Here is a 144,179-nt window from a genome sequence, read left to right as displayed (position 1 = left end):
AGCTTTGATCTGTGCAATGTGATAGACTGTAAAGGCTATAATGAAAGCTGGAGAGGTTATGATGTTTATCTGTGCATATTTGGACATGGAGTTCCAGGATACCAGAAGTGGTGTCCAAGTTGGAGTTTTGTGTGGTGGCATTCCAGGCCGGGGTACTGGGGGGAACAAATGGAATCAACAGAGGGTAAGATAAAAAGTAAGAATAGTTTTTCCTTTGTTAGAGCCCAATTGGCAACTGGTACAGGCCTGAACCCACTACTATTAAAAATTAAAAACCTGAATTGGAACCCATTTTCCAGGAGACCAAACTTCCCAGGACAATGTCACGACTCCAAAGAAGACTCCTTTTATTTAATCATAGGAGTGGATCAGGCCGGTGCAGACACAATGGGCATAATAAAGGTAAGACTACATCGGGCATTAAGCCCAAACCACAGTGTGACCCGTGCTAATGCAACGGAGATCACCGCCACCACAGCCGAGTAAACATTCAGACCTTTTGCGGAGCCCTTTGTAAACTATCTGAATATCATCTCCCCAGAGAGCGTTGTGCAAGTAGAGACGGGTTACATAGACAAAAATACATCATGGAGAAGTTCACTCAGAATAACACCTCTGAGTGAAAGTTGGATCACATCTTGGAACAGCTCACTGCGGTCATGAGTTCTCAGAATCTGCTCTTTGAGCACAAGAATGACAAGACCACGGAGTGCAAGTTTGATAACATCATGGAGAAGCTCGTGGCTTTCCAACGGGAGATTGAGAGACCAGTGTCGGAGTGTTAAGAACAGCTTTGAAATTCTCATGAGTTGTTCGCTCTAAAGAAAAACCACAGTGCGGCTATCCCTTCGGCGCCAAGGGTGGAGCAGAACAAAAACACGGTTAGACAAGGCGGGAAAAGGGCAGTGATCTGTCCATCAGTATGAAGTTGGTGTGTGCTTTGATGAACAAAAACTCGAGACCGGTAGTAGGAAGATGGGAGACTCGTGTTTCACTGGAATAGTGGTGAATTAAAACATCCTTTGTTGGGGAAATTTAGGTGTAAATGCATCCATACAGGCAAGACAGAGGCAGATCAGGCAGGGAAAACAAGGCAAACATTAGAAATATTATGTGGAGCAGGGAAATAATTCTATTGCTATTGTTAAATAATCATCATCATTACCATTGCATTAATAATATAATCTGCAGCATTGATATTGTATTCAGAGGTTTAAACAGTGTGTGTGTCTTCAAGAAAGACTAAGTTGCAGTTGACAGGAAGTTGCAGAGAGGTTGCAGGACTGAACCCGAAAGTGATTCTGAGGAGCAGGTTAGACGAGCTATTTGAATTACTAGGTTATTCAAATTGTCTGTTATACTTTATATTCTTTACTAAGCTCTTAGTAGAGGTTCTTGATTAAAACATTTATTCAACATAGTACATGTAGTTTCAGTTAGGTTATTACACATAAGGATGAGCCTCTGGTCTGGTAAAAGGTCAGAAGTGCAACGGGTGAATTGAGAGAACATTTGAGGACGACACACACACCCACACACACACACACTCAGTTAGAGAGAATCATTTATAGGTGGAAGTTTAATCATGTTTTGCTTGGGGTTGCAAAAAGAGCAGTTTGTCGCAGAACTGCTGCTGAGGTGTCAAGATGACAAGAGAGCATCCGGCAGTGACAGGAAGTACCTGTTATGAAGATGGAAGACGATGTTCTTTTTAAACTATGTTAAAAGTCATTGTGGTTTTGAATGGATCTATGTATAAAATGTATCTGTGACGCATGAAGGGGCGTCATTAAATCAAACCCTGATGTTATAAAATAATTGTTTGTGCTTTAGTAAGTCGGAGATCACTTGCTGTCTGCGTACAGAGTGTTCTTCCCACGCGTGTATTCATTAAAATCATCGTTTGACTTCACCCGGCCGGATCAGTGTGGTTATTCTTCAATCACCTCTTGTACCCTTCCTCAATATTGAACCCTTAACAATTATAACAGAAATATAGGATTAATATAACATACAATTAGGGAAAATGTAAGGAACACAATGTAAATTATATTGTAAAGTCATTAAAACAGCATAGTCTGATGAAAAGAAACATTTAATTGGGTAGGGTGATGATAATAATAATAATATTAAAAAATATGTGCAAGATGGGCATGCATGCTTGTACCCAGAATTTAACAACTATAAAGTTGTAGCATGCCAGTACCTTACCCCATCCATTATACACACACTTTCAGAAAAGGATATGGTCAATATCTTTACAAATACTATCTGAACTTAAACAGATAGCATAAGTTAAATGGGATATTCCTTCTGCTTCTCCTGCTTCTCGTGTACACCCTCAGGGCCTGCGGTCAGCCAGCGGCTGATATGATAATTAATCCTGTAAAATAATATTCCTTCTGTTTATGAATCTGTTTGCATGGATTTCTCAATCTGTTTCCTCTGTTAGCAAAAGTTGTGCATGCATTTTGGCATGCTGCTCTCCAAGACTACAAGCTGTGTTAAAGTTGGAAGTAACGGCCGATGTTCCACTCTTGAAGATCAGCTGTGCCCATTTGTTGCACATTGTGGAAATGGAGCAGTTGAGGCCCTTGCAGGCTACCGTACTCACAATTTCCCCAAACTGAGCGACCCCTTAAGAAATTCATGCTCACTGTTTCATAAACAAAAGGGATTACATTTTACAATATCAAATTTTATTTTCTGACCTTTTCATAAATGAAACACGCCACCAGGCAATCTATTTTCATTTTTATTTCATCCATTCAGAGTATTCCTTAGGAACACTGAACTCAAGAATCAGTTACAGCTTTCTTCAGTAGGTTTTGGTTTGGCTTTGTTATCAAAAAAGAAAAGATCAGCTAATCAGTTTCATTGTAGGCTTCACCATGTTTTTCACACACATTGTGGAGTGTGCAACATGCAGCAATTATAGTGGGAAGAGTGTGAAATAGAAGCTGACAAACAGCTGCACCACCGAGTGACACTTTATTTTATAAACTTCACAACAGGTTTCATGTTGTGACCTGTGGAGGTGAAAAGACACAAAACCTGTTTTACAGCTTTTGAGCTGCAGGCAGGATTGAAACACACCTTAGTTAAAAGTCAAACAGCAACATTTGTCTCCTCCCCTCACGTCACTCAAATGCGACAAACCAGGACACAGGATGTTCTTTGTCCTCAGTAAAGAGAGACGCACAGACGATCAGACTGAGCTCAGACCAAACTAGCAGCTTCCTCTGAGTGAGTCCAGCTACAGGAGAGAAAAGTGGAAAACTCCAACACTGCTGCTTCAAGCTGCTGACGCTCCACACACTGAATGTGAGTTTGAGCAAAAACACGACTCAAAGCAAGTTTCAGTGAAGGTGGTAGAAGAGGGAGGGGAGCCAGGACTGTAGTGATGTGTCGGTCGCAAACGAAATGGGTCTTAGAGCCGAATCTTTGACGTGAACGACACGAGCCGGCTCCTTATCGCGGGCCGTGGGTTTATTTTTTCTTTCTCTCACCCTCTCTCTCTCTCTCTCTCTCGCACTTTTTTTCCGCTTCACTCAGCATGCAGCCTTGTGCTTTGCGCTGGGCAGAGGGGGGAGGAGGGAGCGACAGAGAAAGAGAGCCAGGGACAACAACGTCACATTAGAAAGGTATAGTAATCATCCACAACTATTTTCAGTTGCAGATGATAAAGGATTCAGAAAGTTTATTCATGCAGGCCCATATGACAGAGAATATGCATGTTCTTTTTGTTTTCATATTTTAATTTATATTTAATTGTTGTGGTTTGCAGTGTTTTGTGTTGTTTCGCTTTAAATTCGTTTAAAAGGAAAAAGCTGAAAATTTTAATAGTTAAAAGTTGAAATGTAAATAGTTGTTTTTTGTATTATATGATTTATTTATTACATTTTATGTGGCATCAATAAATAAAAGTTTAATTACGGTGGCCCCTAGAGACAAAACACGTACAAACTTCTAAACACGTACAAAAGACAACAGAAGTGCTCCAGGATGTTGGGCGCAGTGTTGGGCTTTTGTTACTTAGTGGCTGCACAAGCCAGCAAGTACCGACGACCGGATTTAGTGTGTGGTAATAACAAGTAAATTAACATTTTTTTTTAAATTATTTGAATATATATGAGTGCTTCTGTATAAATACACAAACCATACACACATGCTTTCAATTGTGTAATTTAACTGATCTAGGTAGCTCTGTTTTGGAAGTTCAGTTAATGCTAGAAATGTCATGATCCGGAGTCTGTGACTCCGTGTTTATGTTTTAGTTTATCAGAATCAGAATCAGAATACTTTATTGATCCCTGGGGGAAATTATTTTTTGTTACAGTGCTCCATTATAAACCAACACTAAGACAAGACAGACAATACGCTAACTAAGAATGGTACAATATATACATATATATACATACATACATACATACATACATACATACATACATAAGTCACTCATAAATAAATAGCTGTTTATTATTATTCTTTGGTTTTGGTTACAAACTTCCTTTGGGTGTTTGTACTCTTCTGTTTCATGGTTCATGTTCCTATGTTCTGTGTCCCCCAGTCTGTGTTAAGGTTGTGGGTTATGTCATTACGTGTATGTTTTTCCTGTTTTACTTTGAAGATCCGTGTCTGATCTCAGTGTGTTCAGTTTACTTTCCCCTGTCTCGTCAGGTCGGATTACTCCCAGCGGTGCCCTCCTTTTGTGTCTCATTCCCTTGTTATCCTTCTGTGTATTTAAACCTCATGTCTGCCTCTGTTAGTTGCTGGTTCGTCTGTGTTGTTCCCCTCGGTCTCCCTGCATCTTCGTTCTGTTTTGTTTTATTAGTTTTGCCCAGTTTAGGTTTTCCAGTTTCATGTTCACCCTTCACACTTCTGTTTGTATCTACTCTGTTCAATAAATACAGTGGGGCAAAAAAGTATTTAGTCAGCCACCGATTGTGCAAGTTCCCCCACTTAAAATGATGACAGAGGTCAGTAATTTGCACCAGAGGTACACTTCAACTGTGAGAGACAGAATGTGAAAAAAAAATCCATGAATCCACATGGTAGGATTTGTAAAGAATTTATTCGTAAATCAGGGTGGAAAATAAGTATTTGGTCAATAACAAAAATACAACTCAATACTTTGTAACATAACCTTTGTTTGCAATAACAGAGGTCAAATGTTTACTATAGGTAAACCAGACGTGACAAGAAATGTGTTTTGGAGTTTGTAGGTGCTTTGTCTCTAGGGGCCAACGTATATATTTATATATAAACATATATAAATAAAACCACTTTTTTTACATTAGTAATTCCTTTTCTGCATAATTTTATATTGTTGTTAATAATAAATTAATTAAAGCAACAAAACAACCTGAAGAGCCGGTTCTCTAAAAAGAGCCGGAAATCCCATCACTACAGGACTGACTGTACTTCCTGTCTGCTGTTTTCAGCTTCACTCACAGACTCAATGGCTTCCAGATCAGAGGAGGATCTCTGCTGTCCGGTCTGTCACGAGGTCTTCAGAGATCCTGTTATTCTGTCATGTAGCCACAGCTTCTGTAAAGACTGTCTGAAGAGATGGTGGAGAGAGAGACCAACACACGAGTGTCCAGTTTGTAACAGAAGATCTTCAAAGTCTGATCCACCTTTAAACCGAGCTTTAAAGAACCTGTGTGAGTCGTTCTTACAGGAGAGAGATCAGAGAGCTTCAGAGGATCTCTGCAGTCTGCACTCTGAGAAACTCAAACTCTTCTGTCTCGATCATCAGCAGCCAGTGTGTGTCGTCTGCAGAGACTCAGAAAAACACACCAACCACAGATTCAGACCCATCGATGAAGCTGCACAACAACACAAGAAGGAACTTCAGGAAACTCTGGAGCCCTTAAAGAAGAAGTTAAAGGTTTGTGAAGAAGTTCAAGTGAAGTTTGATCAAACAGCAGAACACATTAAGGTCCAGGCCCGACACACAGAGAGGCAGATTAAGGAGCAGTTTAAGAAGCTTCAGCAGTTTCTAGCAGAGGAGGAGGAGGCCAGGCTGGCTGCACTGAGGGAGGAAGAGGAGCAGAAGAGTGGGATGATGAAGGAGAAGATGGAGGCTCTGAGCAGAGAGATAGCAGCTCTTTCAGACACAGTCAGAGCCACAGAGGAGGAGCTGAGAGCTGAAGACGTCTCATTCCTGCACAACTACAAGGCTGCAGTGGAAAGAGTCCAGCGCTGCCCCCTGCTGGATGATCCACAGCTGCCCTCAGGAGCTCTGATAGACCAGGCCAAACATCTGGGCAACCTGACCTTCAACATCTGGAACAACATGAAGGACATGGTCTCCTGCACTCCTCTCATTCTGGACCCAAACACTGGTCATCCAGAACTCATCCTGTCTGAAGATCTGACCAGTGTGAGACGAGGAGGAGAGAGGCAGCAGCTTCCTGATAATCCAGAGAGGTTTGATTATTCCTACTCTGTCCTGGGCTCTGAGGGCTTTAACTCAGGGACTCACAGCTGGGATATCGAAGTTGGAGACAGTGCATGGTGGCAAGTGGGTGAGTTAGCAGAAACTGTGCAGAGTAAGACAGACATGCAGTCTAGATTATGGAGAATATGGTTATATAAAGGTAAATACTCAGCATGCTCACCATCAACTCAAAAAACTGATCTCTCAGTAGAGAAGAAGCTCCAGAGGATCAGAGTGAATCTGGACTGGAACAGAGGAAAGCTGTCGTTCTCTGATCCTGATACTAACACACACATACACACCTTCACACACACTTTCACTCACAGAATGTTTCCATACATTTTTATTGATACTAAAATGAAGGTGTGTCCGTTGCAAGTGTCAGTGTCAGTGCAGCAGATGAGTTGAGGATGATGATGTTTCTAATGTTGTTTCCTGTCAGTGAGTTGAAGCTGTTAAACTGCAGCTGTCCTCCTGCTGCCTCGTTGTTCCAAAGCTCTTTGTTTCTCTTTTAGTTTCACTGTTTCTTTCTGTTTCTGCTGTCCACCTTTTCACATGGAAAATCATTTCACTGTTTCTCACTGAATGACTCCCCAAACTAGATTTGAAATTCTATCAAGTTTCTAATCATTACAAGTGATTCATGTTTCTATTTGATGTGTAAATGGAGATGATTTAGTTTGCTGGGATATGGACTGACATGTGTTGAATGGGAGGAGCAGTTTGTTGTTGTCTTCTTGTCTGTTTATGACAACAATAAATATGTTGTTGAAACAATGATTCATGTTTAACTCCATATATGAAATGTTTCTGATCTTTGAATTCTGTTTGATTAAAGACTTTCTTCATGACACAAATGAGATTTCAGTGTATTAATAGAACTAAATAAGCTCAGAGTTGAAAGGCTGGAGTATTATGTAAAAATTATGAATTGTTCATCAAATTGCCCTTCGACAGACTGGCGACCTGTCCAGGGTGTACCCCGCCTCTCGCCCTATGACAGCTGGGATAGGCTCCAGCGCCCCCCACAACCCTGAAAAGGATAAGCGAAAGTGAATGGATGGATGGATGTTTATAAAATAAATAAAGCTGTGTGTTATTGTTTTAATATATACACGATGCAAATTTGCTCATAAATGGGTTGGCGCTTCATGTTTTCAGAGTCAAGAGCTTCATTCAGTGTTAATGTTTGGATTTGAAATATTGCCGGTAGACATAGAGTGCAGAGGGTTTTTCATCATGCTTACACGTACACCAGTGATGGCTTTTTATAAGTCTCTGGGTCACAGAGTCCAAACAAGATGTCCTGAACTGGGCCTTAGAATCAACTGAAGGATAACATTCGATAGTCAAAGCTACACAGGGTGTGTTTTTGTGTCCATGTTTCTCTTATTTCAGGAAAAGGAACAGGAACGGCCAAAGCAAATTAAATCTTTCTAAACCACAAATATTTCTTCTTAAATATTTGAACACAACAACAGTCAAATAGTGAAAAATAGGAAGTAAGCATGGTGCGACTGGAGTCGTGTGTGTCAAGACTGATTTCAGCAGGCATGGAGAGAGGGGAGAGTAGAGTGAACAGGTATTGTTTAGAAGGGTTCAGCAAATCTGAGCTGGCAGCAATCGCTTCAGAGTGTCAGGTCAGAACACTTGCAACTTTTCAGATGCAAGAGGAACAAACTGCCAGAGTCCAGGAATAAAGTTGTCATTCTTTATACTTCAAGAATGGCCCACACGTGGGCGAGAGTGTGGGGTGTGAGTGTTTGTGGTTTGGTCTTATGAACGCACACACTGTCGGTTGTGCGGCTGCCATTTGTCTCTGAACTGAAGCTGCATGTGCGCACATGAGCCAGCTTCAAACTTGGCAGTTTTGTGTCTGGATTAATGCAGGAAGATGTTAAATATTTGAAATACTGTATTTGAGTTTCTGATAATACCTGTAAATACTGTATTACTATACATCAGAAAGAACTGCGTTTTTCCACATTATTACTTCTGGTTTTATTTGCCAACTTCAGAAATTATTTTTGAGAATAATAAAAGAAATGTTTGAAAAGAAACAATGTAAACAATCATGGATAAATACTATATGATGACAAGATTATATTTCTAAAGGAAAAAGCTGCTGTAATGAGAAAAAAAACATTTGGTTCTGAGCACAATTATCTGTAGTTTGTTTTCATTGAGGAACACTTCTGCATTACAGAGACAGCCTTGTTTGTCCTGACAACTCCTGTGTGAATGTAGATGAACATCAAAGTGTCAGATAGAGATACACCACATGTAGCTGTAAAAAAGATTACTTATACTCACTGTAGAGGATCCAAAGGGACACCTGATGACAATGTTTAGAATCAGCAGCTTATTTAAACCATTTACTAGCCACCAACATGAGGTCATGACCTGAAATAGTTTTCCAAAAGTCTTGAAGGAGTTCCCAGAGATGCTGAGCACTTGTTGGTCCTTTTGCCTTCACTCTGCGGTCCATCACATCCCAAACCATCTCAACTGGATTTAGGTCAGGTGATTGTGGAGGTCAGGCCATCTGGACAATAAGTCTCACTATCTGTTTAACAGATAGGTTATGAAGTTACAATTCCCCACTGTTTGTATTTGTATGTGTGTAGAACATATTTGTGATATTATCCTTTATGTATATATGTGTATATGTGAAGTGCTTTGAGGGTCTCGACATTACTAAAACATGTTATCAATACATAAAATAAAGAAGTATTGTAACCCCTATAGCCATGGTTACTAGTATTTTCTTGTTTTTACCTGGTATTATTTCCGACGCCCCTTGAACACACTTTGATTTTCCGTAGTTCAGTGAATGCAACAAAAGCACGTTGCTGCATTAAGCTAGGCAAAACGAGCAATTAACAAGCTACACAGTGAGTCTTTTGGTATAAAATAAGTGTTATAAAGTATTTTCAACAGTCTCTAACTTAAAGTTATGTACTTTTCAGAGGCCTTTATGTGTTTTACTCTCGACCAAAACCAGGCAGAGCGTGTAATTGTTTCTTGGGAATTCCGGTGAGTTACTAGAGATGATAAGTTAGCAGGAAAACTTATGCTAATTTTACATGTGGTAAACACTGCAACAGTGCGAATTCTGTATTGTCTAAAAAAAGCTAAAACCAGTCGGAGTACTTGAATTGTGTGTGAAATGGAATGTCGTATTTTATTTTATTGTCTATTTGATTGGGCATCTTCACAGATGTGCAAAACTAATGCAGGATGCACTTTTCTTTTAGCCATAAATGTTGTCCAGTGCCTTTTCTGCACTTTGTCATTTCAGTTATAGGTTAATACATGTAAATAAGTTATTTAAAACTAGTTACCTTACAAACATTTCATGATGTGATTACATATGCCTTAAAAAGGGGTATTTAAATACAATTGATTGTAATGCTGTAAAGCAATACAAATGGAATTCATAGAGACAGAACAATGTTAAAACAACAGTGTACTTGATTTTGAAAACTTTATGAGATCTCATTTTATTTAGAAAAACTGTTAAGAACTATTTTGTTTATTGCTCTGTACTGTATGTGCAGACTGTTTTTTTGTGATCCTGGATCTGAAGTGGTTCTGGATATGGATGGCGAGCCAGACCCTGTGAAAACTCTTGGCGAATCCAAAAGCAGTGTGGCCAGCTGTTCTGGATGCAGGAGTAGAGCTACAGTCTGAATTACTTCGAATCGCAGGATTTCAGATAAGCAAGAGCAAAAACTGCTTACTTGATACAGATTGTTTCTCTGGGAAACAGTTGAACTCCCAATATCTTGCACATCAGGAGTCAGGTCTAAAGAGACTACTTATTTTATTTTATTTTATTTTGTTGTTATTCTCAAAAGAGCGCTCTTCTCTGTTGATCTTCTGTTAATTTTCTATGCTGTTTACATTGGATTATTGCACCACTGTAACATTGTAATAAATCTGCCGACTGTTCAACACTCAATTCTCTCAAATTTATTTTACTCCTCTCGAATCTAGTCTATAAGTTTAACCCTACTATACTAAGCAGGTGTTACATAAAAGTATCAATCACAATCCCCAACAGTGTCATCAGCAATGCACCTCCACACCATCACACCTCCTCCTCCATGCTTCACAGTGGGAACTTTGGTGTTAAGTGATGTGGTTGAAAAGGCCCACCTGTGTAGGGAAAACCATTTCAGGTGACTACATCATGAAGGTCACTGAGACAAGGTGAAGGGGTTCAGGAATCTAAATATATATATATATAACATATAACATCGACTAACAGGTGTGATGAGATGAGTGAGTGCACTTCCTGTGAGGAGAATAATGGTAGTTCAAGCCGGAATGATACACAGGATAAAGCTCAGACCTTTGTTAACCGTGTAGATTAAGTTTTGGTTGGAGGTGGAGACAACGCTCAGCAGCAGCTAGCTTCAAAGTAAAACAGGAAGCTCACAAACTGTTTTACAAAGACCAACTCAGGGACACGAACAGAACATGAGGGGGGAGAATACAGGTTGGAGTAATAAAACACTGAACACCAGAATCAAACCATGAGAACTAATACAAAATCAGAAGAAACTAGAAAATAATAACAATAAACTCAAAGCAATGGGTCACTGACCCAGGACCATGACACATAGTGGGCAACAGAGCATTTACTTTCAGCTTCTCTGACCTTCACATACTGACCTGTTCACTATGATCATAACACCTCTATTCATTTATATTTTGTAGTGCTCATTATTCATTTTTCATTGTTTTTACTGCTTTAAAGAGAGTGCAATGTTTTACAACTTTAATGTAACACCATCCACTCATTTTGACACTATGTGGCACCGAAAAGATGAAGGTAGCTGATGTCCACAGCTGTGCAAACACATGAGTGAGAATGAAAGAGACATAGGAGAGTTCACCTATAACATGAGGAGACATGTTACAGCAGAATGTGAGCACAGAAATGGATGCTTCTGTCTTCCAGCAAGAATCAGAGGACATGAGTGGCTGTAGCTCAGGTGGCAGAGCAGGTCAGCCACTAATCAGAAGGTCCGTGGTTCGATCCCAGGCTGCCTCCTGGCTGCATGCCAAATATCCTTGGGCAAGATACTAACCCCATGTTTGCCTACTGGTGGTGGTCAGAGGGCCCGGTGGCGCCTGTGTCCGGCAGCCTCGCCTCTGTCAGTGCGCCCCAGGGTGGCTGTGGCTGCAATGTAGCTTGCTATCGCCAGTGTGTGAATGGGTGAATGACTGAATGTAGTGTAAAGCGCTTTGGGGTCCTATGGACTAGAAAAGCGCTATACAAATGCAGGCCATTTACCATGAGTGGACAGAACAACTTTTCCTAATCTATGACTAATGATTTTACCATTTCTGTATTTGATTTGATTTGATTTGATATTTTGGAAGGGTTGGGTCGGGACTGCTATCACTCAATGCCTATAGATCAAAAAGTGTATAATTCCCATCTAACATGTGTGTATGTGTGGCAACGCAAGGGAGTGATGATGAGAGGGTAAAAAGGGAAAGCAATCATGATGCACGCACACTAGGGTGGTGGTGTGGTGACTGCAAGCTCAAAAGCTTTACTGTTACAAGGAAAAACCTGAAAGCACCACCCATATTACTTACGGCTTGTATATTGTACATTTTATATATATATGTTTTTCCCTATGTTAATACTGTCCATATGTACATAGCGCTGCAGAAGTGTACCCCCCCCCCCCCCCCCCCCCCCCCAGCATGTTACACTGAGTAGGAGATGCTCTGTATCTCATTGTACAACTGTATAGTGACAATAAAGGCATTCTATTCTATTCTATTCAGTCACGCCCACTTTAGGCTTTCAGCTTCTGAATAAGGGAAACAAAAGTTTTGAATATATCCAAAACATGAAAACAGTCGTCCTCTTCACCCTCTGTAGTCACTGTAGAAACACACATGCTAACTAGTACCCATCACGTTATAGAGCTGGGCACTCCCTTAACCACACGCAAAGCAGAATAGACAAAGTGGGAAAAAAGGGAAGGGCAAAGCAGCAGCTCTTCTGTAACACAGCCCAGAGTAGCAGTAGTGGCTCCGCTGAAAGAAAATATTAAGTGCAAACCAGGTATCTAGAATGTGCAATAAATTGTGCAAAGTCCTGTTAAAACATTTACACTGACCATTTCCAGTCAGATGATGGGGGTGTGATTAGGCCTCACTGAAAGTAGAAACCTATATTTAATAGTCTTTTGTGCATTACTGCACAATTTAGATAGAACTGTTCCCCCTTTGGAAGGCCATGACAGAAACTGTATCCCATGTACTAAACCCATAAATACTCATCAACCTATATTCTCTCAGACCAGGGCCAACAGTTTGTATTCTCTGTATTTGTATCTGAATTTCTAGACGATAAAGACTTCAAAACATCATCCCTAAAACGACCCAACTTGAAAGAAAGGATGAACCATTGAGGTAAAGATTGTTTCATATGTTGGTTGGCTCAGAGATTATTAAATCTCCGTCAGTACCGGCGTACAATCGCAGATTATGTAATAGACTTTCGGACCGCAGCTGCAGAGGCAGGCTGGCCGGGTCAAGCCCTTCAGGAAGTTTACCTCTGTTCCTTGAATGAAGCTATGAAAGATCAAATGGCCTCACCTGACAAGCCAGCCACCTTTGAGGCGTTAGCCTCTCTCTCCCTTTGTATTGATAATTGTCTGAGGGACAGAGAGGGAGAAAAGAGTTATAGTTACCAACGTTCGCATGTGATTCACAAGCCCTGTCTTCTTCTCTCGGTGTCATTAATCATAAACCAGGTCACTCACTTATTTCAGGCTCTTGTTGATTCAGGCTGTGAACATAACCCCTTGATTTGTATCTGGCTAGTCAGTTAAATATACCTCTCCTGCCCCTGGATTGCCCTTTTCTGGCCAGTGCTAACGGTAACCATAGAGAGAAACTGCTTTTCTTCATCATCTGTTCATGGTTCAGGGTTCAGGGGTGGCCGCTATTTATCATGACCTCCATCCAAGAGATTTTCAATAACAGTAAAGCCCTGTCACTTCCACCATTCCACGACTGCACCATAGAACTCCTTCTCAGTGCCAGTCTACCCACCAGTCACCAGTACAATCTGTCAAAACTAGAATGAGTTGCCATGGAAAACTTCAATGGGTGCAGGGTTTGTTTTTGTAGGGGAAAAGGATGACTTGCTGTGCCCCTGACTTCCAGGGCCTCAAAGAAAAAAAAATATAAAAAAATACCCCCTTCCACTCATCAGCTCTACATTTCAGCTGCACAATATTCACCAAACTCCACCTCTGAAAAGCATACCATTCGGTTCATGGTGTGCCAGAAATAAGGTACAGACTCTGCATCCTGCGTGACTTTTGTAGCCTTTATTCCACACCTCACAGGCCATGGTCAAATATAATATTAGACTTTGTCACTGGTCACCCAGTTTCCTCTGGGAAAACAATCATGCTTACCGTCATAATCCCAGAAAAGCTCCCCACTGCTTCCTAAACCGCAAAAACACTGGTTGAACAGGTATTCAGGTTACATGGGATACCTATGGAAATAGTGTCAGACAAGAGACTACAGTTTGTTCCACAGGTCTGGAAGAGGTTTTGTATGGCCCTAGGGGCCAAAGCCATATCTCAGTTTGGGATATCTCCCTTAGGCTAATGGTCAGACTGAGCGCTTCAATCAGGAGCTAGAAGCCACGCTCTGCCGCATCACTACCCATATCCCGGGTCTCCTGGTACACTTACCTTCCATGGGTCGAATATGCTCACAACAAACTCACTTCTTCTGCTACAGGTCTCTCTCCATTTGAGGCATTGTTAGGTTATTAACCCCTGCTGTTCCCATAGCAGGAAACTGAATTTGCTGTGCCGTCAGTACAGCATCACCTTTAGTGCTGCTGCCAGGCTGGACACGGGAGGCCCTGCTTCGTTCGGTGACACGGCAGCTTCATTATGCCAACCAACAGCATACAGGGGCTCCTACATACTCCCTGTCACAAGAGGTGTGGCTGGCTGCAAAAGACATTCCGCTCCGGACATCTTCTCGCAAACTTTCACCTAGTATCCTCGGCCCTTTGATATTGACACAGTGCTAAGTCCTGCAGCTGTCATGCTCAAGCTTTCTTTCATCCATGTGGGTCCATCTCACATTCCGCGTGTTCCAAATCAAAGTGGTGCTTTTAAGTGCTCTGTGCCCACCATCCGAACTCTTGCCTCCACCCCAGCTCATCAACGGACCCCCGGCCTACTCAGTCCGGCGTATCTTAGATGTGTGGTGGCACGGCAGGGGTCAGTAGTTTCCAGTTGACTGATGGTCTGAATGAGTGGCTGTATTCTTCCATAGAGCTGGAGTTTCCACCCCTGGGTGGAGCTACCTCATTTCAATGACGATTTGCAATTTGGGCTGCCTGCATTCAAGACTAGTGCTCTAGATAATGCTTTGCCAGATCTTCTGCTAACCTGCGTTAGTGTGAGTCTGCCAGGTTGCTCCATCATAAAGTTCAACGTATGCTTACCTGGTGTTTTCTTGCTGTGGTTTTCAGGAATCCTCTGGTCCAATATTTTAGTCTTTGTGATACCACTACCAGGCGCTGGTCTGTTTGGTAATTCCCCTGCGTGCCTCCCTGCCACTGCTCAAAGGATTCACAGAAAACACTCCCTCTGGACCTTGGCTTCTGGACACTTACCCGGACCACTTTGACTGTCTTCCCTTCAGCCTCCACCTGAAAAACCTGTAAGACACTTGCTGTTATTTAGTCTTCTTATCTGTCAGGGCTAATGAGCGGTATGGATTCAGGTGCGGAGCTCTGGGTTGAAGCCGACAGTGCATTTAATTACAGTGCTTGAAATACAGTCTCCAAACAGTGAGATATCCAACAATGTCCTTTCTCTAAATCCCAAAAGTGGTGAAGGCGAGTTTCCCCATGAGGTCGGTGTGCACTCCTTCCGTGTGAATTCCTCGTCCCGAAAACACCAGTGAATCCCTCTTCTCCACTCCTCCGCCCCATACTTCTCCACCTGAGAGACGAGCAAACATAACAGCGGATAAGAAGGCTTGCCTTGCTATGCGGGTCATAAGATCACGAGCACACTTATCTACCGAGCTCCGAGTACAATCCAGCGTCGACTGCCGTCTGGACACACTGTTAAATACCTCCGTGTAGTGAGGAATGATTAGCGGCAGCTGGAGCTGAAGGTTATCCCCACTGCGAGAGTCACCACATTCCCAAACCAGAAACCGTGGATGGACAGATCGATCCGCACTGCAGTAAACGCCAGGACCGCCTCCTACAACGCGGGTCTCGCCACTGGCGATATGAGCGCCTACAAAGCGGCCTCATACGGCGTGCGGCGCGCGGTGAGAGATGCCAAACGCAGGTACCGGGAACGTGTGGAGTCCCGCTTCCACCAGGGCGACACACGGAGTATGTGGCACGGACTACGCACCATTACGGACTACAAAGCCAGGGACACTGCGCCGATCAACGCCGACTCTGCATTCACCAACGAGCTGAATCGGTTCTACGCCCGTTTCGAGGTTAGCCAGGCAGCTAATGCTATCTACCGCCTGACTACCGAGGACAGTGACGTCATCAGCGAGAGACCGGTGACCAGCATCGCGGAGCATGACGTCCCAGCGGCACTGAGGAGAGTGAACACAAGGAAAGCGGCGGGGCCAGACGGCATCACCGGCCGTCTGCTGCGCTGCTGTGCTGACCAGCTAGCAGGTGTGTTCACTTACATCTTCAACGAGTCCCTGGCGAAGTCTGTGGTCCCCACATGCTTCAAAAGATCCACCATCATCCCTGTGCCCAAGAACAGCAAACCCTCATCCCTGAACGATTACCGGCCAGTTGCACTGACCTCGGTAGTAATGAAGGTGTTTGAGAGGCTGCTGAAGAACATCATCTCCTCCGCCATCCCAGACACCACAGATCCGCTGCAGTTCGCCTACAGATCCAACAGATCCACAGAGGATGCCATCGCCCACGTCCTACACACCACTCTCAGCCACGTGGACAAGAAACAGGGTAACTATGTGCGAATGCTGTTTGTTGATTACAGTTCAGCGTTTAACACAATAGTGCCCTGCAGACTGTTCACAAAGCTGAGGGATCTGGGACTTAACAGCCGTCTGTGTGAGTGGGTGTTGGACTTCCTCACTGGCAGAACTCAGGTGGTGAGGGTGGGCAGGTGCTTCTCCAACAGCATCACCATCAACACAGGAGCACCTCAGGGATGTGTCCTCTCGCCACTGCTCTACTCCCTCTACACTTCAGACTGTGTGGCCACCCATGGCTCCAACACCATTGTGAAGTTTGCTGACGACACAGTGGTGTTGGGTGCCATCTCCAACAACGATGAGGCGGCCTACATGGATGAAGTGAAGAATCTGGCATCGTGGTGCCAGGACAACCACCTCCAGCTGAACGTCAGCAAGACCAAGGAGCTGGTGGTGGACTTCAGAAGGGGTCAGCACAGAGACTACAAGCCCATTATCATCAATGGAGCTCCAGTCGAGAGGGTGCAGTCCTTCAAGTATCTTGGTGTCCACATCTCCTCAGACCTGACATGGGCTGCCCACATTCAGGTCCAGACCAAAAAGGCTAGGCAGCGCCTGTATCACCTACGACAACTGAGGAAGTTCAGGGTCTCTCCAAAGATCCTCAGGATTTTCTATACAGGCGCTGTGGAGAGCATCCTCACACAGAACATGACATCGTGGTTCGGGAACAGCTGTGTGAAGGACCAAAAAGCTCTCCAGAGAGTGATCCGTACAGAAGAACGCTGCTGCAGGATTGCTCTCCCCCCGCTTCAGGACACCTACACCAGGAGATGCCGGACTAGAGCAGCGCAGATACTGAAGGACCCGTCCCATCCTGGCAACAAACTGTTCCAACTTCTGCAATCTGGTAGAAGGTTCCGCATCTTCCGGGCAAGGACAGAGAGACTCAAGAGGAGCTTCTATCCCCAAGCCATCTGTGCCCTAAACACACACACCCGCCCTCTCACATCATCTATAATTGACTGAGACAGGACTCTTCCAGACACTAAACCAAGGCACAATGTACATTTCAATTACTTTAATTTTAAATATGTTTATATTGTCTATCCTGTAAAATAGTCAGATGTCTATTCATATTAATGTACAGAATTCACCTGCTTGCTGCTACTACTGCACATTCACCCAGTGTATATACTACATATATATATATATATAATGTTTTCTTCCTCTACACCCCCCCCCCCCCCCCCAATTTTTTTTGTCGAGGAGCGTGTCAGGCTACATTTCACTGTGTGTTATACTTGTATAACTATGCATGTGACAAATAATAAAGAACCTTGAACCTTGAACCTCTTCCGGGTCAGAGGTCGGCCTTTCTCGCTCTCTCGGAGACGCCGCCCCTAGGCGTAGCCCGACCCGCAGAATAGGGAGGAAGAGAGAAAGAGAGGAAGGCGCACACACATCACAAATAAACAAGCAGGTCGTCCAGGGAGGACCGTCCGACCGTGACATTATCTGACCAAATTGCCACCATCAATTCAATTTCTCTCTCTGTGTTCCAGTGCAACTGTCCTCCCCTGCGTGGGCCACAATCTGCTCCCAGAGTTGTCTCCATAGCCCATGTGTCTGCTACATAACTCATGTTTCATAGTTCATAGATCATTTTTCGGCGTGAAAGGACACCGGAAACAATGCTCCCACAGGAGTTTCCGCACCGGAAGTAGCATATGCTAACGTGCACATAGTCAATCCACTTAACACACTGGTTACTGCTACAACTACACGTTTCTTTTCCAACTATTTATTAATGAGTGACTTTTATGGCTGTAGCTCAGGTGGCAGAGCAGGTCAGCCACTAATCAGAAGGTCCGTGGTTCGATCCCAGGCTGCTCTGGCTGCATGCCAAAGATCCTTGGGCAAGACTAACCCCAGGTTTGCCTACTGGTGGTGGTCAGAGGGCCCCGGTGGCGGCCTGTGTCCGGCAGCCTCGCCTCTGTCAGTGCGCCCCAGGTGGCTGTGGCTGCAATGTAGCTTGCTATCGGCACGATTGTGTGGTGGGTGAAGGACTGAATGTAGTGTAAAGCGCTTTGGGGGGTCCGATGGACTAGAAAACGCTATACAAAATGCAGGCCATTTACACATGAGTGGACAGAACAATTTTCCAATCTATGACTAATGATTTTACCATTTCTGTATTTGATTTGATTGATTGATATTTGGAAGGGGTGGTCGGGACTGCTATCATCAATGCCTTAGATCAAAAAGTGTAAATTCCCATCTAACATGTGTGTATAGTGTGGCCAACGCAAGGGAGTGATGATGAGAGGGTAAAAGGGGAAAGCAATCATGATGCACGCACACTAGGGTGGTGGGTGTGGTGACTGCAAGCTCAAAAGCTTTACTGTTACAAGGAAAACCTGAAAGCACCACCCTATTACTTACGGGCTTGTAATGTACATTATATATTATATGTTTTTCCCTATGTTAATACTGTCAATCTGTACATGGCTGCAGAAGTGTACCCCCCCCCCCCCCCCCAAGCATGTTTACACGGAGTAGGAGATGCTCTGTATCCATTGTACAACTGTATATGACAATAGGCAGGCTATTCATTCATTCAGTCACCCCACTTAGGCTTTCAGCTTCTGAATAAGGAAACAAAAAGTGTTGATATATCCAAAACATGAAAAAGTCGTCCTCTTCACCCTGTAGTCACTGTAGAAACACACATCGTAACGAGTACACCACACGTTATAGAGCTGGGCACTCCCTTAACCAACACGCAAAGCGAAATAGACAAAGTGGGAAAAAAAGGGAAGGGCAAAGCAGCAGCTCTTCTGTAACACAGCCCAGAGTAGCAGTAGTGGCTCCGCTGAAAGAAAATATTAAGTGCAAACCAGTATCTAGAATGTGCAATAAATTGTGCAAAGTCCTGTTAAAACATTTACACTGACCATTTCCAGTCAGATGTGGGGGTGTGATTAGGCCTCACTGAAAGTAGAAACCTATATTTAATAGCTTTTGTGCATTACTGCACAATTTAGATAGAACTGTTCCCCTTTGGAAGGCCATGACAGAAACTGTTATCCCATGACTAACCCATAAATACTCATCAACCTAATCTCTCAGACCAGGGCCAACAGTTTGTATCCTCTTATTTGTATCTGATTTCTAGAGAAAAGACTTCAAAACATCACCCTAAAACGACCCAACTTGAAAGAAAGGATGAACTTGAGGTAAGATTGTTCATAGGTTGGTTCGGCTCGAGATTATTAAATCTCGTCAGTACGGCGTACAATCGCAATTATGTAATAGACTTCGGACGCAGCTGCAGAGGCAGGCTGGCCGGCAACCCTCAGGAGTTTACCTCTGTTCCTTGAATGAAGCTATGAAAGATCAAATGGCCTCACCTGGACAAGCCAGCCACCTTTGAGGGCGTTAGCCTCTCTCTCCCTGTATTGATAATTGTCTGAGGGACAGAGAGGGAGAAAAGAGTTATAGTTAACACGTTCGCATGTGATTCACAAGCCCTGTCTTCTTTCTCGGTGTCATTAATCATAAACCAGGTCACTCACTTATTCAGGCTCTTGTTGATCAGGCTGTACATAACCCCTTGATTGTATCTGGCTAGTCATTAAATATACCTCTCCTGCCCCTGGATTGCCCTTTTCTGGCCAGTGCAACGGTAACCATAGAGAGAAACGCTTTTCTTCATCATCGTTCAGGTTCAGGGTTCAGGGGTGGCCGCTATTTATCATGACCTCCATCAAGAGATTTTCAATAACAGTAAAGCCTCCTCACTTCCACCATTCCACACTGCACCATAGAACTCCTCTCAGTGCCAGGTCTACCCACCAGTCACCAGTACAATCTGTCAAAACTAGAATGAGTTGCCATGGAAAACTTAATGGGTGCAGGGTTTGTTTTTGTAGGGGAAAGGGATGACTTGCTGTGCCCCTGACTTCCAGGGCCTCAATAGAAAAAAAAAATAAAAAAAATACCCCTTCCACTCATCAGCTCCATTTCAGCTGCACAATATTCACCAAACTCCACCTCTGAAAAGCAACACATTCGGTTCATGGTGTGCCAAGAAATAAGTACAGACTCTGCATCGCGTGACTTTTGTAGCCTTTATTACACCTCACAGGCCATGGTCAAATATAATATTAGACTTTGTCACTGGTCACCCAGTTTCCTCTGGGAAAACAACATGCTTCCTATAATCCCAGAAAAGCTCCCCACTGCTTCCTAAACCGCAAAAACACTGGTTAAACAGGTATTCGGTTACATGGGAACCTATGGAAATAGTGTCAGACAAGAGACTACATTTTTGTTCCACAGGTTCTGGAAGAGGTTTTGTATGGCCTAGGGGCCAAAGCCTATCTCCAGTTTGGGATACTCCCTTAGGCTAATGGTCAGACTGAGCGCTTCAATCAGGAGCTAGAAGCCACGCTCTGCCGCATCACTACCCATATCCCGGGTCTCCTGGTACACTTACCTTCCATGGGTCGAATATGCTCACAACAACTCACTTCTTCTGCTACAGGTCTCTCTCCATTGAGGCATTGTTAGGTTATACCCTGCTGTTCCCAAGCAAGGAAACTGAATTTGCTGTGCCGTCAGACAGCATCACCTTTAGTGCTGCTGCCAGGCTGGACACGGGAGGCCCTGCTTCGTTCGGTGACACGGCAGTTTCATTATGCCAACCAACAGCATACAGGGGCTCCTACATACTCCCTGTCACAAGAGGTGTGGCTGGCTGCAAAAGACATCCGCTCCGGACATCTTCTCGCAAACTTCACCAGTATCCTCGCGCCTTTGATATTGACACATGCTAAGTCCTGCAGCTGTCATGCTCAAGCTTTCTTCATCCATGTGGGTCCATCTCACATTCGCGCGTTCCAAATCAAAGTGGTGCTTTTAAGTGTCTGTGCCCACCATCCAACTCTTGCCCCACCCCAGCTCATCAACGGACCCCCGGCTACTCAGTCCGGCGTATCTTAGATGTGTGGTGCACGGCAGGGGGTCAGTAGTTTCCAGTTGACTGATGGTCTGAATGAGTGGCTGTATTCTTCCATAGAGCTGGAGTTTCCACCCGGGGTGGAGCTACCTCATTTCAATGACGATTGCAATTTGGGCTGCCTGCATTCAAGACTAGTGCTCTAGATAATGCTTGCCAGATCTTCTGCTAACTGCGTTAGTGTGAGTCTGCCAGGTTGCTCCATCATAAAGTTCACGTATGCTTACCTGGTGTTTTCTTGCTGTGGTTTTCAGGAATCCTCTGGTCCAAATATTTTAGTCTTTGGATACCACTACCAGGCGCTGGGTCTGTTTGGTAATTCCCTGCGTGCTCCTCCCTGCCACTGCTCAAAGGATTCACAGAAAACACTCCCTCTGGACCTTGGCTCTGGACACTTACCCGGACCACTTTGACTGTCTCCTTCAGCCTCCACCTGAAAAACCTGTAAGACACTTGCTTTATTAGTCTTCTTATCTGTCAGGGCTAATGAGCGGTATGGATTCAGGTCGGAGCTCTGGGTTGAAGCGCACAGTGCATTTAATACAGTGCTTGAAATACAGCTCCAAACAGTGAGATATCCAACAATGTCTTTCTCTAAATCCCAAAAGTGGTGAAGGCGAGTTTCCCCATGGGTCGGTGTGCACTCCTTCCGTGTGAATTCCTCGTCCCGAAACACCAGTGAATCCCTCTTCTCCACTCCTCCGCCCCATACTTCTCACCTGGGAGACGCAAACATAACAGCGGATAAGAAGGCTTGCCTTGCTATGCGGGTCATAAGATCACAGCAAACTTATCTACCGAGCTCCGAGTACAATCCAGCGTCGACGCCGTCTGGACACACTGTTAAATACCTCCGTGTAGTGAGGAATGATTAGCGGCAGCTGGCGCTGAAGGTATCCCCACTGCGAGAGCACCACATTCCCAAACAAAAACCGTGGATGGACAGATCGATCCGCACTGCAGTAAACGCCAGGACCGCCTCCTACAACGCGGGTCTGCCATTTAGGTCAGGTGATTGTGGAGGTCCAGGCCATCTGGACAATAAGTCTCACTATCTGTTTAACAGATAGGTTATGAAGTTACAATTCCCCACTGTTTGTATTTGTATGTGTGTAGAAACATATTTGTGATATATATCCTTTATGTATATATGTGTATATGTGAAGTGCTTTGAGGGTCTCGACATTACTAAAACATGTTATCAATACATAAAATAAAGAAGTATTGTAACCCCTATAGCCATGGTTACTAGTATTTTCTTGTTTTTACCTGGTATTATTTCCGACACCCCTTGAACACACTTTGATTTTCCGTAGTTCAGTGAATGCAACAAAAGCACGTTGCTGCATTAAGCTAGGCAAAACGAGCAATTAACAAGCTACACAGTGAGTCTTTTGGTATAAAATAAGTGTTATAAAGTATTTTCAACAGTCTCTAACTTAAAGTTATGTACTTTTCAGAGGCCTTTATGTGTTTTACTCTCGACCAAAACCAGGCAGAGCGTGTAATTGTTTCTTGGGAATTCCGGTGAGTTACTAGAGATGAGTTAGCAGGAAAACTTATGCTAATTTTACATGTGGTAAACACTGCAACAGTGCGAATTCTGTATTGTCTAAAAAAAGCTAAAACCAGTCGGAGTACTTGAATTGTGTGTGAAATGGAATGTCGTATTTTATTTTATTGTCTATTTGATTGGGCATCTTCACAGATGTGCAAAACTAATGCAGGATGCACTTTTCTTTTAGCCATGAATGTTGTCCAGTGCCTTTTCTGCACTTTGTCATTTCAGTTATAGGTTAATACATGTAAATAAGTTATTTAAAACTAGTTACCTTACAAACATTTCATGATGTGATTACATATGCCTTAAAAAGGGGTATTTAAATACAATTGATTGTAATGCTGTAAAGCAATACAAATGGAATTCATAGAGACAGAACAATGTTAAAACAACAGTGTACTTGATTTTGAAAACTTTATGAGATCTCATTTTATTTAGAAAAACTGTTAAGAACTATTTTGTTTATTGCTCTGTACTGTATGTGCAGACTGTTTTTTTGTGATCCTGGATCTGAAGTGGTTCTGGATATGGATGGCGAGCCAGACCCTGTGAAAACTCTTGGCGAATCCAAAAGCAGTGTGGCCAGCTGTTCTGGATGCAGGAGCAGAGCTACAGTCTGAATTACTTCGAATCGCAGGATTTCAGATAAGCAAGAGAAAAAACTGCTTACTTGATACGGATTGTTTCTCTGGGAAACAGTTGAACTCCCAATATCCTGCTCATCAGGAGTCAGGTCTAAAGAGACTACTTATTTTATTTTATTTTATTTTATGTTGTTGTTATTTTCAAAAGAGCGCTCTTCTCTGTTGATCTTCTGTTAATTTTCTATGCTGTTTACATTGGATTATTGCACCACTGTAACATTGTAATAAATCTGCCGACTGTTCAACACTCAATTCTCTCAAATTTATTTTACTCCTCTCGAATCTAGTCTATAAGTTTAACCCTACTATACTAAGCAGGTGTTACATAAAAGTATCAATCACAATCCCCAACAGTGTCATCAGCAATGCACCTCCACACCATCACACCTCCTCCTCCATGCTTCACAGTGGGAACTTTGGTGTTAAGTGATGTGGTTGAAAAGGCCCACCTGTGTAGGGAAAACCATTTCAGGTGACTACATCATGAAGGTCACTGAGACAAGGTGAAGGGGTTCAGGAATCTAAATATATATATATATATAACATATAACATCGACTAACAGGTGTGATGAGATGAGTGAGTGCACTTCCTGTGAGGAGAATAATGGTAGTTCAAGCCGGAATGATACACAGGATAAAGCTCAGACCTTTGTTAACCGTGTAGATTAAGTTTTGGTTGGAGGTGGAGACAACGCTCAGCAGCAGCTAGCTTCAAAGTAAAACAGGAAGCTCACAAACTGTTTTACAAACACCAACTCAGGGACACGAACAGAACATGAGGGGGGAGAATACAGGTTGGAGTAATAAAACACTGAACACCAGAATCAAACCATGAGAACTAATACAAAATCAGAAGAAACTAGAAAATAATAACAATAAACTCAAAGCAATGGGTCACTGACCCAGGACCATGGCACATAGTGGGCAACAGAGCATTTACTTTCAGCTTCTCTGACCTTCACATACTGACCTGTTCACTATGATCATAACACCTCTATTCATTTATATTTTGTAGTGCTCATTATTCATTTTTCATTGTTTTTACTGCTTTAAAGAGAGTGCAATGTTTTACAACTTTAATGTAACACCATCCACTCATTTTGACGCTATGTGGCACCGAAAAGATGAAGGTAGCTGATGTCCACAGCTGTGCAAACACATGAGTGAGAATGAAAGAGACATAGGAGAGTTCACCTATAACATGAGGAGACATGTTACAGCAGAATGTGAGCACAGAAACGGATGCTTCTGTCTTCCAGCAAGAATCAGAGGACATGAGTGGACAGAACAACTTTTCCTAATCTATGACTAATGATTTTACCATTTCTGTATTTGATTTGATTTGATATTTTGGAAGGGTTGGGTCGGGACTGCTATCACTCAATGCCTCTAGATCAAAAAGTGTATAATTCCCATCTAACATGTGTGTATGTGTGGCAACGCAAGGGAGTGATGATGAGAGGGTAAAAAGGGAAAGCAATCATGATGCACGCACACTAGGGTGGTGGTGTGGTGACTGCAAGCTCAAAAGCTTTACTGTTACAAGGAAAAACCTGAAAGCACCACCCATATTACTTACGGCTTGTATATTGTACATTATATATATATGTTTTTCCCTATGTTAATACTGTCCATATGTACATAGTGCTGCAGAAGTGTAACCTCCCCCCCAGCATGTTTACACTGAGTAGGAGATGCTCTGTATCTCATTGTACAACTGTATAGTGACAATAAAGGCATTCTGTTCTATTCTATTCAGTCACGCCCACTTTAGGCTTTCAGCTTCTGAATAAGGGAAACAAAAGTTTTGCATATATCCAAAACATGAAAACAGTCGTCCTCTTCACCCTCTGTAGTTACTGTAGAAACACACTGGTGATATGCAGCTTCAAAATGACCTCTTTCCAGTGCTGTGACACAAAAATAAGAATTTACAAATCATTAATAAACAAAATGTCCAAAACAAAAGAATAAACCGAATCTCCAGTTTAAAGCAAAGAAACTATCCAGTATTGTGGATTGTCCTGTAGAATGAAAAAATCCATGCATTCAAAACACATTAACAAATTAACATTAACAACATTATTTTTCAAGGGAACTTAAAACCTGAGCAATAAACAAAGATTAATGCTAACTAGTACCCATCACAGCTGGGCACTCCCTTAACCACACGCAAAGTAGAATAAACAAAGTGGAAAAAAAGGGAAGGGCAAAGCAGCAGCTCTTCTGTAACACAGCCCAGAGTAGCAGTAGTGGCTCCGCTGAAAGAAAATATTAAGTGCAAACCAGGTATCTAGAATGTGCAATAAATTGTGCAAAGTCCTGTTAAAACATTTACACTGACCATTTCCAGTCAGATGGTGGGGGTGTGATTAGGCCTCACTGAAAGTAGAAACCTATATTTAATAGTCTTTTGTGCATTACTGCACAATTTAGATAGAACTGTTCCCCCTTTGGAAGGCCATGACAGAAACTGTATCCCATGTACTAAACCCATAAATACTCATCAACCTATATTATCTCAGACCAGGGCCAACAGTTTGTATTCTCTGTATTTGTATCTGATTTTCTAGAAGATAAAGACTTCAAAACATCATCCCTAAAACTACCCAACTTGAAAGAAAGGATGAACCATTGAGGTAAAGATTGTTTCATATGTTGTTCGGCTCCGAGATTATTAAATCTTCGTCAGTACCGGCGTACAATCGCAGATTATGTAATAGACTTTCGGACCGCAGCTGCAGAGGCAGGCTGGCCGGCAAGCCCTTCAGGGAGTTTACCTCTGTTCCTTGAATGAAGCTATGAAAGATCAAATGGCCTCACCTGACAAGTCAGCCACCTTTGAGGCGTTAGCCTCTCTCTCCCTTTGTATTGATAATTGTCTGAGGGACAGAGAGGGAGAAAAGAGTTATAGTTACCAACGTTCGCATGTGATTCACAAGCCCTGTCTTCTTCTCTCTGTGTCATTAATCATAAACCAGGTCACTCACTTATTTCAGGCTCTTGTTGATTCAGGCTGTAAACATAACCCCTTGATTTGTATCTGGCTAGTCAGTTAAATATACCTAACCTGCCCCTGGATTGCCCTTTTCTGGCCAGTGCTAACGGTAACCATAGAGAGAAACTGCCTTTCTTCATCATCTGTTCATGGTTCAGGTTTCAGGGGTGGCCGCTATTTATCATGACCTCCATCCAAGAGATTTTCAATAACAGTAAAGCCCTGTCACTTCCACCATTCCACGACTGCACCATAGAACTCCTTCTCAGTGCCAGTCTACCCACCAGTCACCAGTACAATCTGTCAAAACTAGAATGAGTTGCCATGGAAAACTTCAATGGGTGCAGGGTTTGTTTTTGTAGGGGAAAAGGATGACTTGCATTGCCCCTGACTTCCAGGGCCTCTAAGAAAAAAACCCATAAAAAAATACCCCCGTTCCACTCATCAGCTCCGCATTTCAGCTGCACATTATTCACCAAACTCCACCTCTGAAAAGCATACCATTCGGTTCATGGTGTGCCAGAAATAAGGTACAGACTCTGCATCGTGACTTTTGTAGCCTTTATTCACACCTCACAGGCCATGGTCAAATATAATATTAGACTTTGTCACTGGTCACCCAGTTTCCTCTGGGAAAACAATCATGCTTCATAATCCCAGAAAAGCTCCCCACTGCTTCCTAAACCGCAAAAACACTGGTTGAACAGGTATTCGGGTTACATGGGATACCTATGGAAATAGTGTCAGACAAGAGACTACAGTTTGTTCCACAGGTCTGGAAGAGGTTTTGTACGGCCCTAGGGGCCAAAGCCATATCTCAGTTTGGGATATCTCCCTTAGGCTAATGGTCAGACTGAGCGCTTCAATCAGGAGCTAGAAGCCACGCTCTGCCGCATCACTACCCATATCCCGGGTCTCCTGGTACACTTACCTTCCATGGGTCGAATATGCTCACAACAAACTCACTTCTTCTGCTACAGGTCTCTCTCTATTTGAGGCATCTTTAGGTTATTAACCTCTGCTGTTCCCAGAGAAGGAAACTGAATTTGCTGTGCCGTCAGTACAGCATCACCTTCAGTGCTGCTGCCAGGCTCGGTCATGGACACGGGAGGCCCTGCTTCGTTCGGTGACACGGCAGTTTCATTATGCCAACCAACAGCATACAGGGGCTCCTACATACTCGCTGTCACAAGAGGTGTGGCTGGCTGCAAAAGACATTCCGCTCCGGACATCTTCTCGCAAACTTTCACCTAGTATCCTCGGCCCTTTGATATTGACACAGTGCTAAGTCCTGCAGCTGTCATGCTCAAGCTTTCTTTCATCCATGTGGGTCCATCTCACATTCTGCGTGTTCCAAATCAAAGTGGTGCTTTTAAGTGCTCTGTGCCCACCATCCGAACTCTTGCCTCCACCCCAGCTCATCAACGGACCCCCAGCCTACTCAGTCCGGCGTATCTTAGATGTGCTGTGGTTTTCAGGAATCCTCTGGTCCAATATTTTAGTCTTGGTGATACTCAAATTCAAATCTGAATTCAGGGCAAACTACGCTAAATTAGCGTTTTTAGCTAGCAGCTACAATAAGCATAAAAGTTACCGTACGGCTATCATTGGTTAACATGACGCTTGTTCTTATACATGTAATACATTTATTACCAACCTGAGAGTTCATCCGCTGGTCATTCTCTATGAGGAATGACTTCTGAAGTCTTAATTCAGCTCAAGACACTGTAGATTCCCATCAGTAACACTTTCGGTCCGCTAGTAAAACGTAGTTCTATTAATCTGCGCTTGAACCGGAACCGGATGTAAGTTCCAAAAAACTGAATTTTGGAACTGAAATTGAATTGTAGAACTGAAACTGAATGGTGAGAAGTGAATCTGAAATTATTCGAGAGCTGAATTTTTAAAGGATAAAATGCATTTTCAAAGCAAATCAATTCATTTTCAAAATATAAATTCAATTTCAATTTAGTGATGATCATTTTCAAACCATAAATTGAATTTCAAATTAGACTAATTCAAATTCAGTTTTCAAAAGCATTTATTCAAGTTACAATTCAGATTCAATCTGAGCAATTCAAATTCAAATTGAACTTATTCAAATTCAGTTTCTGATGGCACAGATTTCTGCCCATAAACTAATTACTGACAGAGTGAAATGTGGGGAATTTATGCCAGAGTATTTATGTGAGTAAAAGTATTTCTATCAAATGTATTGATATTTTAAGCTCGAATGTGAAATATGCCTGAGGTTAAAGTTAGTTGACCTAGCAAGAAAAAACAAAATTGTGTGTGTGCACACGAATTGCTTTCGTTACCTTCTGTAATTGTAAGCATAATGTGAAGTGTGGTATTGTGGCATCTCAACAGTGATCTTCAAATAATTCTCTCACACATTTGGATATGACACAATTTTTCCAATTTTAAACTACAGTCTGTAGATTTATTTTATTATTTTTGGATTCATCTTTTCAGTGTTTCATTGTAGTGTTTTAGAGAAGGTTTTATACTTAAAATAACTTGTTTACTCAAAAGCCTCGATAAGTCTTTGCATTACCAAAAGTTGCAATAAATTTCAAAATGCACTGGACTTGCAAAATTTGCAAATTTGAAACACCAAGAAGGAATCAGCTCTTAAAGCATTACAGGCTTAGACATAGCCATGGTGAACTATTTATGCCTTGTCATTTAAAACATGGAATAGCTTGCGAACCCATTTATCAAGGAGGTAGGAGGTATATTCCACCACGAGTAAAATTCAAAAGCTAAATTCTGTTTTGTTTTTTTGTTTTGTTTTTTATATAGGTACCTCAATGTCTCATCCTGCTAAACTTCGGATCATACTCAAAGAGCATAACATTCGAAAACTGGACTTACCACATGGAATCCCTGGAACAGTGGAAGAACTTGAATCTATTGTGAAAGAGACTTTTGAGGTTGATGGGAAGTTTACTTTGCACTATAAGGATGCTGACTTTGGAGTAGAATATTTTTCTCTGACATCAACAGGTGATATCAAGGACAAGGACACACTTAAGGTGGTTCAGATTATTGAACCTCCCACAATTACTCTGACATTTAGTGATGTAGACAGTTCCTTCAAATCTGCATCAGAGACCTTGGTCAATGCTTCAGCAATTTCAGAGACATCAGTCTCAGAGACATCAAGTGTGTCCTGTGGCACCAGTTGCTCATCTGGATCTCAGGATACAGTCATTCTTTCCTCACCTGAACATTTGAGTCGGCGTTTACAGCGCTGGCCTACCAATTTTTCTGTTCCTCGCTTTGCTTATGACACAGAGCTTTTACTTGCTTCAGGAAATGAAACTTTCAAAAAGGATGGAACTAAACTTAACTTTACTCCACTTCTTCCAGACATCCTTAAGAAACTGGCTGAAACGATCTTTCAGTATGTTGCCTACCCAACATCTGCACAATTAGCAGATGTAGCTGAAGCACTTGTTCAACAACATCCTTGCCTTAAAGAACCGGGATCCTATAATGGATGCTATGGATGGCAACAAAGACTGAAATATAAAATGGGCAATTACAGAAGTAAACTCAGAGGGCTTGGGTGCCCTGAGCTGGATGTGAACTCTCTCAAAAGAAAGCAAGCACATAAGAAGACACCTTCAAAGAATCTCAAAAAGCCAAGAAAGGCTGAGGTGAACTATTTGCCACCTCACCCACAAGGAGAAACAGAGGAAAGCTTGGAAAAGGAAAGATTGGAACTTCTTGATGAAGTGAAGAAGAGGAACAACTATCGGATCATCAGTGAAAAAATGGCCAAAACATTCTCGAATCGCAGACAGGAAGTTGTTAATCTGGCACCACCTGTGAATCACTTCAGAAGTAGATGGCCTGCGCTTTTTGATGCAGCACAGGTGATTTTATTAAATAATTTATAGGATAACTTATAATTGTGACATTGTGCTTTTAATTGTCTTTTTTTTCAGATAAATGATGAATTCCAAAGGATCACCACTGTTAACTTGGAAACAACATTCATGGCAAAACTGGACCAGTATTCCACAAGAATAATGTCCCTGGTCTCTTCAAAAGGAGGTGCTGCAAAAATTAAGATTGAGCACATCAGGAACATGTTGCAAGAGGTAAAAAAAAGAAGCTGAATATAATTGATAATCTTACACACCTTAAAAGTTAATTATCTAATTCATTATCTCAGGAGCATTGTTGGCTATCTTTTACTGAAGAGTGAAAAAATGAACATCAGAGGTGGACAGAGTAAAAATTTGCTAAAGAAAACATCACTCAAAATATATTTGTCTGTTTTCTTTGTTGTAAGAGTCAAGGATATAGTGATGTATTTGTAACTTGGTAACTCAGATTGAAGAGAAAAAGTAAAACTCAGATGCATAAGTATTTTGCACCTCATAAGTGAGATGAAAAGACATTAATGTAACTTTTGGTCACATAATTGCAAACTGGGGTGGGTAAATTTAAATAGGTACTTTCCATGTCACATGTAACTTGACAATACATTAAGGTAAGTATGGGTCATATTACAAATAATGTGAGGAGAAAAAACTGAAGTAATAATTTGGAGTGTTACAAGTATCTTCATCAACTGCACAATAAACGTTTATGAGGAAGACAAGTTACACAAATACATTAAAGAGGGTAGATAGGAGCTTTTAATGTTGTAATCACATCATTACAAGACTTGTCCACAGGTGGCTTTTTCCAGTTCTGCATCACATATCTCACATATAACTATTATAGTTGAATCCATAGAACTCAACAAAAACTGTTTGAAATGGTCTCCAAATCTAGGTTATATTTACTTTCACTCACCTTATCCTACTGCTAGCAAAGGGTGCATTGAAAGCAGGGCAGTATGTAACAGATTAAATTCAAGTTATAAAAATTAAATTGTTTATTTGTTAAAGACAAAAATGAAATCAATAATTAGCAAAACGCTAGTCCTATAAATGTAATATGTTTGACTTTTCGCCTAGTAAACTTTTTTTTATTCTCCAGAGTTCGGTGGAAACAAGAAGAGAGGTCGCAATCCATTGCCTGATGGTGTATCTGAAAGAGAAAGAAGAGGATCTCTTCAGAGAACAGCTGGTAGGTAAATATCACATTGTTTTGTGTTATATTTTTAAATGGCACATAAAATACTGACATGTTTCTTTTTAACCTACTTGCCAGGATGGTGAAGAACAGTTCCCAGAAGAAGTGTTAAAGATCGTAGTCACCAGACATGCAGCAGTGTCTCCTCCAGCCGTCGCTAAAATTGTGATTGAAGGAACAGCTGTCCTGGAAGACCTTGATGTGCCCAGAGCATGTGCCTTAATGATGGGACTTATATACGCTCTCAATCTGAGCTACCCCAAACAAGTAAAGAACACTCTAGAGGTATTCCAGAAGGTGTTTCTGGAACTTGATGGGCTTAAAGCCAGCCCACGGGTAATGTCTCTTAAGTACAAACTTCTGTCATAAAACAAATGTAATTTAGGCTGCAATATTCAGATGTGCTGATGCTTGTGTTTTTTATGCAGTCTTAGACAAGTGTAGTTTTGAGAGTTCATAATGCGTATAACCTTACCTTTGGATTGTTGTGTTGTTAAATATTAAAATGTTTTGTAGTTTTCTTGATTCTGTGATATTTACCAAGTTGATAGGTTAAAGTTAATGTTTAATAATAAGCAGATTTGCAAAAACAAATTGCCTTACGTTGCGATGTTTGTTTTCTGAGATATTTTAGAAGGGTGTGATTTAAAATTATTGTTATTTGGAAGATTTTATAAATATATATTTGCTGCTTTGTTTAATATACCTTTACAAATCTTTATAGTGGTTCTCAAAGTCGGTTATCAGGCCCCACTGCTCTACTTGTTTCTATTAATAACTAAACACTGTTGATTGGCTGGTGTGTTCAGTTAATCAGAAGTTGTAGATACCATTGTGGAGTAAGAAAAACGAAGTAAATTGGTATGTTTTAGCTTCTGATTCAACCTTGTCCAGGTAATAAACATGTTACATTTTCTTTTGTTGCTGAGGTTGTTTGTGGAGGAATTGTACTGAAATACATTGTTTTTGCCCACTCATTTATAATTAAAGGGCTGCTGTAATGTTTGATTTATGTTGTATGACACAGAAGTGTATTTCTTCGAAAATGTTATGCAATAAACTGTTTCATCAGTTGGAATAATTTAAATGGCTATGTTTGCATGGATAATTGTGAGTAGGATATATGTAAAAAAGTAAGTTAGATTAACTCAACTAATGTAATTTGTCAACTCAATATTACCAGGAATTCTAAATTAATATTAGGTTGCTTAAACTTAATTATGCTTTTAGAGGTCAAAGTAAATCATGTTGGTTTGTTGAACCAGTTGAGTTAGCCAAACCTAAAAATTTCTTGCTGGATTAACTTAATAATATGCAAAATTTGTAACTTAAAAAGCTGAGTGGAAATTGTTACCTCAATTTTTTTACGTTAAGCCAACAAAACATTTTTTAGAGTGTAGTGACAACTTCACAGATCAGTGGAAGAAGATTTAAAATTTACAATTTACACTTTCATTACAGGAAACTTTATTAAAACAGTTTAGCAAAATCAAATAATAATAATCAGATGACTTAAACTCTACTGATGTAGCTAAGCTACTCTGAGTTTGTTCTTCTCTTTGGTGAGGAGAGGTCAGCCAGGCCTAAAGATGCTCGTATCCCCGAGTTCTGTATTGATGATAATCCCCCAACAGGAGAGCCACTGGGCATCCAGTGGAAGTGTGATGTCATCCAAATCCTTCTGAATGAACCGTCTAACATGGCAATAATGAGCAGATGAAGCCAAAAATCACACAATCAGTTGACAGGTTCACAGGTTGGACTGAGGTTGCCCCTCTAGTATCTCTTCTGGGGTCTTCAATATGAACCTTATATCCAAACCGCTGACCTGTTCCTCTCACAGAAAACTCATTTATCTTTAATTAACAATAAAAATTCTTTATTATTAGGAAACAGAGAAAAGTTCTGTTTCAGCACTCTGATCATATTTAATCACATAAAGCTGGATATTAAGACCTTTGAACCTCTGAGCTGTGATGTAGACGCAGTCAGGGAGGACTTCTATATAGTTCTACCCCAGGTCACATGACACTCTTACATGTGATTGTCCTATAAAATGATTGTAGGCCCATTTATTATGAATAAAGCAGAGCTGTGTCTCTCTGTATTCAGACAAACACTTGAGGAAGTCTCTGAATAAGAGATGTGAGGATCCACTGTTCTGAACCTCGGCTGACTCGACTCAGTCTGAAGGTTGTTTTAGACTTCTGTGAGTAATCTGAGTAACTTACGCCGTAACCTTCCACGTGACCTGACGTTCACCTCCTGACAAACGTAACTACGCGTTGGGTGGACACATGGTGACTTGAATGGCGTGGAAGGTTGCAGTGTCAATTCAAGTTAATCAATTCGACAATTTTGTTAGGTGCGCTTACCTGAAGTAAACTGCTATCTATGCTAAGAAAGAAATTTTCTCACCTACTGGTGGTTGAGGTGAGAAAACAGCACCCCAGATGCATACCCAGTGGGGCCAAAATAGATAAGCACAAATGAGTGCAGAGAAAAGAGGTCCCATACTTTAGCATTGGCAAGTTGAATTAACCCCATGTTTGGGCTAGTCACTGCTGGCCTTAAGACATTGTTTCAAACAGTATTGATCAACATGTGTTCACAAAGCAAATGGCACAAAGTTTTATTAATATAATTGTAGATAATATTTGACCTTTGGGTCAAATATTATTGTACTAGGACTTCCATATTTGACCTTTGGGTCTTGTGATTTCAGCATGTAGGTTAAATGCTCAGTGATTCCATCATATAAAACACTCAGGTGTATGTATATGTATGGTGTATACAAGTATATTTGATTACATAGTATATATGAGAGTATATGTCATATATTTCATTAAAAAATACAAATAAAAAATCAAATCGGGACACAGCTCATCCTCTCTCACCGTCCTGTTTACCATCATCAGCTCCACCTGCAGAGAGAAGAAGGAAGAGCAGAGGAGATAAACAAGTGTTTTTAGAGACTCTTCATCAGCTGTCAGTCAGTGATGCAGCACATCAGGGACTTCAGTGCTGGGACTGTACTAGGACTCATTGTTGCTTCACTTTTTCTAATCTTTGGATTTTTATTGAAGTTGATGAAAATTTTTTTCACTTCTATGTTTTTTTGGACTTTCATTCATTAGAATAAGATAAGACAAGACAAGATACGATACGATACGATAAGATAAGATAACCTTTACTAGTCCTACAAGTTGAAAATTTATTTTGTTACAATAGAAAGTGGACAGTGCAAAATTATATAGCAAAAATTAGAGAACACTGGAATAGAATAAGAATAAGATAATGTACACAAATTTACATAATACAATAAAATAAAATACTATATACAATAAAACAAAATAAAATATTATATACAATAGGATAAAAATAGAATACAAATGCTGTATGAAACATTTGTATTCTATGTTTTGTATAGCAGTCTGACCAAGGTTATTGTAAAAACACAATAACCTTGGTCTTTCAACTCTGAGCTCTTAAGGAACCCCAACAATCCAGATGGACGGTTCCAGCTGTTAACTGGAGGAATTCCATCCAAACATCTGCTCTCACTAAATTCTTCCTCACCTACAGACTGTGTTCTTCACTGCTTTAAACTTGGAAATGAATGCAGCCATTGGTCTGTGTGCTGCTTTTTTCAGAGAGCTGATTGGCTGTTGACAGTGTTTGATCAGAGTGTGTCAGCCGTTACTATAGTGACCATTAAGGCAGAAACAGGAAGTGTTTGTTTCCAATCAATAAGCTACTGACCTCAGAGTCTCCAGTCTGCAGTCTGGACTCTGCTGAAGGTCACACAGCTGCTTCACATCTGGATCCTGCAGCTTGTTTAACCACAGGTTTAGCTCTCTCAGATGGGAGGGGTTGGACTTCAGCGCTGCTGCCAGATAATCACAGCTGATCTTCGACAAACCACAGCTTCTCAATCTGTATAAAGAATGAAAGATGTAAGTTTATTAGACAAAGTGTGAGCTTGAAATCATTCAGGGTTTCATCATCTGTTCAGAGCTGAAGAAGGTTCAGAGTGTAGAAGTTTAGAAAATGGAAACTCCAAACAGCTGAAGCCAACAGGAAGCAGCTTCAAACAGGAAACTGTGCAGACTTTTCAGACTATATGCCCCGATGCCGCCAGTTTGAGTTTGGAGATTTAAATCTCTGTTCTGTGACTAAGTCCTTGAATCATTTCTTCCAGTTGATCCAACAAGACAGACTAAGTATTGGACGTGTGTAGTCGCTCCATCAGGGGAGCTTCTAAATGTGATGTGATGGCCCCTCTGGGTCTGTCAGATCACAGGACTGAAGAGAACTCAAACTGGGCACACAGTTGTTCCAGTCTGGACCAAAGACTCTATACTGGGACTGAGGGACTGCTTTGCTACTTACATTTCTTTCTGGGGAAAAATGGGGATTACTTTGAAAACAGGAAGTATTTTCCCAATAAGCAGCCATGGATTAGTAAATCACTCCAACATGTTCTCAGGCAGAAGAAGCTGTCTTGTTATGAGGGAGAGAAGAAAAAGATTGAGGCACATAAACTTGTTCAAAGAGAGATAAAGCAGCTAAAAGGGGGGCAGGGATAGCTCAGTAGACAAGGTTATTGCTCCATTGTCGGAAGGTTGGTTGTTTGAATCCATTGAATGGCTACCCTGAGGTACCCATGAGCAAGGTACCGTCTGTACTCATTGCTCCCGCTGTGCCTACTTAGTGGCTCCCCACTGCTTCATACATATTTCCCCACAGGGATCACTAAAATTCACAAAATTATTATTTAAAAGTAAAGCAGAGGATGAGCTGAATAAAGGACACTCAAGGCTGGCTTGGAAAGGAATGAAGTCCATGGTGGGGATGCAGAACAAGGACCAAAGATGAATGTGACACTGAATCAGCATAAGACATGGGAGGAAAATGATTGAAGTGTGCTGTGAACTGACTGGGAGATTTTCACACATTTTCCAGTCCTCCTTAGAACAACAGGAAGTCCCTAGCATATGGAAACACAGGTTAAGTGTACTACATACAAACATGGTGACTGACCTCACAATTTCAAGTCTACATCCTGGACTCTCCAGAAAACCACACAGCTGCTTCACTCCTGAATCCTGCAAGTTGTTGTTTCTAAGGTCCAGCTCTCTAAGATGGGAGGGGTTAGACTTCAGCGCTGCTGCCAGATAATCACAGCTGATCTTTGACAAACCACAGCTCCCCAGTCTGTATGAAGAATAAATGTAAGTTTATCAGACAAAGTATGTGCTTGGAATCATTCAGTGTTTCATCATCTGTTCAGAGCTGAAGAAGGTTCCGAATGTAGAAGTTTAGAAAGTGGAAACTCAAAAAAGCTGAAGCCAACAAGAAGCATCTTTAAACAAACACAACAAAAGATAAATCTCTGCATTTTCAAATTAAAGTCCTAAATTTATCACAAAAAACATGAAAAAGTCGTGTTTTTCATTCCAGGAACCACATGGCTTCACCTTTAAAAGTAAAGTTAGGAAGAAATGGACATATTTTAAGTCCAACACCTTTTTCCAGTCACATCATTAAAGTAGACAAACTACAAGCTCCTTTTCATTCCAACAAGTCATCTTCTGACCTGGACTAACAACACTGTAGACGGTCCCTGAGCACTGGTCTCACAGCCAGCTGCACATAGAGACTGTGGAGATTAGAGAAATATTTTCCTGCTATTGTTCATAATCATTATCAATTCAATTCAATTCAATCTTTATTGGCAGACTTCATGTCCATAAAAACAAGACAAAAACAACAACAACACACACACACACACACACAACACTCCCCCCCCCAACACAAGGTATAAACCATTAAATATATATATGTATATAAATAAGTATCTAAAACATTTGTAAAAATATAAAACCATAATATACATAAAACACAATTACTTAAAATAAATCAATAAATTCACAAACACTTTAACCAGTGCTTTCTGAGACTGGATGAGTAACGGGAACCACTCAGTGTCGGATCTGTGAGTGCTAAAATTATACTGTTACTCGAACCATCCAGTCGTTCTCTAAAATTGAACATTAGCTTCCTTAAAAGTGCTTTAAAAGTCCAAACACCCACAGCTACAAACATCTGGATGGCACTACCACTTCTAGGTATCCTGCAAAGGATTCTCATCGCATCATTATATGCAACATGCAGCTTCTGCATGCTACATTGTTTGTAGGATGACCACAAGGGGGCAGTATATAGCGGTGTGCAATACGCTTTAAACAAAGCCACTTTAACTGGAAGTGAACAAAAGCTGAATTTGCGTGCAATAGTATTTGCCTGCACATAGAGCTTACACCGTTGTCTGTATATGTCATCATCATCATTCATTTGCTTAGTAATAAAGTGACCGAGGTATTTCACCTTTTTATGAACTTCAAGAGTTTTTTGTGCCAGTTTAAACAAAGGGAAATTTAGCTGTTTATCCTGCTTGGTTCTACATATCAAAACAGCACTTTTAGCAGCATTGTACTCAATGTCATATTGCACACCATATTCAGTACAGACATTAAGAAGATCCTGTAACCCAGCACTGCTTGGACTAAAAACAACCAGGTCATCTGCATACATAGGATGATTTATCAGTGCTTTACCTAATATACACCCAGTGTTACAGGCTCTCAGCTGTATGGACAGATCATCAACATATAAATTAAATAAAATTGGAGACAAAATCCCACCCTGTCTAACACCATTGCTGACACCAAAGGGGGCAGAAATACTGCTTCCCCATTTAACCTGCATGTTCTGATGAGCGTACCAGTAAGAGAGAATCCTCACGATGTATTGAGGAACTCCCCGTCTCTTCATTTTATCAAAAAGTTTTCTGTGGTTCACTCGATCAAAAGCCTTAGAGGCATCAATGAAACACATGAGGACAGATGAATTTTTAGCCCTGTACAAACTGACTATTTCCTTGAGTGCATATATGCACATGTCAGTGCCGTGCTTTGGTTTGAAGCCAAACTGATTATCCAGAGAAGAGATGAACACACTAACTCTGTCAAACAAGATTCTTTCTAACACCTTAGATAAAATACTGGCTAGTGCAATTGGCCTGTAATTATCCAAGCAGCTCACTTTTGCAGCTTTGTCCTTCATAACTGGTACCAGTAAAATACACAGCATTGAGTCTGGTAATATGCCATGACTCATAAACCCAGTGAAACAGAGTGCTAAAAGAAGAGCTAGCCTTACACTAGCATGTTTTAAATGTTCTGCAGTGATGTGATCCAAACCAGAGGATTTATTATCAGACAACCTATGAATGGCTTCATATACTTCATGTGTCCTTACACTTATTGTGTCATTACTCATGTCAAGATTGTCCTCATATGGTTCACTTTTTATACAGTTAAACAACGCACTGTAATGCTGTCTCCATAATGCTGCAATGTTATCTGCCCCAGAAACACCTTCAACAGTTGATGGTAGAGATGGTTTACAGTTATTAAGAGCTTTCACCTCTTTCCAAAAATCTGCCGTATTATTACACAGCATTTTCCTGGCCAAAGAATCTGCTCTTAGCATTTGCTCATTTTTAGTTATAAAGCGAACAGCGTACTTATATCTGGCATTCGCACATTTTTTGTGTTCAAATTCTGGGCCTTGTTTAGGTCTTCCAGCCATGGCCCAACATTTATAAGCTATGCGAGCTTCATCATGGTACATGGATACATGTTCTTTCCAGCCAGGTCTGATGTTAGGTTTCTTATGCTTATATTGTTTATCAAGCAGTGTGCCACTTTTATACAGAGCAGTCACTATATCATCATACATGGAGCAGAGTAAATGTTTATGCACAGCATTCTTACAGTTGACATCTTTGCACAAAATAGCTTCTTTGGGCAAAGAAATGTTGTTCAGAAGTATATCGGTATTACTATGATAAGCTAAGAAATCATCTTCACTACATGCTGACCAGTCTAATTTTACACTGGTAGCAATATTAGCAATATTATTTCCAGTTGTTGCTGGCATTTGTTCCACATTCACAGTAAAACCAAAAGGTATATGATCTGACACAGTTACCTCATACCTAATAGTTATGTTTGCTAAAGCTGCATGTCCATCAGCTGTACAGATACAGTGGTCCAGCCATGATGTACTATGCCAGGCTTCACTTATGTATGTATAGCTGTCTGCAGGCAGCAACACTTTGGTAGACAGGATAAGATTATTAACTTGACAGAAGTGAGTTAAGTGTTTAGCAAACTGAGAACTGCTGTCTGTGAGATCAGCATTAAAATCACCCAAAACATATATGCTGTAAGTATCGTTGTCTTGAATAAATGCATTAATAAAAGCCAGCCTACTGAGGTATTCTTGCTCATTTTGACAAGATTCATAGGGAGTATAAATATTAAGAATGATAAAACTACTATTGTTCTGTGTATATTGTATACCAATACACCAGTCTACATCCAGTCTAATGGGCTTTATCACAGGGTCTATTTTTTTGTCCCAAAGCACAGCAACCCCTCCAGGTATTCTGCCTCTGACTATGGCTATGCTGAGATCAGTTGTTGATTCCCCCACTCCCAAAAAACTTGCATTTAGACAGTTAAGTTTTCCCAGGTCCTGTTTGGACAACCATGTCTCCTGCAAGCATAAAATGTCACATTCTGCAAGCAGACTGTCCACAACAATCCGTCGAGCTTTGTCCCCTGCACTCTGTCCCAAACGTAGACCACGACAGTTGTAAGATAATATCCTAATAGACATCTTCATGTTAATACGTTGGTATCGCAGTTATCTCCCCTGCTGGATCCACTGAGCTTGGCACAACCGTACCGGGCTTACGAGGTTCATAAAAACGCCGGACCAGAGCCCCTTCAGGCCAGAGTTCAGGATTGTACATTTCACCCACATCATTACATTCAGCAGTAACCTTGAAAGAGCCGAACCTGCTACGTTTACCAGCAATTTTTTGACAGGTCACATCTCTTTTGAGTTTCTCTCTCAAATACAGAGCAAGAATTTCTGCATCTACATCCAGGGCAAATATGGTGGCAAACACGCTCACCAATTTTGTTTTCACAGTTCTGATTGTACTCACAGCTCCAGTGCTGATAATCAATACAGGTCCAGGCCTCTTATTGTGCCCAGTGGTAGCAGCATGCATTCCTGAACCCGAATTAACCGTCTCCAGCTTGTGACGAGGCTTGCCATTTTTCACAACTTTACTCCATTGTGGGGAGCATGTAGAAAGCGCTGTCTCAACGGGATCCTCCGTTGTTGCTGTAGTTTCCATATTACGACCTGAGGCTGTCGTCGGAGCCCGATCTTGACCACATAGCAACATCTCCGGACAAAATGCTGACACTGTGCTTGTCCCAGTCCTTGAAGCAGCCAAAGCTCTGGCTTCCTGCCTTTCGCGCGGGCCGCCTTTACTTCGACTCCCCCACCGCTCCTCTGCGTTTTTCCCCAGGGGAAAGTGGGAAGCGGTCCCCGACCCCTGAGCATTCAGCGTAACAGGCTCAGCCGAGTCATTCCTACTATTCGGTGCCATTTCAGTGTGATCACTCTTCATCAAAAAATACAAAATTTTGAATTATTTTAACATTTCATCTAAAAGAGGGATTTTCAACCTATAAGAAAAATGTATTGGTCCAGCTAAGGATATTATATTATAATATTTTTTAAAATCAAAGTCTTTACCCATGACGTGCCAAATGTCCACCCTGTTACAGGACATTCAATTTTCTATTAATAACTGTTTTGAATACACAGTTATAGTAATATTTACATTTTCTAAAAGCTACAATGTCCCTTTTTAAAATCTGCAAGGAAATTTCATGTTACAGTGCATAGCAATAACAGGGGTGACGGTAACAGGGGGGAGATTTTATGCTAAACTTAGCCATTACTACTAGTATGATGAACAACAAGCTAGTACATGGTGACCACTAAGAACCATTTTTAACATGTTTATTAGCCATATTATAAAAATTACAAAAAAAAAATTGTTTCCATTATTAATAAGCGTAACAGGTTGGACGTGTTATGCTTTGCCACATTACAAAATCTTGCTAAAACATTGAAAAAAGGGTTGATTACAGAGTGGTACTTACTCGTCTTCTTCTTGAAAGTTTTCCCTCCAAAATATGTTACATCTGGGAGTGTCATGTGACTAAAAGAATAATCAGGTGATGTGTTCTATGGAATTCTTATCAGAGTAACAGGGGTGACAGTTGATTCAGGGACACAACATTTTTTAAAGATTTTAAGTATTAAACATGGCTTAATAATAAAAAAGAACATTTGATGAGGAACATTAGAAATAAGCCAATCCAGAAATGATGAAAAATCTAGATTTTTTTTTTTTTTTTTTAAGTTATATTTGTAACTGAAGTCGAGCAAGCATGACTGGGGACATAGTACTTTAGTGACTTGTGCTAAAATAAAAGTAATTTACTTTTAATGTATTTATCCTGTGTATATATCAATGTGTTCTATGGTAGAGGGGGGTTAAACATACAAGAAAATGGTTTAGAAATAAGCATTAGACAAGTTTTACACTAAATATACCATATTATGTCATGAGGACTCAAATGGCACCGAATAGTAAGAATGACCCAGCCGGTACCTCAGGCCGACACTCAAGAGCAGTCACACGTTGGTCGACCTCCACAGCATTGGCCATAACTTGCTCGCAGACATCCGCCTGTAGTTTAACTACATGTTTTAAAGCACCCACCTCAGCACACAGCTGGTCCATTCGCTGTAGTAGACAACACACATCCATGCTGGAGTATGTAACAGGCGGCAAATCATCCAGGTGATGAGATACAAATCTTGGGATATTATCCCCACACTCATTCAGCACTTTAAGACAGAGTTTAATATTGTTGGCGTCTTTATGCTGTCCTTTATATCCAACGCACCGCTGTGAGGTAGTGGGGCAGAGCTCAAACAAAACTTTCTTGGAGGCTTCATTCCCCTCGGATTCAAATGTGTTCGTGGCCAACAACACAATTTCATCCTGACTTAAAGTTTTGATTTTTACAGCAAGGAAATTAAGTAGTTCATCCTCTACAATTACCCTTCCATCAGTTGTTTTATATATCTCTGGTTTTAATCGTGACCGTTTGAAAGTCGGAGCTATGTCTGCACAACCACCTGCTACATCCGCCATCATGAGTTCAACACACCTGAGTGTGAATATGTGGGATTTGTGATGACGATTCGTCGATTATCATTACCCTTGCATTAATAATATAATCTACAGCATTGATATTGTATTCAGATGTTTAAACATATTGGCACCCAATTAGCCTTTATTACAGGTGCAGTTATAACCACTTTAAACTGTTGAGTTGAATCTATAATCTTAAATGCTTTTGAATACTTTTCATAATCTTAAATGTTTATATGCAGATTATATTGCATTATAAAAGAAAGGCCCAACTCTGAGTATAGTCTGGGCCTAAAAATCTTGACAGGAAACTGTAGGTTTGCAGAGCATGCTTTGCATCCAGGAAGTGAAACTACGTTAACCCTGATGAATCAAAAGCAATCTGAAGTGTCTTTTTGGGGGGAGATCTACAGCTGATGTTATGCAGTGTACATCTCACCATGTGTGTTCATTAAAATCAATTGTTTGACCAAGCTCTTCTGGACCATGGTTGTTTATACTCTCGTCCTCAATATTGAACCCTTAACAAGACCAAAGTGCAACAGTGAAAGAACATCAGACACAAATTTGTTTCTATTGGTTTCACATAAACATCTACTGTCATTATTTTTACTCAACGCTGTGGAGTCCTTTATTGGAAATTCAAATGTGATTTTTTTCAATCTGTTACCATCTCCCAAACTCAGCTATGTGACTTCCAAATGAATAAAAGCAGCAGAAGTGGCTTTACAAATGAAAGAGAAAGAAATTCAAATCAAATTCAAATTTTTTATTTGTCACGTACACTGTCATACACAGTACGATATGTAGTGAAATGCTTGGACAACTGCTCGTGACCTAAAGGAAACAAAAAAGGAAAAGGCTATGAATAAGATAGGAAATAAATATGAAAAATTAAAAAGGGTAAATTTAACTAGGAAGGAATAAAATATAAATTAAGGTTAAAAATGAAATAACTGTACAACACACTGGGAAAGAATAAGATAAAATATAAAAATTAAAGTTGAAAATAAAATAACTGTACAACAAAATACACAATACACAATATAGAACTATATAAGAATGTATGAACAAAATACACAAGCAAGAAGTATAAATAAATATATACACAATAACAGCAGCATATACACAATAACAGCAGCAGTGATTTAAGTGATGAAGTGAAAACAAAGTCCAGAATGTCCAGTGTGTGTGTAAGAACTATATGTGTGGGTCAGTACTGTGTGGTGGTGTGATTGTGATTGAGAGACCGTATCGCCTGCGGGAAGAAGCTCCTCCTCAGTCTCTCTGTGTTGGTCTTCAGGGAGCGGAATCGCTTTCCTGACCTCAACAGAGAGAACAGTCTGTTGTTGGGATGGCTGAGGTCCTTCACGATCTTCCTGGCCTTGGTCCAGCACCGCCTGCTGTAGATTGAGTGCAGGTCAGGGAGCTCGGAGCGGATGGTGCGTTCAGCTCACCGCACAACCCTCTGTAGAGCTCGTCTGTCCTGCATGGTGCTGTTCCCGAACCAGGTTAAGATGTTTCCCGTCAGGATGCTCTCTATGGTGCACGAGTAAAAGTTCCTGAGCACCTTGGAGGTCAGTTGGAAGTCTCTCAAGTGTCTGAGGTGGTAGAGACGCTGACGGGCCTTTTTCACCACGGAGTTGATGTGACAGGACCATGACAGGTCCTGCGTGATGTGAACTCCGAGGTATTTGAAGCTGTCCACTCTCTCCACTGGGCACTCGTTGATGACAGGGGTCTGGTAGTTCCTCTCCTGCTTAGTGCTGAAGTCCACTATCAGCTCCTTTGTCTTACTGACGTTTAGAAGGAGGTTGTTCCTCTGGCACCAGTTCTCCAGATTCCTAATCTCCTTCAGGTAGGCCGTCTCGTTGTTATCAGAGATCAGGCCCACCACGACAGTGTCGTCAGCAAACTTGATGATGGTGGTGGAGAGAAGAAGAAGAGGAGAGGGAGAGGAGAGGGAGGCCACCCTCACCATCACTCCAGCTGAAAACATCACACTTCCATTAAAGTTGGTGAGAAAATGTTGAGCAGGATCAGCTGCTGGCTAATCTGGAGGCTGTAGCAGCTCACAATCACAATGGATTTCCACTCATGAAAAAGCTCAAACTGCTTTATTTCATTACCATATTCCAGTGAGGCCTCCATAATGATTTCAGCTTTTCCGTAGACACACTGTGTGTCCTGTATAACTAATTATTGAAGAAGGAAAATAAGCTGATCATTCAAACTCAGGTGGCGAGGGTCCATCACAAATCTCACTGACAGCCAATAGAAATAAAGAAAAATTCAGACCGACAGTCTTTATGGGGTTAGGCAGTGAACTGCTCACGCTGCATTCAAATGCATCTCAAACTATTGGAATTGGATTCAACTTTTTGAAGAAGATTTCTTCTCAGCTGCTGTTTGGAACATTTCTTATTTGATCATGAACTGTATTAAACTCTGTAAATGAACTGAGAACTATTTCTACATTTGAAACTAGGGATTCATTTTCCATTCACTTCTGTGCGTTAGTGTATAAATGAATGTTAGACTGGGCTCCATGGAAACACTGGTCTCGGCTGCCTTCTTTCTGTAGTCATTCCAACAGAGTCCTTTCTCTTCTCCAGCTTCTGTTTGAAATCGTTTCACAGAGCCTGAATCCTGCTTTGTTGTCATGTTTGGGCCTGTGTTAGGCTGCACTGTGTTCCTCTGCTTTAACACACACCTAACCTGGGTTGTCTTAAGCAGCCATATCAGCTTCTGATACCATGAACATCATCACAGCTCCAAACTTCACCTTTGTTAGCTTTGACATTCATGTCTTTCTTTTCTCTCTCTCTGCTTCCACAGAAGCTCAAAGTCTCTGCAGCCGGTTTTTATCTGCTATCATCAGATCTTCAGCAGCCTCACTCTCATCACTCACACACTCTACAGCCTCATCAGTACTGACCTGATCTTCACTGACTGATGGAGCACAACATGAACCTGTGGAGGCTGAAAAACTGTCCTGTCAAACATCTCTCCATCACCACCCCGCTTCTGTCAGCCTTTAAATGAACCCTGATCAAGTATGTCACTTATATTTGGAGCAAAAAGGAAAAACTGTTGTTCAGTTATTTGGAAAGACACAACATTTCTGAAAGGACTCAAACTTCTTCACATTTATCTTCAGACACATTATTAAAACCCTCTTTAATCGCCATGATAGAACAGAGAAAACCCTACTCATAGTGGTCAAAACATTTATAATTCCACCCATCCTCATCCGCTTTATCCGGGGCCAGATCGTGGGGGCAGCAGCCTAAGCAGAGATGCCCAGACCTTCCTCTCACCAGCCACCTCCTCCAGCTTATCCGGGCGAACACCAAGGCGTTCCCAGGCCAGCCGAGAGGTATAATCTCTCCAGTGTGTCCTGGGTCTGCCCCAGGGCCTCCTCCCGGTGGGACATGCCTCACCTCACCAACACCTCACCTAGGAGGCGCCCAGGAGGCATCTTTGTCAGATGTCAACTGGCTCCTTTCGATGTGGAGGAGCAGCGGCTCTACTCTGAGCCTCTCCCGGATGGCAGAACTTCTCACCCTATCTCTAAGGGAGAGGCCAGCCACCCTTTGGAGGAAGCTCATTTCCGCCGCTTGTACCTGCAATCTTGTTCTTTCGGTCACTACACACAGCTCCTGAACATCGCTTTTACACTCAGCTCCCTCTTCCCCATGACAGACCGGTGCAGCGTCCACATTACTGCAGCCGCAGCCCCAATCCGTCTGTCAATCTCTGGCTCCCTTCTCCCATCACTCATGGAAAAGACCCCGAGATACTTGAACTCCTCCACTAGGGGCAGGAACTCATCCCCGACCCGGAGTGGGCACTCCACCCTTTTTCGGCTGAGAACCATGGCCTCAGATTTGGAGGTGCTGATCCTCATTCCCGCTGCTTCACATTCGGCTGCGAACCGTTCCAGTGCGAGCTGGAGGCCTTCACTTGATGAAGCCAACATAACCAAATCATTCGCAAAAAGTAGAGATGAGATTCTGAAGCCACCAAAGTGAAAGCCCTCCACCTAGAAATCCTGTCCATAAAAATTATGAACAGAATCGGTGACAAAGGGCAGCCTTGGGGGAGCACATCACCCACCGGGAATGAGTCTGACTTATTACCGGCAATGCGAACCAAACTCTTGCAACGGTTGTATAGGGATCGAATGGCCTGTAGCAATGGGCCAGACACCCCATACTCCCGCAGTACCTCCCACAGGACACCCCAAGAGACACGGCCGAATGCTTTCTCCAAGTCCACAAAATATATATAGACTGGTTGGGCAAACTCCCATGCACCCTACAGTATCCTTGAGAGGATAGAGAGCTGGTCCAGTGTTAGGTTTTGTATTGTTGATTGTCATTTATGCTTAGAAATATCTACCCATATATGCTTAGAGTTTTATAATCAGTTGTAGATTGGTAGAGGTTTGATCCTTAATAGTTTGCAAACTTTGTGTGCATTCCAGAGTGCTCTGGCATGCACACACACTTAAGGTCAGGAGAGAGGTTATATCTGCTCTTACTGATTTATGGTATAGGAGGACACCTACTATGTATCTGGTTAAGTATAAGAGTCTTTTGTTTAGACCAGGCCTGCCCAATCCCAGTCCTCGAGAGCTACTATCCTGCAGCTTTTAGATGCATCCCTACTCCAACACAGCTGAATCAAATGGTTTGATCTCTTCAGCATGCCATCATGTTTGGCAAAGGCCTGATAACAAGCCATTCATTTGATTCAGGTGTGTGGGAACAAGAATGCATCTAAAAGCTGCAGGACGGTAGCTCTCGAGGACCGGGATTGGGCACCCCTGGTTTAGACGGACCGCTAGACTCCTGGCACCAGCTCTGGGGAGTCTTCACAGGTTCACATTCTGACACACACACACACTTACAAAACCACAGGCAAGGTACTCTTTGTGTGTATGTATATGTCATATGTTAATGAACCTATGCATATTCATGTAACCACAATAAAAGAGCAGTGTTACGGGAGAGTGGACCAGAGCAACTGGGGTCAAGCGAAGGAACGGCGTTTGTTCAGTTCTCTCCCGTGCACGTGAAACAGAAAGAACGTTGCCTACTCGTGTCTTGCTTGCTGTGCAATTACATTGTCTTCAACGTACCAGCGAATAGGTTCAAGCAACAAACCTATTGTTAAGAAATATATTCTAAAACACTTCTTCAGTAAAGACTCAGAGAAGAGAAACACACAGAACTTCTTGCTAGCAAGGGCAGCCTCCAGAACTGAGACTCGTGCTGAGGAACTGCCCCGGCCTTTATTTATACTTCAGTGAGCGTTTGTTCTTTACATTAGAATGTGGAGGTGTGTGTGTGTGTGTGTGTGTGTGTGTGTGTGTGTGTGTGTGTGTGTGTGTGTGTGTGTGGTGCTGCTGATCAAAGGGTCATATAACATAAAAGCACAAAAGGAAACATCCTTGGTCAGGAAGAGGGTAGTCTCCCCCTCACCCTAGATGGTTCACCCTAGATAACACAGTGAAGAAGTCCAGCAGTTCATCTAAACAAAAGGCACTTAGACTAAAACAGACATAGCTACGTTAAAACAATAAAACAATAAAACAAGGTACGACCTCTCCCCATGCTCCCAGGATGTGGGGGTGGACGCTAAAACACCTTGAAGTGTTACAGGTCCCCTAGGATGAGACATTCTTTCACTATGCCACCAACTAAACACTAATGTTTACATGCAGTATTCTACCATATACAAACTTATATAATTAAAAAAATTACTGACTTTTAAGTACAATTTCCTATTGACACCTATCATCCAGTGTTCCGCGACCAGGACGAAAACCGCATTGTTGTTCCTGTATTCGAGGTTCGACTAGCGGACGAACTCCCCTTTCCAGCACCCTGGAATAGACTTTCCCAGGGAGGCTGAGGAGTGTGATCCCCCTGTAGTTGGAATACACCCTCCAGTCCCCCTTCTTAAAGATGGGGACCACCACGGGGTGCCCAGGGGTACTGCCCTTGATCTCCATGCAACATTATAGAGGCGTGTCAATCAGAACAGCCCTGCAACATCCAGAGCCTTCAGGAACTCGGGGCGGACCTCATCAACACCAGGGGCTCTGCCACCAAGGAGTTGTTTAACTGCCTCAGTGACCTCGCCTCTGGAAATTGGCGGGTCATTCCCCTCATCCCCTGACTCTTAATTTCACTGACATGTCTTCCAGCTCCCCTCAGGTTGGGTTTAATGCCAGATCGGTGGCGAATAAGACCTTCATCCTGAAGGATTTCTTTTCTTCCCATGCATTGGATTTCCTCTGTTTGACTGAAACCTAGAGTTCACCCGGTGAGTTAAGCGTTTTTTCTGAACTGCTGCCCGCTGGCTGTGCTTATTTTAGTGCTCCAAGAGCTTCTGGTCATGGCGGGGGGTTAGCTGTTTTTTTAAATCACACTTTGAGTTTAAGCAACTATCCTCATGGACACGTCACACCAGCTTTGAACTTTGCCTGTGTGAACTGGGCCACTCGCCTTCATTGCTGTGTGCAATAGTTTATCGGCCTCCTAAACATAACAAGGAGTTTTTATCTGAGTTTTCAGAGTTTCTCGCTGACTGTGCATCTCGGTATGACCAGGTCCTGCTACTCTGTGATTTTAATATACACGTCTGTTGCCCAGGGAAACCCCTGGCTAAGGAATTCATGGACCTGGTGAACTCTTTTAATATTGTTCAATCTGATAAATGTGCCACTCAAGAACGTGGTCACACATTGGATTTGGAGTTATCATATGGATTATCTGTCTGTATCTTACATGTGGCGCATGCTGTATTCTCTGACCATATGCCCATTCTATTTGACGTTGTTCCTCTTAGTCCTGTTGTTAAACCGGCTGCACCTATGCGATGCTATTGTGCCTTCGGCTATTTGAACAACTTGTGTCCAGTCCCTCTGAGTCGTCCTCCGTAAATAGATTATTATCTCACCTGGACTCTGTTTGTAAATCTGCCCTTGATGTTGTTGCACCTCTAAGACTCAGGTAGTGTAAACCCAAGTAATGGCTCGAGTAAAATCGGTTAGCCAAGGGCTGGCTAACCGATTTTACTCGAGCCATTAGAAGAGAATGTAGGAGATGTGAAAGACGATGGAAAAAGGACATGCTGTACATTTCTCTGGAAGCTCTTAAGACGAGCTGGAAAGCTTATCAGAGGGCAGTAAAGACCGCCAAAAACTCCTATTTTTCACAACTTATTGCTGTTAATTCACATAACCCTCGTGTTCTGTATAATACCATTAATTCTGTACTGAATGCAGAGGATCATGTTCTTTTGCAATCTTCTGAGGTGTAATAACTTTATCTTCTGTTGGCCCGGCTGTGCATGTTCCCTGTTTAAATTTTCTTATTGCTTTCCAACCAATTGTTCTACCTGAACTAGAGAAGCTTGTGTTAACTGCTAAACCATGCGGTTCTCCGAATGATGTCGTTCATCCCCGTTTTCTGAAAGAGGTGTTTCCTACTGTTGGACCACATATTCTGAACATAATCAATACCAGCCTCTTGTCAGGTCAAGTACCAAGTGAGTTTAAGCATGCAATTATTTATCCCTTACTTAAGAAGCCAGGCTCAGATATTTCAGTAATGTCAAATTTTAGACCCATCTCTAAACTTCCTTTTCTGAGTAAGATCTTGGGAAAGGTTGTTCACACTCAGCTGATGGATTATCTAAACAACTCTCAAATGTTTGAATTTTTTTAGTCCGGCTTTAGGCCGTTTGATAGCACAGAGACAGCTCTCATAAAGGTTATAAACGATATCCTGGTAGCGACGGACTGTGGTAAACACGTAGTGCTTATACTATTAGATATGACTGCTGCATTTGACACAGTGGATCACGACCTTCTGATCTCTTGATTACAGCATTGTGTGGGCCTTTCTGGCTTGGCACTCCTGTGAATAAAATCATATCTCTCAAACAGGAGCTTCTGTGTTAAGTTGGGCTCGTCATCGTCCTCTGTGGCCCCTCTGTCATGGGGTGTACCACAGGGATCTATTCTTGGGCCATTACTGTTTTCCTTATATCTCCTGCCACTGGGTGGGATCTTTCGTAAACACAAAGTTGCATTTCATCTATATGCTGATGATTGCCAGCTTTATTTTCCTTTCAGTCATTCTCATAGCTCCCAAATTAGACTCCTGCTTGATTACTTTAGTGATGTTAAGTCATGGATGGCTCAAAACTTTTTAAATTTTAATGAACGAATTTTAATGACAGGCGTCTGTCGAAGGTTAAACCTTTTCTTTCAAGGAGACTGTTATCCACGCTTTTATAACCTCACGCTTGGATTATGGTAAGTCCCTTTTAATAAGGGTTGGACCGGAAACTCTGACACGCCTGCAACTAGTACAAAATGCTGCGGCACGGTTTTTATCTAGTAAAAGGAAATTTGAGCACATTACTCCGGTCCTGGCCTCCTTGCACTGGCTTTGAATTCAATTTAGGATTCATCTTGAAGTTCTTTTATTGGTTTTTAAATCTTTAATTGGTCTGGCACCTGTGTATCTGTCTGATTTGCTGAAGCCCTATGTCCCCACTCGTTCGCTCCGGTCAGCTGAGCAGCGGTTGCTCTCAGTCCTCAAATCACGGCTGAAACTGAGAGGAAACCAAGCGTTCTCCATTGTGGCTCCTACGCTTTTGAATAATCTTCCTCTTCACATTAGGCAATCGACATCAGTGATGGTTTTTAAATCCAGATTGAAAACACATTTGTATTCACTGGCTTTTGACTCTGTGGTTGACTAACTTGTATTTTATTGTTTTTGCTATATTCATTATTTTATCGTATTTATTATTCTTATGGTAACTATTATGTTTCTATTGTTCAGTACTTTGGTCATCCTTGCGTGTTTTTAAAGTACTATATAAATAAACAATGATGATGATGATGATGATACAAACACTGCTTATATGGTACAAGTTCCTCTTTTTTGTCTGGCTTCCTGTATTTATTAATATGCTAGTATAGCTCTATACTAACTTCCTGTTTTTCAGTCTGGCTGAGCACTTAGGTTGTGAGTCACAAGTGGCCTTGCTTTACAACCCTTCATTATTAAAGTACATAAAACAATATAATCAGAAAACAAGCACTAAGAGTATATTAATTACATGACAACATCCTGAACATTTATGAACATCAATCAAAGATCTGAAATATAGAAAAACAAGAACATCTGCTGTCAGTGAACTCACCTCAGAGTCTTGAGTCGACAGTTGGGACTCTCCAGTCCAGCACAGAGAAGCTTCACTGCTGAAAACGTCAGGTCATTTAAACTCATGTCCAGTTGTGTCAGATGGGAGGGGTTGGATTTCAGAGCAGAGGCCACAACTTCACACTGAGTCTCTGAGAGTCGACACTGAGTCAGTCTGTGATTAGAAAATATAAAATGTGTTATTATAAAAGAGGAAATTCTGCATTATAAATAGACTGAATGTACATGAAGACAAAACGGAGTGACGTCACAATCTGATGAACGTCTGCTCTTTACATCTGTGCTTCAGCTCCTCTTACTGTGTTTGACATGACACAATGACTCAGTCTCTCTCAGACCTGCAGACTTTTAATGAGCATTTTTGTTTGGCTTTAATGTGCAGATGAAGGAGGGAAGATGGCATCACTTTAAGGCTTCCATAATGTTCACGGTCTGTCAGTCAGATCTGATCCAAAGTCAGACATTTGGACTGTTTCCTGTTTTGAATCTGACTCCAGAACATTTTGAATGAGTTCAGCTCAGTGAAGAGTTCCAGCGGAGAAAGCTGATCTTTGTTTGCTACCTGCTGCTGTCAGGTACGACTGTTCAATTTGACATGCAGGAAAAATGTGGTAACTGTTACCAAACGGAGCAGAAATCTCATCATTGGACAATAATGACAACTGAACTCAGAGCTGCTGATATCATATCTGATTTCAAGTGAACTAAAAAAAGAAATGATTAGCTCATTTTATCTTTCTTTTTTTTTCTCTGTCACGATTTTTAACATTATAGTTCATTTCACTACAAAGATTCTTATTTCTGTCTTCTCTATAACAGGAGCGTCTGAATGACCAACAACAGCAGCCGCAGATTTAAAATACTGCCCCCAAATGACACAACACATGAACTACATGTAGAAGTGAGTCTACAATACACAGCATATGACTACCAATGCAGGATAATGCACATACACATTTCCTGATAAACAGAAAATATAATTTTATCTGAGAAACTCCAACTAATGAGAGTTACTGTGTACATCTGAAGAACTAAACGACTAATCTACACTAATAAAGTGTGTTAATGATCACATCTGGACTCACCGAGCCTTTTGGCAGTTCCTCACAGCTGGAATCAGTCTCAGTTGTCCCTGCTCTGATATGTTGTACCTCCGAAGGTCAAACTCATCCAGAACCACCTCTGACATCTGCAGCATGAAGGCCAGAGCTGAGCACTGGATCTCAGAGAGTTTCTTCTCTGATCTGTTCTCTGACTTCAGGAACTCTTGTATCTCCAGATGTACTGAGAGGTCGTTCATCTCCATCAGACAGTGGAAGATGTTGATGCTTCTATCAGGATACATGTTATCACTGTTCATCATCTTCAGGTTGTTAATGACTCTCTGGATGATTTCTGTACTGATCACTGTTTGACCCAGCAGACCTCCTAAGAGTCTCTGGTTGGACTCCAGAGAGAGGCCATGAAGGAAGCGAACAAACAGGTCCAGGTGGCCATTTTTACTCTGGAGGAATTTCTCCATGACTCTGTTCAGAAATGCATCGTATGATCGGAGATCCCTTCCAAAAAGCTTCTTGGTCATAGAAGTTATCTTTTGGAAGTAAATCATCTGCGTTCTCATCATAGTGCTCTGGTCCCAGACCTCTCTTGGATCCACGTAATCATTCACTAATCCTTCATCATCACTATAATTATCAGTATCACTATCATCATCTTCATACTCTTCCTCCTCATCCCAGATGAAGTTTCCCACCTGGGGACATAGGAAGTTCTCCACCACCTCTGTCTTCCTGTTGGTGAAACAGTGGAACATGTAGACTGCAGCCAGAAACTCCTGAATGCTTAGATGAACAAAGCAGTAGATTGGTTTGTGGAAGATCACACACTCTCGTTTGAAGATCTCTGTATAAACTCTTGAGTACACCGAGCCCTCTGTGACACCCAGACCACACTGTTCCAGGTCTTCTTGGTAGAACATATTTCCTTTCTCCAGATGTTCAAACGCCAGCCTCCCCAGCTTCAGAAGAACTTCCCTGTCAGCCTCCGTCAGCTCCCGTGGACTCGTCTCATGTCCCTCATCGTACTTGTTCTTCTTCCTCTTTGTCTGAACCAGCAGGAAGTGTGAGTACAAGTCAGTCAGGGTCTTGGGCAGCTCTCCTCTCTCCTCTGTAGTCAACATGTGCTCCAGAACTGTAGCAGTGATCCAGCAGAACACTGGGATTCTACACATGATGTGGAGACTCCTCGATGTCTTCATATGGGAGATAATTCTGCTGGACAGCTCTTCATCACTGAATCTCCTCCTGAAGTACTCCTCCTTCTGGGCGTCAGTGAAGCCTCGTAGTTCTGTTATCCTGTCAACACATGTAGGAGGGATCTGATTGGCTGCTGCAGGTCGGGAAGTTATCCAGACGAGAGCCGAGGGAAGCAGATTCCCCTGGATGAGGTTTGTCAGCAGCTGGCTGACTGATGACTTCTGTGTGACATCAGACAGCAGCTTCCTGTTGGTGAAATCCAATGAAAGTCTGCTTTCATCCAGGCCGTCAAAGATGAACAAAAGCTGAGAGACAGCCAGCTTCTCTGCTGTGACCTTCTGTAATGTTGGATGGAAAACATGGATCAGCTCCAGAAGACTGTACTGCTCATCTCTGATCAGGTTCAGCTCCCTGAATGAAAGCAGAACCACCACACTGACATGTTGGTTCTCCAAGCCCTCTGCCCAGTCCAGAGTGAACTTCTGCACTGAGAAGGTTTTTCCAACACCAGCCACGCCGTTAGTCAGAACCACTCTGATGGGGATGGGTCTCTGTTGGTCAGGTAAGGCTTTAAAGATGTCCTGGCACCTGATTGGAGTGCCATGGAGGGCGTCCATCTTGGAAGCTGTCTCCAGCTGCCTCACCTCATGTTGGGTATGAACCTCTTCACTCTGTCCCTCTGTGATGTGGAACTCAGTGTAGATCCTGTTGAGGAGGGTTCTACTTCCTGTTTCATCACATCCTTCTGCCACACGTTCACATCTCCTTCTCAGACTGATCTTATGTTCATCTAAAAGCTCCTGCAGACCAACAACTGCTGAAAGAAAGAAAAACAGAAAGAAAACTCTTCAATGTGTGAACAACACAACAAAAAGTCCAGTTTTCAGAAACGAGTCCATCAGCAGACAGATGTTTAGTCTTACTTTGGACACAGCTGCTTTGACTGGCTGTCTGCAGTCCAGCTCTGGTTCTGGATCTTTCTCCACACTGGGGACAGGAGGAGTCTCCTGATGAAGCAGACTGGTCCCAGTATGAGGAGATGCACTGTCTGCAGAACCAGTGTCCACAGCTGGTACAGACTGGATCCTTCAGGACGTCCTGGCACAAAGCACAGCAGGGCAGCTGCTCCTCCTCACAAACGCCACTGTTCTTCCTCTCTCTGTGAACACATTTCTTTAACACTAAAATCATTTACTGACTTTTGCACAAAATATCCAAATTTAAAAGATGTTGCAGAAGTCCTGTGGGTCAGAGCATTCAATCTGGAAACAAAGTGATGATTCATTGATTTCATCAACACTATTGAACTCATTTTCTGTCTGCCTTTCTCATTAAACATTCAGCAATCTGCTTGCAGTTTGCTGTGACTGCACATTTCCCGCAAAGACTTCACAGTAAAAGCCTTCCATTGGAGGGTGCTGTTTATATCCTTCATGTTTTCCAGTCAGTGTATACAGATTAGCTTTGTTTAGTTAATTGTGATTACTTTACAGAAGTAACTGATTAGTTACAGAAACATATCCAAGGTGAGCAGGTACCCCTCCAGCATAAACTCTAAGCAGCTAAAACATGAATGAATGTAAAAGGTGTCCCAGCTGTCAGTCAGACTGTACTCGGTGCCACATTAGAGATGTGGTTTCTGACAGCTGCTCCAGCTGCAGGATCAAACAGAAGTCCAAACATCTTTGCCTTTGTTGCTTCTTATTATTGAACAACACAGCTGAGCATTGGTAATGCAGCCTTTAACATTAGCATTGTTAGCATATATGCAACAGAAATGTGGTCAGAAACTGGTATTGAGGGGCCGGCATAGCGAGAGGAGACGATCGCTGTTCCCACTCTCAAGTATTACAACCAACCCACCGCTGACTCGGTAAGAGTCAGGGGGTCATGCAGTGGGCCAACCCTCTCCCACTCAGTCTGAGGGGAACCCACACTGCACACTGGTCCTAATGTCAAACCACACAACAATTCCAAGGAAGGAGGAGAAGAAAGAAAGACTGAGGAAAGGAAACAATCAAAGGGAACATTAACAGATCAGCTTCTGTAGCGTCTCCAGGTTCTCCTGGTGACCAGCCGCTGTGTCCACACTGGCTCCAGTAGCTTCTCTTAATCTATTTAATCATTTATTAGTTAGGTGTGTAATTCTCATATTCTTTTCCCCCAACCTCATTTTGATCAGGACAAGTTTTTCTCTGAGTTAAACTAATAAGACTAGAGCTCTGGTCTCTGCTATCAAACTACAACTGTTAAACTAGAACTACAGATTTCAAAATTTTATTTTAGAAACTTATTCTCAAAGGACAACATGAAAGATTATATCATTTTTTTCCAAATTTTTTTTTCATAATTTTTAAACATTATTACATATATTTTGAATGAGTTGTATCCATGAAGTAAAGAAAAAAAAACATGTTTTAGAAGATCAGTCATTGCAGTACGAAACATCTATGAGATCAAAGACATTTATGAAACATTGCTGACAGTATCTCCTGTGACAACTTTGTGCAGCAACTCTAAACATTTTTGTAACTGTTGATCGTTCATGTCAGTTTGAGTTTGTTTGGTGCTTCTAAAACATTTTCTTACGTTACTTTGACGACATTTAGAAGAATTACTTGTTTGCTTTGTGTCTGTCTTGCTTTCTCCTGACATTTACTTCATATACACAATATCCTTCTGAGAACCAGCCTATACATTAATGTGATCTGTAATGGACATTTGTTTTTTTTATCTATATCTTTTGAGTTATTCAAGCTGCCATACTAGTCAAAGGAGTTTGCAAAGAAAAGCGTCTGGACTTCTTTAAGTTACTTGAAGACATTTCACGTTTCACCTCGAGAGGTGAAACGTCTTCAAGTAACTTAAAGAAGTCCAGACGCTTTTCTTTGCAAGCTCCTTTGACTACGATGACCTGGATGACTGAGAACCTTCACAGACAAGCTGCCATACTAAATCCTGATTTACTAGATAGAGGATATCCTGGGCTTTCCATTGATATCTCATATGTTTGGTCGCCTCTTTTAGCTCCAAATAGGCAGGAAATCACAAGAAATGTTCAATGGAGAGATTATTTTTTTGGAGTCAGTGGATACTGAAGTGCAAAGTTTCTGCAGAGCCTATCACTACTTCATTTGGCCATCAGATTAGTTCAAGAACAAAGCTTCATGAAATTGGTTTCCATGACAACCAGCTGCATTCAATCCTGACATCACCAAGCACAATGGTCCAGTGGTGTAGAGCACATGTCCACTGGACTCTAGAGCTGCGGAGATGTGTTCTCCGGAGTGACCAATCACACTTCTCCATCTAGCAATCTGATTCACAAGTATAGATTTGATGGTTGCCAGAGCAAACCATCCAGAAAATTTGATTATTTTTTCACAGCTGAAAAACAACATTTATTGTCTATTGGAATCTGCATCGTCCAATCCAAAGGTCACAATCTGAAGGAAACATCTGGTTTTGTTTCCTGTGATTAAATCTGAGCATCAGTATCGTGGGATTTATCCACTACATCCACACCACTGTTGTTCAGTGTTGTCATGATGGCGGTCTCATTAACAGCAGCAATTATGATCCAGGCTTTAGCTGCTTTGGTTGTCACATTCAAAAATATAACTTTTTGTATTCGTATTTACATTTTTTGTCTGATTCTAGATTCAAAATGAAAACATAACTGTAAATTCAGACACACGAGGTTGTGCTGAAAAGAATGATACCAAACAAGCCAAATAAAAAGTTTTTAAAGGTGAAATATAGATAAATAAAAATAAATAAATAAATATAACCACTCAAAAGTCATTAAAAATGTCCAATTACACCCTGGACCCCAGAGGGTTAAACATTTTTTTAAAGTAACGCTATAGTTACTTTTCAAGTAATTACTTTTAGAATCTTGTAACTCAGTTATTAACTAAGTTAATGTTTTGATGAAGTAACTTGTAACTGTAAGTAATTACTTTTTCAAAGTGACTTGCCCAACACTGCTCAGTACGCACTTTCCCCACAGACATGAGCATCACTGTCCTCAAACAGCAAATAACCAAGTATAATATTTTGATCTTTTCTCTTTCATTGTTTTCTTTTTAATGAATCTTTGTAACAATCTGAGGATGTTTCAGGTCATATTTATCCAGGAAAAGACAAACATGTAAAGGAGTCATCACAGCTCTCTGACCTCGTTGGTCCAGGTTCACCACTGACGTTTGGATTTTCAGGTTTGGACCAGTCACTCCTCACAGACGGACAGCTGGACCCTGCAGACTGTGACCTCTGACCTCTGCAGACACAAACACGATTGAAGCAGCTGACTGCAGATAATGCAGCTGTTTCCTGTCAGTAACAGTCCTCTTAGATTAGAGTTAAACTTTTTACAGGAAAACTGGACAAAACTGAGTTTTGTTAGAAATTCATTTTCATTTCCTCTCAGCTGACAAACACAGTCAGAAATTCAACCAGAATCAACACTAATTATAATGTCAGTGCAGAATTATTTCTGTTCCTCAGTGAGTTCAGCTCTCTGACCTCGTTGGTCCAGGTTCAGTACTGAAGTCTGGAGGATTATCTCTGGAGTCGTCACTTTCACAGCTGGATCCTGCAGACTCTGCTCTGTCCTCCTCTTTCTCCATCATCATCTTCTTGTGGACTTTAGTCAGTCTGAAATCACAAACACTCCGTGAGTTCACATTAACAGAAGTAACTGAGTTACAGTCGCTGACCTCTGACCTGTCATGTAACCTAGAAAAAAGGTCACATGATCCAGAGCAGCGATCACAGAAACATGATCTCACCTGCTGACTTAGAAATTTAAGTCATTCCGAAACACAAAATGCAAGACAATGACTGAACATTACGAACAGCTCTGAGTGTGATACAGTCAGCTCACTGCAAACTCTGACCTCAGTATGAATTAAAGCTCTTTTATGGCCACTAAGACACTTTAGGATCACATGATGTCCACACATGATATCTGTGACTGTCGTAGTTTAACATGTGAACTTCATACATGTAACATTCATGTTGATGCAGATCTCAGTCCCACATCAGCTCTGCTGAATAATCTAAAGTTTCTCTCTGACATCAGGATTCATGTCATGTCATGAACACACCTCCATGTTTCTGTTTCTCTGACACACTGAATTCAAACAGTCTAAGGAAAAACGATGAATTTAACCCTTTAAGACCTACCATAGAACCAAGTCCGCCAGAGCTTATATTATATTTTTACATGTTGTAGATAGGGTTGCCAACCGTCCCTTAAAATACGGAATCATCCCGTATTTAGAAACAAAAGTACACGTCCCATATTGAGCTAATAAGGGACGCACTTTGTCCCGTAATACAGTGAGAATCAAAAGTAGTCTATAACTTTTAATGGAATTAACGCTTTGTTTGAAAACATAATTCCCAGCCCTCTCCTGCTTTGTGACCAATGAGCTGACAGCACACTTATGACAATTCGATTATGACATTTCAGATTACCGCTCATCTCATTGGTCGAGGAAAGGTCGCTTACGGAGAAAATACCGGAAGACAACAAATGACCACAACAAGAAGCATGGCCAACAGGGAAACAAACGCCGAGACTGCGGTGCAAGTCTCGGACGACAGTACACCTAAAGCTGGGCAGACACTGTGCGATTTTTTTCAGTCGCATTATTCAGCTCCGGCTCAAACTGCATGATTGACTCGCAGGGGTTAGAAGTTGGTAGGTCACGAGGGTCTCACACTATACCGCCTGATGCTCTGATGCGACCTGAGAGCTCACACTGTGCGTCCATAAAATTAAGGTTATAACAGAAAATCTGTCACTCTCTCTCCCTCTGTCTTTCACTCACACAGACACACACACCACCACCATAAACTTTGCTAAATCACTGATCGGGCAGCTAAGTGCATATGAGAGCATGAGGGTGGGAATGGATGTTTGTGTCTGTGTGTGCCTGTATGTCTGTGTCTATATGTCAGGTTGGGTATCAGACGCCACCTCTCTGGGGACATCTCAGGCCCTCCAAGATTTGAAGGCCTATCTCCCCCTACCACCAATTCCCCTGCCAGTGGCGGACTCCCTCAGACATCGGTGCGTTGGTGGTTCTTTGTGTTTGGGGGTGGGCGTCCAGGTACACACCGGCTCACTCCTTGGCGGCCGCTTATCGGGGCCTGGAGCCTGGGGCTCGCTCGGGCCACTTCGGAGGTGGGGTGCCCCCGACCTCTCGGCCTGGGGCTCGGTCACTCAGGCACAGCAGGCTGCCGGCGGAGCTCACGGGCGCGTCACTGCAACTCCCCCTGGCTTCTGCTCCGCGGCTGCTGAGTGAGCCCTCATCTGGGACTCTCCTCAGCTCTTTCTGGGACAGTGGCGCGGCTGCCCCTCTGTGGGTCTTCCTTGGTCTCTTGTGTTCTGGGGGCCTCTGGATGTCTGGAGTTTTGATCTCCTCCATACCTGCTTCATGCCCTGGAGGACGGGGCTGTGGCCCCCCCACACCCTCTAGCAGATCATTACATGAAGGAACCTTTTAAAAAAACAAGCGCGTCCATGCTCACAGGTGTACACACGGGTGATCACACCCACAAACTACACCCTTTTTGGCTTCTACCTCAAAGCACACTGTGTTCTGTTGATCTTATGTGCTGCACAATAATGTTTAATATTTAGTGTTTACTGTCATATTCCCATATATCATTGTGATGTTGTTTATTCTATTACTCTTGTTCTCTTCTGCTTGTTCTCTTTTTTCTTTCTCAACAGGTGATCCAGGTGATCGATATATGCATTTTTTTTTCTGCCCATTCTGTTGGTTTTTGTTTTTTGCCCTTCTCCCCTATCCCTCTTCTCCGCTGTTTCTCTTTCCCTCTTTCTTTCTCCCCTTCTTTCCCCCAGTCAAGTCTGTCCCATATTCAGCAAGTGAAAATAAAATAAACAATAAAAGGTGAATCAAATGGACCATTACGGCAAGGCTGGGATGGTAAAAAAAATAAATAAATAAAATCACTGATCGGGCAGATGTGATTGAGCAGCAATGTAAATCCAACTATTTTCACGGTTGTTGTGGTCGTGATAATTTTGTGATGCCACATCGAAAAGGCTCGGATGAGCTTTCCAAAGTTCTACAAGTTGTGCCTCCATTGCTTGTGTCCAGATCACACGCTGCACAGCCATGCTGCTCCATCTTTCCCCCCGACGTTTATGTGTTTGCGCGTGAGCAGTGTGAGCGGCTGTGGTGACACCCTCACGAGCGATTGATGATCGGGAGCTGGTCGTGAGGTGTTAATCGCTTCTCGTTACCCCACGTGTACTACACGACGCACAATAGAGGACAAAATCGGTCCGATCACCAAAACGGTCGCACGACTCAAAAATCGGCTCAAAATGGGCCTAAAACCGCACAGTGTAAGACCAGCGTTAGAGCAGCAATGTTTGTTCGCTCAGAGAAAGGGAAGAATGGGAAAAGGAAAACACCTGGCTGGAAAAAGTTAATATGGACATGTGCAGTGAATATCAGCGCTATGTGGCCAGAAGTGTGATAATATAACTTATTTTGTGTAATAAACAACTGCAAGGATAGATGATTACAACAAATACATGACTAATACATAAAAGTAATACATAGATGAATAATGATGATGAGTTAAGATGCGTAATCATGGGAACAAGTGGGTTTACAAACAGGAGCAGCTGATTAGCATTAGAAAAGCTGAAATAATACCTCAACTGAAGCCAATTGTACTAAATGCACTAAATGTGCACTGTTACAAGAATGTTTTTCTTTCTATTATATTCTATTATTTTAAGTTAAGCAGGACAGAGTTCTTTTAAAGAAAGATTTACTTATATTCTCAAAAGTTAAGCATGACAGGCTTCTGTTTAAGAAAGAGACCTGTTTTACTGTGTTAATGTTGTCATTTTGAGCTAAAAATAAATGTCTAAATGATCATATGTTTCACATGTGTTCATATCACAAAGAATAGAATATGCATCTACTTAAATCAACTTCAAGTCAAATGGTTAAAAAAAAAATTTCACACACAAAAAAAGAGCTAGAAAATTCACCACACTGAGAAGGGTGAAAACAACTGGGTTGCCCGGCCCTGGCCACGAGGTGTCCCTTATTTATTTTTCAGGGAGTTGGCAACACTAGTTGTAGAGCCATTTTTGGGAGCATTTCAAGTTGCTATACATCAATACAACCATTACAGCCTAAATATTAATAATATGCTTGCATGAAGTGCATAGTAATTACATAAATTGCAAAAAAGTGCAATAAGCTACAAAAAAATTGAAAATCGTTTTTGTTTTTTAACATATATTTCTAGTTAGAGAAATTTAAGAGGCTTATCCCTCAAAACTGTAACTACAAAAAAAGTTGCACAAAATAGTTTCCCACCACAGGAAATTTATTTTGAGTGTCTTCATAGTTTTATTTTTGAAATACACCAATTTCTATACACTGCAGGAAAAACGAAAATAAATATTATAGTGCAAATTTGCAAAAAAGCAGCATATGCATCAAAATAAAATATTTCCAGCAGTGCAATATGAGTCCTAAGCATCCCAGAAACAACACAGAAAGTCATAAAGTCAAAGATAACTTTTAAAAAGACCAGTATAGGCCCTGAGGCCCTGATGGTAAAAAAGACTACATTTCCGCGAAAATGACGTCACTTCCGGTTTCGGGCAGGTAATGGCAGACATGCAAAAGTTCGCGCTGATGTCTATTCCAACATAGGAAGTGTCATGAACAGCTGATCGGATCGGCAAAGCGTGTTTCTGGAATATTATGTTTTTGTTCCTGCAAGCGCTTTTTATGCAGTTTTTGCAAAGCTTTATGTGGAAGGAAACCGTGACCGAGGACAAGCTGATGGCATAAGATGTAAGTACAACTCCTCCGGTTTCATATGCAAAAAAAATTATTGCGCTAGCTTACATGGTTGCAGAGCTACCGGGATTTAAAAATAGTTACGCAAAACAGAGCGTGCCCGCTCCGACCGGCTCTAAAGGGTTATAGGAAACATGAAGAGTCTAGATCAGACTGCTTCCTGCTCTGCAAGTTCTCACCTCTGCTGACCAGAAGACCACAAGGTCTCACATAGACTCTGACCTGATCTTCTGGACTCAACTATGTGATCCTTGTTAAAGTGTTTTACATCTTTGCACCTGAACATTTCTAACAAACTGGCTTCACTGACTGTCTGATGTAGAAGGACTTTATAACAAATTATTCTTAGTGTATTATAAATATTATGCTATTGCTATTAATGGTTAAAAATTGACTGATTCATGTTCTTTTGTGTATCTGACTGCGTGTTTTGTGGTGATCTTAAACTTTATATGAGTAACTCGAATAACATCAAGTAGCGTCATTCAGACCGAAAACTCACAAGGAATAAATTTTCAAAGTCCTAGACAAAACAGCCCAAAGACAAGAAACTAGAAACACAAGAGACACACACTGACCAACTATTAACGGTTCAAAGCTTCAAATGCTAAAAGAAAATTGAGATCCACTGATTAAAAACACAAAAACTGCAGAGTCCAAACACTTTGCTTCATATTATGACTCATGTCAAACCCTCCACAGGCATATATGAACGCTGACATTTTTTAGAACAAACTGAGTTTATGTAATTTTTCCAGTTAAAAGAAGCGCAATGATCTATCAGACCAATGATTAGTGTTTGATGGCTCTAAAGTTTCATACAGATCTATTTAAACTGTTCATCACAGTAACCAATGTTTCAGTGCTAAGTTACTGACTGATAATCAGTGTGGATTCAATCAATCAATAATCTATAATACCGTGAATTTGTCTTCAAACACATAAATTTTGTCCTGGAATGAGAGTTGAACATCAGGTCCAAACATTACAGAGTAGAAACAAAAAGCAAACTTACAGTTTCTTCACACAGAGACAGCAACGACGAGCTCCACTCCACACCTGGACACTAAACAGGGACACACAGTTGAGCTGCTTCTTGGAGGAGGCGGGACTCCATGTGAAGCTCAGGCGGAGCTCAGCAGGAACAGTCGAGTTCATTTAACTGGACACTGGAACATTTCTCTGCTTTCATTCTCTTTAATTTCCATTAAATTTGCATTTGATGTGCCTGTGTGTGTCTCTGTGTTCAGATGTGACTGACTTCTTTTTGAATTTTTTGCTGCATGTTCATCTCCATTACGGAGATGTGTTTGTCACAAGATTTTATCTTTACTGATTTGGCTTTTAGACCCCAGAAAATGTTTCACTGCTCTTAAAAAACTTACTTAAAAACAGGAAAGTTTGAACAGAAGTCACTTTCACTTCTTTACAAGCTGATCTTTAAAATATCAACCTTTGCATTAAACTATAATTCATAATCACTTTCTTTAACTACAGTGAGTTTTAATGAATGATTTAAATATGTTCCTTTGGAGAAGACAAATCAAATCAGTCCATTAATTTCATTGATGTTGATCATTGTAGAAACTTTACTGAATGTCTAATAACATTTTTGTGTTTTTTTATTCAATGTAGCCTTCAAACTGGTCAGACTGGTTTAGATTAAAGTTTTGATATGAAACCTTGATGTAGCTGCAGTGTGAACACACTGATACCTGATCAGCTCTGACACAGTCACACTGTTTGCAGTATAAATATTTACACTGCAAACATTCAGAGTGAGTTTCTGTTTCTAGTCTATGGATCCAGTCACACTTTCTACCTTTCCCAGTGAAGTAAAGCCTGAGAGCAGAGTTGAAACCAACAGTGAGCATCATCAGCACCTGCGCTTCATTCAAATGTGGTGACAGGGTTTGGTTATTTGTTCAGCTGCAGGGGAAATTTCCTTTAACAGATGCAATCATTTAAATGTGAGTTTCCTAATTCTCAGTAATGTGCTGGGACTGAGAGTCTGCGGGATAAAGGAAAGTGGGCAGTGATGTAAAAACAGAGCAGTTCAAACTCTGTTGTACAGAAATAAAGAATCAATCTGTGTATTGTTAGTGTTTTTGTTAGTGATTTTCAGATGAAGCTTCACGAGGCTTTGAACCTTCCAGCTAACTGGTTCACAGAGTTTAATTTCTCAAGGGTCAGAATAAGAAAGACTTTATTTATCCCCAAAGCGAAAATTAAGATACAACAGAGCAGCATGACGTTGAAGATAAAGACAGGGCATAAACTGGCAATAAGATTAAGACAATAAATACACACAGAACATACAGTATATACACAGTTTTAAAATTAAACTGACTGAAAGGTGAATAAATAACTGTAAGTGACTAAAAGTGAATAAAGTGTCGGCAGTATAAAAAGAGTGCAGAGTAGTTTATGTTTCTGGGTGTGGGAAGCGTTCTTATCGGCTGGAGTTAAAAAGCAGAGTGGCTTTGGGGACAAAGGTGGCGCTCCTCCTCTCAGTCCTGCAGGAAATGCAGCGGAGGCATCGCCCAGAGGGGAGCCATTGAAATGTGGGGTGAAGAATATGAGAGGGGTCGTTGATGATTTTGGCTGCCTGTCTAAGGGCCTGTTGGCTGAAAACCTGTGCCAGAGTTCTGACAGGCAGGCCGATGATTTTGATGCAGTGTGCTGCAGTCTGTTCCTGTTCTGAAGGCTGAGGGAGTGGAACCAGCAGGTGATGGAGAAGGTCATGATGCTTTCCAGGAAGGCATAGTAAAAAGTCATCATGACTCCAAAGGAGTTGAGTTTCCCAAGGAGGTATAGCCGTTGATGACACCGCCTGAGAATCTCCTCTGTGCTGCGGAGAATTTCAGGAGGTTGTCAAAGATGGTTCCCAGGTATTTGTACTCCTCAACTACCTCCACTGGCTTCCGGTGGATGGTGGTGGTGACTGAAGCAGCCACGGGAAGGTCACCACCATCTCTTTGGTTTTGCTCACGTTCAGTTCAAACTTCTGCAGAGTGGGCCCTTGGTGTTGCGAGGGGCCTGACAGCAGTGACAGGACAACTGTGTCGTCAGCATATTTTACCAATGTGACAGTTGGGCTGTGTGGGTCTGCAGTCATCAGTGTTATAATATGTATATGTATGTACGTAAATATGTTATGATAAAGAGCAGGGGGGAGAGCACACAGCCCTGGGGGGAGCCAGTGGAGGTGGAACGGAGACTGGAAAGAGAGTAGTTGACACGTTGGTCAAAAAAGTCCAATATCCACTGGATCACCTGATCATCCAGGTGATATCGGGAGGAAAGTTTAGTGGCCAGGATATGAGGCAGCAGAGTGATGAATGCTGTTGAGAAGTCTGGCGGTTGAGTCAGGGAGCTCCAGATGTTTGGGGATGGAGTTCAAGATGAAGATTTTTGCATCATCGACACCGGCACGGTAAGCAAACTGGAGTCAATCCATCAGGGCTCAGTTGCTCTTATGATGTGCTGTTTTATGATCTTCTCCATGACCTTCATCACCAGGGAGGTGAGGGCCACAGGACGAAGATCATTCAGAGACTTTGTGTTGTTTTTTTTGGGGATGTGGATGACTGTGGAGTGTTTCCACAGCTGGGGGACGGTGTGACTGTCAGTGTTGAAATAGAGTCCGGAACACATTTCCTAGTTGCCCTACACAGTGCCTCAAAACCTGACTGCTGATGTTGTCAGGGCCAGGTGAGCTCCTTGCCCTGGTCCTCCTGAGAGCTCTCACCACGTCCTCAGTGCAGAGTGCAGAGCTGCCAGGTTTGAGTGAGGATCTGGACTCTTCAAGCTGGGCCATGTTGTCCGTTTCAAATCTGGTGTAGAAAGCGTTGAGGTCGTCAGGGAGGGAGGAGGGGTTGCTGCCCCCCACCTGGATGGTTCTGGGGTGAAGACCGCAGTATTCACAGAGGCCATGGTTTTGAGGCCCTGCCAGGCTGAGTGGAGGTCCCCTGTGGTCAATTTCTTTTCAACTGTGTTTTTATACTTCAGTTTAGCAGTTTTTATGGCCCTCTTCACCTCTTTTTTATCCAGAGCAGAGCCGGTGAAGAAAATCCTCTTTTTTTTATCAAGGATTTCCTTGATCTCCTTGGTGATCCAGGGTTTGTTGTTGGAGACTGTTTTTGAGAGGATAATGTTGTCAACACAGAAGGAGATGTATGATGTCACTGTGTCGACTTGTTCGTCAATGTCATCAGAGGGAGAAAGAAGGCTGTCCCAGTCAGTGGCTTCGAAACCTTCTTGTAAGGTCAGCATACTTTCCTCTGTCCACTGCTTGATATTTTTGGTGACCTTTTTAATCCTCTTGATGACTGGGGTGTAAGCAGGGGCCAGCAGGATGGTGTGGTAGTTGCTAAGCTGAGAGGGGGGAGGGGTAGGGCTTTAAATGCATCTGGTACATAGCCATAGCATTTATCCAGAGATTCATGTGCACAGAAACCTCCTGCTTGTTAAAAATAGGCACAGTTATTACAGGTCATTTTAAGAACAGGATTTGTGATACAGACCTTCTTTAGATTTCAGACTATCGTAATTTAAAGAAACTGCTGCAGCTTTTTGGACCTCACCTTTGTGTACTTTGTGTATTTGTGTAAACCAGACTCCAGGTTTATGAATTTAGTGACTTTTATATTTCACATGTGTATATCACCATGGAAACCTATGTTAAAGTCTGTGAATAATCTGAACTCCACCTGATGAAGTCACATCATGTGACTTTCCCCCTCACCCTGATGACCTTCAACTGTGCTGTGTAAACAAACAAAATGAAACGAGCTCTCAGTTTGTTTCTGCTCCAAGATCCGACTGTAAACACTGAAACCGGATGTTCCAGTTTCAGGATCTTGAACCCTGAAGATCATTCTTTTTTTATTTTTTTTTATTTTTATTAATGTCAGATATAATGCCAGATTCTACAGTTATTAACAGTTTTTAACAGAAGAATACGGTAAGTCACTACTATATGGGACCTACTCATTGGTGCCCCCTGAGTTTAATTCTATCTCATCTGCTGATCAGAAGGTACTTCAGTTGCTGCCTTTTTCAGTCTGCATGCCAAATATATTTGGGCTAAACAATAAACCTTCCAAGTTGCTCTCTGATGCATCCGTCAGCGTATTAATGTGTGTGGATATTAGAAAGACTTACATAGAAAAAGGTGCTTGTATGAGGTGAATCAGGCAAATTGCATAAAGCTCTTTAACTGCTCAGGGAGAGAAAGGTAACCAGTGCATTTACCATGAGTACTTGACAGGCTCGAAGAGTGTGAGAGTCAAGAAAAGATAAAAAAAACCACATCTGTTCCACTCGACTACCTGTTCAAAAAGGGCCCTATAGCATTTCATATGCCGACAGAGAAACATGATGTGTTTTTGGTTTAATTCTGGATGAGCTTCAAAAAATATGACTTTTAGACATGTCACAGATTCTTTTGAATGAGGCAAATTGTAAAAAGCTCTTTGAGTGCTCAGGTAGAGAAAGGTCCTTTATAACCAGTGCATTTACCATGACTAGTGGACAGGCTCAAAGAGCGTGAGAGTAAAGAAAAGACAAAACACTCAGCACTGTTCCACTCGACTGATTGTTCAAAATAGGAAGACAGCATTTCATCTGCCAGCAAAAAAACATGATGTGCTTAATTCTGGATGAAGTTAAAAAACTTTTAGACATTTCTCAAATTATTTTCTTGCTAACACACATAAGAAAAGAATTCAAAAGAAGTCGTATGTAAGCCACATCATGATTAAGAAACAACAAACACTGCATTTAGTTATGACTTATATTCAGTTTCTCCAACTAAGATTAGTCATCCTTTAATAAGATTTATGGAAATTATAAACATGTGATGAAGGCAAATGGAATCAGTCCAACATGTTTAATGGATCCTGATCATGTGCAGACTTTACTCTGTAGAAACAGATCTTTGGTTTTATAATTTAATGTTAATCTGACTACAGCTTCTGAGCTTCATCAGTGTGTTTGACTTCAGGCTGGTTCACAGTAAAGTTCACTTGTTAACATGAAACCTTGTTGTATCTGCCAGCGTGAACAGACATCTAATACAGCCACACCCAGACTGCTGGCTTTATTTACTGAATAAATATTTATACTGCACACACTGACAGTCAGTTTCTCTGTTTCCAGTCTACAGATCCAGTCATCCTTTCTGTCTTCACTGTACATTAATCTGCTAACTTTGAACGATTTTCATTAAATATCTGATCACTGGTCACTGAACTGATTTCAGATCATTTCATTCTGTTTTAATGAACATTTTCCACAAATTGTTCAGACTTTCTGTACATGCAGGTGGAGGAGCAGGGAAAGGTGTGCTGTTGGACGAGGGGTCAGGTGACTGGAAACAGTAGGAACACACTGCGGCCACCTACAGGGCAGGTGGGGAACAGCAGGGATCTGAAACCATATGAGATGTTAGTGTGTGAGAAGTTAGAACAAACGGACTTAAGATGCTCTAAGCGATCAAAGTTGATCTGAAACAGAAGATAAATCCACTGATTCTTTGTAAAGTTCATCTGCTGCTCACATAAATCCTGTGATGAAAACTTTATTTCACTGAATGTTTCTTCAAAGCTCATTTCAACCTGTTGAAGTCATGAATGAAAGTGCAGACTGAGAGTGGATCACATGATGTTTAAGGTGTGTCATGTGACATGCTCAGTATTGTCACACATGTCTAGATTGTCCCTGATATCATAACTGCTCAAACACTGATGATTATATTTGAAGGATTCTTACTGATGGCAGCAAAGTTTGAATGGAGCTCTCTGTCTGTGCTGATTTGTCGCCCTCTGGAGGTCAAAACATAAACTGCATGATGTCACTGTTGATAGGTTTGTAGCTTGAACCTATTCGCTGGAACGTTGAAGACAATATAATTACACAGCAAAAGCATTGAACACCAAGTAGGCAAAGTTCTTCGTGTTACGTGTTACGTGTGTGTGTGTGTGTGTGTGTGTGTGTGTGTGTGTGTGTGTGTGTGTGTGTGTGTGTGTGTGGTCAGAGTGTGACCCCATAAATGACTTTCCTAAACCTGCTGGTCTGGAAGTCCAACAGTTCATCTAAACAAAAGGCACTTAGCCTAAAACAGATACAGCCACGTTTATCCTGCCATAAAACAATAAGACAAGGTACGACCTCTCTCATGCTCCCAGAATGTAGGTGTGCATTCCAGTGTGGAATACACACCAAGCCTTTGCAGCCTGCTAAAGACCACACATCCTATCACTACACAATTGATTATACACCTCTAAGCATATATGGTTAAATATTTCTAAGCATGCTTAGAAATATTTAGATAAAAAACAATTAAATGACAATCATCAATACAAAACCTAACATTCCCCCCTTTTGACCTTTATGCTAGAAAAGTTCCCAGTTATGAATACCTCATGTCTGACAGTTTCAATGCAAACATTGTTATACGCAGCATATGTCAATCACCCTAAATTACTGTAAAAATACACAGTTTGACAAATGTATTAGCAGTTATCCCATTACTCATTGATCTCATCTGTTAGATTTTGTATTGTTGATTGTCATTTATGCTTAGAAATATTTAACCATATATGCTTAGAGGTGTATAATCATTTGTAGATTGAAAGAATGTCTCATCCTAGGAGGTCTGTAACAACTCTGTGTAGCATGAAGAGGGGAGTGCGTTCACTCCCTCTACAGAGTGTTCTGGCGTGGATCACACACCTCCTAGGAGAGGTCGTATCTTCTCTTGCTAATATATGGCATAGCAAACACACGTATATCTGTTTGAGTATAAGAGCCTTTTGTTTAGATAGATCTGCTAGACGCCTGGCACCAGCTTTGGGGAGTCTTCACAGGGTCACATCTTGATCTCTCACACACACACACACACACACACACACACACACACACGCACACACGCACGCACACACGCACGCACACACAGGCAAGGTACTCTTTGTATAAATAAAAGGACAGTGGTACGGGAGAACGGAGAGAGCAACTGGGGTCAAGCGAGGGAACGGCGCCTGTCCGATCTCTCCCGTGCACGAGAAACATGAAGAACTTTGCCTACCCGTGTCTTGCTTTGCTGTGTAATTATATTGTCTTCAACGTTCCAGCGGATAGGTTCAAGCTACAAACCTATCATCATCCAATGGCAAACTGCATCCTACGAGCAAACAAATGAATTGTTAATTTAATAGTTAAAATAAGAAAGTAACATTTTCAAACGCATCTCAGCTTCGTGATGCTTCCTCCAGGTGTGCAAATCACATGTCTCTGCAGAGTGGTTTGAGTTCTGCAGGGCGTCTCAAATGTCTCTTCCAGTTGTTTCCATCACTGTTCATAGGACCACAGTCCAAATGTATGTAGAATAAACATTCAAACATACCAGTTGGTTTTGTTGTTTGTCAACATGGGTCTCAGCTATCTCCAAAGCCGCAGACCTCTTTTCAGCACTCTAGTTTTATGGCCTCTACCAACCCCCATCACCTCACTTCAGGCCTTCGTCTTGTGAGGGGGATACTTATGACTCCTCCACTGTCCACGCTCTGCAGAAAAACCCCTCTGAAAAGGGTGCTAGATCCAGTTATCTTACTGCTGTTATGATCCCAGCAGTCTTCAATGTGCCAGCGTATGCACAGTATAGTGACACAGCATTAGGTGATGTTCATAGGAAACTGCTGTCATCACCACCATAGCTTCTGGTTCCTGTGCTTTCACAGAATCATGATGCCATCCTTAGACTCCCTCTGCGCTGTCGATGGAGCTTGGCACGCTCCCCTCATCCTTCAGGTGCCCGTCCGTTGTCCACAATCTCCTCTGTTGGCCTCTGGAAATCCCCCTTGGCACAGCTCTCATTCCAATGCAGTTTCTTGGTCCTTGCTGTGGCTCCAAAGTCTGATCTCATGATGGGCCCCAAACAGCTCGACCTTTGACCTCAACCACTGCCTGGGCTGTCAGCTATGCCTGGAATGGTTCTTGCTTCTCACTGGGCCTCTGAAGATTTTTCAGGAGATTACTGCTGCACCTGTATTTCCTTGCTAGGAGGAAAAACTTCTATTTGGAGAACATGTCAACAATCATCAAACCACATTCTTTAGTTCAGTAAACTTCACTTATAGGCCATCAAAGCCTCATCTGAACATGAATGCACCACTTGCATAGGTTTAATACCTGTAAATAAACGGTTAATCACACAAATCACTGCAACAATCATAAAAAAACATTTCATGTTAATCCTGGACCCCTCCTCTTGACGCATGGACACTCCCATGAGTCAACTCATCAAACCTGGATTCCTGTCTTAAAGAAAAAGGTTAGCGAGATCATGTCCCAGGTGACATCAGGGCATCTCCGCTGGAGTAGCTCCGTAACCCTGCAATAAAAGATGTTAGTGTGTTTTGCATATTTGTGAAGAGAAATTGTAGAAGGCAAAGGAACTCAGACTCAAGATATCTTAATACATGTGCACACATGGACGACCCCCCCTCATGGCCCCATCCATCCCGCACTAGATGTGTGCAGGACAAATGTGACAGAGGAAAGACCGCCCAGGGCATCCAGAACTTGCTTTATTTATACAAGTTTTCAAGGAAGTAGGAGTGGCAAAAACATTTCCATAAAAGGAAAAAGAGACCGTTAGCTTGTCAGTAGCTGAAACAAAGGAGGTAGTATGTATAGAAATGCAGACATTCCATAAAAGGGAAGAGAGAGAGAGGGGGAGCGCCAGTCTGTCTGTTTAAAACCGGATGTCACCACATTCCTCTAAACATATGGCTTCAATCTCTCTCTCTCTCTGTGTTGGCTCCAATTCACAAACTCCTCTTCTTTAATGAAGCTACAACTAAGCATAATTTACAAAATTAAAATCTTTCATCATTCCCTCCTGTTTGTAGCTGAAATTAAAGAAAATACATCAATGTGTTTCAGACACAGACCCTACATTGTGAGTGCTTTCGGTCTGGTCGTCTTAAAATGTGTATCATTCAAACATAATCATTCATCACATTAGCTTCATACTCATCGTCTTCTCCTTCTTCCTCATCTGGCACAGTGACATATGCAACAAGAGATTAGGATATCATTCCTCTTACACAGGGGATAATGCATTTAGTAAAGATACAAAACATGATAAGTATTAGGCCAATAAACATCAAAACCTTAAACATCAATGTTCTCCATGAGCCGCTCAATCGGTTACCTGTGCCTGTTGAACATTTCTAAGTAATTGTAGAGCATTTGTCATATTATCAGAATGCACATTGTCTGGGATATATGTGCAACAAGTTGTATTGAACAAAACACACAGTCCTCCCTTTCTCGCCAAGATCATGTCCAGGGCGACTCTGTGTTGCATAACAGTCATTCTTATGGCATCAATTTCCTGATTTTGCCCTTTGTTGATGGTGGTCGATGCATTTAAAAACAGCTCAAAACGATAGTCCAATAGTCAGGGGGTCGCTGTGGTTTAGGACAATTCCTGAATATTGATAATCTAGAATGGCAAAGCTTGCTGCGCATGTCACTTGAGTCATATTCATAGGTCTGCCATATAATATAGTATGCTGTGTTGTAGTAAGCATGTGTGAACATATATATCTGTATCAGGCGTTGTTCATCCAGAGATGGATGTGGTCCTGTGTCACTTCGACCAGGTGTGAATTGTCATATGTCCATGTCCTTCTGTGCAAGTTGGCTTCTTGATCCTTTAAGTGCATCAGAGTCCATGCTGTAAGCAGCAGGGCCAAGGTGGTAAACAGAATAATCTTCATGATGACCAGACACACCGATTCACTCTGGTGAGTAGACTACCAGCGAAGTGGAGAGGCGGGATATACCCAATCAGCCCTTCCTCCACCGGTAGATCACCAAAGAGTCGGGGTGGTGGTGTCTTTAAGTTGTGCTGTCACTCACTTCCACCTTTTTGCAATGGCTCTGGTGGATCCAAAAGGCTTCTCAGCGATTTTGCAAGCTGTTGGTGTCGTTAGGAGTACTTGGCATGGACCTTATCGCCTGGTTTTAATCTGCAAGAGACTTGAGAAGCGTCGCATAACAGTTCAAAACAATATCCCTATTTTCTACTAAAGTTGTCTCTCTAACAGATTTATCTATTAGTTCACTTGTATCAATTCATGCATCTTTTCACTGAGGTCTGATTCAAACTATCTTACTTCTGATTCTTTCCAAAAATAATTTCACATGTAACAATTTATATATGTGTGTTTTGTATTTTTATTTACCTCTTTGTTGTGATCTGGTGGACATCTCTAAACACCATCATGAGTTCAGGCTTCAATTTCAACCCAATTATACTCCTCTGGGCTTCACCTTCCCACTGGCCCCTGTACCCTTCTCAAAGTGTCCTTTGTTGTCTTAAATCTCCAGCAAACACAATCTGTTTCTTCTCCGTTTCCTTTCAGTATTTTCCTTGTAGATTAAGTCCCAGCCAGGCAAAATATCACATTCAGTGCCTTTAAACAGTTATGTCACACTGTTCTTACCAGCCTGCTGTTAATTCTTCAGGTTCACGATGTTCTGTTGGTCTTCATCAGGAGATTAATTGTCCTTTGAGCTTCTTCTCAGGATCGGGACAAGTGGGAGGTCAAGCTGTAAAATTTTAAACCAAACTTTGGCCTGTTTTCTCCCAATTATGTTAATCTATGATTTTGCCGCTACACTCGAAATTCTAGGTTGAGAAAAGTCCACCTTTATCTATTTGTGGCCTATATTAACACACTAAACCATACCATTAATATCATTTTCATGTCTTTTCTTAAAGCCTCCAATTGCTTCATCTGGCTAAAGTCTGTCTCTTCTGTTTTTTCTCTCTGGGTGTTCACTCCTTATATGGGCATGCAACGGTCCTGTCACACACACACTTCCTGTTACTCCCTTTTGTGTTTCTACAGGCTAATCAAACTCATTTTGTATTTACAATCTACAAAGCCTTTGTAATTCTACTAACTTTTACATTTTTGTCTATTTCAGGCATTTTCTAAGTCTCTGTTTTATGGTGCTGTTAGTTCTCTCTACTAACCCTGCACTCCATAGATGATAAGCACAATGATTTCTTATGCTGAATCTTAGTGCTTCAGAGACCTTACTGATCATATCATTGACAAAATGTGTCCCATTGTCTGATCTTGTCAGAGAAGGGATACCATATGTTGGAATAAAAATGATTACATAACCATTTTGCAATGGAGATTGCCTCTGCTTTTTACTGGATATATCTCTGGTCAGTTTGAAAACACATCTATGATCACTAAGGCATATTTTGTCAATTCAATAAAATCCATGTGGATGGTGTGGAGAACTGGCCTCTCTTAGGTCTTAAGTTTCCTTGTGAGTTGTGTTTTTGACAGAATAGGCATGTTCTTACAAATTTTTTTTGCTAAAGTTTCAAAATTTATAGTGTAAAAGTGTGTATTGTTTTGCTAAAGTTTCAAAATTTATAGTGTAAAAGTGTGTATTGTCTTGTTTATCTATACTATACTCCCCTCCTGTTGACACATGTATTACATCATGTGTCACTACAACCGCTGTCCTGTGTAACGACTCTGGTAGTATTGGTTTTCCATCACAGACCATTAAGTCATCTTTCAGTTGTGCTCCACATTTCAGCCACTTGTTCTGTTCAGTGATTGTTGCAGCTTTTTGTTCGGTTTTTAGTACATCAAGTGGTATTTGTGGGCAGTAGTTGGTTACTAGTAGCTCTGCCGATTGTTGTGCAGCCTGTTTTGCTGCTTGATCTGCAAAATTATTTCCTTTTGTGACAATAAAATTGTCTTTTTGATATACTGCACATTTGCAAAGTGCCAATTGTTTTGGCAAGGTGATCACTTCTAATAAGATTTTCAAAAAGCTGCCGTGTTTCACTGGGTTACCCGTAGAGGTGACCATACCTCTGTTATGCCAAATTTTTGCAAAGTGGTGCACTGCTGAAAGAACAAACTGGCTGTCAGTGTATATATTTATATTTTGGCCTGTGTGCAATTCATATGCACATATGACTGCATACGTGCAGCTGACTCTTTTACTGCCTCTGCTGCGGCTACACAGGCTTGAACATGCAGGCCTAACGCAACAGAGTCTAATTTACACGAGTCTAAATTTCACCAGGAATGTTAATGAGCATTGTTTTCCTCCAAACGCCTGTGTTATCACAGCTTTCATATAACCTGCTCCTCTATCTACTCGTAAGTAGAAAGGCTTATCATAGTCAGGCAATGCTAAAACTGTATCTGTCTGTAATGCCTATTTTTAAATGACTGAATGCTTCTTTTTTCTTCTCTATAGATGCAACATTACATTTTCACTTTAAGACATTTTTAGATGATTTCTAGTTTTTCAAAGAATTCACACATCTCACACATCTCACACACTTCAAACTTTGAAGTTAGAGGTTTTATATATATATATATATATGTTTTTAAACTTTGAATTGCTCACAGTTCTAAAACTGGGCATTTGTAAATCATATGCCTAATCACTATGTGTCACTGATCCCCAAGTATGGTCACAAATTTGTTTCCAAACCAAGAAAATAAAATAATCAAACAAAACAAAGAACATACATGAGTCAGGACACAAAAAGAAAAATGCTGCTACTGAAACAGAGCAGACGTGTGAGGGAAAACTGAGCTCACAGACAGCTGCATGTGTTGGCTTTTATGCAGCTTCTGCTCTAAAAACAAATAAATAAAAATAAAAGAAAATGTGTAACATGCTCATCAACTTAGCGGTGTCCACATATTTAATTCAGCTTCTCAATCCTGTAGGTTTAGCTGTTGTCTACAGTGTTTGCTTATTAGTTGTTATTATAGATGTGCTCTATATCTCAGTAATATTTTAACTAGGATAAATGACAGGTTTTCAAGCAGGTTAAGTGCCTCCATGCACCTAATTAGTTTAGATATTTCCTTTATTTTCTTCATCTCATATGTCATTATACTGAGTTTGAGCAAACCTTAAGCTTGATGCAGACTACTTCATAACAATCGTCCATCTCACATCATACTGATCTCAATACTTCTTGTTATTAATATTATATCATTATTAATATCATCATCTTTTTCTTTCTATATAATAACAATAGTATATTACAATATTTTATTAGTGTATATCACTACACTATTACTGAGCCAATTTAATAGGTAGGATCATCTTACTCAGCAAACAGATAATTTAGAATTCATCCAATCTGTACAAATTGGCTTTTTCTCTGAACAGGTTTGTGCCTACCTTTTTAGACTGGTCTTCTGTTTGCCTCATCTCAAATCCAACCTTCAGTCACCTTCATTCTCTCTGTTGCATGTCGAACCAAGTAATTTATTATTATATATTTTATATTTTATTTTGTATCCATCAAGGGCTTCGGGTGATCTGCAGTTTCACCCTTTCCCAAGCTGGAGACATTTACCTTTTCACACACTTTCCTTGGCTGAACAATGACACAGCCTTAATGTACCTTATGCATCTCTCTATTTTATTTAAAAGGTTTTTGTGTGAATATTTTCCTTCTATTCATTTTATACATTCTGGGCATGGCCGTCATGCCAACTATGTTTCATTGTTAATATCAGTTTACAGGTTGTTATCCTTCCTATTATTAGTTTCAATACGTTAAAAATAAGTTCTAATGTAATTTTGTCTTTATTTATTTTATTTTTGTACTCCTTATATTTATATCTATTCGTTGGGGTCTGTTTCCAACCTTTTTAAACTACTTTAAACTACATTGATCTCTAGTTTTCACTTAATAAGGGTTTTGTCAGTCACTACACTGTAGTGTGACCTGATGCTGATTTTACTATTAAAGTATCTTCTGAGAATTGTACTTCCTATGGTTTTTTGTTCGAAACGGTTTTACATACTCCTGTATTACGTAACATCCGCACTGGTTTGCCATTTACTTCAGAAACTAATTGATAGACATTAAATACTTCTGCGTCACTTTTGTCATTTTTATTTGGCTTTTTCTCATTTATTCATTCATTTAAATATTGCTGTTTGTCTGTTTTATATCTGCAATCTCTGGCGAAATGCCCTTCCTTACCACAATTCCAGCACATATTATCTCTTTCTTCACTTCTTTCGCGTAAGTCTATCTGTCCTACATATCTCTGGCCCTTTCCTCTAAATTCCTCCTGTCTGTTACTTTCTAAATCCTCCTAAAAATGCGATAAACTCTGTTTCTGGATCTAATGGGAAAGTACCTGTGCTTGCAGTTTTTATTTATATTACACGGCGCGCGTGCTCGGCATTTTGCAATGCGTCGGCTAGTGGTCATTCATTGTGACCTAATGTTTTTTCCAACGTGGAATTTCACTGCGGATAGCAGGCCATTCAGGAATGCATTCATTATACCTTCATTATAATCCATTCCTGAACGTTGCCTAAAACCCGGACGCAGGCGATCTAAAAAAAAATCGGACGCTGTTTCATTTTCTTTTTGTTTTACTTCGCCAATTTTGCCTATCTTTTCGTGACCACGGCAAGAACACGAATATATTTGGGTTATTATCACGTTGTGCCTCTGCATAAAGACCAGACTGAGGTCTAAACAGATCACAGGATAGTTTAAGGGGGGTCGCAGCAGCGGAAGTGGGGGTTGGCTTCACAGCAGCAGGGGTGGGGGTTGGCTACCTCTGCCTTTTTCATTTTTCTTTAAATCTTTTGTTTCTCCTACATTCAGTAATAATGCAGATGGGCTACATTTTTTTTCTTCTAAATACTGTTCGTCAACAGTAAACTTAGTGGGCTTATTACCCATTAAAACAAAACTGCAGCGCCTTCTCTGGTATTAGACTTAAAGAGTGGTTATTGACTACGCCCTTCAACTCCAGCTATTCTGGAGCGGTGTCAATTTTATGAGATGAAACTCAACCGTTCTCTTTTGTCACCAGTACTTCAGCTACTGACAGGAAATAAAATGACAATAACAATGAGAGTGATTCAGCAGCGTATTGTGCTGTTCAAATCAATTCACTCTCAACACACAGAAAACACAAACATTTATACAAACATTTATACAGACATTTTACACAGTCGCGCAGACCTTTTCGGCAGGTCAGTCCTAAAAAATTCCCAATTTAATCCTTAAGCCTTTATTTCGAAAATCCTTTCGGCGGATTAGTCCTTGCGCTTTTATTTTGAAAATCCTTTCGGTGGATTAGTCCTCTTATTTTTACACGTGAACCCTTTCAGCGGGTCAGTCTTAAGCTTTTATTTTTACAGATCCGTGCAGTGGATCAAACTCATTCAATCCGTTCGGTGGATTACTCCTAAAGCTTTTATTTTAACACGTGGACCCTTTCGGCGGGTCAATCCGAAGGCTTTTATTTTGAAAATCCGTGCAGTGGATTAGACTAATTACATAAAAGACCTAGGTTCGTTTTACGCGAGTGTAAGTGAGTGGTTTCTTTACCTTCCCAAAACTCTCTGGTTAAGTTGAAAGTCAGCCACTGGATCCCAGCGTCGTGGATCACTCGATTAAAACACTGGCCAGAACCCGAATTTAACGTCTCTGGACTTTGACTCCTACCCAGAGGAGGCTGTCGACAGACTTCAGTGAAAAGATCTCCACGACGCCAGAACACAGTGGCCGATGCTTTCTCTCCGGCTCGGAGGACCAAGAAAATGTGAAGAGAAATTGTAGAAGGCAAAGGAACTCAGACTCAAGATATCTTAATACATGTGCACACATGGACGACCCCCCCTCATGGCCCCATCCATCCCGCACTAGATGTGTGCAGGACAAATGTGACAGAGGAAAGACCGCCCAGGGCATCCAGAACTTGCTTTATTTATACAAGTTTTCAAGGAAGTAGGAGTGGCAAAAACATTTCCATAAAAGGAAAAAGAGACCGTTAGCTTGTCAGTAGCTGAAACAAAGGAGGTAGTATGTATAGAAATGCAGACATTCCATAAAAGGGAAGAGAGAGAGAGGGGGAGCGCCAGTCTGTCTGTTTAAAACCGGATGTCACCACATTCCTCTAAACATATGGCTTCAATCTCTCTCTCTCTCTGTGTTGGCTCCAATTCACAAACTCCTCTTCTTTAATGAAGCTACAACTAAGCATAATTTACAAAATTAAAATCTTTCATCAATATTAAATTTGCTTAACACCTGGCTCTGCCAAGAGCCTGCATACACACCATCATGGCCTGGAAAACAAGATCTGGAAGTGAAATCAAACTTCACACTTGTAAACAATTGTATCATAAGAGCAATAAGCATTCAACATCAGCAAGACAAGTGTCATGTGCAGGTTTTCTCAAATCAGTAAACTACAATTATTACCATAATTTGCCTCAGACATGGATAATCCCATGTACTCAGTTAACATTAATGTAATCGGTGACTTCCCTTAAGCAAAGTCACTCCACTCATATATTACTAGGAACTCAAAAGTGGCCACCAAATGAGCTCCATATTAAACTTTTCCATAAACACTGCATCTCTTATTTGTTTTTCTCATGTCACTTGTCCGCTTCTGCCGAATCCTCTACATGCACTCTTAGAAAAACAAACATTAGCAACACACATTGACCGTGGTCAGACGGTGGTCAGACGGTGGTCAGACGGTGGTCAGACGCAGGTCGACAGGTTCCAGAGGTGCCATAAAAACACCATTAAAATCAACCATCCATAGCTGTGGAAAGAAGTGACACTAGTTTTCAACACAGGAAATTTCTCACATGTTATTCACATTATCAAAGTAACCTTCACGTTTTCCCAAAAACACAGTGCAACAGCATCACCACTCTTAACCTGTAAACACAGTTTCTTCACACATAAACCCAGAAATCCTGTAGTAGGAAAAACATCAACCAGTTGTCCTGGTATAAATCGCATCATCAAATCACATGAAGAACTGTAATGCTGTAGAAAAGAAATGCAAATGTTAGCGCTGCGCAGGTGTGTACACACTTTCTCACAGTTTCCTCTGTGAGCAACACAGGATAGTGAATAACACCCCTGGTAGATGCACAGACACAGAAAGTGGCATTTAAAAGGTTAAATCGTCATGCAACCTCGAATGTTGCTGTCATCTTTCTGCTCCTGTAAAAGGAAACACACATAAATTCATCTGCACCTTTGTCAGGTGGGGGTTAACTTCGCACAGCCGTGTTACATCAGTAAAGTCTTGTCAGCTTTTGTCATCTTTTTCTCTTTCACTCATCCATTCATACATTCATTCTTTCTTTGCTGATAGTAGAACCCATCGTCGCATTTAGTTTCCACTCTCAGCAAAATGACGTCATTTGAAAAAGAAAAAGAAGAACTTTAGATCGGATTACCTCGCTGAATCCTTTTTAGGCAGGGACTCTCATTTTCTAATTGTCCCAAATAAGTGGCTTTCTCCAGAGCCCATTTTAATGTGGAGAAACTCACTTGCAACAATTTCCTCGACGAGGTGTCGTACAGCGCTTTCTGTTCTAATCGTGCAGATCTGCTCAAATGACAGAGATTATCAAACAAAACTTTCCGTGCACTGTGAAAGTATTAAAATAAAAAGGCCTTGTTAAGTCATGACACAAGCTCCTCATCTCAGGAGGGTAAATCATACAATTAGCATAGTTTATCATACCGTCATACTAATTGGCAGGCTCAACTTTACAACAAAAGAAAAATCATCAGCTAGATTCACTCCAAACCAACCATCAGCTGCACAACACACAACATAAGCCTAATGTCTTATTAGCTATGAGTTTAGTCACCAGGTCTGTGCTCTTCACTCATTTAGGCCACAGATTTTATTCAGTTTTCCTTTTTCCCTTCATCATAAAACATGTGACATGTTGTCATGCACTTCACAAAAGAAGTTTGTTCTTATGTATTCAAAGTTGTGTCTCTAAATACAGGATTCACTCGCACATCAAAACAGGAAACTCAGTGTTTTAGGGTCTCCACTCAACACACAACAAACTCCAACACATCTCATTCACTCGTGCTAGAATTCAGTCACCTTTCATTAATCTAAGAACGATCAACTAATTTGCATATCAGCTATTAACCCACTAAGATGACAGGATAACAAAATATTATCACAAAAATAGAATTTCCCTCATACAGTAAATTACTTGTGCTGCATCAATCAAGCAGCAAGCTCCTCCCAATTTACTATATCAACAACTAAATTTATTGTCTGATCACTGGTTGGTCAAATCAGAATCTTTTTTCCCCACAAAAGTTAAACTGTTGTCCTGCAACCTAGAGAGTCAATTGTCAGCATTGGATAAATTCAGTATTTGATAACAAGTGTCTGTTAAATTGACACAATTTTAACACTGATGAAAGATAACAAGCTAATTTTCATTGCATGTGTGTTTGTGTTATTAGGCAGGTTTAATCAATGTCTGTGGAGCTGCATCTCCAGCAGGACATGTTCTTAAAGCTGCCTTTCCTACACACTTCTCTACTATTATTTGATCATTTCTTAACTAATGTGCTATGGGTCCACTGGTCTTTGCGTCACACGAGGTGACTTGGACAAGATGATAAACAGACTCACATGCTTAAGATGTTGTCTAATCTTCATAAGCTCTCTTGTGTTTGTGTTAGTAGGGTTAATGCATGTTCTGCTTGTGTGTGTGATTTTGTATATGTTTCTTTTTTCACAGTGTTTCAGACTCCTTCACAATTTTCCCACTTAAGCAGTCAGTTTTGTTTTTCCCAGGTTTGCTAACCCAAATTTTGATTTCCCACATTAAATAACAAAATTCCTATGTGTTCTCACCACTCCTCTCACTCTGTTGTCCTCTCCCACTTCAACAGTCCAACAGCCGGCAGTTCTCCTTCAGCTTTGTCCTGTGTTCCACTGTCTCTTCTTGCCATTTTCTCCAAAGGTGGCAAATGTCAAACTCCAACAGTCTCCTCAGTTCTCCTCAAATGTTCTTGTCACATGCACAGTGAAGTTGCAGCTTGTTGGAAACACAGTGCCATTCATCCAATCAGGCAGGATGATGGGTTTGCTCTTCTTCTCTGATGCTGTTTGTCCACACTGCTGCTGTTTGCTGGGACTCTTTGCTCAGGACTTTGCTGCTGTCTCTTTATCTGCCATGTTATTGCTCTTTGGAGCTGCATTCCTTGTGTTCAGGGAGGAGTGAGAGCTTGCTTGTGAGGTTGAGAGACACATGGCGCTGTAAATAAGTCAGCCAGAAACTTGGCCTGAATGTTTCCAATGATGTTAAACTATAACTTTCTTCCGACTGCTGCATGTGGAAAATTGATTCAGGTCTGCTTTTCACCTGAAAGTGACAAACTAAGACATTTTCATTATTATCATCACTGCTTAATCAACACACATCTCTCTCTCTCTTTCTGTTTTTGTGAACAGTCCTTTCTTAAAAGCAAAAAATGAAATTGTAGTTGTTCTTGGCTGATCAACACAAAACCTTTTTCCTATGATTTTTTTTTTATCTACAATATAAATTCTTTCTCTTTTTCACTCTTTTTTTTTCTTTACAATAGCTGGTGACCTGCAGAATCACCGTTCTCACAATCAGAGGCAATTACTTTTACACAGCGCACAAAAACACTGTGACGTCAGACACATTCACACTCACTTTGTCATCTGCATAAATAAATCATATGGCTGGTGATATGTGCCATGGTGATCCATATGTATGATCACAAGTTTATTTAATTATTTTTAACCCAACAAAACAAATAAACAAAAACATGATGCTGATGCTATGAACACTCTACACACGTGAGTCAAGATGCAGAAAAACTGCTCACAGAAACGCTGCACACTCCAGTTATCACAGTTATAGTTCTGTTTCCCTCTCTTCGAGGAGTTCTCAGACAGCTCTCGATCTGATAATGTGTAGCTTGCTCATCAGCTCAGAAAAAACCGCAACGCAACCTCACACAGTGGTTGCGTGCTTTTCCCACAGTGGCAAAGACTTAGACTTTCATATTCAAGTCAGCTTCTCCATCATGTACTTTTAGATGTTTCATACAGGGTTCAGCATATTAATTGTTTTCACAGGTGTGCTCTATATCTCAACAATGGCTCATAATAAGACGACAGTCTTTCACACAGGTCAAGTGCCTCTATGCACTTCATTAGTTTAAATATTTGCCTATTTTACTACATCTCATATGTCATTGTACTGAATTTGAGCAACCACAAGCTTAATGTAGATTACTTTTAGCAACTATCCACCTCAATTAAATCTATGGTCTGGAACACAGGCTGTTGTCGATCAGGGAAAGCTAAAGAATAAACATTTTGTGTCAGCAAGGGGTGGGGGAAAGCCATTCACCAGAGCATATCTTAAGTGCTACTGATGTGGGCTGGCCTTCTCCACATGCTCTTCAAGGCTGGTGTGTTTTCTGAAAACTTCTAACATTTGAATCTCTTTCATTTATAAGCCTGCGATTAACCGCACGGCTCAGGTCCGCGTGAAACCCGCGCGACCGTGCTCACGTGAACCCGCGCAGCTAAGGAGCCGTTGCTCTCTCTTTTTTTTTTTTATTTAAATACTTTGTGCTGCCAGGAGCAAAGTCCAGCATAAACGTTTGTTACCCTCCGACACACTCTTGGTTGCTTAGGAATCCATGATAACGACAACAGCTGGTGTCACGGACCACGTGTTCCGCTCTGCACGCACTCACACAACAACAACAACAAAAACAACAACGACAACAACACAAAATAGGCCTATCGTCCAGCACAGTCTGGACCCCGCGGAACTTCTCAACTCCCCACAAAGTGGCGGAGAACTCACCTCTCGCTCCACAAAGTAGCGAGGAACCCAGATAACCGAATTTCCCAGAGGAACCCACCCGAGGGATTAATAAAGTTCTATCTTATCTTATCTCTTATCTTATCTCTCCACAAAGTAGCGAACTTCTCAACGCCTCACAAAGTGGCGGAGAACCCACCTCTCGCTCCACAAAGTAGCGAAGAACTCACTTATTGCTCCACAAAGTAGCGAACTTCTCAACGTCTCACAAAGTGGCGGAGACTGCACAACCACACGGTTATAGAGTCGGGCTCTAGGGACTTACTTGGTGTTGCTTAGCGTGTAATATCAGCCTCGGATCCCGCCGATTGTCATTCATCGAGGAGAAAAGACAGACAGTTAATCCACAGGAACTTCCTGGCTGACATCAGTCTTTCAGCGTGTCTCTTCTCCCCTCGGTGAATGTCGACTCCAGGGCTCCAGCTCTCGAAGGACCAATTAATGATAGCTTTCTAGCTTGAACCTATTCGCTGGAACGTTGAAGACAATATAATTACACAGCAAAGCAAGACACTAGTAGACAAAGTTCTTCATGTTTCTCGTGCACGGGAGAGAACCGGACAAACTCCGTTCCTTCGCTTGACCCCAGTTGCTCTCGTCCTTTCTCCCGTAACACTGCTCTTTTATTGAGGTTACATGAATATGCATAGGTTCATTAACATATGACCTCTACATACACACAAAGAGTACCGTGTGTGTGTGAGTGAGTGTGTGTGTGTGTGTGTGTGTGTGTGTGTGTGTTACTGCTGATCAAAGGGTCCTATAATATGAAAGCACAAAAGCAAACATCCTTGGTCAGGAAGAGGGTAGTCTCCCCCTCACCCTAAATGGTTCACCCTAGATAACACGGTGAGGAAGTCCAGCAGTTCATCAAACCAAAAGCACTTAGACTAGAACAGACGTAGCTACGTTAATCCTACCATAAAACAATAAGACAAGGTACGACCTCTCTCATGCTCCCAAAGTGCTCTCTAATGCACACAAAGTTTGCAGACTATCAAGGATCAAAACCTCTACCAATCTACAACTAATTACAAAACTCTAAGCATATATAAGTAGTAGGGGTGCAACGATATTCGTATCGATATTGAACCGTTCGATACAGTGCTTTCGGTTCGGTACGCATATGTATCGAACAATACAACATTTGTAATTTATTTTATCAATTTTCCTTCTGACGATGCTGTCTGTGTTGAGCGCTCAGTGAATCTGTGTTCGACTACTCCGCCTAGGCTGCACTGTCGAGCACAGATCCACTGAGCGCTCAACACAGACAGCATAGTCAGAAGGAAGAGCGCAGGGCAAGCTAGCGAGACAGAAGTTAAGCTCTCCTTGCAACATTCAGATCTGGCGTTTGGAATTATTTTGGTTTTCATGTGACGTATGACCCTGAAGGTAAGCGAGTCATGGACTAAAGTAAAACAGTATGTTGGATGTGCCATGCAATGCTCAATTACATTGGTGTGAACTAGTGTGTTAGCGCAGTTAGCTCGTTAACGTGTTTGCTGTCTAGCCCCATGCACGGAGCGATCGGCAGTAGCTCGTTAACGGAGATTTGCCGTGTTGTGGCGTTAAGGTCATTTCAACGAGATTAACCTGAAAGCACTAGTGGGAACACAACGAATATGACTGCACATTTACGCCGACATCATCCTAGTGCAAAGACAAGTGGAAGCAGACAAAAAAAAGCAAGCATGCTACTAACTTTAGCCGAGTCATTTAGACAGCTGTTAGCACATGATTCTCCTTATGCTGCTGAGAATATAGCCCAGAAGAAGCGGATAGTATAGCTTTTATTTTGGAAAGAGACATTTCTCTGTAATAAACTCTCTTTTCCAAAGATGAGTGATTCCTCAATCAGATACAGGGCTCGCAATATCGCTAGCCCGACGTCCCGGAGCTAGCGATTTTTTCAGTCGGGCTACCAAAATCTATCTCTTCCCTGCCCGTCGGGCTATTGTAGGAAAAATATATGTCAATGCTTTTGCATTCTTTCAGAAATGTAGCTGGGTAATTATGTCATTGGCATCGGTGAGCCACTGTCAATATGTGACATATTGAAGTCGCGTTTGAATTTGCGCTTGTTTTTTTGCTTTCACTTTGCAATCGTGTGAACTGTGTATAGAGAGCGACAGCACTGATCTGTGAGTGATGATAATTTGTGCACCAATTCCTCTGACATCGTCTTATTAATCGTTAGCTTACTATGCAAACATGACAAGTGAAATCTCCCGCAGCAAGCTTAAACATGTGAGAGGTTGATCGCGCAGAGAATCGCTGAGCTTATGTGAGTGAGCGTGTAAAAGCATTTCAGTTCTGCTGAGCCAAATAAGACAGGTCAGGGTGAAGAAGTGACAGCCAAAGAAAAGCTTACCACAAAACGGAGAAGTTATGACAAATCAGACTATAAGGCAAAAAGAAAGTGCAGCTTTATGGTTTCATGGACAAAAGAATTTCTGTGGCTGCAATATGATGAGCTAAATAACCAGGGCTGCACATAAGTGGTCCGCAGGTGCGCATTCGCTGTCAAAATAAAAAACACGCACAAGGGTTAGGGTTAAATTTAAAAACTGTACTTTTGAGTTAAACTATATATTTATAATTTTAATAAATGACAAATTAAAAATGCATGAACATTTTTTTGTATCGAAAAAATATCGAACCGTGACACCAAAGTATCGAACCGAACCGTGAATTTTGTGTATCGTTGCACCCCTAATAAGTAGATATTTCTAAGCATAAATGGCAATCAACAATACAAAACCTAACACCTGCTCCATGGTTTTTCACAACATTTTGCACATCACTATTTAATACAGGAAGTAGGTGAACTAAAACAAGTCATCGTTCTTTGTGAGAGGACCATATTAATGAAACAAACCTCAATGACATCATAGGGATCCCTAAAGATGCTCCTGCTGCTTCTCTTCCTCCTCATCCTAAGCTTCCTTCTCCTTGTCCTCGCCTTCCATCCAATTGTAATTCAACCTAATTGTGTTTCTCCCCCTCCTCTTCCTCATTTTGTTGGAGCTGTGAACACAACTAATGTGAATCTGGATTAATTTGTGCAAACAAGAAAAATCTACAGCTTTTTGGTCAGAGGTGCTCTTGTGATTTAAGCCGGGTAGAGTAGATTTATCTGTTGATGCTACCTGCTTCAGCTCTGGCTGCTGAGTGATATTTATACCCTGGCTGGATTACAAACTTTAACCATGTGCTGAACTTTGGCCCAGCGCTGATACCTCTTGTTAGTATAACGACCTCTTCTTAGCTTGTATGTATGATGTATGATGGTGGATAAATGAAATATACTAAAAAATAACTATATTACAAAAGAACATGTCACGGTTCTGGGCCCGTTGGACCCAGTATTTTGAGTTTATTATGTTTTGGTTTATTTTTGCATTATGGATTGTTTTCTGATGTTCTGGTCCTTTGTTTATTATTATCATTATGGATCTGTTTCTGTTATTCTTGGTGAGGGATCAGTTCTTAGGTTTTGGGTTCTCATGTGTATTGCAGTTTCTGTTCAGTGTCATGTCTGCATCTGGTTTAGTACTTCTTGTTTCCTGTCTTATTGTGAAAGTCTTTGTCTTATGTTAGTGTGTGCAGCTTAGCTCCACCGTCTCATTAGCCCTGATCTCCCCCAGCTGTGTCTCCCTTCTGTGGTCCATTCCCTCATTACTACCCTGTGTATTTAAGCCCTGTGTTTTCCCATGCTTGGTGTCGTGTCGTACCTTCAGATTATGCCTGTGTGTTCCTGTTCTCTGGTTTCAGTGGTCACTTCATGTTTTGTTTTCGTACCAGCAATAAAGCTGAGGTTTTTGAGTTTCACGTTAGTGTCTGAGTCCTGCGTTTGGATCCTCCTCTCCGGCTGCCCACACACAGAGCCCTGACAGAACATCTATCTTGGAAACATCAAATGACCGGAGCATAACTTGTCAACTAGTCCGAAAATAAGTTATGCAGGAACAGTCAAAGACACACCTTCTCATGTCACATTTCTATTCATTTCTATATAATTAGATTAGACAATAAAGAGTTATCTAATCTAATTATTCATTCAAAACTCTTATGCATAGCTGTATTTTATACAGCTCATACAGAATTCAAAGTACAGGTTCATGTGAGTATTTAATGTACGGCTCAGATCTACAGATCTTCAGAGTTTCTAGAGCAGACACAGAGCTCACGTCACAACAGGCTTCAGGCGCCATTTTAGTGACTTTAACAATATATTAAATTTTAATTCCGGTCTAGCTGACATTAGGTTATGTACGCAGCACGCAATTGAACCACATATTTTAGAAGCCAAAGGTTCAAATTAGCTGGGAGCACCTTCACTTAATTATAACAGTGGTTTTGTTAGGAAAACAGTTGGATACTAAATTGCGCTGACCTCAACGGCTAACGTATCTAGCTAATCGCTACTGTTAGCACAACATTAACAGCAAGCTACAATGACGAGTAACAAAAACAAAACAGTAATAAGGTTTCAATGAAAATGTTTTACCTTTTCTAACAGTCCCAGAATCCACAGCTTCAAAGTCCAGCAGGTACTGAAGACTGTTATCCGTTTCGCTGTCACCGTCTGTGAGTTTTTTCCCCCGAAAGGTCAAGGCCCGCCGCTCGCACACTCTGTCTGCGCATGCGCATACCAACGACTGACCCCCTCCGTCCGCTCCCGGGAGGTTATAGTATGACGTGTTCTGACGTCACTCTCTCTCTCTCCCTGTCATTTATTTGGCTCGAAACACATATTAACAAATTGCTCAGTGATGAACAACTACTCAGATCATTTACCTAAGCTGTGCTTTGTCAAAACAAAGTGTGTGTTCATTACACTGACATTCTGTTCTGCAATTGTTATTTACTTGTATTTTATAATTTGACTTTACATACTGCTGGGTGGTTTGTAAAGTTTACAATAACTTATCATTATGCTATATTTTCAAAAATATATAATAATCTAAAAAGTAATGCCTTGGAGTAGAAAATAGTAATGCTTTATTAAAATTTAAAACTAAAGTTCAGTATTTGAATGTGTGTATTGTGTCTACTGTTTGTTAACTCACCATATTCATAATGGGTTTGCGGGGTTAGGGGTGTGTGTGTGTGTGTGTGGGGGGGGGGGGGGGGGGGGGGGGGGTTAGAGTCTTTAGGCTTTGTTCCTCACCCCTGCCACCAGTATATTTTTAAGCAAATATTTCTAACTTTTATTTGAATATTCAGTTTCCTATCTTCTCTTAAAGGGTAATTGCCAGGTATCCCGCCCTCCCCCTTCGCACACACATGCACACAAAGAAAACACACAGTATAATTCACAGCCTCGTTATAGTGAATAAATGTTTATGCCATTTACACCACCAAACTTAGATTGCTAAGAATGAAGAACCTTTTGTTCTTTAAAGAACCATTTGTAATAGCTGAAGAACCATCCACAAAATAAAAAGGTTCTTTGACGTATGATGGTTCTTTAAAGAACCATGAAGACATCTGAAGAACCATTTAAGAACCATAATTTTTCTGAGTGCAGTGGAGGTGGTGAGTGACAGGAGAATGGCGGCAAAGCTGTCATCCCTGTTGGACAACATCTCCCACCCCATGCAGGAGACTCTGACAGCACTGAGCAGCTCCTTCAGTGACTGCGGCACCCACGGTGTGGGACGGAGAGATTTCACAGGTCTTTCCTCCCCACTGCTGTCAGACTCCACAACAAAGACTTTAACTGATCAAACACACACATCCACACGTGTGCAATAGCAATAAAACTAAGTGCAATACTCTTTTCTGACAAAGTTGTATTTTTACTCAGTTGTATACAGCACGTGTATTCTATTTTTATCCTATTGTATATTTTATTCTATTTTATTCTACTGTATATAGTATTTTATTGTATTCTATTCTGTATAGTTGTGTACAGTATTTTATTCTTATTGTATTCTATTCTACAGTAAAATATGCTGTGGGGCTGTGTGGACAGTGCAGGGACTGGGAATCTTGTCAAAGTTGAGGGACACATGGATTCCACTCTGTATCAGCAGATTCTGGAGACCAATGTCCAGGAATCAGTGACAAAGCTGAAGCTGCGCCAGGGCTGGATCTTTCAACAAGACAACGACCCGAAACACTGCTCGAAATCCACTAAGGCATTCATGCACAGGAACAAGTACAATGTTCTGGAGTGGCCATCTCAGTCCCCAGACCTGAATATTATTGAAAATCTGTGGTGTGAATTAAAGAGAGTTGTCCATGCTCAGAAGCCATCAAACCTGAATGAACTAGAGATGTTTTGTAAGAGGAATGTTCCAAAACATTCAACCACAATTCAGACTCTCATTGGAACCTACAGGAAGCATTTAGAGGCTGTAATTTATGCAAAAGGCAGATCTACTAAATATTGATTTCATGTCTTTTTTTGTGCTGCCCAAATTTATGCACCTGCCTGATTTTGTTTAAACAATTATTGCACACTTTCTGTAAATCCAAAAAACTTCATTTCACTTCTCAAATATCACTGTGTGTGTCTCTGGTATCTGTGGGGATGGTGTTCACTCTGTGTTGGAGTGTCCTGATGACATCCAGTTTGTGCTTGAGTGTTTGATAAGTGTATGTGTTGGTTTACTGTACAAATCAACTTTTGTCCCCTATTGGTGATGGAAATCTCACAGTTTAGGAAGGCTAACCTGTCATATTTTCCACATTCTCCTTGGTAAACCTGATGTGTTGGTCCACAAAGTTCATGTGATCAGTGAATACCTGAAACAATGACTTGGGTAGGGTTTTCCTGTTAGTGTCACCTGTCTATGAATGATACTTGATCTCAGTTTCCTGAAAATAGTGTCATTTGAATGCTAGCAAAAGGTATGGTCTTCCCAAGCATACAAGGGAGCCTTGTTGTATGTATGTAATGTCCCCGATCTAATAACACCAGGAATGCACAGAGGACACACACAAATTTGGATTCATAGTTATTATTTAGTTAAGACAAGAAAATACACCGCTGTTCAGGATGAAGCAACAGCATGTATGGGAGGAGGTGGATGAGACTCCGCCTCTGACCTTACACAAGTGCTGCGACAAACCAGGAAATAATCTGTTCCTCTTTCTCAGTAAAGGGAGACACACAGACGATCAGTGAGTAGCTGTAGCTGCACGAGTGAGTGCAGCGACAGTGTAAAACTCCAACACTGCTGCTTCAAGCTGCTGACGCTCCACACACTGAATGTGAGTTTGAGCAAAAACACGACTCAAAGGAAGTTTCAGTGAAGGTGGTAGAGGAGGGAGGGGAGCCAGGACTGACTGTACTTCCTGTCTGCTGTTTTCAGCTTCACTCACAGACTCAATGGCTTCCAGATCAGAGGAGGATCTCTGCTGTCCAGTCTGTCAGGAGGTCTTCAGGGATCCTGTTATTCTGTCATGTAGCCACAGCTTCTGTAAAGTCTGTCTGAAGAGACGGTGGAGAGAGAGACCAACACACGAGTGTCCAGTTTGTAAGAGAAGATCTTCAAACGATGATCCACCTTTAAACCGAGCTTTAAAGAACCTGTGTGAGTCGTTCTTACAGGAGAGAGATCAGAGAGCTTCAGAGGCTCTCTGCAGTCTGCACTCTGAGAAACTCAGACTCTTCTGTCTGGACCATCAGCAGCCAGTGTGTGTCGTCTGCAGAGACTCAGAAAATCACACCAACCACAGATTCAGACCCATCGATGAAGCTGCACAACAACACAAGAAGGAACTTCAGGAAACTCTGGAGCCCTTAAAGGAGAAGTTAAAGGTTTGTGAAGAAGTTCAAGTGAAGTTTGATCAAACAGCAGAACACATAAAGGTCCAGGCCCGACACACAGAGAGGCAGATTAAGGAGCAGTTTAAGAAGCTTCAGCAGTTTCTAGCAGAGGAAGAGGAGGCCAGGCTGGCTGCACTGAGGGAGGAAGAGGAGCAGAAGAGTGGGATGATGAAGGAGAAGATGGAGGCTCTGAGCAGAGAGATAGCAGCTCTTTCAGACACAGTCAGAGCCACAGAGGAGGAGCTGAGAGCTGAAGACGTCTCATTCCTGCACAACTACAAGGCTGCAGTGGAAAGAGTCCAGCGCTGCCCCCTGCTGGATGATCCACAGCTGCCCTCAGGAGCTCTGATAGACCAGGCCAAACACCTGGGCAACCTGACCTTCAACATCTGGAACAACATGAAGGACATGGTCTCCTACACTCCTCTCATTCTGGACCCAAACACTGCTCATCCAAACCTCATCCTGTCTGAAGATCTGACCAGTGTGAGAGGAGGAGGAGAGAAGCAGCTTCCTGATAATCCAGAGAGGTTTGATTATTACATTTCTGTCCTGGGTTCTAAGGGTTTTAACTCAGAGACTCACAGCTGGGATGTCGAGGTTGGAAATAATACAAGCTGGATGCTTGGTGTGGTAGAAGAGTCTATTCAGAGGAAGGGAAACAAAGAGTTTGGATTTTGGGGTGTGATTTTCAGTTTAGGTAAATACTCAACACGCTCACCATCAGCTCCTTTCACTGCTCTCTCAATAAAGAAGAAGCTCCAGAGGATCAGAGTGAATCTGGACTGGAACAGAGGAAAGCTGTCGTTCTCTGATCCTGATACTAACACACACATACACACCTTCACACACACTTTCACTCACAGGATGTTTCCATTCATTCAAACTGGTGATGAAGTGAAGGTGTTGCCGGTGACGCTGACGGTGTCAGTGTCAGCGGCACCGTTAGCAGATCAGGTCAGTTCAGGATGGTTTTTTTTCTAATGTGCTTTCCTGTCAGTGCTGCATGTAGCCAAAACCCCAAATATTTCAAAGATATTCTTTTTGTCCTTTTTAACATTGTGCTCTAAAGCTTCGGTGACTATAGCTTATTCAGTTCAAAATTTTAAGTTTATTTGTAATGCATGACAGCAGTAAGCTACAGCACAAATTGTTGTATGAAATCTGTTTTGGGTTGTTTGTTATCTTATATGGGTACATGCTGTATTAATTATTTTTTTGTTCTTTTTGAGTTCCTTGGCCTCCGCTCCAGTCTTTCTGGGTTTGAGTGAAAGAGGAGGTTGAGCTGGTTTACAAGAAGAAGCCAATAAAATGGACTGAACCATGTCTTGCGATCACACAGGGGGGGGGATGGTGTTCTTCTTAAACACACACACGCGCACGCACACACACACACACACACACACACACACACACACACACACACACACACACACACACACACACACACACACACACACACACTTTTTTAATAGTTTGGACCTCTGTGTTTTTGGCTTATTGGTCCCTAATAGTGCTGTCCACCTTTTCACATGGAAAATCATTTCACTGTTTCTCACTGAATGACTCCCCAAACTAGATTTGAAATTCTATCAAGTTTCTAATCATTACAAGTGATTCATGTTTCTATTTGATGTGTAAATGGAGATGATTTAGTTTGCTGGGATATGGACTGACATGTGTTGAATGGGAGGAGCAGTTTGTTGTTGTCTTCTTGTCTGTTTATGACAACAATAAATATGTTGTTGAAACAATGATTCATGTTTAACTCCATATATGAAATGTTTCTGATCTTTGAATTCTGTTTGATTAAAGACTTTCTTCATGACACAAATGAGATTTCAGTGTATTAATTGAACTAAATAAGGCTGGAGTATTATGTAAAAATTATAAATTGTTCATCAAATTGCCCTTCGACAGACTGGCGACCTGTCCAGGGTGTACCCCGCCTCTCGCCCTATGACAGCTGGGATAGGCTCCAGCGCCCCCCACAACCCTGAAAAGGATAAGCGAAAGCGAATGGATGGATGGATGTTTATAAAACAAATAAAGCTGTGTGTTATTGTTTTAATATATACACGATGCAAATTTGCTCATAAATGGGTTGGCGCTTCATGTTTTCAGAGTCAAGAGCTTCATTCAGTGTTAATGTTTGGATTTGAAATATTGCCGGTAGACATAGAGTGCAGAGGGTTTTTCAGCATGCTTACACATACACTAGTGATGGCTTTTTATACGTCTCTGGGTCACAGAGTCTAAACAAGATGTCCTGAACTGGGCCTTAGAATCAACTGAAGGATAACATTCGATAGTCAAGGCTACACAGGGTGTGTTTTTGTGTCCATGTTTCTCTTATTTCAGGAAAAGGAACAGGAACGGCCAAAGCAAATTAAATCTTTCTAAACCACAAATATTTCTTCTTAAATATTTGAACACAACAACAGTCAAATAGTGAAAAATAGGAAGTAAGCATGGTGCGACTGGAGTCGTGTGTGTCAAGACTGATTTCAGCAGGAATGGAGAGAGGGGAGAGTAGAGTGAACAGGTATTGTTTAGAAGGGTTCAGCAAATCTGAGCTGGCAGCAATCGCTTCAGAGTGTCAGGTCAGAACACTTGCAACTTTACAGATGCAAGAGGAACAAACTGCCAGAGTCCAGGAATAAAGTTGTCATTCTTTATATTTCAAGAATGGGCCCCATGGGTGGGCGAAAGTTTGGGGGTGTGAGTGTGTGTGGTTTGGTCTTATGAATGCACACACTGTCGGTAGTGCGGCTGCCGTTTGTCTCTGAACTGAAGCTGCATGTGCGCACATGAGCCAGCTTCAAACTTGGCAGTTTTGTGTCTGGATTAATGCAGGAAGATGTTAAATATTTGAAATACTGTATTTGTGTTTCTGATAATATCTGTGAATACTGGATTACTAAAGATCAGAAAGAACTGCATTTTTCCACATTATTACTTCTGTTTTTATTTGCCAACTTCAGAAATTATTTTTGAGAATAATAAAAGAAATGTTTGAAAAGAAACAATGTAAACAATCATGGATAAATACTATATGATGACAAGATTATATTTCTAAAGGGAAAAGCTGCTGTAAAGAGAAAAAAATCATTTGGTTCTGAGCACAATTATCTGTAGTTTGTTTTCATTGAGGAACACTTCTGCATTGCAGAGACAACCTTGTTTGTCCTGACAACTCCTGTGTGAATGTAGATGAACATCAAAGTGTCAGATAGAGATACACCACATGTAGCTGTAAAAAAGATTACTTATACTCACTGTAGAAGATCCAAAGGGACACCTGATGACAATGTTTAGAATCAGCAGCTTATTTAAACCATTTACTAGCCACCAACATGAGGTCATGACCTGAAATAGTTTTCCAAAAGTCTTGAAGGAGTTCCCAGAGATGCTGAGCACTTGTTGGTCCTTTTGTCTTCACTCTGTGGTCCATCACCTCCCAAACCATCTCAACTGGATTTAGGTCAGGTGATTGTGGAGGTCAGGCCATCTGGACAATAAGTCTCACTATCTGTTTAACAGATAGGTTATGAAGTTACAATTCCCCACTGTTTGTATTTGTATGTGTGTAGAACATATTTGTGATATTATCCTTTATGTATATATGTGTATATGTGAAGTGCTTTGAGGGTCTCGACATTACTAAAACATGTTATCAATACATAAAATAAAGAAGTATTGTAACCCCTATAGCCATGGTTACTAGTATTTTCTTGTTTTTACCTGGTATTATTTCCGACACCCCTTGAACACACTTTGATTTTCCGTAGTTCAGTGAATGCAACAAAAGCACGTTGCTGCATTAAGCTAGGCAAAACGGAGCAAGACAACGAGAGCAATTAACAAGCTACACAGTGAGTCTTTTGGTATAAAATAAGTGTTATAAAGTATTTTCAACAGTCTCTAACTTAAAGTTATGTACTTTTCAGAGGCCTTTATGTGTTTTACTCTCGACCAAAACCAGGCAGAGCGTGTAATTGTTTCTTGGGAATTCCGGTGAGTTACTAGAGATGAGTTAGCAGGAAAACTTATGCTAATTTTACATGTGGTAAACACTGCAACAGTGCGAATTCTGTATTGTCTAAAAAAAGCTAAAACCAGTCGGAGTACTTGAATTGTGTGTGAAATGGAATGTCGTATTTTATTTTATTGTCTATTTGATTGGGCATCTTCACAGATGTGCAAAACTAATGCAGGATGCACTTTTCTTTTAGCCATAAATGTTGTCCAGTGCCTTTTCTGCACTTTGTCATTTCAGTTATAGGTTAATACATGTAAATAAGTTATTTAAAACTAGTTACCTTACAAACATTTCATGATGTGATTACATATGCCTTAAAAAGGGGTATTTAAATACAATTGATTGTAATGCTGTAAAGCAATACAAATGGAATTCATAGAGACAGAACAATGTTAAAACAACAGTGTACTTGATTTTGAAAACTTTATGAGATCTCATTTTATTTAGAAAAACTGTTAAGAACTATTTTGTTTATTGCTCTGTACTGTATGTGCAGACTGTTTTTTTGTGATCCTGGATCTGAAGTGGTTCTGGATATGGATGGCGAGCCAGACCCTGTGAAAACTCTTGGCGAATCCAAAAGCAGTGTGGCCAGCTGTTCTGGATGCAGGAGTAGAGCTACAGTCTGAATTACTTCGAATCGCAGGATTTCAGATAAGCAAGAGAAAAAACTGCTTACTTGATACGGATTGTTTCTCTGGGAAACAGTTGAACTCCCAATATCCTGCTCATCAGGAGTCAGGTCTAAAGAGACTACTTATTTTATTTTATTTTATTTTACTTTGTTGTTATTTTCAAAAGAGCGCTCTTCTCTGTTGATCTTCTGTTAATTTTCTATGCTGTTTACATTGGATTATTGCACCACTGTAACATTGTAATAAATCTGCTGACTGTTCAACACTCAATTCTCTCAAATTTATTTTACTCCTCTCGAATCTAGTCTATAAGTTTAACCCCACTATACTAAGCAGGTGTTACATAAAAGTATCAATCACAATCCCCAACAGTGTCATCAGCAATGCACCTCCACACCATCACACCTCCTCCTCCATGCTTCACAGTGGGAACTTTGGTGTTAAGTGATGTGGTTGAAAAGTTTGAGTGCGCCTAACTTTTGTGATGGTGTGCCTAAGAAAAAAAGTTAGGTGTACTAATGCAACCATGGAAAAACGTTAGTCTAGAGCTATGCGTCTGCTTGTTGCTTTTTCTTAGTAGTGGTTAGCAGCTGTTTGACCATAAAGGCCTGATTCACAGTCTCCTCTGAACAATTGATGTAGAGATGTGTCTGCTACTGGAACTCTGTGTGCCATTTACCTGGGCTCTAATAAGAGGTGCTCTTAACTTGTGATTTCTGAGCCTGGTCACTTGGTTGAAATTATCCTCAGCAGCAGAGTTGACTCTTGGTCTTTCTTTCCTGGGGCGGTCCTCATGTGAGCCAGTTTTTTGGTAGCACTTGGTAGCATGGTTTTTGTGACTGCATTTGGAGACACATTCAAAGTTTTAACGGACTGACTGACCTTCAGATCTTAAAGTAAGGATGGACTGTAGTTTTTCTCTCTCTTGGGGCAGGGATAGCTCAACAGGTAGAGTAGCTGCCTCATGATTGGAAGGTTATGGGTTCAACTCTACTGAACAGCTATCCTGAGGTACCCCTGAGCAAGGTACCATCCCTACACACTGCTCCCTGGGCGCTGCATTGGTGGCTGCCCACTGCTTCACTAGGCGAATGGGTTAAATGCAGAGGAGCAATTTCCCTACGGGGACTATCACATACACATTATTATCTCTTTACTTAGCTGATTGGTTCTTGCCATAATATGAATCCTAAGACTTGTCAAATAGGCCTGTTAGCTGTGTACCAACCTGATTTCTGTGCAATACAACTCATGGTTCCAACCCCATTAAGAAGGCAAGAAATTCCACAAATAAAGCCTGACTCTCGGTGAAGGCGGTCGCACTTTTCTCCTCTCCTCCTTCCCCTTATCTTCCCTGCTTAGCCTCTTGTGTACTTGTCTTGTCTCGTGTGCATTACTTTCCCTGGAACAGTCTCTCACTGTAGTTCTCTAAAACCTAAAAGAGAATTATGGATTTGATCAACTGGTCTCTGAATGCTATTGACACCCTCTTCTCAACGAGAAGTCTTGGCTCGGGAGAGCCTGAGTGCCCTGGAGGGACTTTCCCTGCCGGATACACGATGGATGGGTGGCAGACCTGGAGGATCTTGTGCCTGGCGGGACTGTCTATCGAGGACGCTGAAGACATCTACCTATTCGGAACCATGATAACAGGGTTCTTGCTGATCGGAGCTGGCTTGGCCCTGACCTATCGGAGAAATAAGAGAGCGGAACCAGCTGTTCAAACCCCCCCAAGGCTGACCGCTGGAATTGAAGCGACGGGACGAGGCGCGACCTCTCACACCGAACGCAGCATGGTCAACACCTTGGAGACGCTTACAGCTGCCGTGAAGACTCAAACTAACACCATTGAGCGTATGATGGGATACATCAGAGAGGGGCCTGCTCACAATGACACCCTTGAGCGGAAGTTGGAACACATTGCAGAACGGCTCACTGCAGCTGTGGGGTCTCAGAATCAAAAGAATGACAACACCACGGAACAGAAGTTTGATACCATCATGGGGAGGCTCGCGGCTCTCCAACGGGAGATCGAGAGACCAGTGTCAGAGTGCTAAATTCGGAGCTGCTCGCATAAAGGAGAAATCAACAATATTCAACATATGGACACCACGGCGCCAGCTGCTCAGGCCCAGGCTGGAGCCGACCAAAACATCCCTGATAACGACTGTGTGATGACTATTCTTCCCATCCCACGCAAGGCCACCTGGGTTGGCTGGCAGATTGTTTACTTAGCCTGATAGAGCGAAGGACACTGTCTCCGCTGAACTCTGGACACGCACACACATACACTTACACTGATAAGCACGCACTCATCCCCCTCCCTTTCCAAACGCCTTCGATGCTTGTTTCCTGCGGGGGAAGATGGCGGGTCTGCGTGCCGTGCTGAAATGGTAGCGCTGTATAGGACGACTGCTGTGTTCCTTCGGATTACCCCCCACCCCCTTATCCACCCCTGTGGCTAGTCACGTGCTCTAATGTTGTGCTGTGGACATTAATGTGCTCTCTGTGCAGAGGAGTTTTTTTTGTTTCCTGTTCTCATGCTGCCCTCCCATAGGTGCCCAGCGTGAGAAGAGGTCTCTTTTTTTCCTCTTGTACTTTTTCCCATTGTTGTGTAATTTTTCAGTGTTTTCTCTGCAACGCTGCCGATCTCCGACTGTATTCCCATGTGATGTCTTTGTTGTGTGTGTAAGTCGGGGGGGGGGGGGGGGGGGGTCCTATTCCTCTGCGGGGCAACCTGCATATGGCCAATAAAGCATTCAATCAATCAATCAATCAATCAATCAATCAATCAACAAGGCCCACCTGTGTAGGGAAAACCATTTCAGGTGACTACATCATGAAGGTCACTGAGACAAGGTGAAGGGGTTCAGGAATCTAAATATATATATATATAACATATAACATCGACTAACAGGTGTGATGAGATGAGTGAGTGCACTTCCTGTGAGGAGAATAATGGTAGTTCAAGCCGGAATGATACACAGGATAAAGCTCAGACCTTTGTTAACCGTGTAGATTAAGTTTTGGTTGGAGGTGGAGACAACGCTCAGCAGCAGCTAGCTTCAAAGTAAAACAGGAAGCTCACAAACTGTTTTACAAACACCAACTCAGGGACACGAACAGAACATGAGGGGGGAGAATAAAGGTTAGAGTAATAAAACACTGAACACCAGAATCAAACCATGAGAACTAATACAAAATCAGAAGAAACTAGAAAATAATAACAATAAACTCAAAGCAATGGGTCACTGACCCAGGACCATGGCACATAGTGGGCAACAGAGCATTTACTTTCAGCTTCTCTGACCTTCACATACTGACCTGTTCACTATGATCATAACACCTCTATTCATTTATATTTTGTAGTGCTCATTATTCATTTTTCATTGTTTTTACTGCTTTAAAGAGAGCGCAATGTTTTACAACTTTAATGTAACACCATCCACTCATTTTGACACTATGTGGCACCAAAAAGATGAAGGTAGCTGATGTCCACAGCTGTGCAAACACATGAGTGAGAATGAAAGAGACATAGGAGAGTTCACCTATAACATGAGGAGACATGTTACAGCAGAATGTGAGCACAGAAATGGATGCTTCTGTCTTCCAGCAAGAATCAGAGGACATGAGTGGCTGTAGCTCAGGTGGCAGAGCAGGTCAGCCACTAATCAGAAGGTCCGTGGTTCGATCCCAGGCTGCCTCCTGGCTGCATGCCAAATATCCTTGGGCAAGATACTAACCCCATGTTTGCCTACTGGTGGTGGTCAGAGGGCCCGGTGGCGCCTGTGTCCGGCAGCCTCGCCTCTGTCAGTGCGCCCCAGGGTGGCTGTGGTTGCAATGTAGCTTGCTATCGCCAGTGTGTGAATGGGTGAATGACTGAATGTAGTGTAAAGCGCTTTGGGGTCCTATGGACTAGAAAAGCGCTATACAAATGCAGGCCATTTACCATGAGTGGACAGAACAACTTTTCCTAATTTATGACTAATGATTTTACCATTTCTGGATTTGATTTGATTTGATTTGATATTTTGGAAGGGTTGGGTCGGGACTGCTATCACTCAATGCCTCTAGATCAAAAAGTGTATAATTCCCATCTAACATGTGTGTATGTGTGGCAACGCAAGGGAGTGATGATGAGAGGGTAAAAAGGGAAAGCAATCATGATGCACGCACACTAGGGTGGTGATGTGGTGACTGCAAGCTCAAAAGCTTTACTGTTACAAGGAAAAACCTGAAAGCACCACCCATATTACTTATGGCTTGTATATTGTACATTTTATATATATATGTTTTTCCCTATGTTAATACTGTCCATATGTACATAGCGCTGCAGAAGTGTACCCCCCCAAGCATGTTTACACTGAGTAGGAGATGCTCTGTATCTCATTGTACAACTGTATAGTGACAATAAAGGCATTCTATTCTATTCTATTCAGTCACGCCCACTTTAGGCTTTCAGCTTCTGAATAAGGGAAACAAAAGTTTTGAATATATCCAAAACATGAAAACAGTCGTCCTCTTCACCCTCTGTAGTCACTGTAGAAACACACATGCTAACTAGTACCCATCACGTTATAGAGCTGGGAATTCCCTTAACCACACGCAAAGCAGAATAAACAAAGTGGAAAAAAAGGGAAGGGCAAAGCAGCAGCTCTTCTGTAACACAGCCCAGAGTAGCAGTAGTGGCTCCGCTGAAAGAAAATATTAAGTGCAAACCAGGTATCTAGAATGTGCAATAAATTGTGCAAAGTCCTGTTAAAACATTTACACTGACCATTTCCAGTCAGATGATGGGGGTGTGATTAGGCCTCACTGAAAGTAGAAACCTATATTTAATAGTCTTTTGTGCATTACTGCACGCTTTGGATAGAACTGTTCCCCCTTTGGAAGGCCATGACAGAAACTGTATCCCATGTACTAAACCCATAAATACTCATTAATCTATATTCTCTCAGACCAGGGCCAACAGTTTGTATTCTCTGTATTTGTATCTGAATTTCTAGAAGATAAAGACTTCAAAACATCATCCCTAAAATGACCCAACTTGAAAGAAAGGATGAACCATTGAGGTAAAGATTGTTTCATATGTTGTTTGGCTCAGAGATTATTAAATCTCCGTCAGTACCGGCGTACAATCGCAGATTATGTAATAGACTTTCGGACCGCAGCTGCAGAGGCAGGCTGGCCGGGTCAAGCCCTTCAGGAAGTTTACCTCTGTTCCCTGAATGAAGCTATGAAAGATCAAATGGCCTCACCTGACAAGCCAGCCACCTTTGAGGCGTTAGCCTCTCTCTCCCTTTGTATTGATAATTGTCTGAGGGACAGAGAGGGAGAAAAGAGTTATAGTTACCAACGTTTGCATGTGATTCACAAGCCCTGTCTTCTTCTCTCGGTGTCATTAATCATAAACCAGGTCACTCACTTTTTTCAGGCTCTTGTTGATTCAGGCTGTGAACATAACCCCTTGATTTGTATCTGGCTAGTCAGTTAAATATACCTCTCCTGCCCCTGGATTGCCCTTTTCTGGCCAGTGCTAACGGTAACCATAGAGAGAAACTGCCTTTCTTCATCATCTGTTCATGGTTCAGGGTTCAGGGGTGGCCGCTATTTATCATGACCTCCATCCAAGAGATTTTCAATAACAGTAAAGCCCTGTCACTTCCACCATTCCATGACTGCACCATAGAACTCCTTCTCAGTGCCAGTCTACCCACCAGTCACCAGTACAATCTGTCAAAACTAGAATGAGTTGCCATGGAAAACTTCAATGGGTGCAGGGTTTGTTTTTGTAGGGGAAAAGGATGACTTGCTGTGCCCCTGACTTCCAGGGCCTCTAAGAAAAAAAAATATAAAAAAAAAAACCCTTCCACTCATCAGCTCTACATTTCAGCTGCACAATATTCACCAAACTCCACCTCTGAAAAGCATACCATTCGGTTCATGGTGTGCCAGAAATAAGGTACAGACTCTGCATCCTGCGTGACTTTTGTAGCCTTTATTCCACACCTCACAGGCCATGGTCAAATATAATATTAGACTTTGTCACTGGTCACCCAGTTTCCTCTGGGAAAACAATCATGCTTACCGTCATAATCCCAGAAAAGCTCCCCATTGCTTCCTAAACCGCAAAAACACTGGTTGAACAGGTATTCAGTAGGGGTGCAACGATATTCGTATCGATATTGAACCGTTCGATACAGTGCTTTCGGTTCGGTACGCATATGTATCGAACAATACAACATTTGTAATTTATTTTATTAACTTTCCTTCTGATGATGCTGTCTGTGTTGAGCGCTCAGTGAATCTGCGTTCGACTACTCCGCCTAGGCTGCACTGTTGAGCGCAGATCCACTGAGCGCTCAACACAGACAGCATAGTCAGAAGGAAGAGCACAGGGCAAGCTAGCAAGACAGAAGTTAAGCTCTCCTTGCAACATGGACTTCCCCCACCCTCATTCAGATCTGGCGTTTGGAATTATTTTGGTTTTCATGTGACGTATGACCCTGAAGGTAAGCGAGTCATGGACTAAAGTAAAACAGTATGTTGGATGTGCCATGCAATGCTCAATTACATGGGTGGGAACTAGTGTGTTAGCGCAGTTAGCTCGTTAACGTGTTGGCCGTCTAGCACCATGCACGGGGCGATCTGCGGTAGCTCGTTAACGGAGATTTGCCATGTTGTGGCGTTAAGGTCATTTCAACGAGATTAACCTGAAAGCACTAGTGGGAACACAACGAATATGACTGCACATTTACGCCGACATCATCCTAGTGCAAAGACAAAAACAACAAGCATGCTACTAACTTTAGCCGAGTCATTTAGACAGCTGTTAGCACATGATTTTCCTTATGCTGCTGAGAATATAGCCCAGAAGAAGCGGATAGTATAGCTTTTATTTTGGAAAGAGCCATTTCTCTGTAATAAACTCTCTTTTCCAAAGATGAGTGATTTCTCAATCAGATACAGGGCTTGCAATATCGCTAGCCCGACGTCCTGGGGCTAGAGATTTTTTCAGTCGGGCTACCAAAATCTATCTCTTCCCTGCCCGTCGGGCTATTGTAGGAAGGAAAAATATATGAATCGCTGAGCTTATGTGAGTGCGTGTGTAAAAGCAGCAGGATATATATTTTAGTTCTGCTGAGCCAAATAAGACAGGTCAGGGTGAAGAAGTGACAGCCAAAGAAAAGCTTACCACAAAACGGAGAAGTTATGACAAATCAGACTTTAAGGCAAAAAGAAAGTGAAGCTTTATGGTTTCATGGACAAAATAATTTCTGTGGCTGCAATATGAGCTATATAACCAGGGTTGCACATAAGTGGTCCGCAGGTGCGCATTCGCTGTCAAAATAAAAAACACGCACAAGGGTTAGGGTTAAATTTAAAAACTGTACTTTTGAGTTAAAATATATATTTATAATTTTAATAAATGACAAATTAAAAAGGCATGAACATTTTTTTTGTATCGAAAAAATATCGAACCGAACCGAACCGTGAATTTTGTGTATCGTTGCACCCCTAGTATTCAGGTTACATGGGATACCTATGGAAATAGTGTCAGACAAAAGACTACAGTTTGTTCCACAGGTCTGGAAGAGGTTTTGTATGGCCCTAGGGGCCAAAGCCATATCTCAGTTTGGGATATCTCCCTTAGGCTAATGGTCAGACTGAGCGCTTCAATCAGGAGCTAGAAGCCACGCTCTCCCGCATCACTACCCATATCCCGGGTCTCCTGGTACACTTACCTTCCATGGGTCGAATATGCTCACAACAAACTCACTTCTTCTGCTACAGGTCTCTCTCCATTTGAGGCATCTTTAGGTTATTAACCCCTGCTGTTCCCATAGCAGGAAACTGAATTTGCTGTGCCGTCAGTACAGCATCACCTTCAGTGCTGCTGCCAGGCTGGACACGGGAGGCCCTGCTTCGTTCGGTGACACGGCAGCTTCATTATGCCAACCAACAGCATACAGGTGCTCCTACATACTCCCTGTCACAAGAGGTGTGGCTGGCTGCAAAAGACATTCCGCTCCGGACATCTTCTCGCAAACTTTCACCTAGTATCCTCGGCCCTTTGATATTGACACAGTGCTAAGTCCTGCAGCTGTCATGTTCAAGCTTTCTTTCAGAGACTACAAGCCCATTATCATCAATGGAGCTCCAGTGGAGAGGGTGCAGTCCTTCAAGTATCTTGGTGTCCACATCTCCTCAGACCTGACATGGGCTGCCCACATTCAGGTCCAGACCAAAAAGGCTAGGCAGCGCCTGTATCACCTACGACAACTGAGGAAGTTCAGGGTCTCTCCAAAGATCCTCAGGATTTTCTATACAGGCGCTGTGGAGAGCATCCTCACACAGAACATGACATCGTGGTTCGGGAACAGCTGTGTGAAGGACCAAAAAGCTCTCCAGAGAGTGATCCGTACAGCAGAACGCTGCTGCAGGATTGCTCTCCCCCCGCTTCAGGACACCTACACCAGGAGATGCCGGACTAGAGCAGCGCAGATACTGAAGGACCCGTCCCATCCTGGCAACAAACTGTTCCAACTTCTGCAATCTGGTAGAAGGTTCCGCATCTTCCGGGCAAGGACAGAGAGACTCAAGAGGAGCTTCTATCCCCAAGCCATCCGTGCCCTAAACACACACACCCGCCCTCTCACATCATCTATAATTGACTGAGACAGGACTCTTCCAGACACTAAACCAAGGCACAATGTACATTTCAATTCCTTTAATTTTAAATATGTTTATATTGTCTATCCTGTAAAATAGTCAGATATCTATTCATATTAATGTACAGAATTCACCTGCTTGCTGCTACTACTGCACATTCACCCAATGTATATACTATATGTCTGTATATATATATATATATATAATGTTTTCTTCCTCTACCCCCCCCCCCCCCCCCCAATTTTTTTTGCACATGTCGAGGAGCGTGTCAGGCTACATTTCACTGTGTGTTATACTTGTATAACTATGCATGTGACAAATAATAAAGAACCTTGAACCTTGAAACTTGAACCTCTTCCGGGTCAGAGGTCGGCCTTTCTCGCTCTCTCGGAGACACCGCCCCTAGGCATAGCCCGACCCGCAGAATAGGGAGGAAGAGAGAAAGAGAGGAAGGCGCACACACATCACAAATAAACAAGCAGGTCGTCCAGGGAGGACCGTCCGACCCTGACATTATCTGACCAAATTGCCACCATCAATTCAATTTCTCTCTCTGTGTTCCAGTGCAACTGTCCTCCCCTGCGTGGGCCACAATCTGCTCCCAGAGTTGTCTCCATAGCCCATGTGTCTGCTACATAACTCATGTTTCATAGTTCATAGATCATTTTTCGGCGTGAAAAGGACACCGGAAACAATGCTCCCCACAGGAGTTTCCGCACCGGAAGTAGCATATGCTAACGTGCACATAGTCAATCCACTTAACACACTGGTTACTGCTACAACTACACGTTTCTTTTCCAACTATTTATTAATGAGTGACTTTTATATATATATATATATATATATATATATATATATATATATATATATATATATATATATATATATATATATATATATATATGGAAGGACAGGCCCCTGCACGGTATGTACCACCGGCAGATAGAGGTGGTGGCTGATATCCAGAAATCCTACCAGTGGCTGGACAAAGCTGGACTGAAAGACAGCACAGAGGCACTAATCATGGCAGCACAAGAACAAGCTCTGTGTACAAGAGCCATAGAGGCTGGGGTCTATCACACCAGGCAAGACCCCAGGTGCAGGCTGTGTAAAGATGCCCCAGAGACAATCCAGCACATAACAGCAGGGTGCAAGATGCTAGCAGGCAAGGCATACATGGAACGCCATAACCAAGTGGCCGGCATAGTGTACAGGAACATCTGTGCCGAGTATAACCTGGAAGTCCCGGGGTCAAAATGGGAGATGCCCCCAAGGGTGGTGGAGAATGACCGAGCTAAGATCCTGTGGGACTTCCAGATACAGACGGACAAGATGGTGGTGGCTAACCAACCGGACATAGTGGTGGTAGACAAACAGAAGAAGACGGCCGTAGTGATCGATGTAGCGGTTCCGAATGACAGCAATATCAGGAAGAAGGAACACGAGAAGCTGGAGAAATACCAAGGGCTCAGAGAAGAGCTCGAGAGGATGTGGAGGATGAAGGTAACGTGGTAACGTGGTCCCCGTGGTAATCGGAGTACTAGGTGCGGTGACTCCCAAGCTAGGCGAGTGGCTCCAGCAGATCCCGGGAATAACATCGGAGATCTCTGTCCAGAAGAGCGCAGTCCTGGGAACAGCTAAGATACTGCGCAGGACCCTCAAGCTCCCAGGCCTCTGGTAGAGGACCCGAGCTTGAAGGATAAACCGCCCGCAGGGGCGTGCTGGGTGGTTTTTTTTGTTTTTTTTTTATATATATATATATATATATGTGTATATATATGTGTGTGTGTATGTATATATTGTACTATTCTTAGTTAGCGTATTGTCTGTCTTGTCTTAATGTTGGTTTATGTTGGTTTATAATGGAGCACTGTAACAAAAAAAAAAAAAATTCCCCCAGGGATCAATAAAGTATTCTGATTCTGATTCAATTAACAACTTCATTTTAAAAATTGTGCGGCTATTCAAATTAGCCAAACCGGGTGATGTAAGGAGCTCTCTGATTGGTTGGACAGACACAGGCTGTCTGCTTGGATTTTTCTAGCTCATAGCTTCACCCTGCTATGAAGCGTGTGTGCTTGTACAAAGGCCGTTCAGGCTCGGGATTTACACTCGGCCTGACATGGATATGTGAAGAATGAAGGGACCCTGCAGCGAAACGGAGAGCCCAGCCTCTGATTGAATGCCTGCTTTCGCAGTCTGACCACCTGTTGAAGGTAACGTGCTAACATGGCTAACGCTAGTTATTTTAAGGTCATCTTACCTTGTGAAAGTTTTATGTCGCAGCTGTACGAGCTGGCTACGTGTTTTATAAGCTGCTGTGCTCTTCACAAATAAAGCTGGAAGCAGCTCAGACTGTTAGAACCAGCACTGAGGCCTGTTACATTTATAGTGTTAGAACAATGGCTGCAACCTACAGCCTTTAAACTAGCGATGATAAATGCTGACCGTAAACTTGTCAGTCCAGATGTTACCACATTACTTTATGATACTTAGAGTTAAAACAACTGAGACAGGCTGATTAAAATAACAGCTGTCAGTTCTCTCATTCCTTATATCAAGACTGGAGATCACACTACTTATTTCAGTTCATTTAATATGTGAGCGCACAGATTCATTCTCAACTGGACATAAATGATGATCAAAGGTTGTATATATGATGATTCATCAAATCCCAGCCTCTAACACAGTGCGCTGAATCTTAGCTTTGAATGTCCAGTATGTTCTAATCAGTGAAATTTAAGCATTCACTGAACTTACAGTATCTAAACCTGTGTGGCAAATGTGTGGTAAAGACACAGATAATGAAATTTAATTATTAATACAATATACATCATGAAAAACAAAAGCTGAAAATGATTCAGTTTAGTACTTTTCTCTGTATGCTCTGTGATTATAAAGGCCTTAAATTCTGTGATATATACTGTAAATGATTTTTACAGAGGTCTTAAAGTACTTAAATCACTGCTGATAGTCTGGTTGTTTATATTTTCACGTTTTTGTGTCTGTAGGGCTGTTTGATGACAATTTGGACTCCTCTGGGAGATGAGGACACACCCACACCTGTTCCATACTGCAGCCATGGATGGTGTTACAGCTCTGAGTCAGCTTTGGGCCATCAGATGCACACACTAGAAAACCAGCACCTGGACTTCATGCAGGAGAGAAAGCCTAATCCAGCAACTAATCCAGAAGTTAATCCCTGAGCAAACAGGAAAGGGAAATGGATTTTGAAATGCAGTTTATTTATTTATTTATTTTTTATTTATTTATTTTTTGGCCTGTCCCATTTGGTTCTTTAGCCATCAGAATTGTTGTCTGAAGACCAACAAGGATACCCAATGGATTTACTTTGCCAAATGGATCATCGTGGCATTGCCGTATTGGTCCATTTGATCGACCTTTGTTTTTATTATTTATTATACTTTATTTTCAGATGTTATAGATGGGACAGACATGAGTGAGGGATAGGAAAGGGAGAGAGAAAGAGGAAGGAAAAGAAAAACAGAAGGGGAGAGGGACAGTGAGAAAGGGGGGGAGAAAAAAATGTCCTGGATCACCTGTTGAGAGAAGAAGAATAGAAAACAAGAAAAAAAAAACCAAAACAAAGCATCATACTAAACACAACACCATCGCATTAATCTAGCTAAGTGTAAACAGCAGTAAATACTAAATATTCAATGTTGTTGTGCAGCACGCAGGACAGACAGCGCACAATGTGCTTTGAAGTAGCAGCCAAGAAAGGTGTAATTTAAGTCTACGAGCAGTGAACACCCGTGTGCACACCTGTGTGGATCAGCACGCTTGTATTCAAATGGTTTCCCCATGTAATGGTCTGCAAGAGGATGTAGAGAGCCATAGCCCCGTCCCCCAGGGCATGAAGCAGGCATGGAGGAGATCCAGGCCCCAGACATCCAGAGGCCCCAGAGCACGAGAGCCCAAGGAGGACCACCGGAGGGGCATCCGTGCTACCCTCATGGGAAGGGCTGAGGATCCCCAGACGAGGTGTCACCCAGTAGCCACCGAGCAGAAGCTAGAGGAGGCTGAACCGGCGTGCCCGCCGGCTCTGCCGGCAGCCAGCTGTGCCAGAGTGAACCGAGCCGCAGGCTCAGAGGCCGGAGGCCCGAGGGCCCCCCGCACCCCGGAGGAGGCCTGACCGAGCAACAGGCGCCAGGCCCCGCCAGGTAGCCACCGGGAGTGAGCTGGTACATACCTGAGCGCCCAGCCCCGGACACCAAGAACCACCAATGCACCGACCCCTGAGGGCATCAGTCACCAGCAGGGAGTGTGGTGAGGGGAGATAGGCCTTGGAGGGCCTGGGAGTTCCCAGAGAGGTGGAGTCTAAGACCCGACCTGACATATAGACACAGACAAACAGACCAACGTAAGGACTGACATAAATGGACATGTACACACAATCACACTCCCCAAACATACTCTATACCCCGGGTCCAGGTACCCTCGCCCCCAGAGGGGGAAACAGAACCCAGACCCAAGAGATGTTACCCTTCCCCCCAGGGTGGAGGCAAGCAGACCGTCCCAGGCTCCGCAGCAGCAGGGAGGCCAATCGGACAGCTAACATCTCCTCCCAGCCCCCCCGCCCCGATGGCTAGCAGAGAACGGGGGTGTGTGAAGACCCCATACCTCCCTCCTCCCGCTCATCTGTAGTGTTGCTGCGTGTTGCTCTAAAGTGCATTTAAAACAAGGGAGAGCATGGTGCTGCTGCTGGAGAGCAGCAGGTGTTAGCACGGCCCCTCCTGAGAACCCTCAATGTCTACATGGATTTAAAATTGAGAGGTGGGCACCAGCGCCAGAGGTAGGTTTGAGTACACAGACCGTCCACTGGACGCCGTTAACGTGCCCACCCTCAAGGCCCTATATATATATGTGTGTGTTATGAGAGTGTAAGTAATGTGGATGTCTAAGTTGTGAGATAAAATTGAGGCACAGGTGGCCAGAAGGGGACGAGGGGGGGGGGGATGTCTCCCCTTCACCCTTGTGACACACCCGCACCCCAAGGCCCTACCTGTGTGGGTGAGTGTGGTGGAGCGGGAAGAGGGAGGTAGCCGAGGATGGGGAGGATGCCCCTCCCTAGCTCCAACCTTCTGCTTCCCAACCTTCCCAACCTAGCTCCCCCGCTGACCCCAGTAGGCACCCCCGTCATCTGGTACCCACCAAGGCAAGGGAGCCCAGGTCCGTCCAGAAATGCAGTTTATTAAAGTGCAATTCAAAAATGAATTTACAAATGCAGAATTTATTCTACAATTCATTATTTAAGCACAGAAATCTTTATTTCAATGCGTGTGGCTCTTGTGGTCCTCCATATGACTCAGCAGGTGGGGGTAAACGCAGTTTCTGAGTTTGACTTCTCCTAAGGAATGCAGAAATGGCTCCGCTATGCTCCGGATGGGGGGTGCAGGATGCCCGATATCCAGCCCGATCCTGGAGTAAACTAAAAACAATGAGTTGTAAATAAGTAATTTAACAAAAAATGTCTTCATAGGATAATATTTTTTTCTTGATGCAAAAATGTCTATTGTTATTTTGTTAATTACATATGTAACGGATGTAAAGGAGGTATTTGTGATTTAGCACAGGTGTAATTCTAGAAGGGAAACCCTCCTCAAAAATGTACGGAGCAGTGGGGCCGCCAAGGGAATGCACTGAATTAAAAACTGTATAATTAAAATATAATTTATTATACAAACAGTTAAAAATGCAAAAGCAATTGAAACAACCCTGGCCAAGGGGTAACACAATAAAAATCCATAAAACACAACATTAAAAGTCCAGTGGCATCCGCCACGATATAAAAGTCACAAAGAACTAAAAAAATCCAGCGAAGTGGTGTAAAAGGGAAACCCAGCGGAGTCCAGTGACTGCCGCTTCCTCCCTTTCTCCAGCGTACCGGGACGCGGAACGCTGGAGAAAGGGAGGAAGCGGCAGTCACTATTCTTTTCAGGCAGTATTCAGTCGTAAGAAGGGGATAAGTCGAAGACTTACCCCGGGTGGGCAGAGCTCTCAACTCAGCCCGCCGCTTCTTTAAAACTGCAAATCGGCACCAGCTGTGTCACCGCCTCTGCTCTCCCGCAGTGCACAAGCTGGGCTCTTGCTGCTACTGCCGTCCGCCTGTTCGCTCCGCGTCCCTAGTCGCTGGTGTTGTATCGTCCTCCTGAACGCCAAGCTCCAACCCTTTGGCTTGCAGGCGCCGCCGCCGCCTGACACCACTCACTCCTGCCCGTCTCTCAAGCCTCCCCTCAAGCCTCTGTGGTCTTCCAGGCCCTCTTATTGGCCTCCGGGACCTCCCAGGTGTGATCAGGTTTATAATCAGGTAGGGGCGGAGTCTTTCCAGGACAAGTCACCAATAAATACCATAAAAACATGCAGTAAAACTCATACAAATAAACCATTGTACAATATTAAAATATTAAAAAGGTAAAACACAGCAAACATAGTAAAAAACCTAGATAACTTGTCCCTTTCTACCCCGTGACATATAATGACTGATGCTTAATGTTATAGGGATATTATAATGAACATGGTAAGCTGAAAGACAATGTCTAACATATACGGTAATCCTGTTTTTAGATGATACACAAATGTCTTTTATGCAGGTTTAAGTATTGATTGATTAATTTGCAGTGGTTTAGTATTGAATGAAATACCTATTAAGTCCTCTTTATTTTTAATCATGATTTAATCATTATTTTAATATTAACCATGTTGTGGAAAATAAACACTAGAATTCAGGATTTTTTTTATTATTAAGTGAGGGTACCAAAGTGATGTAAAATCAATGTCAAATTTGAAGATTGATCTGATATCCAACTCTAACATTGTTTCAATATTATTTGAGGATGGAAAAGTGATGTAAAATGAATGTAAGATTTCAATGTTAATTGAACAGAATTGCCTGATATTGATTTAACATCATGTCAATGTATTCTTGCTATCTGCACTCTGCTTTCACACTCACATTTTTGGAGATAAAATATCTTTTAGGAGCAGGCCTATGCCTCCAAACACTATCTACACAAACATATCTGTATATGATCCCCCAGTTATACAAGCTGTTTGTTCTCTTTTTCCTGCCCCACCCTTCTTCCGCTTTTGAATCATTTCACTTCTGCACTTCTCATTAGTACATGGAGATCTACCAGGCCCCCCACCAGTCCAAGGCTTTTCCCAAATCGTAGCTCAGTTCATGTCTAAGAGATTCACCTTTGTCTGCTAAAATTGCTGTCAAACCTAAAATGAGGATGTGGGCCGAGCTAAGTGAAATAAGTGGAAATTTAATGAAGCTCCGCCTTCTCACGTCACTCACCTGAGAGAAATGAGAAAACAGGCTGTTCCTCTTTCTCAGTGCAGAGAGACGCACAGACGATCAGACTGAGCTCAGACCAAACTAGCAGCTTCCTCTGAGTGAGTCCAGCTACAGGAGAGAAAAGTGGAAAACTCCAACACTGCTGCTTCAAGCTGCTGACGCTCCACACACTGAATGTGAGTTTGAGCAAAAACACGATTCAAAGGTTTCAGTGAAGGTGGTAGAGGAGGGAGGGGAGCCAGGACTGACTGTACTTCCTGTCTGCTGTTTTCAGCTTCACTCACAGACTCAATGGCTTCCAGATCAGAGGAGGATCTCTGCTGTCCGGTCTGTCAGCAGGTCTTCAGAGATCCTGTTATTCTGTCATGTAGCCACAGCTTCTGTAAAGACTGTCTGAAGAGATGGTGGAGAAAAAAACAGATATGTGAGTGTCCAGTTTGTAAGAACATATCTTCAAAGGATGATCCACCTTTAAACCAAGCTTTAAAGAACCTGTGTGAGTCGTTCCTGCAGGAGAGAGATCAGAGAGCTTCAGAAGCTCTCTGCAGTCTGCACTCTGAGAAACTCAAACTCTTCTGTCTGGACCATCAGCAGCCAGTGTGTGTCGTCTGCAGAGACTCAGAAAAACACACCAATCACAGATTCAGACCCATCGATGAAGTTGCACAACAACACAAGAAGAAACTTCAGGAAACTCTGGAGCCCTTAAAGGAGAAGTTAAAGGTTTGTGAAGAAGTTCAAGTGAAGTTTGATCAAACAGCAGAACACATTAAGGTCCAGGCCCGACACACAGAGAGGCAGATTAAGGAGCAGTTTAAGAAGCTTCAGCAGTTTCTAGCAGATGAAGAGGAGGCCAGGCTGGCTGCACTGAGGGAGGAAGAGGAGCAGAAGAGTGGGATGATGAAGGAGAAGATGGAGGCTCTGAGCAGAGAGATAGCAGCTCTTTCAGACACAGTCAGAGCCACAGAGGAGGAGCTGAGAGCTGAAGACGTCTCATTCCTGCACAACTACAAGGCTGCAGTGGAAAGAGTCCAGCGCTGCCCCCTGCTGGATGATCCACAGCTGCCCTCAGGAGCTCTGATAGACCAGGCCAAACACCTGGGCAACCTGACCTTCAACATCTGGAACAACATGAAGGACATGGTCTCCTACACTCCTCTCATTCTGGACCCAAACACTGCTCATCCAAACCTCATCCTGTCTGAAGATCTGACCAGTGTGAGAGGAGGAGAGAAGCAGCAGCTTCCTGATAATCCAGAGAGGTTTGATTTGTTCTGCTCTGTCCTGGGCTCTGAGGGCTTTAACTCAGGGACTCACAGCTGGGATGTTGAAGTTGGAGACAGTACACGGTGGTTACTGGGTGTGTTGGCAGAGTCTGTGGAGAGGAAAGGAAACATACAATCTGGATTATGGGAGATATTGTTTGATGGAAGTAAATACTACAAACACTCACCATCAGCTCCTGTCACTCCTCTCTCAGTTCAGAAGAAGTTCCAGAGGATCAGAGTGAATCTGGACTGGAACAGAGGAAAGCTGTCGTTCTCTGATCCTGATACTAACACACACATACACACCTTCACACACACTTTCACTCACAGGATGTTTCCATACATTGAAACTGATGGTAAAGTGAAGGTGTGTCCGTTGAAGGTGTCAGTGTCAGTGCAGCAGATGAGTTGAGGATGATGATGTTTCTAATGTTGTTTCCTGTCAGTGAGTTGAAGCTGTTAAACTGCAGCTGTCCTCCTGCTGCCTCGTTGTTCCAAAGCTCTTTGTTTCTCTTTTAGTTTCACTGTTTCTTTCTGTTTCTGCTGTCCACCTTTTCACATGGAAAATCATTTCACTGTTTCTCACTGAATGACTCCCCAAACTAGATTTGAAATTCTATCAAGTTTCTAATCATTACAAGTGATTCATGTTTCTATTTGATGTGTAAATGGAGATGATTTAGTTTGCTGGGATATGGACTGACATGTGTTGAATGGGAGGAGCAGTTTGTTGTTGTCTTCTTGTCTGTTTATGACAACAATAAATATGTTGTTGAAACAATGATTCATGTTTAACTCCATATATGAAATGTTTCTGATCTTTGAATTCTGTTTGATTAAAGACTTTCTTCATGACACAAATGAGATTTCAGTGTATTAATAGAACTAAATAAGCTCAGAGTTGAAAGGCTGGAGTATTATGTAAAAATTATAAATTGTTCATCAAATTGCCCTGCAACAGACTGGCGACCTGTCCAGGGTGTACCCCGCCTCTCGCCCTATGACAGCTGGGATAGGCTCCAGCGCCCCCCACAACCCTGAAAAGGATAAGCGAAAGTGAATGGATGGATGGATGTTTATAAAATAAATAAAGCTGTGTGTTATTGTTTTAATATATACACGATGCAAATCTGCTCATAAATGGGTTGGCGTTTCATGTTTTCAGAGTCAAGAGCTTCATTCAGTGTTAATGTTTGGATTTGAAATATTGCCGGTAGACATAGAGTGCAGAGGGTTTTTCATCACGCTTACACATACACCAGTGATGGCTTTTTATAAGTCTCTGGGTCACAGAGTCTAAACAAGATGTCCTGAACTGGGCCTTAGAATCAACTGAAGGATAACATTCGATAGTCAAGGCTACACAGGGTGTGTTTTTGTGTCCATGTTTCTCTTATTTCAGGAAAAGGAACAGGAACTGCCAAAGCAAATTAAATCTTTCTAAACCACAAATATTTCTTCTTAAATATTTGAACACAACAACAGTCAAATAGTGAAAAATAGGAAGTAAGCATGGTGCGACTGGAGTCGTGTGTGTCAAGACTGATTTCAGCAGGAATGGAGAGAGGGTAGAGTAGAGTGAACAGGTATTGTTTAGAAGGGTTCAGCAAATCTGAGCTGGCAGCAATCGCTTCAGAGTGTCAGGTCAGAACATTTGCAACTTTACAGATGCAAGAGGAACAAACTGCCAGAGTCCAGGAATAAAGTTGTCATTCTTTATATTTCAAGAATGGCCCACACGTGGGCGAGAGTGTGGGGTGTGAGTGTGTGTGGTTTGGTCTTATGAACGCACACACTGTCGGTTGTGCGGCTGCCATTTGTCTCTGAACTGAAGCTGCATGTGTGCACATGAGCCAGCTTCAAACTTGGCAGTTTTGTGTCTGGATTAATGCAGGAAGATGTTAAATATTTGAAATACTGTATTTGTGTTTCTGATAATATCTGTGAATACTGGATTACTATACATCAGAAAGAACTGCGTTTTTCCACATTATTACTTCTGGGTTTTTTTTTCCACTTTCAGAAATTATTTTTGAGAATAATTCAATTAAATTCAATTGTATTTATATAGCGCCAAATCACAACAAAAGTCGCCTCAAGGCGCTTCATAGATACAGAGAAAAACCCAACAAACATATGACCCCCTATGAGCAAGCACTTTGGCGACAGTGGGAAGGAAAAACTCCCTTTTAACAGGAAGAAACCTCCAGCAGAACCAGGCTCAGGGAGGGGTGGGGCCATCTGCTTCGACCGGTTGGGGTGAGAAAAGGAAGACAGATAAAGACATGCTGTGGAAGAGAGACAGAGGTTAATAACAGATATGATTCAATGCAGAGAGGTCTATTAACACATAGTGAGTGAGAAACATGACTGGAAAGGAAAAACTCAATGCATCATGGGAATCCCCCGGCAGCCTACGTCTACTGCAGCATAACTAAGGGAGGATTCAGGGTCACCTGGTCCAGCCCTAACTATATGCTTTAGCAAAAAGGAAAGTTTTAAGCCTAATCTTGAAAGTAGAGATAGTGTCTGTCTCCCGAATCCAAACTGGAAGCTGGTTCCACACAAGAGGGGCCTGAAAACTGAAGGCTCTCCCTCCCATTCTACTTTTAAATACTCTAGGAACAACAAGTAGGCCTGCAGAGCGAGAGCGAAGCGCTCTAATAGGGTGACATGGTACTACAAGGTCATTAAGATAAGATGGGGCCTGATTATTTAAGACCTTGTATGTGAGGAGCAGAATTTTGAATTCAATTCTGGATTTAACAGGAAGCCAATGAAGGGAAGCCAAAACAGGAGAAATATGCTCTCTCTTTCTAGTCCCTGTCAGGACTCTTGCTGCAGCATTTTGGATTAGCTGAAGGCTTTTCAGTGAGTTTTTTGGACATCCTTTTAAAAACGAATTGCAGTGGTCCAGCCTGGAAGTAATAAATGCATGAACTAGTTTTTCAGCGTCACTCTGAGACAGGATATTTCTAAGTTTAGAGATGTTGTGCAAATGGAAGAACGCAGTCTTACATATTTGTTTAATATGTACGTTGAAGGACTTGTCCTGGTCAAAAATTACTCCAAGGTTCCTCACAGCGTTAGGTAATGCCATCCAGAGCAAGAATCTGCTTAGATGCCATATTTCTAAGATTTTCAGGGCCGGGTACAATAACCTCAGTTTGATCTGAATTAAGAAGCAGAAAGTTAGCGGCCATCCAGGTCTTTATGTCTTTAAGACATTCCTGCAGTTTAACTAATTGGTGTGTGTCATCTGGCTTCATGGACAGATAGAGCTGGGCGTCATCTGCATAGCAGTGAAAATGTATGCTATGTCTTCTAATGATGCTGCCTAAGGGAAGCATGTATAATGTAAACAGAATTGGTCCTAGCACTGAACCCTGTGGAACTCCATAATTAACCTCAGTGTGTGAAGAGGACTCTCCATTTACATGCACAAATTGGAGTCTATTAGATAGATATGATACAAACCACTGCAGCACAGTACCTGTAATACATACAGCATGTTCTAATCACTCTAATAGGATATTATGGCCGACAGTATCGAACACTGCACTGAGGCCTAGCAGGACAAGCACAGAGATGAGTCCACTGTCAGAGGCTATAAGAAGATCATTTGTAACCTTCACTAAAGCTGTTTCTGTGCTGTGATGAGCTCTGAAACCTGACTGAAGCTCTTCAAATAAACCATTCCTCTGCAGATGATCTGTTAGCTGCTTGACAACTACTCTTTCAAGGATTTTTGATATGAAAGGAAGGTTGGAGATTGGCCTATAATTAGCTAAGACTGCTGGGTCTAGAGATGGCTTTTTGAGTAAAGGTTTAACTACAGCCAGCTTGAAGGCCTGTGGTACATAGCCGATTATTGTCTACGTGTATTTAAAAGGAAGGGAGGGGCAAGTGACCCCTCCCTGGGGCCAGCTCCCCCGCTGACCCAAGTAGGCACCCCCATACTCCGCGACCCGACAGGGAAAGGGGGCCCAGGCCCATCCAGACCGGGGCCCAGTGCAGCAGCGCCTCCCGGCCCCACAGAGCCCGGGACAGTCCACCCGACCCCACCACAGAGAAAACTGCACCCACCCCACCATCCACTCATCTTCCAGACTACATAAGACAATAGACGCCCAGGCTGAGATCTTCCTCCACCTCTCCTATATCTCCCCTTCCTGCAGAGAGTTCCTGAAGAGAGGAAAGCTCCAGACAACAATTCTGATGGCTAAAGAACCAAATGGGACAGACAAGAAAAAAAAAAATTTAGTATTTACTGTTATTTTCCCATATATCATCGTGATGTTGTTTATTCTATTACTCTCGTCTTCTTCTGCTTGTTTTCTTTTTTCTTTCTCAACAGGTGATCCAGGTGATTGATATATGTATTTTTTTTTTGTCTGCTTATTTACGTAGTTGGTTTTTTGGGGTTTTTTGCCCTTTATCCTCGTCCCTCTTCTCTGCTGTTTTTTCCTCCTCTTCCTTTCTCCCTTTTCTTTTCCTCATTCAAGTCTGTCCCTTATCTAGCAAGTGAAAATAAAAAATAAATAAGATAACAATAAAAGGTGAATCAAATAGACCATTATGGCAAGGCTGGGATGGTCAATTTGGTAAAGTAAATCCGTTGGGCATCTTTCTTCGCCTTTAGACAATAATTCTGATGGCAAAAAACCAAACAGGACAGGAAAAAAATAAAAAAATAAAAAATACAACGAAAAACCTGACACCACCACCAGGTCACGCCCACTTTAGGCTTTCAGCTTCTGAATAAGGGAAACAAAAGTTTTGAATATATCCAAAACATGAAAACAGTCGTCCTCTTCACCCTCTTTAGTTACTGTAGAAACACACTGGTGATATACAGCTTCAAAATGACCTCTTTCCAGTGCTGCGATACAAAAATAAGAATTTACAAATCATTCAGAAACAAAATGTCCAAAACAAAAGAATCTCCAGTTTAAAGCAAAGAAACTATCCAGTATTGTGGATTGTGCTATAGAATTAAAAAAAATCAGTGCATTCAAAACACATTAACAAATTAACATTAAAAACATTATTTTTCAAAGGAACTTATAAACAAAGATTAATGCTAACTAGTACCCATGACATTATAGAGTTGGGCACTCCCTTAACCACACGCAAAGCAGAATAAACAAAGTGGGAAAAAAAGGGAAGGGCACAGCAGCAGCTCTTCTGTAACACAGCCCAGAGTAGCAGTAGTGGCTCCGCTGAAAGAAAATATTACGTGCAAACCAGGTATCTAGAATGTGCAATAAATTGTGCAAAGTCCTGTTAAAACATTTACACTGACCATTTCCAGTCAGATGGTGGGGGTGTGATTAGGCCTCACTGAAAGTAGAAACCTATATTTAATAGTCTTTTGTGCATTACTGCACGCTTTGGATAGAACTGTTCCCTCTTTGGAAGGCCATGACAGAAACTGTATCCCATGTACTAAACCCATAAATACTCATCAACCTATATTATCTCAGACCAGGGCCAACAGTTTGTATTCTCTGTATTTAAAGGAGCCGTCAGACAATGGAATTTCTGGAAGAAAAAGACTTCAAAACATCATCCCTAAAACTACCCAACCTGACAGAAAGGATGAATCATTAAGGTAAAGATTGTTTCATATGTTGTTTGGCTCAGAGATTATTAAACCTCAGTCAGGGCCGGCGTACAATCGCAGATTATGTAATAGACTTTCGGACCGCAGCTGCAGAGGCAGGCTGGCCGGGTCAAGCCCTTCAGGGAGTTTACCTCTGTTCCCTGAATGAAGCTATGAAAGATCAAATGGCCTCACCTGACAAGCCAGCCACCTTTGAGGAGTTAGCCTCTCTCTCCCTCAGACAATTATCAATACAAAGGGAGAAAAGAGTTATAGTTACCGATGTCCTCATGTGATTCACAAGCCCTGTCTTCTTCTCTCGGTGTCATTAATCATAAACCAGATCACTCACTTATTTCAGGCTCTTGTTGATTCAGGCTGTGAACATAACCCCTTGATTTGTATCTGGCTAGTCAGTTAAATATACCTCTCCTGCCCCTGGATTGCCCTTTTCTGGCCAGTGCTAACGGTAACCATAGAGAGAAACTGCCTTTCTTCATCATCTGTTCATGGTTCAGGGTTCAGGGGTGGCCGCTATTTATCATGACCTCCATCCAAGAGATTTTCTATAACAGTAAAGCCCTGTCACTTCCACCATTCCACGACTGCACCATAGAACTCCTTCTCAGTGCCAGTCTACCCACCAGTCACCAGTACAATCTGTCAAAACTAGAATGAGTTGCCATGGAAAACTTCAATGGGTGCAGGGTTTGTTTTTGTAGGGGAAAAGGATGACTTGCATTGCCCCTGACTTCCAGGGCCTCAAAAAAAAAAAACATAAAAAAAAAATACCCCCTTCCACTCATCAGCTCTACATTTCTGCTGCACATTATTCACCAAACTCCACCTCTGAAAAGCATACCATTCGGTTCATGGTGTGTGTTACGAACTTGTATGTCCATGTGTTTGTTTGTGCAGGTGTTGTGTTTTTTTCCTATGTTAATTTAGCTGTGCCAGGGCCCTGTTCCGATTGGTGTGTGGACATACTGCCCCGGCGTGATTGGATCCAGCTGGAGGACCCGCCCATTAAAAGGAGTCTGGAGTGCTACAGCGGGAGAGGTCCTCGCGTTTCTCCTCATCACCCAGCAGTAGTCCTGTGGTAGCCGCTGGCTGCAGTATACGCTTGAAAATTGTGGAAGTGGAGTGGGTAGGGGTGAGCTGCCGTTTCTTTTGATCACCCGTTTTCTCCTGTTTTGAGTTAGTTAAGGAGGTTAGACTCTGTCTTTATTTTTTGACTTTGTTTTGGTAAGGTCAGGGGTGCGGGATTTGTGTAGGTTTGTTTTGTTTATTGTTTTGGCCTTGGCTCACCCTGAAGTGTTGGTTTTGGTTCTCTTTATTCACATTGTAAATAAATCACCTCATATCTAACGGATTTGTTTCGTGTGACTGCTTGGGTCTTGGGGGGGAAGCGAGTGCCTCGCTCATGTTATGGCCTGGCCCTAGACGGGTCGTAACAGTGTGCCAGAAATAAGGTACAGACTCTGCATCCTGCGTGACTTTTGTAGCCTTTATTCCACACCTCACAGGCCATGGTCAAATATAATATTAGGCTTTGTCACTGGTCACCCAGTTTCCTCTGGGAAAACAACCATGCTTACCGTCATAATCCCAGAAAAGCTCCCCACTGCTTCCTAAACTGCAAAAACACTGGTTGAACAGGTATTCAGGTTACATGGGATACCTATGGAAATAGTGTCAGACAAGAGACTACAGTTTGTTCCACAGGTCTGGAAGAGGTTTTGTACATCCCTAGGGGCCAAAGCCATATCTCAGTTTGGGATATCTCCCTTAGGCTAATGGTCAGACTGAGCGCTTCAATCAGGAGCTAGAAGCCACGCTCTCCCGCATCACTACCCATATCCCGGGTCTCCTGGTACACTTACCTTCCATGGGTCGAATATGCTCACAACAAACTCACTTCTTCTGCTACAGGTCTCTCTCCATTTGAGGAATCTTTAGGTTATTAACCCCTGCTGTTCCCAGAGCAGGAAACTGAATTTGCTGTGCCGTCAGTACAGCATCACCTTCAGTGCTGCTGCCACGCTTGGTCATGGACACGGGAGGCCCTGCTTCGTTCGGTGACACAGCAGCTTCATTATGCCAACCAAGAGCATACACAGCAAAATCTCCAGTGTTAAATTAACACTGGAGAGTGTCTATATGGGTCCACACCTCTGAGTGTTAAATACAACACTGTTGAGTTTTAAATTAACACTTTTGACAGTGTTATATGTTTAAAAGTAACCTAGTCAGTTTTGAAGATTAACAATGGCTAACACTGAGCAGCGCAGATTTTCTAACACTGGAAAATAACTCAAAATGTTAGAAATATTCCAGTGTTAGAAAATCAGCACTGCTCAGTGTTAGCCATTGTTAATCTTCAAAACTGACTAGGTTACTTTTAAACATATAACACTGTCAAAAGTGTTAATTTAAAACTCAACAGTGTTGTATTTAACACTCAGAGGTGTGGACCCATATAGACACTCTCCAGTGTTAATTTAACACTGGAGATTTTGCTGTGTACAGGGGCTCCTACATACTCCCTGTCACAAGAGGTGTGGCTGGCTGCAAAAGACATTCCGCTCTGGACATCTTCTCGCAAACCTTCACCTAGTATCCTCGGCCCTTTGATATTGACACAGTGCTAAGTCCTGCAGCTGTCATGCTCAAGCTTTCTTTCATCCATGTGGGTCCATCTCACATTCCGCGTGTTCCAAATCAAAGTGGTGCTTTTAAGTGCTCTGTGCCCACCATCCGAACTCTTGCCTCCACCCCAGCTCATCAACGGACCCCCGGCCTACTCAGTCCGGCGTATCTTAGATGTGCGGTGGCACGGCAGGGGTCAGTAGTTTCTAGTTGACTGATGGTCTGAATGAGTGGCTGTATTCTTCCATAGAGCTGGAGTTTCCAACCCTGGGTGGAGCTACCTCATTTCAATCACGATTTGCAATTTGGGCTCCCTGCATTTAAGACTAGTGCTCTCAATAATGCTTTGCCAGATCTTCTGCTAACCTGCATTAGTGTGAGTCCGCCAAGTTGCTCCATCATAAAGTTCAACGTATGCTTACCTGGTGTTTTCTTGCTGTGGTTTTCAGGAATCCTCTGGTCCAATATTTTAGTCTTTGTGATACCACTACCAGGCGCTGGTCTGTTTGGTAATTCCCCTGCGTGCCTCCATGCCACTGCTCAAAGGATTCACAGAAAACACTCCCTCTGGACCTTGGCTTCTGGACACTTACCCGGACCACTTTGACTGTCTTCCCTTCAGCCTCCACCTGAAAAACCTGTAAGACACTTGCTGTTATTTAGTCTTCTTATCTGTCAGGGCTAATGAGCGGTATGGATTCAGGTGCGGAGCTCTGGGTTGAAGCCGACAGTGCATTTAATTACAGTGCTTGAAATACAGTCTTCAAACAGTGAGATATCCAACAATGTCCTTTCTCTAAATCCCAAGAAGCTTCTTGTTTCAATTAAACAAGAAGCTGGCTAGCAGAGAACGGGGGTGTGTGAAGACCCCATACCTCCCTCCTCCCGCTCATGTGTAGTGTTGCTGCGTGTTGTTCTAAAGTGCATTTAAAACAAGGGAGAGCATGGTGCTGCTGCCAGAGAGCAGCAGGTGTTAGCATGGCCCCTCCCGAGAACCCTCAATGTCTACATGGATTTAAAATTGAGAGGTGGGCACCAGCGCCAGAGGTAGGTTTGAGTACACAGACCGTCCACTGGACGCCATTAACGTGCCCACCCTCAAGGCCCTATATATATGTGTGTGTCTTATGAGAGTGTAAGTAATGTGGATGTCTAAGTTGTGAGATAAAATTGAGGCACAGGTGGCCAGAAGGGGACAGAGGGGGGGGATGTCTCCCCTGCACCCTTGTGACACACCCGCACCCCAAGGCCCTACCTGTGTGGGTGAGTGTGGTGGAGCGGGAAGAGGGAGGTAGCCGGGTATGGGGAGGAAAAGGAGGGAGGGGAGGATGCCCCTCCCTAGGGCCAGCTCCCCCGCTGACCCCAGTAGGCACCCCCGTCATCTGGTACCCACCAAGGCAAGGGAGCCCAGGTCCATCCAGAAATGCAGTTTATTAAAGTGCAATTCAAAAATGAATTTACAAATGCAGAATTTATTCTACAATTCATTATTTAAGCACAGAAATCTTTATTTCAATGCGTGTGGCTCTTGTGGTCCTCCATATGACTGAGCAGGTGGAGGTAAACGCAGTTTCTGAGTTTGACTTCGCCTAAGGAATGCAGAAATGGCTCCGCTATGCTCCGGATGGGGGGTGCAGGATGCCCGATATCCAGCCCGATCCTGGAGTAAACTAAAAACAATGAGTTGTAAATAAGTCATTTAACAAAAAACGTCTTCATAGGATAATATTTTTTTCTTGATGCAAAAATGTGTATTGTTATTTTGTTAATTACATAATGCCCGATGCTTAATGTTGTAGGGATATTATAATGAACATGGTAAGCTGAAAGAAAATGTCTAACATATACGGTAATCCTGTTTTTAGATAATACACAATTGTCTTTTTCGCAGGTTTAAGTATTGATTGATTAATTTGCAGTGGTTTAGTATTGAATGAAATACCTATTAAGTCCTCTTTATTTTTAATCATGATGTAATTATTATTTTAATATTAACCATGGGTGCAAATGTTGTGGAAAATAAACACTAGAATTCAGGATTTTTTTCATTATTAAGTGAGGATGCAAAAGTGGTGTAAAATCAATGTCAAATTTGAAGATTATTCCGATATCCAACTCTAACATTGTTTCAATATTAATTGAGGATGCAGAAGTGATGTAAAATCAATGTCAGATTTCAATGTTAATTGAACGGAATTGCCTGATATTGATTTAACATCATGTCAATGTCTTTTTGTTATCTGCGCTCTGCTTTCACACTCACATTTTTGGAGATAAAATATCTTTTAGGAGCAGGCCTACGCCTCCAAACACTATCTACACGAACATATCTATATATGATTCCCCCAGTTATACAAGCTGTTTGTTCTTGTTTTCCTGCCCCACCCTTCTTCCCCTTTTGAATCCTTTCACTTATTCACTTCTTATTAGTACATCGAGATCTACCAGGCCCCCCGCCAATCCCCTCCAAGGTTTTTCCCAAATCGTAGCTCAGTTCATGTCTAAGAGATTCACCTTTGTCTGCTAAATATGCTGTTAAACCTAAAATGAGGATGTGGGCCCAGCTAAGTGAAATAAGTGGAAGTTTAATGAAGCTCCGCCTTCTCACGTCACTCACCTGAGAGAAATGAGGAAACAGGCTGTTCCTCTTTCTCAGTAAAGAGAGACGCACAGACGATCAGACTGAGCTCAGACCAAACTAGCAGCTTCCTCTGAGTGAGTCCAGCTACAGGAGAGAAAAGTGTAAAACTCCAACACTGCTGCTTCAAGCTGCTGACGCTCCACACACTGAATGTGAGTTTGAGCAAAAACACGACTCAAAGGAAGTTTCAGTGAAGGTGGTAGAGGAGGGAGGGGAGCCAGGACTGACTGTACTTCCTGTCTGCTGTTTTCAGCTTCACTCACAGACTCAATGGCTTCCAGATCAGAGGAGGATCTCTGCTGTCCGGTCTGTCACGAGGTCTTCAGAGATCCTGTTCTTCTGTCATGTAGCCACAGCTTCTGTAAAGACTGTCTGAAGAGATGGTGGAGAAAAAAACGGATATGTGAGTGTCCAGTTTGTAAGAAATTATCAGTTTATGATCCACCTTTAAACCGAGCTTTAAAGAACCTGTGTGAGTCGTTCTTACAGGAGAGAGATCAGAGAGCTTCAGAGGCTCTCTGCAGTCTGCACTCTGAGAAACTCAAACTCTTCTGTCTGGACCATCAGCAGCCAGTGTGTGTCGTCTGCAGAGACTCAGAAAAACACACCAATCACAGATTCAGACCCATCGATGAAGCTGCACAACAACACAAGAAGGAACTTCAGGAAACTCTGGAGCCCTTAAAGAAGAAGTTAAAGGTTTGTGAAGAAGTTCAAGTGAAGTTTGATCAAACAGCAGAACACATTAAGGTCCAGGCCCGACACACAGAGAGGCAGATTAAGGAGCAGTTTAAGAAGCTTCAGCAGTTTCTAGCAGAGGAAGAGGAGGCCAGGCTGGCTGCACTGAGGGAGGAAGAGGAACAGAAGAGTGGGATGATGAAGGAGAAGATGGAGGCTCTGAGCAGAGAGATAGCAGCTCTTTCAGACACAGTCAGAGCCACAGAGGAGGAGCTGAGAGCTGAAGACGTCTCATTCCTGCACAACTACAAGGCTGCAGTGGAAAGAGTCCAGCGCTGCCCCCTGCTGGATGATCCACAGCTGCCCTCAGGAGCTCTGATAGACCAGGCCAAACACCTGGGCAACCTGACCTTCAACATCTGGAACAACATGAACAACATGGTCTCCTACACTCCTCTCATTCTGGACCCAAACACTGCTCATCCACAACTCATCCTGTCTGAAGATCTGACCAGTGTGAGACGAGGAGGAGAGAGGCAGCAGCTTCCTGATAATCCAGAGAGGTTTGATGATTACGGCTCTGTCCTGAGCTCTGAGGGCTTTAACTCAGGGACTCACAGCTGGGATGTTGAAGTTGGAGACAGTACATGGTGGAGACTGGGTGTGTTAGAAGAGTCTGTGAGGAAGGGAGACATAGAGGCTGGATTATGGAGAACAGGGTTTTACAAAGGTAACTACTCAGCATGTTCACCATTAACTGGATCCACTGCTCTCTCAGTCCAGAAGAAGCTCCAGAGGATCAGAGTGAATCTGGACTGGAACAGAGGAAAGCTGTCGTTCTCTGATCCTGATACTAACACACACATACACACCTTCACACACACTTTCACTCACAGGATGTTTCCATACATATGGACTGGTGGTAAAGTGAAGGTGTGTCCGTTGAAGGTGTCAGTGTCAGTGCAGCAGATGAGTTGAGGATGATGATGTTTCTAATGTTGTTTCCTGTCAGTGAGTTGAAGCTGTTAAACTGCAGCTGTCCTCCTGCTGCCTCGTTGTTCCAAAGCTCTTTGTTTCTCTTTTAGTTTCACTGTTTCTTTCTGTTTCTGCTGTCCACCTTTTCACATGGAAAATCATTTCACTGTTTCTCACTGAATGACTCCCCAAACTAGATTTGAAATTCTATCAAGTTTCTAATCATTACAAGTGATTCATGTTTCTATTTGATGTGTAAATGGAGATGATTTAGTTTGCTGGGATATGGACTGACATGTGTTGAATGGGAGGAGCAGTTTGTTGTTGTCTTCTTGTCTGTTTATGACAACAATAAATATGTTGTTGAAACAATGATTCATGTTTAACTCCATATATGAAATGTTTCTGATCTTTGAATTCTGTTTGATTAAAGACTTTCTTCATGACACAAATGAGATTTCAGTGTATTAATAGAACTAAATAAGCTCAGAGTTGAAAGGCTGGAGTATTATGTACGTGCTTCACTGTCAGGGTCTTCAGGGGGATTCAAAGTCATGAGATAAATTAGTCTTGACAGGGGTAAGGAAAAATTTCTGAGCTTTATTTACTATCAAAGCAGAGCGTGTTGTCCACCAGAGGAATATCTCCGACTGCTTCACATGGAAACATCAGCAGAAGTTTGTAATGACGGAGCTTGTTTAATCAGCTCGTTTCTCCTTCATTTACAGCAGAAGAAGAACTGAAAGTGTGTGTGTGGATTCAGAGCGCTCACTGTCAGGACAAACAAAGGAGGGAAAGGGATTAAAAGGAGCAAAGCGCTGTTTTAGAGCCTTAAAGAGACTTTACATTTCCAGTCTGAATCCTGTAAACTTCACATAATGATCCAACATGAACCTGCATTCACAATCACTTCCTGTGTGCTTTAATTCAATGTCTGAGGAGAAAATCAATCTCATTTTCATTTCTATTCACCCTGCTGAGACTGTCAGCAGGGTGCTATTAATATAAAAGTGATATTAAATAAATTCTAACAACAACTGATCAAGTTTAAACCTGCTGCTGTTGTTTAGCATGACATCCACTGGTTTCTTCTTTCTGGTGCAAAGTGGGCGATAAACAAACAAGAGAGACAGGACTTGCGACAGAAAAGCTGATCAGCTGATCATTGATCAGTTTCATGATTGAAGTAGAAACAGGAGAGGGAGAGAATGAGATAAGAAGAAACAGCTGTGCAGCAAACACACAGAATAACTCCAGCTTTGTTTCTTTTTCATTGTAGCTGAAGTACGGGACATCCCGGTTTCCTTTTCACCTCAATACGAAACGCGTAATATTTTTTCTGAATATGAGACAATTCCGTTTTTTAGGGGACGGTTGACAACTCTACTAATTAACCTTATGAACAAAATAAAGTTTAACATCAGTAACATCATAGCACCCACCCAGCTGTATAGAAACTCCTTCATGCTAGCTAGTTCCCAGTACAAAAAGGTCAGCATACCAAAAATAAACTACACCTAAACTTGGTTTATATCCAGTAGCGGTTTTTGATACGGGCGACACGAGCGGTTGCCTGTGGCGCATCGTGGTCGGGGGCGGCAGCAAAAAGAAAAATGTTGCTCGTACTCATGCTGCCCCGACAGCCAGCGCATTTTGGGGATGGCATAGGCACCGATCGGTGTTCTTACAGCCATTTGCTGGGAGTAAGGGCGCCCTTTATTTGCAAGGTTCGCCTGCTGCTTGCGGCACAGGGAAGAGATGGCGGGGCGGCGGGGGATTCTACCGCGGTAAAGTGAGCCGTCATTTGTGAGCCGCGGTCAAGCCAGCCGCCTCCTATCCGCCGCATAAATTTCCGTGCGCTTTTACACCAGTCTTTACGGTAGCGCCTTTTCGCTTTATATCCTGATTGAATCAAATCAAATCAAATCAAATCACTTTTATTGTCACATCACATGTGCAGGCACACTGGCACAGCACATGCGAGTGAAATTCTTGTGTGCGAGCCCCACAAGCAACAGAGATGTGCAAACACAACAACACAAACGAGCAAAATACAAGAATGGCCGACCTGAAACTAATAAATATATGTACAATATATAATAGTGTATGCATTTCTGGATGTGTATACTAAATATTTTCCTACGTGTGTGTGTGTGTGTGTGTGTGTGTATACACATTTTTACAAATTAAATAGTAAAAAAATAATAATAATAAAATAATAATAATAATAATAATAATAAAATATACAGAGTTGAATATGTGCAAAACAGTGGCATTACTGTACAGTATGGAGTGCATAATGTTGAAGTTCCAGTAGTGAAGGTGAGGTGTCTATGACGTGTTCAGCAGTCTGATGGCCTGGTGGAAGAAGCTGTCTCTCAGTCTGCTGGTTCTGGACCGGATGCTGCAGAACCTCCTTCCTGATGGAAGCAGTCTGAACAGTTTATGGCTGGGGTGACTGGAGTCCTTGATGATCCTCCCCGCTTTCCTCAGGCAGCGCTTCCTGTAGATGTCTTGGAGGGAGGGAAGCTCACCTCCAATTATCCGTTCAGAGCACCGCACTACTCGCTGGAGAGCTTTGCAGTTGTAGGCGGTGCTGTTGCCATACCAGGTGGTGATGCATCCAGTGAGGATGCTCTCAATGGCACAGTGATAGAAGGTCCCGAGGATGCGGGGGCTCATGCCGAATCTTTTCAGTCTCCTGAGAAAGAAGAGGCGCTGCTGCGCCTTCTTCACTGTTTTGTTTGTGTGTACTGACCACGTAAGATCCTCAGCCAGATGTACTCCAAGGAACCGGAAGCTGCTCACTCTCTCCACAGCAGCGCCGTTGATGGTGATGGGGGTGTGTACTTCTCTGCACCTATCAGAGAAGTACACACCACTATCAACTCCTTTGTCTTTGCGACGTTGAGGGTGAGATGGTTGTCTTGACACCAGTGGGTCAGGGCGCTGACCTCCTCCCTGTAAGCCGTCTCATCACCGTTGGTGATAAGACCCACCACTGTAGTGTCGTCCGCAAACTTCACAATGATGTTGGAGTTGTTAGTGGCTGTGCAGTCGTAGGTGTAGAGTGAGTATAGGAGAGGGCTCAGTACACACCCCTGTGGAGCACCAGTGTTCAGTGTGATGGGGGATGAGGTGATGCTGCCCAGTCTGACCACCTGGCGTCTGTCAGACAGGAAGCTAAGGATCCAGCTGCAGAGGGAGCTGCTCAGTCCTAGATCCTGCAGTTTCCTGTCCAGCTTCGAGGGAACGATGGTATTGAATGCTGAGCTGTAATCTACAAACAGCATTCTCACATACGTGTCTCTCTTCTCCAGGTGTGACAGGGCAGTATGTAGTGTCAGGGCTATGGCATCATCAGTGGACCTGTTGTGGCGGTATGCAAACTGTAGAGGGTCCAGTGAGTCGGGTAGTGCAGAGCAGATGAAGTCCCTGACCAGCTTCTCGAAGCATTTGCTCACGATGGGGGTCAGGGCTACAGGTCGCCAGTCGTTCAATGAGGAGATGGTGGAGGATTTGGGTACAGGGACGATGGTGGCCATTTTGAAGCAGGCTGGGACTACAGACAGAGAGAGGGAAAGGTTGAAGATGTGCGTGAACACTCCAGCCAGCTGAGCCGCGCATGACTTGAGGACGCGGCCGGGAATCCCGTCCGGACCAGTAGCTTTGCGTGCGTTCACCTTCCTGAAGCACTTCCGCACATCCTCCTCAGACACCAGTTTCACCCATATCTTTTACCAAAGAGGTACTAAGGTCTTTTATACTTCAGACAAAGATGTGGTTTAGAGTGTAAAATAGTTTATTAATTCACATATACATCTCATCTTTACACACACTACGGTGCAGTCAAACCAGCCGTACATAGAAAACCAAGGCACACAAGATCCCCAACAAGGTTCTGCCCAGTCACACCCACTTTGGGCTTTCAGCTTTGAATAAGGAAACAAAAGTTTTGAATAAATCCAAAACATAAAAACAGCCATCCTCTGTAGTTACTGCAGAAACACACTGGTGATATGCAGCTTCGAAATTACCTCCTTTCAGTGCTGTGACACAAAAATAAGAATTTACAAATCATTTGGAAACAAAATGTCAAAAACACAAAATAAACTGAATCTCCAATTTAAAGCAAATGAGCACATTATATTCGGTCTATCAGTATTGTGGAATAAAACACATAAACTGATATAAAAGGAAAATCTAAATGCATTCAAAATGCATTACCAAATTAACATCAACAATATTACTTTTCAAGGGAACCTAAAACCCGAGCAATAAACAAAACTGAAACATTCTGGGCCACCACAGAGATCTAAATCAGCTGTGCCTGAGACAGTGACCTCATGTGGCCTTTCCCCTCAGTGAAAGTAGAAAATTATATTTAAAAGTCTCTGTGCATTGCTGCACAATTTAGATAGAACTGTTCCCCCTTTGGAAGGCCATGACAGAAACTGTATCCCATGTACTAAACCCATAAATACTCATCAACCTGTTTTCTCTCAGACCAGGGCCAACAGTTTGTATTCTCTGTGTTTGAAGAAGCCTGCAGATGATGAAATTTCTGGCAGAAATTCCAAAACCAGCGCAACCTGACAGAAAGGATAAACCATCAAGGTTATGATTGCTTCATGTGTTGTTCGGCTCAGAGATTATTAAGCCTTCAGCCCCATCCTTGAAACCTTCCTTTCAAAGAGAAAGTTATGACTTTATTTTTCACTTAGCTATCATCTGAAAAATTTACATCCCGAATCCTCCCACCTCCCCCAGATGAGGACAAGGAGTCTCACATTCCCATGAACTTAGAATGCCCCACTGTGCGTATGTATTCGTGATGCTATCCTATATTTATATAAGTGACAAAAAAGTGATATTATTAAAACATGCGATCAATACATAAAATGAAGAAATTTCAATCACAATCCCCAACAGTGTCACCAGCAACACCCCCCCACTTCATCACACCTCTTCCCCCATGCTTCACAGTGGGAATCCTGCATGTAGAGACCATTCTTGCACCTTTACTGCCCAAACAAATCTCTTATGCTTGTTGCTTTTCCTTAGTAGAGGTTTCTTAGCAGTGATTTGACCATAAAGCCCCAAATCATGCAGTCTCTTCTGAGCAGTTGATGTAGAGCTGTGTCTGCTACTGGAACTCTGTGTGGCATTTATCTGAGCTCTAATCTGAGGTACTGTTAACATGTGATTTCTGAGGCTGGTGACTTAGATAAATTTATCCTCAGCAGCAGAGGTGACTCTTGGTCTTCCTTTCCTGGAGTGGTCCTCATGTGAGCCAGTTTCGTCATAGATTAACTGACCTTCAGTTCTTAAAGTGATGATGGACTGTAATTTCTCTTTACTTAGCTTATTGGTTCTTACCATATTATGAATTCTAGCAGTTGTCAAACAGGGCTTTCAGTGTGTACCAACCTGACTTCTGCACAAGACAACTGATGGTTTGAACACCATTAAGAAGTAAAGAAATTCCATTAATGAACCCTGACAAGGCACACCTGTGAAGTGAAAACCATTTCAGCTGACTACATCATGAAGGTCATTAAAAGAAGGCCAAGGGTTTGCAGGGTTTGCTTTGTTTGTCAACAAATCATTCATGCCTAAGGCTCTGCAAGAAAATGAGCCAATGAGAAACCCGGGGCACAAAATATTAAACCACAAAACACACAATCTTGACTTTTTTCACAGATCATAACTGTGTTTATATTCATCGTAGAAATGGTGCTGTATGCGATGTAAGACAGTTAAAGGCTGTTGTAACACAGCAAATTTTGTTAAAAAAAAAGGTTTGTCACTCGACGGGAGTCGACTCTTCTGATTCATTACCTTTGAGACAAATCAGTAATAGGGAAGTTGTCGTTTGTATTTTTATAATCAATTCAAAGTCATCATTGGGCTGTTGAGCAATGAGTGACATCTGTCGACAAGTCTGATGAGAAGAATGAGAGCACTTCCTGTCAGGAGAATAATGGTAGCCCAAGCCAGACTGATACACAGGATAAAGCTCAGACATTTGTTAACCATGTAGATTAACTTTTGGTTGGAGATGAAGACAACCCTCAGCAGCAGCTAGCTCTCCTTTAAGCAGGTAAACGTCTCCCGAGCTGCCCTATTCCACTGAATACACACTTTGGGAGAGATATATGAGCGGTAATACAATCGGGCTGAAATCTTTAATGAACCATCTGTAAAAATTGGCAAAGCCCAGGAAACGCTGGCGTTGTCAACGGTTGGGAGGCTGGGGCCAGTCCAGAACTGCTTAGACCGCTGGGTCAGTTTTTAAGTTATCTTGTGTGATGAGGAATCCCAGGAACGCCACAGTGTCCACCTGAAACTCGCACTTCTCCGCCTTCACAAACAAGTCAAACAAGCTGCAGTAATCCTTCCAAAGTGACAGCAGCTAGCGCGGGGGAAGCAGAGTCTGCAGAGTCCATAGTTGTGGACTATTCTGTCACAAGGCAGGAAGGACTCAAGCGCAGACCGAAAAGCACAATACAGTTCCTTTTATTTACACACAACACCGGGTTCTTGTATACAGAGGTGAGAGAGGGGAATCCAGAGGGGGGCACAGGGGAGGTCAAGGAATAGGGGCTCTTCACACACGGGTGATTCTTTGCACAGCTCCAAATGCTACACACAAGCGACTTAGCTCGCACAGGGCTCCAAGGAACGGGGAAACCTGCACACAGGAACAAGAGGTCACACCAGTGAAACATGAAGAAGAAACTTAGAACCAAGTGAACGAAGGCTTACTAACGAGATTATTCAATAGTCCAGCGTGGAGAGGTTCCCAGCCACAGCCTTATGTAGTGGATGCTGATAAGGTAATGCACCCCAGGTGCATGATGACTTAACGTAATGACTTAAAGGTTTGAGGGCCAGGGGCAGGAGCCCGCAATGAGATCCACCCAGGCAACGCATGGTGAGCCTGAGAGAGAAAGGAAAACAAGAAAACACATATAGACAACCTGGGCCAGCTGGGCAGACACGGGGACCATGACAGACCCCAAAAGATGAATCCTATTTACCCTGACAGGTTTCCTCAGTTCTTAATCTTTTAGTAAATTAAACTGAAGTCTGAATGTCTTGAAAACATTTTCTTAATATGAAAAAGTTTTGGATTTTTAACAACTGTTCAGTAAATGTTTATTGTTCTAATGTTCTGTAAGAATATAATTTTTAAAAAGGATTCCTTGAGAAACAAGTTCATGGGATTTATAATTAATGAGCTGATTACTTGTATTCTTGTCACTAAACACATGAAATCAAATGTTTCTATTCCTGCGTTACTCTCTAATGTAATGCAGTCAAATAAACAGAAAGACATACTTGAAGATCAAGTAACAGTTTTAAAAAAAACTCACAAACAGCTGCACCAGTGAAAGACACTTTATTTTCTAAAATTCAAAAATGTTTTTATGTCGTGGCCTGTGCAAGTGAAATCAAGCAAAACCTTTTTCTCAGCTACAACCAGGTAAAATGTCTAAGTAGAGGTATGAAAAACTCGTTTAGGAGTGAAGAAACAGCCTACATAAAAGGAAGGCGAATGAAGCTCCACCCCTGACATGATTTATCTGCAACAAACCAGGAAATCTGCTGTTCCTCTTCCTAATTAAAGAGAGATGCACAGACTTTGTAAAAGGAAGGTGTATGAAGCTCTGCCCCTCACATGACTCAATTGAGAAAAACGAGGAAACAGGCTGTTTCTCTTCCTCAGTAAAGAGAGACGCACAGACGATCAGACTGAGCTCAGACCAAACTAGCAGCTTCCACTGAGTGAGTCCAGCTACAGGAGAGAAAAGTGGAAAACTCCAACACTGCTGCTTCAAGCTGCTGATGCTCCACACACTGAATGTGAGTTTGAGCAAAAACACGACTCAAAGGAAGTTTCAGTGAAGGTGGTAGAGGAGGGAGGGGAGCCAGGACTGACTGTACTTCCTGTCTGCTGTTTTCAGCTTCACTCACAGACTCAATGGCTTCCAGATCAGAGGAGGATCTCTGCTGTCCGGTCTGTCGGGAGGTCTTCAGAGATCCTGTTCTTCTGTCATGTAGCCACAGCTTCTGTAAAGACTGTCTGAAGAGACGGTGGAGAGAGAGACCAACACACGAGTGTCCAGTTTGTAAGAGAAGATCTTCAAGGGAAGAACCACCTTTAAATCTGGCTTTAAAGAACCTGTGTGAGTCGTTCTTACAGGAGAGAGATCAGAGAGCTTCAGAGGCTCTCTGCAGTCTGCACTCTGAGAAACTCAAACTCTTCTGTCTGGACCATCAGCAGCCAGTGTGTGTCGTCTGCAGAGACTCAGAAAAACACACCAATCACAGATTCAGACCCATCGATGAAGCTGCACAACAACACAAGAAGGAACTTCAGGAAACTCTGGAGCCCTTAAAGAAGAAGTTAAAGGTTTGTGAAGAAGTTCAAGTGGAGTTTGATCAAACAGCAGAACACATTAAGGTCCAGGCCCGATACACAGAGAGGCAGATTAAGGAGCAGTTTAAGAAGCTTCAGCAGTTTCTAGCAGAGGAAGAGGAGGCCAGGCTGGCTGCACTGAGGGAGGAAGAGGAGCAGAAGAGTGGGATGATGAAGGAGAAGATGGAGGCTCTGAGCAGAGAGATAGCAGCTCTTTCAGACACAGTCAGAGCCACAGAGGAGGAGCTGAGAGCTGAAGACGTCTCATTCCTGCACAACTACAAGGCTGCAGTGGAAAGAGTCCAGCGCTGCCCCCTGCTGGATGATCCACAGCTGCCCTCAGGAGCTCTGATAGACCAGGCCAAACACCTGGGCAACCTGACCTTCAACATCTGGAACAACATGAAGGACATGGTCTCCTACACTCCTCTCATTCTGGACCCAAACACTGCTCATCCAAACCTCATCTTGTCTGAAGATCTGACCAGTGTGAGACGAGGAGGAGAGAGGCAGCAGCTTCCTGATAATCCAGAGTGGTTTGATTTTTTCCTCCCTGTTCTTGCCTCTGAGGGCTTTAACTCAGGGACTCACAGCTGGGATGTTGATGTTGGAGACAGTACATGGTGGAGACTGGGTGTGTTAACAGATTCTGTGCAGAGGAAGGGAATCATAACATTTGGATTATGGGCAATATTGTTTAGCCTAAGTAAATACTACACACTCTCACAATCAGCTCTATACACTGCTCTCCCAATTGCGAAGAAGTTCCAGAGGATCAGAGTGAATCTGGACTGGAACAGAGGAAAGCTGTCGTTCTCTGATCCTGATACTAACACACACATACACACCTTCACACACACTTTCACTCACAGGATGTTTCCATTTATTGAAACTGATAGTAAAATGAAGGTGTTGCCAATGAAGGTGTAAATGGAGATGATTTAGTTTGCTGGGATATGGACTGACATGTGTTGAATGGGAGGAGCAGTTTGTTGTTGTCTTCTTGTCTGTTTATGACAACAATAAATATGTTGTTGAAACAATGATTCATGTTTAACTCCATATATGAAATGTTTCTGATCTTTGAATTCTGTTTGATTAAAGACTTTCTTCATGACACAAATGAGATTTCAGTGTATTAATAGAACTAAATAAGCTCAGAGTTGAAAGGCTGGAGTATTATGTACGTGCTTCACTGTCAGGATCTTCAGGGGGATTCAAAGTCATGAGATAAATTAGTGTAGAGAAAGTCATCTGAGCTTTATTTTGTATCAAAGCAGTGTGTGTCGTCCAGCCAGAGGAATATCTCCGACTGCTTCTCATGGAAACATCAGCAGAAGTTTGTAATGACTGAGCTTGTTTAATCAGCTCGTTTTTCCTTCGTTTACAGTAGAAGAAGAACTGAAAGTGTGTGTGGATTCAGAGCGCTCGTTGTCAGTACAAATAAAGGAGGGGAAGAGATTTAAAGGGGCAAAGCGCAGTTTTTAGAGCCTTAAAGAGAAATCACATTTCCAGTCTGAATCCTGTAAACTTGACATGATTATCCAACATGAACCTGCATTCATAATCCCTTCATGTGTGCTCTAATTCAACATGTGAGGAGAAAATCAATCTTTTCACCCTGTTGACAGTGTCATACTCAACAATCAGGCAAAAAAAGCAAGTCTTTACAAATAAAGTTGCTCCACCATTTTCCTTCATGCTTTCCAACCACTGTGAGATTTTCAGCTGTGAACACGTTATCACCAGTAGTGAATATATGGTTTCTCTGTAACCTTGGTTCTCTGAGTGAGAGATTATCTCCCCAATCATTTATATATGCCATGTCACGGTCCTGGGTCATTTTGATCTAACTTTCTTAGTTTTATGTTTTTAGTTCATACATTATTCTGTGGTTCCTAGGTGGTTATGTTTAGTTTATTGGATTACCCCTTGTGTCTCTGGCCTTTGTGTCTCCTTATGTGTCTGAGTTTTTATTGTGGTGTGAGTTCTTGTGCCGTGGTTCCCTTAGTTTTTTTTATTCTGTTGTTTTCCATGTTTCTCTCCACTCACACATCATGTTTCCTGTTTTATTTTGAAAGTCCATGTCTTTTGTCAGTGTATGTAGCTTGGTGTTTCATCATACTCATTTGGTTCAGATGTGTCTTCCTCCTGTGTGTAGTTCCCTCATTTCCTGCTGTGTATTTATAGGCTGTGGCTGTATCCCAGTTCAGGGTCTGCAGCCTTAAAGTACGCAGGCTCAACAGTCCTCAATTGCCGTATACTCAAAGACCGCTAAGGCCAGAAGTGTGAGGCTTGTAGGCTTGTGAAATGGGACGGTCTAGCCTCCGTCGCGCTGCCTTTCATAGTGTGTAACTTGAAGGCCCTGAGTACTTTCTCCCACACTGAAAACACTGGAATGATAAAATTATTTGAACATTACCTAATAAGACTGATTCAGGACAGACAGTTAGTTATGTTAAACTTTTCTAGCAGTCCTTCACAAACAGGGAACAGTCTGTCTATTCTCTCCATCTGTCAGCTGCTGATGGCTCTTCCTCCTCCTCTTCCTCACACACTGCTGAGTTTGTCCTGGTGGATCATCAGGGGTGCAAAGCCTCACAGATGATGTGCAGCAGTGGGTCCCTCAGTCTGTCCTCACTCTGGACACTTGCAGTCGTCACACATGGAAATCAAATGTGTGATAAGCTGCAGGATTCAAACACAAGTGTAACTTATAAACACATGTTCATACTTTTATTCCACAATCAGAGAGAAAGAAACAGAGAGAGAGTGCAGGACAGACAGACAGGTGACAGTCTCAGGTGTATACACTGCTACAAACAGGAGGATTTAGTGTTTGTGTTATTACGAGTGTAAACAAGAAGAGTTCCCAGATGGTACAGTGGACACATGTGTGACTGCTGTGATTAAAGCATCTTTCTTTCAGCTTAACGAGTGAACCGTCAGCTCGTTCAAAACGAAAACCATACATGATTTCAAACATTTTTTACAAATAAATAATTGCAAAGTGGGGTGTGCGTAATTATTTAGCCCCCTTAGTCGTGATTTTCGTTCCACTTCTCACGTGTACACCACTTTGTGTTGGTCTTTCACGTGGAATTCCAATAAAATTGATTCATGTTTGTGCCTGTAATGTGACAAAATGTGGAAAAGTTCAAGGTGGCTTAAATACTTTTACAAGCCACTGTATTAAAAAACAATTAATTTCTCGAACCTTTTCAACACAGTCCTGTCTGGTGACATCTGGTGGCCAAAAATATGAAGAGCAGCTTGAATCTACAAAATAAAACAAACTGCTTCATTACGATTACCTGCTTTACAGAGTGGAGTTCACAATTCTGTGGGCCAACATTGTCTTGCTGTGAGCATGTTTTTTTTTTGAGGTGAAAAAATTGTTGTTTATTTCTATAATAAATCATTTTGATCAACAAACTTTCCTTATTTAAACAATTTGCCATGGTGTGTTCTTTCTTTACTTGTGAATTTTTGATGTTTGCAAAACATTATATTAAAAAAATACATATAATATGCACATAATAATGTACAACACATTATGGTGTATGCTTCTGCTGTGATGTCCTGCCGCCATGTACTTTTGCAATTAATCACTCGACAGCTGAACAGGTTGTAACAGTCACAGTGGTATAGTGTCTCTTTAAGACAACCCAAGTCGAGGGTTAATGTTGTCATCGGTATGCACCACTGCTCTCTATGTGATTGTGCGGTGTCGCTACCCAATCCGTACCAGAAACCCGATCGGTACCCCGCATGCGCAAATCTTACGTGACTTCCTCTCTTTGCCAACATTGCGACATTCAATATATTTGAATGACATGGTTAGCGCCCAGTTAGCTCCTAGCATTTCTCAACAGCTCTGCCTCCTTTTCGATACTGGGACATTTAAACAATGGATAATCCATATACAAACAAATTCATGCTTTTCTCCTCAACAGAGAGCGTTCCCCGATTGAACAACATCGCCGTAAAATAAGAAGAATGGCGCCTAATTACAGAGTTAATAATACAGACTTTGTAATATGTCATGTGAAGATTCATCAGCCAGATGAAGTGTTTACTGATAATTGACAGTGAAAGTGGACATCATCATCACTATTCCAATCAATCCTCTCCACACATGTCGTTTATTCTATTACTCTTGTTCTCTTCTGCTTGCTTTCTTTTTTCTTTCTCAGCAGGTGATCCAGGTGATTGATATATGCATTTTTTTTTCTCTGCCCGTTCTGTTGGTTTTTTGCCCTTCTCCCCCGTCCCTCTTCTCAGCTGTTTCTCTTTCCCTCTTTCTTTCTCCCCTTCTTTCCCCCAGTCAAGTCTGTCCCGTATTCAGTAAGTGAAAATAAAATAAACAATAAAAGGTGAATCAAATGGACCATTACGGCAAGGCTGGGATGGTCAGTTTGGTAAAGTAAATCCGTTGGGCATCTTTCTTTGCCTTTAGACAACAATTCTGATGGCAAAAGAGCCAAACGGGACAGGCCAAAAAAAAAAAAAAAAAAAAAAAAAAAAAAGCGGGGATACTGTCTTGGTTTCCTTCTTCCTTTTGCAGTTTTATTTCTCAGTCTCATCCACCAGTTCTATTTTGTCATCTCACTACACTCTTAGGTCTCAACATTCATCTGCTATTCCAATTTTATTTTAAAACAGTGGCCCCTGGCCTTGCCTAATGGCCTGTCCAAGGTTGTTGGGGGAACCTTTTATCTTTGAAAGCTATTAGAAGTGCCAGTTTTCAATGAGCAACAAACTTTGCATTCAGCCTCACCACAAATAATTTCCTCTGAAGATTATAAGTGAACTGCATGCGACAAGCAGAGTAAGATATTCACCTACGTGTTCTCGTGATCTTTAGAAATAAGAAATTTGACTGTTGGGGTGTTTAGGAAGAAGGTGGAGATACAAGTGACTGGGCTGAACTTAGAATCAGCTGAAAGATGTTAGAAGACTTTTTTAGTAGCTGGGACATGTAGGGATACTACAGTCAGGTAACTGCACATTACAGTCAAAGAGCCTTACTTTGGTAATGAAACTCTTTATAGTTCAAAGACTTTGATGAATTCGATTTCTGGAGCCCCGCTGGAGGAAATTACATAAATGAAGTTCATTGCATGTCTTTTTAGAGTCCACTGAACAAATTTGTTGTCTTCAGCTGCAACTGACATGAACTCAAGTGAGGCAATTTGATTTTCATGTATTTTAAGTGTCTAAGTCTGATAAAGTCAACCAAAGGTCTTTGTGTCTTGGCTGCATCATCGTAGGGCTGTGGAAACATGCCATGAGAAGAAGGGTCAACATACCGAACAGCGGTCAGAACCAGCATTAAACCTGTCATCATATCGTATTTCAGGGTCATGTATTGATGTCTTTGGTACTGTTAAAGAGTGGGCAAGTAAAAGATTTATTTAGTGTAAAGTGTTTGGAATACTACAGTGACTTTTTAATGGTTTATTTTGTGTAAAAAAAACAACTCATACTAAAAGAAAAAAAGAAAAAGAAAAGAAAAAAAACAAAAAAAAAACAAAAAAAAAAACAAAAAAAAACAATGGATAATCCATATACAAACAAATTCATGCTTTTCTCCTCAACAGAGAGCGTTCCCCGATTGAACAACATCGCCGTAAAATAAGAAGAATGGCGCCTAATTACAGAGTTAATAATACAGACTTTGTAATATGTCATGTGAAGATTCATCAGCCAGATGAAGTGTTTACTGATAATTGACAGTGAAAGTGGACATCATCATCACTATTCCAATCAATCCTCTCCACACAGACAAGCATAAACACACTCGACTATCACTAAATCAAATTTAACACACGTTTGTAATGACGCTAATTCAGTTTACAATAGGGTTCATTCGCTCAGTCAGCGGGTGGCAGTATCCTCGTACACTGGAGAATAAACTGCCATTAAACGAACAGAGGAAAGCATTTGCTGCTCTTGGGGACCAGTGCAGTAACTGGTTGGAGAAAATCATTGCTATGGGGGCTGATGATGCTGCTGTTAATTTGGCAGCAGGGGGTGTCATAGCCCTTCTGCAGCAGGAGGCAGGTGACCACATTTTGCCATTTCACTGTATGCCTCACAGGTAAGACTAGAAATGACTGACACTCTAAAGTCACTGTGGGTTAATTTCTTTTATAGAGGAGATATATCTACATTTAAAAGTTTACTATCTTTTCAGATTGGAATAGTTGTCAGAGGGACATTCCAATGATCAGGCAGTTGTATGACCTTCTCCATTTACTTTGGAAGACATATCATTTCAGCCCAAAATCAATGAGAGAGCTCAGGGTCATTGGGGCTGACTTGGGAGTAAATGTGCTGGTGCCCAGTGGGGTGAAGGGAACAAGGTGGCTCCCACGTGTTTCAAGGGCTCTGGAGACCTTTCTGAAACCAGGGCAGTTCACTACTGTGTACCACCACATAGACTATTTGGCAGGTTCCTCTGCCAATGCAGACATTGCAGGCCAAGCTACGAAAGTCAGTGCATTATTTCTAAATATTCTTTTTATTTCAGCAAATTACGCAATTGTTATTGACTTTATATTTTTTAAGAATGTAGTTCATCAATGTTTTAGGTGACTAATTTTATTGTTGTAACATACAGGTTAAGAAATCAATGGAAGATGCCACTTTTGTGGTCATCTTCAACTTTTTTAAAAATACAGCACTGTTATATGCAAACAGGTCGTTTGCAGCCTGGAACAACTGCTGGTGACCACAGAGGTAATGGTCGCAGGACCCAAGCCTCATGGACGACTGTCAGAGTTCCTGACTGAATGAGGCTGCAGAGGAGGCAGCAGGATAAAGAGGGTGAAATGGCAGTCTACAAATTCCAGGTAGGAATATTAGGGCTGGGCCATATTATACCGTTCACGGTAATACCTGTACAATGTTAGGCAACAATAAGAAAATGAAATATCGCAATAGCATATGGGTAAAATGCGCAGTGCTTTTGTTTTCATATGCACATGGCCAAAAAAGCATGGCGGCAACGGAGCATGAGAAGGGGGAAAGCAGATTGTTGAGTGAAACGGATGAACCAGAATTGGTTTTTAAAAATGGAGGACTGTAATGGAGGACTCTCCATAAGATATCGAGTTGTTCAGATATTGAAATGTTCAGAGCCTTTGACACTTTGAGGAACTTTTTAATTTAGATTTTGTTTTAATTTAATATATCTTGAGATGTTTTAAATTTGTTTAATGTTGAAATTTTAGCTCAGTGAAGCACTTTAAGCACAAGCATGTTTAAGTAATCTTTCTTGTAGAACTTTGCGACAAATAAAGAGCTTTGTGTTGAAAGGTTGTTAGTTAATCATTTACAAATCAATATTTACAAATCAAAAAAAACGTGAACATGTAAAACTGCGGTGTTAAGCAATGCAGTCAAAAAATTTGGGTACGCCTAACTTTTGTGCTGGTGCGCCTAAAAATAAAATATAGGCGCACCAGTGCAACCATGGCAAAAAGTTAGTCTAGAGCCCTGAATCAGCTGGAAAGTGATCATCGAACTGGGGAGGATAACGAACTGGAAAAGTTGTACATTATGGTCTCCTCTATTTCCTCGACCCAAAAACGAAATGTGGTCTCCGCCCACTCAAGCAGCTTAAACTGGTTGTCTGCTCAAGTATTACCACGATCATCCTACAGCCGGACATCTGGGCATTGCAAAAACGCTGGCATGCTTGCGTCTCAAATTCTTCGGGCCACACATGAACTCTGATGTGCAAAAGTATGTGGTCTCGTGTTGTTCATGTCAAACCACTAAGCCAACTCAAAGAAAAACAGCAGGCCTTATGGTCGCTATCCAGCCACAAAGACTATGGGAGTACGCAAGGGTGGACTATGTTGGCCCACTGCCCCGCACACAAAGAGGGAATGCTTATATCCTTGCTTTTGTGGACTATTTCTCAAAATGGATCAAGGTTAGTGCTGTGAGAGAAGCCACTGCTCAAGTTGCTGCAAATAAGTTCATTACTGACATTTTTTCTCGACATGGTTCTTCCTCCTAACTTATTTCTGATAGGGGAACACCTTTTGTCAGTGAACTCTTTGAGCATGTTTTGTTGACTCTTGGGACTGAACACAGACTAACGACTGCATACCATCCTCAAACTAATGCAACTGAGCATGTAAATCGCACTTTGAAATCAGCTATTCGAGCATATGTTGGGGATAAGCACACTTCCTGGGACAAGTATCTTCCCCAGATCTGTTTTGCACTGCGCACTGCGCCTCACGAGAGCACAGGCCTGAGCCTGTCTATGATGCTGTATGGGCGAGAGTTGGAAACGCCCTTAGACCTTGTCACTCAACCATCCTGGGAAGGACTGTGTGACCCTGAAATGTCTTACGCAGA

The 144,179-nt window shown here is 42.1% G+C and overlaps 6 protein-coding genes and 3 long non-coding RNA genes across 9 annotated transcripts; 7 read left to right on the top strand and 2 right to left on the bottom strand.

Moving 5' to 3' along the window:
* Positions 1 to 2,947: 2,947 nt before the first annotated feature.
* LOC120741610 (nuclear factor 7, brain-like) lies at positions 2,948 to 6,922 on the top strand. Its single transcript, XM_040044583.1, has 2 exons — positions 2,948 to 3,324; positions 5,445 to 6,922. Exon 2 carries the CDS (start codon positions 5,462 to 5,464, stop codon positions 6,851 to 6,853), a length of 1,392 nt encoding a protein of 463 aa, XP_039900517.1. The 5' UTR covers positions 2,948 to 3,324; positions 5,445 to 5,461; the 3' UTR covers positions 6,854 to 6,922.
* A 1,416-nt stretch (positions 6,923 to 8,338) lies between these two features.
* Positions 8,339 to 10,409, top strand: LOC120741585. The gene is made up of 2 exons (XR_005697645.1): positions 8,339 to 9,481; positions 10,006 to 10,409. It is a non-coding gene; the product is annotated as an uncharacterized LOC120741585 (long non-coding RNA).
* Positions 10,410 to 33,164: 22,755 nt separating this feature from the next.
* On the bottom strand, positions 33,165 to 54,658 carry LOC120741586 (NACHT, LRR and PYD domains-containing protein 12-like). The gene is made up of 5 exons (XM_040044561.1): positions 53,274 to 54,658; positions 52,169 to 52,342; positions 36,814 to 36,987; positions 35,533 to 35,706; positions 33,165 to 34,694 (listed from the first exon to the last, which is right to left on the bottom strand). Exons 1-5 carry the CDS (start codon positions 54,443 to 54,445, stop codon positions 34,685 to 34,687), a joined length of 1,704 nt encoding a protein of 567 aa, XP_039900495.1. The 5' UTR covers positions 54,446 to 54,658; the 3' UTR covers positions 33,165 to 34,684.
* Positions 54,659 to 68,028: 13,370 nt separating this feature from the next.
* Positions 68,029 to 97,808, top strand: LOC120741589. The gene is made up of 4 exons (XR_005697647.1): positions 68,029 to 68,039; positions 72,853 to 72,856; positions 96,275 to 96,902; positions 97,424 to 97,808. It is a non-coding gene; the product is annotated as an uncharacterized LOC120741589 (long non-coding RNA).
* On the bottom strand, positions 73,955 to 80,445 carry LOC120741588. Its single transcript, XR_005697646.1, has 2 exons — positions 79,055 to 80,445; positions 73,955 to 78,985 (listed from the first exon to the last, which is right to left on the bottom strand). It is a non-coding gene; the product is annotated as an uncharacterized LOC120741588 (long non-coding RNA).
* On the top strand, positions 92,131 to 94,519 carry LOC120741587 (nuclear factor 7, brain-like). The gene is made up of 2 exons (XM_040044562.1): positions 92,131 to 92,326; positions 92,428 to 94,519. Exon 2 carries the CDS (start codon positions 92,445 to 92,447, stop codon positions 93,867 to 93,869), a length of 1,425 nt encoding a protein of 474 aa, XP_039900496.1. The 5' UTR covers positions 92,131 to 92,326; positions 92,428 to 92,444; the 3' UTR covers positions 93,870 to 94,519.
* A 15,760-nt stretch (positions 97,809 to 113,568) lies between the features above and the next one.
* On the top strand, positions 113,569 to 115,313 carry LOC120741584 (nuclear factor 7, brain-like). The gene is made up of 2 exons (XM_040044559.1): positions 113,569 to 113,735; positions 113,834 to 115,313. The coding sequence occupies exon 2, from the start codon at positions 113,851 to 113,853 to the stop codon at positions 115,237 to 115,239; it is 1,389 nt and encodes a 462-aa protein (XP_039900493.1). The 5' UTR covers positions 113,569 to 113,735; positions 113,834 to 113,850; the 3' UTR covers positions 115,240 to 115,313.
* A 10,404-nt stretch (positions 115,314 to 125,717) lies between these two features.
* On the top strand, positions 125,718 to 127,453 carry LOC120741596 (E3 ubiquitin-protein ligase TRIM35-like). Its single transcript, XM_040044567.1, has 2 exons — positions 125,718 to 125,874; positions 125,976 to 127,453. The coding sequence occupies exon 2, from the start codon at positions 125,993 to 125,995 to the stop codon at positions 127,376 to 127,378; it is 1,386 nt and encodes a 461-aa protein (XP_039900501.1). The 5' UTR covers positions 125,718 to 125,874; positions 125,976 to 125,992; the 3' UTR covers positions 127,379 to 127,453.
* A 7,631-nt stretch (positions 127,454 to 135,084) lies between these two features.
* LOC120741597 (nuclear factor 7, brain-like) lies at positions 135,085 to 136,730 on the top strand. Its single transcript, XM_040044568.1, has 2 exons — positions 135,085 to 135,244; positions 135,346 to 136,730. Exon 2 carries the CDS (start codon positions 135,363 to 135,365, stop codon positions 136,728 to 136,730), a length of 1,368 nt encoding a protein of 455 aa, XP_039900502.1. The 5' UTR covers positions 135,085 to 135,244; positions 135,346 to 135,362.
* The last annotated feature ends 7,449 nt before the right edge of the window (positions 136,731 to 144,179 follow it).

The sequence above is a fragment of the Simochromis diagramma genome, unplaced genomic scaffold (assembly GCF_900408965.1).
Source record: "Simochromis diagramma unplaced genomic scaffold, fSimDia1.1 OVJJ01000326.1, whole genome shotgun sequence".
Classification (NCBI taxonomy): Eukaryota; Metazoa; Chordata; class Actinopteri; order Cichliformes; family Cichlidae; genus Simochromis; species Simochromis diagramma.
The sequence above is the reverse complement of the archived record's forward strand: the minus strand, read 5'-3'. Positions and strand labels throughout refer to the sequence as shown.

Coding starts and splice junctions, on each gene's coding strand:
- LOC120741610 (XM_040044583.1), top strand. CDS start 5,462: ATGGCTTCCAGATCAGAGGAGGATCTCTGCTGTCCGGTCTGTCACGAG.
- LOC120741586 (XM_040044561.1), bottom strand. CDS start 54,445: ATGAAGACATCGAGGAGTCTCCACATCATGTGTAGAATCCCAGTGTTC. Junction 52,343..53,273: donor AGGAACTGCCAAAAGGCTCG/GTGAGTCCAGAT, acceptor TTCTAATCACAG/ACTGACTCAGTGTCGACTCT. Junction 36,988..52,168: donor TGTCGACTCAAGACTCTGAG/GTGAGTTCACTG, acceptor TTCTTCATACAG/ACTGGGGAGCTGTGGTTTGT.
- LOC120741587 (XM_040044562.1), top strand. CDS start 92,445: ATGGCTTCCAGATCAGAGGAGGATCTCTGCTGTCCAGTCTGTCAGGAG.
- LOC120741584 (XM_040044559.1), top strand. CDS start 113,851: ATGGCTTCCAGATCAGAGGAGGATCTCTGCTGTCCGGTCTGTCAGCAG.
- LOC120741596 (XM_040044567.1), top strand. CDS start 125,993: ATGGCTTCCAGATCAGAGGAGGATCTCTGCTGTCCGGTCTGTCACGAG.
- LOC120741597 (XM_040044568.1), top strand. CDS start 135,363: ATGGCTTCCAGATCAGAGGAGGATCTCTGCTGTCCGGTCTGTCGGGAG.